The sequence below is a fragment of the Lepidochelys olivacea genome (genome assembly GCF_965140295.1).
Source record: "Lepidochelys olivacea isolate rLepOli2 genome assembly, chromosome: 7".
Taxonomy (NCBI): Eukaryota; Metazoa; Chordata; order Testudines; family Cheloniidae; genus Lepidochelys; species Lepidochelys olivacea.
The window spans coordinates 83,180,359-83,304,098 of NC_140417.1; the positions used below are offsets into that span (position 1 = coordinate 83,180,359).

At 45.2% G+C, this 123,740-nt stretch overlaps 1 protein-coding gene and 1 long non-coding RNA gene across 2 annotated transcripts; one reads left to right on the forward strand and one right to left on the reverse strand.

The window, feature by feature from the left end:
* The first annotated feature begins 407 nt into the window (after nt 1–407).
* Nucleotides 408–30,514, forward strand: LOC311523996. Its single transcript, XR_014712459.1, has 3 exons — nt 408–578; nt 1,404–1,471; nt 30,130–30,514. It is a non-coding gene; the product is annotated as an uncharacterized lncRNA (long non-coding RNA).
* Nucleotides 30,515–38,037: 7,523 nt separating this feature from the next.
* CHST3 (carbohydrate sulfotransferase 3) lies at nt 38,038–85,311 on the reverse strand. Its single transcript, XM_084634654.1, has 3 exons — nt 84,851–85,311; nt 48,683–48,973; nt 38,038–47,566 (listed from the first exon to the last, which is right to left on the reverse strand). Exons 2-3 carry the CDS (start codon nt 48,817–48,819, stop codon nt 46,324–46,326), a joined length of 1,380 nt encoding a protein of 459 aa, XP_084490780.1. The 5' UTR covers nt 48,820–48,973; nt 84,851–85,311; the 3' UTR covers nt 38,038–46,323.
* Between the last annotated feature and the right edge of the window lie 38,429 nt (nt 85,312–123,740).

Here is a 123,740-nt window from a genome sequence, read left to right on the forward strand (position 1 = left end):
GTAACATATCTATGTAAAGGTTATGATCTACTGAATCTATTAATCCTATTTGTATGCATGTATCATTTTTGTATTCAAAGTTATGAATATTGGCTCTGTACTGGCTTGATTTCTAAATAACCTTGGTAGAACATTTGGTCAGTTCCTGGAGAAAAGAATTTGCAAAGTTAAGTGCCCAATCAAGAAGCACTTAAGGAACAATGCATCTTGGAATGCTCCAATCCACATAAGAAGTCTTCCTGGAGACATTCAAGATGCCATGTCAGCAATGGCTTCTGCCTGTAAAAACTGTGAGTCATGCATGGACATGTGACTTGCCCAGGTGACTCCAGAACTCCATCTTGGAGCTGGACTTTGCATAGGAGAGAGAAGGATGTCTCCACCCACAAGAGAAAGTCTATTTAAGCCCGTGGGAGACCCCTCCATTTTGTCTTCAGCTGGCTAAGGAGATAGCCTCTCCACCCCCAAGGATACCAGAAAGAAACTGGAACAAAGGACAGTAACCACAGGGGGTGTGAGTGCTTGCTGGACCCAGACTAGAAGCAGACTACTCTGTAAAAGAGAGCTTACTAGAACTGGTGAAGTTTTTATCTGTATTTAATTTGATTAGACATAGACTTGCGTGTTTTATTTTATTTTGCTTGGTAATTCACTTTGTTCTTTCTGTTACTACTTGGAACCACTTAAACCTTACTTTCTGTATTTAATAAAATCACTTTTTATTTATTAATTAACCCTAACTATGTATTAATACCGGGGGGGGGAGGGACAGCTGTGCATACTTCTATATCAGTGTTATAGAGGGCAAACAATTTATGAGTTTACCCTGTATAAAGCTTATAAAGGGTAAAAAGGATTTATTTAGGGTTTGGACCCCATTGGGAGTTGGACATCTGAGTGTTTGAAGACAGGAACACTTCTGTAAGCTGCTTTCAGTTAAGCCCACAGCTGTTAGGGGATGTGGTTCAGACCTGGGTCTGGGTTTGCAGCAGGCTAGCGGGTCTGGCTCAAACCAGGCAGGGCACTGAAATCCTAAGCTACCACGGCAGGAAAGCAGTAGTAGAAGTAGTCTTGGCACATCAGGTGGCAGCTCCCAAGGGGGTTTCTGTGATCCAACCTGTCACACAGACCTCTAGCATATCCCCCTTAGTCATCTCTGAATGGTTCCAGTCTTTTTAATTTGTGTTTATATGGAAGCTGTTCCATACCCTTAATCATTTTAATTGCCCTTCTCTGTACTTTTTCCATTTCTAAAATATCTTTTTAGATTAAGTGACCAGAATGGCACAAAGTATTCCAGCTGTGGTGTATCATAGATTTATATAATGGCATTATGATATTTAATGTCTTATTATCAATCGCTTTCCTAATGGTTCCTAACATTCTGTTCGCTTTTTTGACAGCTGCTGCACGTCGAGTGGATGTTTTCAGAAAACTAATCACAAGGACTCGAAGATCTCTTTCTTGAGAGGTAACAGCTTATTTAAATTCTATCATTTTATATGTATAGTTGCGATTGTTTTCCAATGTGCATTACTTTGCATTTATCAACATTGAATTTCATCTGCCAATTTGTTGACCAGGCACCCAGTTTTGTGAGATCCCTTTGTAACGCTTCCCAGTCTGCTTTGGACTTAACTATCTTGAGTAATTTTGTATCATCTGCAAACTTTGCCACCTCACTGTTTACCTTTGCCACCTCACCTTTTTTCCAGATCATTTATGAATATGGTGAACAGCAGCACAGGTCCCAGTACAGATTGCTGGGGGATGCTGCTATTTACCTCTCCATACTAAAAACAGATAATTTATTCCTATCCTTTGTTTCCTGTATTTTAACCAGTTATTGATCCACGAGAGGACCTTCCCTCTCCTTCCATGACTGCTTAGTTTGCTTAAGAGCCTTTGGTGAGGGACCTTGTCAAAGGCTTTCTGAAAGACCAAGTACACTATATGCTTGGGATCACCCTTATCCACTGTCGTGAAGCAGAGAAACTGCCTGCCAGCACACTAGTGGTTAAAGAGAGCCTGTGGGCCCAGCTAGCCCAACCTTATATTTGCAGCTGTCATAAATATAAAGGGAGGGGTAACCACCTTTCTGTGTACAGTGCTACAAAATCCCTCCTGGCCAGAGGCAAAACCCTTTCACCTGTAAAGGGTGAAGAAGCTAAGGTAACCTCGCTGGCACCTGACCTAAAATGACCAATGAGGGGACAAGATACTTTCAAATCTGGAGAGGGGGACAAAGGGTTTGGTCTGTCTGTGTGATGCTTTTGCAGGGAAAAGATCAGGAATGCAGCCTTACAACTCCTGTAAAGTTAGTAAGTAATCTAGCTAGAAAATGCATTAGATTTTCTTTTGTTTAATAGCTGGTAAAATAAGCTGTGCTGGAGGGAATGTATATTCCTGTTTTTGTGTCTTTTTGTAACTTAAGGTTTTGCCTAGAGGGATTCTCTATGTTTTGAATCTGATTACCCTGTAAGGTATTTACCATCCTGATTTTACAGAGGTGATTCTTTTATCTTTTCTTTAGTTAAAATTCTTCTTTTAAGAACCTGCTTGATTTTTCATTGTTCTTAAGATCCAAGGGTTTGGGTCTGTGCTCACCTGTACAAATTGATGAGGATTCTTAACAAGCCTTCCTCAGGAAAGGGGGTGTAGGGCTTTGGGGGATATTTTGTGGGAAAGACGTCTCCTAGTGGGCTCTTTCCCTTTTCTTTGTTTAAAACGGTTGGTGGTGGCAGCATATGGTTCAAAGACAAGGCAAAGTCTGTACTTTGGGAAAGTTTTAACCTAAGCTGGTAAGAATAAGCTTAGGGGGTCTTGCATGCAAGTCCCCACATCTGTACCCTAGAGTTCAGAGTGGGGAAGGAACCTTGACAGCAGCAATGCCAGATCTGGATGGGAGAGAAAAGTATGGAGCCTGGCTCAGTATGAGGCTGACTGGCAAAGAGGCAGGAGCTAGCTGCCTCCCTACCCGAGGGATGGATCACCAGCCTAGCCAAGGAAGCCACCAGGAAACAAACCCTGTCTTCCTGGACAACAGAGACTGAGAAAGATTCTTAGGAGCACCCAGCCTAAGAGGAACCTGGGTGACAGAAGTGCAGAGACCTTCTGGGGGTTCCAACCCTGTCAGACTTAAGGCTGGAGGAATCTGGGACCGCAGCAGGATGCTGCCCAGGGCCCACTACTAGAGACAGCAACTTGGACTATAGTGGCCATGCCCCAAACTGAAGGGACAACGGTAGGAAGTAGCCCAGGGCAGTGGGCATAGACTTGCCGCTGGAAGGTCCCCAACCCAGAGGTTGCCCTGGGCTGGGACACGGTGGAGTGGAAGGGCTTGGATCCCCCTACCCTCCCTGCCTTAAAGGCTGAGGTATCTTGACCAGGGGACTAGAAGTGAAGTACTCTGACGACTAGGTCACCTGGCCTTCCAAGCCTCCTATTACCGCCACGTGTTTGGCCCCCTCAAAGAATTCTCATAGATTGGTGAGGCATTATTTCCCTTTACAAAACCCATGTTGACTCTTCTCCAACACATCATGTTCACTTATGTATCTGATAATTATGTTCCTTACTATAGTGTCAACCATTTTGCCTGGTACTGAAGTTAGGCTTACCAGCCTGTAATTGCCAGGTTTGCCTATTGGGCCTTTTTTAAAAATTAGCATCACATTAGCTATCCTCCAGTCATCTGTTACAGAATTGGATTTAAATGATAGGTTACATACCAAAGTTAGTATTTGTGCTATTTCATATTTGAGTTCCTTCAGAACTCTTGAGTGAATACCATCTGGTATTCGTTATTTATTATGGTTTAATTTATCAATTTGTTCCCAAACCTCCCCTAGTGACACCGCAATAGGGACAGTTCCTTCGATTTGTCAACTAAAAAGAATGGCTCAGGTGTGGGAAGTTCCCTCAACATCCTCTGCAGTGAGGATCAAAGCACAGAATTCATTTAGGTTCTCCACAATGGCCTTTTCTTCCTTCCCGATTGTCCTTGGCCCCACTGATTGTTTGGCAGGCTTCCTGCTTCTGATGTACTTAACATTTTTTTTGCTGTTAGTTTCTGAGTCTTTTACTAGTTGCTCTTCAAATTCTTTTTGGCCTGCCAATTATACTTTTACCCGTGACTTGCCAGAGTTTATGTTCCTTTCTATTTTCTTCAGTAGGATATAACTTCCAGTTTTTAAAGGAAGTGTTTTTGCCTCTTACAGCCTGTTTTACTCTGTTTAGCCATGGTGGCATTTTTTGGTCCTCTAATTTTTTATTTATCTTTTTTAATATTTGGGGTATACATTTAATTTGAGTCTCTTTTATGGTGTTAAAATGTTTCCATGCAGCTTGCAGGCATTTAACTCCTATAACTTGTGACAAAATGGCCAATGTTGGTATGGTGGGTCCCACACTTTTCTGGGTGGGTGGGTGGGGGCTAAGACACCACCCCTTGCCCCGGCTCTTGGGGCACCAAGGGCCCCACTAGTGGCCCAGGAAGATGGTAGAGAAGGGAAGGGGTCTGGGTTTGCTCCTCACTCTGAGCCCCAGCCACTCTCAACCCCTGCAGGATTCTTACCCTCGTCCCCCTTGGGTAGGGTTACCCCTGAGGCTGGGGGAGGGAGTCTCCCTACTCTGCTGGGGCAGGGTCTCACATCCTCCGGTTCTCTGGTCTTTCAATTCTCAGCAACACACCTTCAAAGTCTCTCCTTCCCACCCTATCTGCCTGAAGCAGGGGGGTTTTATTAGGTTCCTGCTGGTCCTTAAGTGGCTACAGGTGCTCCAATTAACCTGTAGTAACCTTCCCTAGTCTACTGGGAACCACCCCTTAATTAGCCTAGGGATTATATATCTCCTCTCTCCCACTCTCCCTGATCTTGCTGTATCACAGACCGTTTCTTTTAACGTCTATTGAGCTAGCTTCCTCATTTTTGTGTAGTTCCCCTTTTTGATGTTAAATGCTACTGTGTTGGGCTTCTTTGGTATTCCCCACTCCCTGCCCCCCAACACAAGGATGTTAAATTTAATTACATTATGGTCACCAACACCAAGTGGTTCAGCTATGCTCACCTCTTGGACCAGATTCTGTGCTCCACTTTGGACTAAATCAAGGATGGTGTCTTCCCCTGTGGGTTCCAGGACTAGCTGCTCCAAGTAGTATCATTAATGGTGTCTAGAACAGGGGATCTCAAACTGGGGATTGAGCCCCTCAGGGGGTCATGAGGGTATTACCTGGGGGGGTTTTGAGCTGTCAGCCTCCACCCCAAACCCCGCTTTGCCTCCAGCATTTAAAATGGTGTTAAATATATAAAAAAGTGTTTTTAATTTATTAGGGGGGTCACACTCAGAGGCTTGCTATGTGAAAGGGGTCACCAGTACAAAAGTCTGAGAACCACTGGTCTAGGAACTTTACCTCTGCATCCCATCCTGAGGGGACATGCACCCAGTCAATATGGGGATAGCTGAAATCCCACATTATTATGGAGTTTTCTATTTTTATAGCTTCTGTAATCTCTCTGAGCATTTCACAATCACCATATCAATCCTGGTCAGGTGGTTGAGCATTTCACAATCACCATATCAATCCTGGTCAGGTGGTTGGTAGTGTATTTCCTACGGCCATACTCTTATTATTCAAATATAGCATTTCTATCCATAGAGGTGCTATGGTACAGTTTGATTCATTTAAGATTTTTACTATGTTTGACTCTGCTTTCTTTCACATATAGTGCCACTCCCCCCGCAGCATGACTGAAGTTAAACTAAGGCGATGCTATTGATCAGTGTGTCCTGATCAGCAAAATATTAGCTCTTCCTTTAATAGTGTTACTATTATTTACAGTGCCCAGAGATCTGATAGGGACCTTGTAGAACAGATAGTTAGACATGGTCCTTATATCTGACAGTCTCAGATTCGAAATACCAAGTGAGGGAGAGAACAGAAAGCGGAGGGATTGGACAAGGTTACATAAATATGATCATGCGGTCCATTGTAATACAAGTTTGTTTTTATACAGCACATGGCAGGATCTCAGCGTGCTTTGCAAACATCGATTTAATGCAAGCTGTGAACATACTCTGTGAGATAAGGGAAGTGTCACTCTCTTCAAGTGAAAAGAAAAGGAGTACTTGAGGCACCTTAGAGACTAACCAATTTATTTGAGCATGAGCTTTCGTGAGCTACAGCTCACTTCATCGGATGCATACCGTGGAAACTGCAGAAGACATTATATACACACAGAGATCATGAAACAATACCTCCTCCCACCCCGCTGTCCTGCTGGTAATAGCTTATCTAAAGTGATCATCAAGTTGGGCCATTTCCAGCACAAATCCAGGTTAAATGACTTGCTCAAAGCCACACACCAAGTAGGGAGCAGAGCCAAGAGCAGAACCCAGGTATCCTACTACTCTCAGACCTTCCCCATCCTTCCTCCCCACAAACCAGCCAAAATTTGAGCCTGCTTATATTGGAAAACAATGGGAATTTTGCCATTGACTTCAATGTGAGATTGGGCCCAAAGTGTGTTGTTAGACAATAAAAGGAAATTAATTATAGTCCATACATGTATTGTTCTCCCTTCAGAAACAGCAATAACTTTGTAAATTTATAAATGGAGTAGGGCAGTATCACACTAACACTGGCTAGTCGTAGTATATACTATACTCAGAAGCTAGTTTTCCCCAAGCACAGAAGGTCACAAGGTTCCTGAGAAAGTCAGTTATAAGACTTTAATTATGTCTACAGGGTGAAATTATCATGCCCCTTCTTTGTCCATTTTGCCCCTCCTGCTTAGCCTTCCTCAGACGGAGTGTCTGGGGCAGCGAGGACTGTAGGGTCTACTCACCTGGTACTCCCTGCTGTGGACAGGTGCACAGAGACATGGTAGGAGAGGGCAGGGAATTGGGTGGCCAAAGAAGCTGGCTTGGCACATGAGGGAATAAGCTGCTCCACAAAAAATGGGGATATAACTTAGTCCTCCCGTAAAGCAAGGGTGGACAGGTGACTTAGTGAGTCAGAATGCCTTCTCTGGTCTGGAGCCCAGACAGTTCCTATGGCAGTGCAGCTATGCACTACCCCTTACCCCAGACAGGTTGTAAAGTTACAATCTAGCCCACAAAGACTAACTCCAGAGCCTTCCAGTCCTGCAAAATAAATAGTTTGCCACTCTCCATATTCAATAGGCCGAGAAAGCAGATATAAATGAAATAAAAATGCAGACCTAGCTCTGTGAAGAGCCTACAGTTTGGAATAAAAACTCGAAAAAGTGTTGCCTTTAAAGAACATATATTAGTTTGCAGTCTTTTTGTGATATCATTAATATTATTTAAAAAAAACTGTTAGTGAGCAGAATCCAGATGGGCTGTGGTTTATCATCACAATGTGATCATGACGAAAGCATGGACAAAAATGCATTTAATAGAAAAGCTGCAGCACAGTTCCAGACCAGAAGGTGTCATTTAATATAAGAGCTTGTAGCAGGGTCGTATTGAAAAACCCGGGAAGTGAGCGGGCCCAAGCCCACCCACTGCTAAAGGCCCCTCCCCCAGCCTAGCAGGAGGGACCACTGGACCCAGGGACCAACTGATTACGGGGGACAACTAATGAAAAACAGGGATCTGAGTGAAGGTCAGAGGTTCAAAATGAGGATGCCGGATGGGGACACCAAGCAGAGAACCCTGGACAGCACCCACTGCTCCTCAAAGCTGTCGAGGGAGCCAGCGGACGCTGCCCAGTGGAACTCTGCCCTGATGCATGAAACTAGGGAGGAACGGAAATAGGCCCCACAGTCGCAGAGCACCACCTCATCTAACATCCTCCTCCTGGTATTATAGATGGAGACTTTGGCCAGAGCCAGGAGGAGGTTGACGAGGAGGTCTCGCGACTTCATGGGGCCACAGATAGGGTGTGCAAAGAGGAACAAGTGTGGGGGAAAAGTGCAGCCAGAGCCTCAACAAGAGGTTCTGGAGGAGCCGGAATAGGGGCTGCAACCTGGTGCATTCGAGATAAGCATGCACCAGGTTTTCCCTCACGCCACAAAAGGGGCAGGCCTCAGGTATAGGGGTGAACCGTGCGAGGTGCACGCCTGTGCTCACGGCTCCATGAAGGAGCTGCCAACTAATGTCCCTGGTGGGCCGTGGGACCAAGGTGGAATAAAGGCTGGCCCACCGGGGCTCCTCACCCTCTTTAGGTGGAAGATAGTCCCGCCATTTGGTGTCGGGGCGGGACACGAGGGTGAGGATGTATGGAGCACGAGCGTGTACAGATGGTTTCTGGGCACGGTTCGAAACCGGACTGGCTGCAGGGAGTGGGGGGGGGGCTCGTGGAACGGGGGCCCAAGAAAAATGTCCGGAGGGCCAGGGGTGAGGGGTGGGTGAGGAACGCCCTCTTGTAGGGCTCGCCGCAGGAAAGCGAGAGAATCGGGTGACAAGGTGGCCTTCGCCTCCTGGAGTACACGCCTAGGGGTTGGAAGGGTGGAAAGCCCCATGAGTCGTCCGAGCGCGTGGGGCTCCACCCAATCCCCCCTGTCGTAGTCCAGGAGGTCTCCGACTCTGGTGGTTTCTGCCAGGATCAACCTCCGACACATCGAGGGGAACTCCGCCACCTGCACACGGAGATCGAGGTTGTGTAGCAGGGGCTCCGCAAGGAGGTCCGCTCCCTCGGTGGCCACTAATGACCTGGTAGCTGAAACAAGCTTCCAGGTCCGGAGGAGGTCCTGGTAGAAGACCGGCAGCTTGAAGAGGTCTCGCGGAAGGCCTCTCGGATGGAGGAAAAAAAAGCTGCCGGTCATATCGGCGCCCTCGGAGGCGGCGGAGGAAGGCGTGCGCCAACATGCTCCACGCCGGACTACCTGCACTGTAAAGGAGCCTCTGCAGGGCCTGGAGGTAGAAGACATGGACCTGGCTGTGCAAGAAAACCAGGCCCTGTCCTCCCTCCTCCCGGGGAAGACTCAAAACCCCTGCAGAGACCCAGTACAGCCCAGGCCAAAAGAACTCCAGAGCCATCCTCTCGGAGCCTGGCCAGGATCCTCGGGGCAGGGCTCAGGGTGTTGAGTCAGTGCCAGAGCATGGACAGGACCAGTTGGTTCAGCACCAGCACCCTCCCTCGCAGGGAGAGACACCGGAACAGTCCTGTTCATCTCCGGAGCCGCTCACCCACCCTGGCCTCCAAATCCTGCCAGTTCTCTGACGGAGAAGGATGTGTGGTGGATAGATAAATGCCAAGATAGAGCAGCTGACCTGCGCTCCACTGGATGGCTTGAAGCGCGGGTGGGAGGGAGCTCACCTGCCACCCGTCCCTGACCACCAGGCCAGAGCTCTTGATCCAGTTGACCCGGACGGAGGAGGCCGCCAAGTAAACGGGTTGGCAGGCCTCCACCCACACCAGGTCATCTGGGTCCTGGACCACGAGGAGCATGTTGTCAGTGTACGCCGACAGGACCAGCCGCAGCTCCGGCTCCCAAAGCACCAAACCCGTCAACCTCTGGCAGAGGAGAAGGAGGAAGGGCTCGATCGCCAGAGCATACAGCTGGTCCGAGAGGGGGCACCCCTGCCATACTCCCCGCCCGAAGCTGAACGGCTCGGTCAGAGTCCAGTTGAGCTTGACCAGACACTCCGCGTCAGCATACAGCACCTGGAGAAAGCCCACAAACTGGGGCCCAAAGCTGAATGCCCCCAGGGTGCCCAGGAGATACCTGTGGTCCACCCTGTCGAACGCCTTCTCCTGGTCCAGGGACAGGAGGGCGAAAAACAGACCATCCCTACGCCCCAGCTTCAAGAGGTCCCAGACCAAATACAAGTTGTCAAAGATGGTCTGGCCCAGGATGGTGTAGGTCTGGTCGGGATGGACCACGTCCGCCAGCACGGACCCCAGCTGCAGCGAGATGGCCTTTGCTACGACCTTATGGTCAGTGCTGAGGAGCGAGATGGGACGCCAATTCCGTAGTTCATGGAGGTCCCCCTTCTTCGGCAATAAAGCAAGCACAGCTCGCCTGCACGAGAGAGGGAGGACCCCGTTTTGCAAAGACTCGGCCCAGACGATAACGAGGTCCGGGCCAAGGACGTCCCAGAACACGTGATAGAACTCCAAGGTCAGCCCGTCCATGCCCGGAGATTTATAAGTGGGCATGTGACGGAGGGCTTACGAGAGCTCGGCCAGAGAGAGAGGCAGCTCCAGCCAGTCTCGGTCACCTGTGCTGACCGTCGGGAGTTTGGTCCAGAGCACCCTGCGGGCATCAGCATCGGTTGGATCTGGGGAGAAAAGGCTAGCATAGAAGGCCCTGGCCCTTCCATGCACCTCCTCCAGATCTGTGAGGGGGGGTCCCGTCCTCTGCCAAGAGGCAGGTGATGTGCTTTTTGGCCCCCCTCCTTTTCTCCAAGGTCTAGAAGAAGTGGGAGTCGCGATCCATCTCCCAAAGGGGGCGGATGCAGGATCGAACAAAAGCACCCCGGGCGCGATGGCCCTCCAGGGCCCGGAGCTCCTCCCACTTCTCCAGGTACACTGTGCGGAGGAGTGGATCCTCAGGGCCGGAGGTGAGACGGCTCTCTAGCTCTAAAACCTCCCGCTCCAACTACCCTATCACCGCATCCCTCCGCCAGGTGGCGCCCCAGGTGTAGTCGCAGCAGAAGAGCCATGCGTGCACCTTCCCCACATCTCATCACCACCTCGCCGAGGGAAAGGCATGCCACTGCTGCTGCCGCTGCCCCTGCCAGGCCAGCCAGAACTCCCAGAAGGATGCCACGAAGCCCACGTCCTCCAGCAAGCTGTTACTGAAATGCCAATAGGCTGGCCCCGGCCTCTCCGAACTGAGAGAGGCTGTCACGGTCACCAAGTGGTGATCCGAGAATAGGGCTGGCCAAACGCCGGAGGCGTGGGCTCGTGCCAGATGGAAACGTGAAATATAAATGCGGTCCAACCGGGAGTGGCGCGACCGATCCTCCTCCACCCGGACATAAGTAAAGGTAACGTTGTCGTCCAGGTGGTAGTCACACCAGACATCCACCAGAGAGTGATGGTCCACGATCTCCCTGAGGACGCCAGCGGCTGCCTGGGATGTCTCGACTCCTGAGTGGTCCCGGTCTTCAAGGGTGGTGTTGAAATCCCCACACAGGACCAGGCATGCGTGAGGATCCAGAGTGGCGAGGAAGGCCAACGCCTGCCGATAGAAACGCACTCGTTTCTGGCCTGCGTTCGGGGCGTAAACGTTGACCAGGTTTAATCTCAGCCCCTCCACGCAGGCCCGGATGTGCAACAGGCAACCGGCATGACCTCAGTTACCCTCAGCACCTTGGGCCATAGCTCGGGGGAGAACAGGTGGCCACCCCAGCCGAACGGGTGCCGAGGTGGCTAAAGTAGACCTCGTCCCCCCACTCCAGCCATCAGCTAGCCTTGACGGCTGGAGCCGTGTGAGTCTCCTGCAGGAAGATCACAGAGTACCCCCTCTCCCGAAGGAAGGAGAGCACCTGACTCCTGCAGAGACCCACGCTACAGTCCCTGGTGTTCAGCATAGCAAAAATGGTGTCCTTCATAGAGAGGGCTGGGGCGAATCCTCACGGGCAGGGTGATCGACGGCCTCCAGAAGGCCCCGCAACAACTCATGTTCAACCCCAAAGGTCATCAGGGAGTCACGGAACTTATGGGCCCACCCGTAGGCCACGAGGCCCTGCCTCCCGGTCCCTCTCCCCCAAAAGGCCCTTCATGGCCCAGAGGATGCAGTGGAAGTCCCCCCAGCACTGGAGGGTGAGGCGCACCTTGCCCTTTGAGCCACAGGTGTCCAGCAGGAAACGGCGCAACTCTTCCCTCAGCGCAGAGGGGGAGGTGGCAGCCAACCTGCTGCCGTCCTCCAGTGAGGCCCCTAAAAGATCTTCATGGCCTACACAGAGGGGCAAGCATGGAGCGAGAGGAGGTAGAGGAGCGCCAGCCAGCAGCAACAGCCCAGGGAAGGAGCTCCAAACAGCAGTAGCAGCCCAGGAAGGGAGAGAGCTCCAGCCAGCAGGGCAGCCTGAACAGACTGACCTCTCCTTCCTGTAGTGGGGTGGTTACCCGCTCCAGCCCTGATAGGGCTTGAAATCAGCCCTGGGAGAGGGCTGAGGCTGCTAGAGGGCTGCTGCTAGGGAAAGCAGTGAGCCTTGGCTGATTGGGGAAACAACCACATCTGCGGCCATGCCCCAGTCAGGGCCCAGCTGGTCTTTATAAGAGGGCAGTGGGCCAGGACACAGTCTCTCTCTAGACGTTGAGAGAGAGGGGCCTGACTGCTAGAAGCTAAGCAGGGTACCTAAAGTGGAGCAGGGCTGGGGAGCTCTGGCCTGAGAAACCCCCAGGCTGCAGGCTTTGATGAAGGCCTAGGAGAAGGGTACTGGGGTTGCAGAGGGCAGCCCAAGGGTAGGCAGAAGCAGCAGGTCCAGGCCCTCCTTGCCGATGATGAGTAGCAATTATACTGCAGTCTGCCCCAGGGAGCAGGGGCTAGATGGTGACTGGCAGTAGCCAAAGACTGGGGTGAGGCGGGGATAGAGGGTGGGGGTCCCCGGGGGGGGGGAGACCCAGATCTGTGAGGATACTGCCAGGGGGCAGCACCCCGGCGTGAAAGGGACACCAGGGTCCAGGAGGGACTCGGGGCCCAGCGGCAAGCAGGACACTGGCCTGCAGAGGGCGCTCCAGAGGCTGGAAACACTAATTCCCTGAACAACCAGCAGGAGGCGCTGCAGGGGTGAGTCCCACCCCGTCACAGAGCTGAAGTGCTGCATTATCAGAAAAGGGGATAATGATATGAAACTTTATGCTAAACGCTTCTAAAAAGTGGATGTAAGGAACACGGCCCAGAATTAACCCCTGGTTTGCTATATCTTGGAAAAATTAGAACAATAGAATCAATTACCAAGCTTCACACTGTAAAAGAATACAAATAAAGCATTTGCTGTACTCCAGTGGCTCTCAACCTTTCCAGACTAGTCTCTACCCCTTTCAGGAGTCTGAGTCGTCTTGTGTACCCCCAAGTTTCACCTCACTAAACTACTTGGTCACAAAAATCAGACATAAAAATACAGAAGTGTCACAGTACACTGTTACAGAAAAATTGCTTACTTTCTCATTTTTGCCATATAATTATAAAATAAATCAACTGGAATATAAATATTGTACTTACATTTCAGTGTATAGTATATAGAGCAGTATAAAGTCATTGTATGAAATTTTAGTTTGTACTGACTTTGCTAGTGATTTTTACGTAGATTGTTGTAAAACTAGGCAAATATCTAGATGAGTAACCCCCTGGAAGATCTCTGGGTACCCCCAAGGATACGCATACCCCTGGTTGAGAACCATTGCTATATGCTAGTCAGAGATGCTTTTCACAATGAAATCCTATAGCCTGGTGCACAGAGGAGGTTGATCAAGATGTCAGTCGATACGTTTTGCTTTGCTAATTACCAGCATAGAGATAGGCCACAGTAATGATTCAAACCACAACAGCCTGCAAAAGTGTGTAAGTGTCACTACAGTGTTTGGGGCCATTGCTGTAAATACTATGTGTAGTGGCAGTTGTAACAGCACCGAGGATTGCAATACTTAATTCATTAAAGGAAGTAGTGTCTGGTGGGTTAAGTGCAGGACTGGGATTCAGGTGATCTGGGTTTGTTCTTGGCTCTTCCACAGACCTTGGGCAAGTCAATGAATCTGTCTGTGCCTCAGTTTCTCCATGTGTAAGGTTAGGAAAATGATACTTCCCATTCTCAGAGGGGATCGTGAGGCTCAATTCATTAGTGTGTGTGTAAAGTGCTTTACGGTCTGTGGATGGAAGGGGCTCTGGAATGCACACAGTATTGTTGCATTATCACAGTTCACAAATGTTACAGCACCTGTGAGAATTTCCCCTTATGTTAAAAGCAGCTGCTAGTGATGTCTGCAATGTGGAGCACAGGTCTGTGTGGGCCCCCTGTGTCTCAGTGTGGAGTAGGGGTGAGATGTGGCTGTGGATCTGTGTCTAACCCCGTGGTTGGGAGTGAAGCAATCATTCTCTTCATGGAAGGGAGAGTAGCTGACACTGATCCATTTCCCTGTGGATGTTCAAGTGGCTCTAATGGTATGCCACAGCCTGGGATTCCTTCCTCTTTTATTCCCCATCATGTCTTTTACTCTTAGAACAATGAAGAATATGTCAAAACCCCATGGGTACAACTGGGCCCCAAATAACTGTTTCCTAAATGTACAAAATACACAAGGCCTAGCCACATATATATTGCTGCTCCAACTAGTTTCTAGTGGCTTCTAAAACACAGAACACAGTTAGCACACTAGAGGGCAGTATTTAAAGAGATACTACGCTGTACCTTTACACTACCTATCCTTGCAACAAAGCCCAATGCCAACTCTGTCCACATATTTATTCGAGTGACACCATCGTAGGACCTAATCACATTAGCCACGCCATCAGGGGCTCGTTCACCTGCACATCTACCAATGTGATATATGCCATCATGTGCCAGCAATGCCCCTCTGCCCTGTACATTGGCCAAATCGGACAGTCTCTAAGCAAAAGAATAAATGGACACAAATCTGACATCAGGAATCATAACATTCAAAAAACGGTAGGAAAACACTTCAACCTGTCTGGCCACTCAGTAAAAGATTTATGGGTGGCAATTTTGCAACAGAAAAGCTTCAAAAACAGACTCCAGTGAGAAACTGCTGAGCTTGAATTAATTTGCAAACTAGATACCATTAACTTGGGTTTGAATAGAGACTGGGAGTGGCTGGGGCATTACACATGTTGAATCTATTACCCTATGTTAAGTATCCTCACACCTTCTTGTCAACTGTCTAAATGGGCCATCTTGATTATCACTACAAAAGTTTTTTTTCTCCTGCTGATAATAGCTCATCTTAATTAATTAGCCTCTTACAGTTTGTATGGCAACTTCCACCTTCTCTGTATGTATATATATCTTCTTACTATATGTTCCATTCTATGCATCCCATGAAGTGGGCTGTAGCCCATGAAAGCTTATTCTCTAATAAATTTGTTAGTCTCTAAGGTGCCTCAAGTCCTCCTGTCCTTTTTACATTAGTTACACAGCCCAGTCACTGCCACCTCTCACGGAGGTGGAGTAATGATGCCAGTGGGAGAGCTCTCTCCAGTCGGCATAGGGTGTCTTCACCAGATGCGCTACAGCTGCACCAATGTAGTGCTTCTAGTGTAGACTAGCCCTTGGTTTCAGGCTACAGATTTAGGGACAGTGGGACACATTGTCAATTCCCAGCATTTTGAACAGAGTGACAAAGCTGCGCTTGGCTTTTCAGTAAAGAATGTCAGTGGAATTGGAATCACTGGCATGACTAGCAAGTCTTATGGGAAATATCCCAGGGGTGAATTTGGCATAGTGTCAGCAGTCAAATCTTCCACAACTTGAAAGTGAGTTGCCCCCGCTCATGTGGCAGTAGGGTCACAGGGTACATTGTTCACTCATTTATATAAGTGAAAAGTGGGTATAAAATGCTGCCATATGTTTTGGTGGGATTTTGCCCTCATTTTGCACAGGTGCCATGATGCAAGGCAATGCAGGGCTGGATTTAGACTTTTAGAGGCCCTAAGCACTGAAAAGATTATGGTGCCCCCCAGATGTAATTCAAAATAAAAACAATACTATACTGTAAAATAAAATTTTATTTTTCGAAATGACACAAAACTTACATGTATGCTGATATTAAAATAGCTTCTTTCTAGATTTTCTGATTGCAAAATTCTGGATAAGTTTATCGAAGCTGACTCAACGAAGCATGTCCGCTTCCATACACAAGAGGGAAAGTGAATCAAGTCTGCCCTGACACATTATTGTTCTCTGAGGGTTTTTTATTCTTTCCAGCTGAGAAAAAGAGCATTCTGCGGAGCAGTTAGTAATCATCAATGTTAGAAAAATACGTAGTGCGATCTCTACATTTGGAAATACACATTGTATTCCGTCTTTCAATATTGTGTCATGAAGATCAATGTGACTGAATTTCATTTTTCCTGTTTCATTAAACTTTGCGCGCATATAACCGTGGAACTGCCATACTTCTCCACAGAGATTCATGTTCAAGTCAACAAGGTATGAGTCAACTAGCTTTTGGGACCCTTGTGAATACTGTCAGTCAGGTCCATATAGTTTAGAAAAGAAAATCTTTTTCTTTAGAAAAGAAAATCTACTTGATACTTCTTCGTACACTTCACCTCTCTTCATATGAGCTTCAAGTGTATCAATTATAGCGTAGGTTTCAGAGTAGCAGCCGTGTTAGTCTGTATTCGCAAAAAGAAAAGGAGTACTTGTGGCACCTTAGAGACTAACAAATTTATTTGAGCATAAGTTTTCATGAGCTACAGCTCACTTCATCGGATGCATTCAGTGGAAAATACAGTGAGGAGATTTATATACACAGAGTACATGAAACAATGGATGTTATCATACACACTGTAAGGAGAGTGATCACTTAAGATGAGCTAATACCAGCAGGAGAGTGGCGGGGGAGGGGCGGGGAGAAAACCTTTTGTATTGATAATCAAGGTGGGCCATTTCCAGCAGTTGACAAGAACGTCTGAGGAACAGTGGGGGGGGGGGGGGAATAAACATGGGGAAATAGTTTTACTTTGTGTAATGACCCATCCACTCCGAGTCTCTATTCAAGCCTAAGTTAATTGTATCCAGTTTGCAAATTAATTCCAATTCAGCAGTCTCTCATTGGAGTCTGTTTCTGAAGTCTTTTTGTTGTAATATTGCAACTTTTAGGTCTGTAACTGAGTCACCAGAGAGATGGCAGTGTTCTCCAACTGGTTTATGAATGTTATAATTCTTGACGTCTGATTTGTGTCCATTGATTCTTTTACGTAGAGACTGTCCAGTTTGACCAATGTACATGGCAGAGGGGCATTGCTGGCACATGATGTCATGTATCATATTGGTAGATGTGCAGGTGAACGAGCCTCTGATAGTGTGGCTGATGTTATTAGGCCCTATGATGGTGTCCCCTGAATAGATACGTGGACACAGTTGGCAATGGGCTTTGTTGCAAGGATAGGTTCCTGGGTTAGTGGTTCTGTGGTGTGATGTGTGGTTGCTGGTGAGTATTTGCTTCAGGTTGGGGGGCTGTCTGTAAGCAAGGACTGGCCTGTCTCCCAAGATCTGTGAAAGTGATGGGTCATCCTTCAGGATAGGTTGTAGATCCTTGATGATGCGTTGGAGAGGTTTTAGTTGGGGGGCTGAAGGTGATGGCTAGTGGCGTTCTGTTATTTTCTTTGTCGGGCCTGTCCTGTAGTAGGTGACTTCTGGGTACTCTTTTAGCTCTGTCCGTCTGTTTCTTCACTTCAGCAGGTGGGTACTGTAGTTGTAAGAATGCTTGATAGAGATCTTGTAGGTGTTTGTCTGAGGGGTTGGAGCAAATGCGGTTGTCTACAGCCAAGCTCTACGATACAATGGATTGTGTGGTATGGTCTGGATGAAAGCTGGAGGCATGTAGGTAGGAGTAGCGGTCAGTAAGTTTCCGGTATAGGGTGGTGGTTATGTGACCATCGCTTATTAGCACCATAGTGTCCAGGAAGTGGATCTCTTGTGTGGACTAGTCCAGGCTGAGGTTGATGGTGGGATGGAAATTGTTGAAATCATGGTGGAATTCCTCAAGGGCTTCTTTTCCATGGGTCCAGATGATGAAGATGTCATCAATATAGCGCAAGTGGAGTAGGGGCATTAGGGGATGAGATCTGAGGAAGCTTTGTTCTAAATCAGCCATGAAAATATTGGCATACTGTGGGGCCATGCGGGTACCCATAGGTGTGCCGCTGGTTTGAAGGTATACATTGTCCCCAAATGTGAAATAGTTATGGGTGAGGACAAAGTCACAAAGTTCAGCCACCAGGTTGCCGTGACATTATCAGGGATACTGTTCCTGACGGCTTGTAGTCCATCTTTGTGTGGAATGTTGGTGAAGAGGGCTTCTACATCCATAGTGGCCAGGATGGTGTTTTCAGGAAAATCACCGATGGATTGTAGTTTCCTCAGGAAGTCAGTGGTGTCTCAAAGATAGTTGGGAGTGCTGGTAGCGTAGGGCCTGAGGAGGGAGTAGTAAGCGTAGTAAGTATACACTATATAGTGTAGTAAGTAGATATGCAAAATTTGTCTCTAGTGCTGTTTCTGTTGCACTGCTACCATTTGCTTGTTTTTCCTGATTCGCTTGTGGGACTGGGCTTCTTTGTAGTTAGTATCTGGCAAAATATCTTTTGATATGTCTTCAGATCTTTCGACATCATTCCTCAAAGTTTGTTAGTGGTCTGCTAATGATTGACAGAGGTCTGCACGTATTTTCAAATCCAATTCTTTTTCTTGGAGGGCTTGACTTGTGTGGTAAAAGCGTTGTAAAATTTCATTCCACATGGTCAATGTGAATACAAACTCTAGTTCTTGCATCTTGTTTGCAACGTTTTCTGCCTCTCATATAGTTTCTCCCTTTTGTGATTGGTCTTCAGCTGTACTTTCTAATGCATCCACAATCTTTGAGTAGACTCCAGAATTGCACTTGTTGCCACTGCATGTGCCTGCCAGCGAGTATTAGAAAGAGATTTCAACACACGATCATTGCCCAAATATGTTTTAAGAACTTCCCATCAGTGTGTTGAGGCAGAGAAAAATGTATAAAGTAACTGGACTGTAGAGAAAAAACTTACTGCCACTGGACAACAATCAACAGCACTGAAGCCAACCAGATTGAGAGTGTGCAGCACAAGATATGAATATGGCATATTTGTTCTGTTCTAAAAGCTTCTTCTGCATTCCTTGATAATGCCCTGACATGTTGGCAGCGTTTTCATAAGAAAGAAAAAAAAACGAATCAAGTACATAACTCAGAAGAATATATCAATAATAAAACAAATTTATTGCAATACATGACAGGATCTGATTTCCTCGCATTATTTCGATCTATGTTAGTAGGATGCCCCCCTGGTTTAGGTGGGGAAAAGTAATAAGAGAACAGAAAAACAAGGAAAGAGTGTGTAGTGGAGTGTAAGGAAGTCTTACAAAGTTCTGATTTTTTTCCATGATGACTACTTCGATGCTTTTTTTGAAATATCAAATATCAAATTTTTTCAAAAAGCTCGGGTTTTTTGGTGCCCCCTGCTTTGCTGGTGCCCTAAGCACATGCTTAGTCTGCCTATTGGGTAATCCAGCCCAGAGGCAATGGCATGTCAGACCCAGAATCTCCATGTTGCACGGATCATGGCAGAGAGCAGGACTTTGCTTAAGCATTTAGTCTCCAGGAATTTTAGATACACCGCAATATCAAACTAGATAAGTTAAAATTTTATTCTATGCTTGGTTCATCACATGACAGGAATTAGTCCAAACAGCAATCAGGAAGAAGATAAGGACTCTTTAAAAAGGTCTCAGAAGTGATTCACCATTGGAGGTAGCTGCACTGTTGAGGAAGGGAGCTGTGTTCTTCACAGACATTTTATTAATCCAAGTGCTGATCTGTCTAAACTGGTTTCCAAGGGAAATTATAGTTCATGTATTTGTCTTGCTGCATCATACACAGACAAGAACTTCCAAGATAGTGATACTGTCTCTTGCAAACACTACACAACTGAAAGTATTCTCCCCATCTACATGTACACAGCCACCCCACCCCATCCCAGGAACAAATGTATATTACAGTAACATATAACTCTAAGACTAGGTGTAAAATAAAACATGTGACAAGCCAGAAGCCATTCCAGCAATTAAGAAATAATTTCAGGCCCTCAAGTAGCTGCCCCGGTACCTTCACTTTACAGTTTGCTGGAAGGAAGCTCTCTTTTATTTGCTTGTGGTCTTCCAGGGTATGCCTACACTGCAGTAGTGAGCGAGCCCCCGGCACGAGTCAGTCTGCTCCAACTAGTGTGCTAAAACTAGCAGTGTGGATGCTGCACTTCAGGCTTTCGAGCCCGGGGCTCTTGAAAGCCTGAGCAACAACCTGAGCTGCAATGTCCATTTTTAGCGCATTAGCTTCATCTTCCATCCAGCTGTTGAACTGTGCTGGAGCTAAACAAATCCAGACTAGAAAGAAGGTACATATTTTTAACAGTGAGGGGAATAACAACTGGAACAGCGTATGTAGGGAAGTGGTGGGTTCTCCATCACTTAAAATCAAGATTGGAGCATTTCTAAAAGAGATGCTCTAGCTCAACAAGACGTTATGGACTGGATGCAGGCCATAATATCTCTACAGTCTATTCATCTATTTAATTTTATTGCCAGCTACTCTCTTTGTATTTCCTTTTTCTGTCTGTTTTCTCCATTTTTTTTTTTACAGTTGCTTCCCCTGCATCTCTCCCTTTTTCCTTCCCTTCTAGGATGCAGTCCCCTCCACACTAAATGCCCTTTTTCTCCTTGTCTCCCTCAGATCCCTCTGTAACTCTCATGCTTAGATACCCTCACAACAGGAATTATGCAGGAGCCCTTGGAGTGCGAAGGACACTGTAAGAGCTTCTGCCCATTGGTGATGTTAGATGAGGGGGAACACTAAGGGTAGGTCAGTGGCTCCAGAGATCCCTCTGCCTCACTTTATGTGAGGCTTAGGTATGTCTGTGCTAGGGCCTGATATGCAGCTGCCATCTCTACCGTCCAACTGAGCTGTTTTTGTGCGCCCTAGAGTGCATAGCCATGACATGATTGGTTCTGCTTCTGGATGGAGCTATCCAGAAATCATAGCAAGGAGCAAAACTGAACTGTAAAGGCAGCAACACAAAGGGATCCAGCCACACAGGGCTGGGCCCTGCAATATCCATTAAGGTAAGGAAGGGATGTCAGACCAGAGGTGGCCCCCAAAACCCACCTATCCCAATCTGCCCCTAGGCACTTGCGTAACTCAGATCCTGGCTCTACTTCTACATCCTCCCTCAGTCCATGTGAAGCGGACAGTACATGTCCCCTAAAACCTCACAAAGCCTCTTACAGCGTCCAGCTCCAGACCAGTGCAGGCTGCAGGAATAGTTGGCTTCCAACAGATTTAAGTTAAAGTGTTTGGCCACAGCAGACTAATTAGGGTTGAATTTCAGCTGAATTCAAAGCTAAATGCTGGTACAGCTTGCAAAGCCAGCTGAACTCTTCTAAAGGGAGAGAGACCCAGACTGGGAAACACTTCATGAGAAATGCAGTTTACAGTTGCGTAAACCAGTGATGATGTGATGCAGTTCTCCAATTTACACACACATCTTGAATGTGTGTTTCCAGACCACATTGACAGGGTGCACAGCATACACTCAGCAATGCAACGCACTCCTTCCTCTGCAAGCAAGGATGTGCAGCTTGAGTTAATATCAGATTTATATTAATGTTTAGTTTAATCTTTCCATTTGCTTGTTTAACATAATACAAACCAAAATAGGAATTCCTGAGCGAGACACACTAGCACGGAGAAGGTGGTGTTCTTCAGCCTAAACATCCTTTTCCTCGTCTTTACTGTTGGGTGGTTTGTTTAGTCTTTTGTGTCAATGGCATAACTATATCAATCAACTCAGACATCTAATCCTCCATTTTCCTGCCCACCACGCATTTCAAATTAGCTGGAAAATATAGGGTCCTTCTCCCTAATCTTCATATGAGGAGAGAGATCTTCAGAATGATCTGTTACTTTGGAAAGCAAAGAAATTAGTGAGCTTTCTGGGAAAGAAGAATTCTACAGATAGAGTCGCACTTTTTAACTGTTCTAGTTGGACTGTTCCTATGCCCAGCTGTAAATGTAACACTAGTATCGTGTAATTGCCCATGGCAAAAGCCTCTGTCTTGAGAAGCAAAGGAAATAATTCCCCGTTCTCTTGACTGAAAGTGAAATGGAGTCATGTATTAGAATTCTTAAGTCAGACCCCAGGGAATTTAGTCTTTCTTGGAACAGACCAAAGTGCAGTGAAAGCTCCCAGTTATGAAGTGTTTCCTCTTTAATAGGGCACAAGTGCTTTAGAACAGTGTTTCTCAGCCTTTCTGATACCAGGACAATCAGTGGCAAGAGCAGCCTTCTAGTTCTGTTTGGCAGATCGGGCGTGGAGGGATCCAGGTTTCAGGTGAGGCAGTCAAGAGAGGACTGTGAGGTATCACAACAGGGTCTTTTTCATGTTGGCAGCACTTAGGGCATGGGGAAGAGGAGGAGAACCAGCAAAGGTGAGGAAACCTCCACCCCCATCCTATTAAAAAAAAAAAAAAAAAAAAAAAGTGAAACCAAATGTAGCTTTTCCCTGCACCCCTTTCCATTTGTGTCTACTGTAAGTCTCCGCAGTCATGCTCCCTGAAGACCAAAGCACCCCCATAATGGCACCGGTGGTCGCCTTGATGCCAGAGCTCTTGCTCCATGTACAGCCATAAAACAAATCGTTTTTGGTTATTAACCTGGCTAATTGCTTTTTTGCCTTGCCCCTTACTCCTGCCTCTCAGGACCGCTTTGTGTTTCAGTTTAGGGGAAAGCAGTTCACCTTCACGCAAGTCCCCATGGAATTTCACAGTGCCCCCTCCATTGGCCACAAGCATGTGGTGGCCATGATGGACAAATTGCCCCCAAGGTTCGTTGCCACGTCATTTCGTACGTGGATAATTTGTTGGTGCACAGGGAACCAGAACCCCAGCTGCAAAATATCACCAGGACGGTTCTCATTAAAATTAAAAGACTGGGTTCAGGGTGTCGTTAAAAAAAGGTGCAATTGGTCCAGCGGTCAGTCATCACCTTGGGTATCACCCTGGGGGAAAAGGGTAGGCTAGTAAATGTTCATAGGCAAACAGGGTCGTGCATGGTGTAAGATGAAAAAGCCCACTAATTAAAAACAATTGCACATCATCTTGGGGGGCTTTAATTTTATTCAAAATCACACTCCCAGCTTGGCCACCCTTGCTCGCCCCTTATGGGCGTTGCTCAAAGAAGAGGTGCGGTGATGCTGGAAAAAGCCGCAAAAAAAACACCATTAAAGCATTGAAGTGAGCGGCCTTGTGAGCCCTGGCCCTTGCTTTTCCAAGGGCCAAGCTGCCAAGCTCTTTTACCTTCGGCTGTCATGTGGTCTGGAGGCGCTGGGGGCCGCCATCCTCCAAAAAAATGCAAAGGGCTGGCTAATCCCAGTTGCATATAATTCCCACGTGCTGCAACAGCCGGAGATAAAATATATCCCCTGTAAAAAGGAGTGCTTGGCGATGGTGTGGGAGGTGCAGGCTTTCCAAGCATATACCGAAGGGCCGCCAATAATACTGCAAACCCCACACACCGCCCTAAAATATATCTTAGCTGGGTCCAAAATAAGTTCAGTCTCGAACACCTGCTTGGCACAGTGAACACTGTTCCTCACCTAAAGGGTGGTGGCATCGAAGACTCTGCAGTCCCCAGACCTGCTCAGCATGGCGCCAAGCATTCCTGTAAGGTAGCAGAGCAGAAACGCACAAGCTGCCTGAGAATGGGACCTCCTTTTAATCCTTCAAAAACAACCCCAACTAACCACTTATGGTTTACAGATAAATCCTGCTTTTTCCACCAAGAAAATCGGTACGTCCAGTGGGCAGCCTTGAGTGGGGGGGAAGTAAGCCTCACCAAAAACTTGGCGCATGGTTCAGCACAAAATGCCAAAATAAAGGCAGTGCTCCAGGTTCTAAAATATAAAAGTCAGCTGGGGAAGAACTTCATGAGCTATCTAGTAGCAAACAATAAGTATGTGGTACAGGGGGTATCAACGTACATGTTCTATTAGAAAAAATTATTAAAACACTGCAAACCGTAAGCCCATCAAAAAAAGTGGCAAAAAATAATGGCGTTGTATAAAGCACAAAAGGGGGAGGTCTCCATTGCTTGGGTAAAATCGCATGCCCATCAAAACAATAAATTACTCCATAAATAAAACAAACAAATAAACTAACTCAAAATCTTTCAAGTGAGGTAGCGGCATTGGTCACAAAACTAGCCACCGCCAAGCAGAAAAACATTGTTCAAAAATTGCACAAGTGGGCACATAAGGGGGTTAAAAAAAACCCTGTTCAAAGTGAAGCAAGTGGCACAGTGGCCAAAACAAAAATAAATAATGCAACAAATTGTGAAGGAATGTCTTCAGTGCACCCAGGTAAAATGAGGAGCTCAGTTCCCCATTTTACAGAGGCAAAAAACCCAAGAGGTATGGCACCATCTGCAAATAAATTTTATTCATCTGCTACAAACAACAGAAAAAGGGTTTAGATACCTCCTACTAATCATTAATGTGTTTTCAGCCTAATCAAAAGCGTTCCCAACCCGGGTTAATATGGCAGTCGTGGTGGCCAAAAAACTCTATAAAAAAATCTTCTGCCAATATGGCACAGCCCAAATTATTGGCTTGGGTCGGGGGTGGGGCCTTTTGTGGAAGAGGTTCTTAAATCTTTGCTTGCTGCCCTAAACATCAAGCAACAAATACACACCAGTTATCGGCCACAAAGCAGCGGCACTGTGAAAATGCAAAACCAAAACCTTAAAAATGCCCCCTATAAAATGTGCTCTGCTTCGGGAATGAATTGGCCCGAAAAGCTGCTGACTATTTTGGCAGACTTACGCAATTCTAACCGCCTAGGTACCAGATACACCCCCTACCATATCCTTTTTGCTCATCCAATAATGTGGGGTAATCTGTGAAAATGGGAGGGAAATTTACTTGCCAATTCACCAAACGGTTGGTATATCACCCAGCTAAGGAGAAAGCTCTGTAAAACTCAGAAAGCAGTAAAGGCTGCTTTAAATAAGAAAAAGGCCAAACGCAAAGGGCTCATCGTTAAAGACACCCGGGGATGGAAAATTAAAAACAAGGTAATGTTGCAAAAACTGGGAAAGGCAGCCCACACCCTAAACGTTAAATGGGTGGGTCCGTACTCCACTGTAAACCGCATCTCCCCAGTAGTGTACCAGCTTCAGCTACCCGGTAAACTAAAATGGGCACATCCCAATCAGCTCAAAACATATGTTTCTTCCTGGGTTTCTGGTTGTGGCATCGTGGGCCACAGTTGTGAACCAGCTACCTGCCTGGACCATCCAGGTTTCCATCTGTCAATGAAATTATCTGGATAATTACAATTATGGAGAGGGAAAGTACCTCCAAAGGCTCTCAATGGTTCAAGCTACCGATGGGGCCCAAGCCACAGCGTGGCTCAAGGCTGAATAAAAGAAGCCGTGGGGGCAGTGCATAGTCCAAATAAATGCCATAGGGCCACAGCAAAATACCTGGTGGGTGGCCCCAAACCTTCCATAAATCCCCCAAAAAACAAACCCTGTTCCTCATGTGGTGGCCTCGAGCGAAATGAAAAGCCCTTTGGTGAGCAATAACAGTCCATAATCCCTGGACAAAATATTGCCCTTGTAACCTCCTAAACCAGGCAAACAACCTCCACGACAAAAACCAGAAAGGGCTGTAACAAAACAACTAATAACTTTAAAAGTATTTATGTGCCTCAGTTTCCCCAATAAATGCATTTACGTTGTTCTTTTTCTTTCCGTTTTGCTTTGTTAACAAAACAGACATGAATAGCAGGAGCCCCAAAACACGCTAAACAGAAGTGATGAAACCACTCTTGCTTCTTCAGGCCTGCAAAATTCGCCAGTGTAATACAATGTATGTCTGGTGGTCCATAGCTGTAAAAATCCTCGGGTATCTGACACCTTTGTCATCCTTTGTTAACTTTACCACTGTTCAAAATTGGCCATGGTGGGAAAAAAAAAAAAGGTCAATTATCCATTGACAGGGGGGCAATTGTGGCTTAGCATCCTAAAAACGTGGCATGACGTATTACCTGGGTATTTTTCCAGGGGTGGCCCCCTGCCAAGAGCCCCAGGTCCCTTGGCCCTGCGTAGCCCTCCCCAATTGAATCCCAGACGGGATTAACCCAAAAGGGCCCTCTCGCCAGGCAACACCATGTGGGGCAACACCACGTCCCATCACTACCTAAACCTCCCTCCCAAAAAGTGTGTGTCTACCTAAAAACAATGGCCCCTACCTCTGAAAAAGAAAAATCTCTATCCATACTGCCAACACTTTGGTTCCACAAAAAAGGAAAAAGCTAAAAAATATTGCTCAAGTAAACTACCAATGGGAGGGTACATGGAAAGGTGTTCAATGTCACAAAAAAGTTCAAGATGCCACCCGAGTCAATGCTCCACATTGACAGCTGGCATCAAAATGTGGTGGTAGTATTAGTCCCCGAATGGTGTAGGGTTCAATCTAACCCCCACAGTTCCAAATCTTGGTGTCTCATGCATATCACCCACTCATCTGCACACATGACCCGCCAGTGTGGGGAGGTAAATATTACATGCCCCAAACAATTTCCAGCATCCCTTCTAAACTGTAGCCTCCTCTGCTCAACCCCTAGTCTTCAAAAAACAATTCTAGAAAAGCACCTCCACATCTCCCACCACCAGCGGTGGTGGCAAATGTTACCTGCCACCAACTGGAAGGCTGCCACTCAGTGCTAAATCCTCCTAAGTGCCACCTTGAAAGCTTTAGACATTTACCTGCCCCTGACATTGTTAGGATATAGATATTCAGGCCTGTCGGTAAAGGCCTGTACTCAGAGAATTTAGGTGTATTCTTATCACTTAGCTAGTTATAGAGGTATAAAAGAAAGAAACAAAATCACTGTCTGCCGGCGTAAGGGCCTTCTCTTACTGTGACAGTCTGAGGCCTTGTTCTTAGGCTAAGGCCTTTGGCTAAGCAACAGAGGCAGCCATAAACTGGGAAGTGACCGGTCACATCCTCACATTCCAAACTAGTCACATTGAAAGAAGGTGCTATTGGGCTGTTAGGAATATAATCCTGTCCTGATAATGCCTATCGCCTCCAGAGAAAGGGAAGTGCCTAGAAGATGTAAAAGGAAACTTAGTTTGATAGCATCCTGTCTGGCAAGAACTCAGTTATCAATAGCTGGGATGTGAAATCCTCACTTCTGTATTGTTTTGTCATTATAGTTTCCACTTTACTATTGTTTATTTGCATGGTCTCTGTCTGGTTCTGTGATTGTTTCTGTCTACTGTATAATTAATTTTGCTGGGTGTAAACTAATTAAGGTGGTGGGATATAATTGGTTACATAATCATGTTACAATATATTAGGATTGGTTAATTAAATTTCAGGAAAATGATTGGTTAAGGTATAGCTAAGCAGAACTCAAGTTTTACTATATAATCTGTAGTCAATCAGGAAGTGAGTGGGTGTGGGTGGGAGAGATGGGAACAGGGGATGGGGGTAAGGAATTTGGAATCATGTTTTGCTAAAGAGGGAAATGGGAACAGGGAATGGGGGTGGGGAAATTGGAATCATGTTTGGCTAAGGGCAGGAATGGGAACAGGGACACAGGTGTAAGGCTCTGTGGTGTCAGAGCTGGCAAGGAGGATACTAAGGAAGGAAACTGGAATCATGCTTGCTGGAAGTTCACTCCAATAAACATCAAATTGTTTGCACCTTTGGACTTCGGGTATTGTTGCTCTCTGTTCACGCGAGAAGGACCAGGGAAGTAAGTGGGTGAAGGAATAAGCCCCCTAACAGACATGCTTTCAGGTCCCTGCCTTCCTTCCCAATTGTACCAGGGGCGCCACTCTCCAACTTGCCCTCCTCAGGCAAACGTTGTCCTTGTCCCCCCGAAAAAGGTGAACCTTAGTGGGCTCCTTGTGGGATGGGGCCAATACGGCAGCTAGTATTTAAAATATTCAGCAAGGGGCCATAAAAAACAAATGGTTAAAACAATTTTAAAAGGCCATAAAACTGGTCACAAGTGCAAATCTCACCCACCTTACAGTGGCCACCGCCACCCTTAAACATACTGCCAAATTGTGCCATACTGCCATACCTCCACACGCAAAATACCTTGCAAAACTAATTAAAACCATAATTAAGGCCAAAAACCAACTAGCATAAAATTTTGTGTGCTCCCAGCTTCAACAATATTTAACCCAACAAGTCTGTAGCATCCAAAAGAATGTACTCCATGAAGCCCGGCCCAGAGAAATCCATTCCCACTCAGGGATTCTTCGGGAGCAATGGCCTTTTCGCAATTTCTGAAGGCTCACTAACTGAAAGTGCACAGGCACAGCCTGCTCCTTCACAGCCTTTGGTCCCATAAAAAAAGTGGGGGCCTCTGCTATAAAAGATCCAACCAGGCCTTTGGAAAGCCTGCCTCTGGAACTGAGTGGTCCATCACAACATGTGGAAGGTGGTGCCCCCCAACAACACGGCTAAGCAGTATGTGCTGACTACATCTTCTAACTATCAGCATATATGGATTGCAAAGGGCAACACTTGGCAACTGTGGCCTCTAAAGCCCCCTCAAACAATGTGTAAAAAAAAAAGGCAATACCAGGCCGCTTTTATCATCAGGCCTGCTCTGAACAAGGAGGAGTTTGGTCACTGGTTTTACCTCAGGGTTTGGGAGTGTGTTCCTCTTCTTTCTGTTGCTCTTGGACTGGTATTGACATTTCTGCACTGGGGTTCAGGCACCCATAGTCAGGGCTGCTCTAAGTTCAACCCACAAGAGCAATTCTGGTGGCTGGAGTTCGACAGGGCAGGAACACCCTGACCATGCCTTATATGCCTGGAAGAGCTGCCCTGGAATCTTCTGTGGACCAGTTAACCTGGCCTTCCAGCTTCTTGCTGGGCAGCTGGAGCGTAGAAGATCGATGCCTTTGTTGTTTTGGGATTTGTTTATACACATCCTTTACAACTTGGAGGATTTAGCCACATTTTTTAGGCGTTGTTTTGAGAAGTTATGCTACCAATTTTTAGTCTTTTACTTGAGATGTAGTACCCTATTTCTTTGTTTTTATAACTGGGATTTATATCAGTTTTTTGTTTCTGGGGAATGTGTCCCTCTTTTTTTATTTTTTATTTTTTTTCCTTTCTTTGTATCTGATTCATATCCTGTATTTCCCACAAGTATTGTTCTGGGGTTAGCAGTGTTTCCCCCCTCATGATAGCTAAAGAGATTTCAAATGACATAGTTACAAATTCTTCCCATCCCTGAACACATCTGTGGGATATCCAGCTGAATTCAATGACATTTCCGCTTCCCTAGTAGGATAGTTAAAAACAAAAACGAATACACTTGGGAAACAAGCTGTGTTTTGGAATGGCTGCTTGTCATTTCAGGAAGAATTTAAGGCTGTATGTGTGAGTGCAGAAGAATCATTGTGCAAACAAAAGGAACAATCAAATCAAACAACAAAAGCAGTTAACTTGAATCCAAGACCAAGACCATGGCACAAGAGATATTTATTTATCTATCCATTGTTACTGCCCTCATCAGCGTGGTATCTGAGATCTTTCACAATTCTAAAAGAAAATATTTCTACAGATTTGAAGACCTAGAGCCTAAATCAACTTAGGTCCATTTACTTCAGGGATATTATGCTTATTGACATCAGCTGAGGAGCCGGTGTAGTCCTCCAGAAGAGTGAGAAGAGGAAGGATGATCCAGTGACTCGAGTGTTAGCTTACAGTAGTGGTTCTCAACCTGTGGTCCGCAGGCTGCTTGTGGCCCAATCAGCAAACAGCTGCGGCCCAAGTGACATACTGAGGGCCATACAGGTAGTATTGGATGCAGCCCACAATGGTAAATAGGTTGAGAACCACTTAGAGTTTAGGAGATGTGATTTCAGTTCCCTGCTCTGTTACAGACTTCCTATGTGATGCTGGGTGAGTCATTTAGCCTCGCAGTATCCCAGTTTCCCATCTGTAATATGAGAATAATAACAGGGGTATTGTGAGGATAAATATATTGATTGTTTGGTGCTCAGATACTGTGATAATAGGAACGATATAAGTACCTAAGGTAGAAACCTAGACAGAGAAGAGGTTAACTCTCACAGAGTTAAATACAAAGAGAAACCTCTCTCTGTAATATCTTCCAAATCTTCCAGATTAAAGATGAAGTCTTGAATTTATTAAAGTCAGTCACATATTGAGACCAGATGCTCCAAAACAACTGAGGTGGTCATGGTTAAAAATGGGGAAGAGAAAATCTAAGAGGCCTTGCAGGATAGCCTTCTATATATTTTGGCTTGCTTTTCCTACCCAGTTTTCCCTAAACCTCTTCAGTACCTCTTCGGTTCTTCCTGCTTAACCGTTAACTTTTCTAAAATAAATTTTTGTAAACTTCCAGGTCTCACTCAAACGCCAGCTCATTACAGAAGCCCATGCTGTGAGAACACATTCCTTTTCCTTGGAGTGGATATGGAATATTCAGAAAATATGGGATGTGGAGTGTGTACAAATTTCGAATTTAATGACCCTCTCTGGAAATTTGAAACTGAGCTGCTTGCATCTTGGAGTGAAAAACACCATCGAGCAGTGACTTTAAGTGCATGTCTTACAGCTGCATGGCAGGAGGAGTCGGTAAGGACTGGAAGGAGGGTGCTAAAGATGTGGTTGCTTAAAGATGCCTTGTAGTAAATTGAAATATAGAGAAACAACCCTTCCCATTATTGAAATGTATTATTTGTCCCACAGTAGTGCCCAAAGGTCCCAGTCAGGATTGGAGCCTCATTGTGCTGGGTGCTGTACAATTATGGAATAAAAGACAGTCCCTGTCCCAAGAAGTTTGCAATCAAAAGCCATGAGCCTGGAAAGTTTTATGCCCATATCTAATTTAAAGCATGTGAATAGTCTCATTGAAGTCCTTAAAGTGAAGCATGTGTGCAAGTATTTGCAAGATCAGGGCCTAAATACAGTCAAGAGGCAACAAGAAGAGTAGAATACAATAGACTGAGAAAGAGGGGAGACAAAGGTGATTGCAAGAGGAACACAAGGTTGAATACGTTCTTAGCTAAGTGCACAGATTGGAGGCACAAATGTTTGTTTCTTATAAGTTAGGTGGAAAAGATATTAATGAATCACTAACTGGCCACCTGCCAAGTCAGCATCATTAAGCAGTTTACTATAGTCAGCATGGAAGAGGGGGTCCAGTGATTTGGATAGGATGTTCATATATAGAGCATATGAGATTTTTCTCTTCTTTCATTCATCAGTGTGCTCTTGACAGTTCAACTTTTCCTGTGGCTTTCCTTAATTAAAGCCTTTGTCACAATTAGCTTCTGAGAAATGTTCATGAAGTCACAAAGAGGGGATTATTTGAGGTGTGAAATAAACAGCAAGAGCCAATGAGCTCTGAAGAAATAAAGGCCAAGAGGTTCAAACCTGGGTGCCTAAAACTGCCTCCTAAATCCATGTCTAGTCACCTAGCAAGAAGTGGTCTGATCTTCAAAGATTCCCAGCTCTCGTAATTCCCAGAGGTTGCTGGAGTTGTTCAGCACCTCTGCTAAAGGGAAGCCAGTGTTGCTTGATAGGGGTAAAAAGCCGCATGTGAGGGACAGATCTATGGTGTCTCCAGGGCCAGGTGTCCAAGAGCTCAGCATGAAAATCTAGCCTTCATTTAGGTATCTCACTAGGAGTTGAGCCCTTTAGAAATATCTGACCCCCATTGGATCAGCTTTTCCATTGCATTGTTCTCTCCTCCCTGTCTCTGCTCTTCCTGTCAGTGTCTTGATTTGTTTTGCATTCTGCCTGTTCACTGATCTGTTTTTCTATTGGATTTTAGGTTTCTGTCACCTCTCTGCTCTTTTTTTCATAGTTTCTCCAAGGTGAAATGAAACCTAATAATAACTGAGTGTGAAAAAAATTTTAAAATCAGTAATGTTGCAGGGGCCTTGATGCTAGACAAAATGAATTATTAGGTGTATTTTCAAAATGAACCACTAAGGAGCTGATCCTGCAAAACCTTCTCATACAATTATTTCAAGGGGACTTAATGAGTAAATATCTGTAGGACTGGGCCCTAGAGGACAAAACAGCAGCCAACCAGTAAATACCTTGTGCTCTGGCACACCATTATGCACTTTAATGTGCTGTATTTTTACAGCTAGGGACCCAGAAAATTCCCAGGACTCTGTGCTGGATCAAGGTCAATATCACCTTGTTGGTATTCCATGACCTGCACAGAAAGCCTCAGCAGCTGTTCCTGGCCTGCAGCTGAGACTGCAAGTTCCAGTTACTCCCAGTCATTCCTTGCAGGTGTCTACTGAACTTTGCATCCTGCAGGTAGATCTCATGGAGGTCAAAGATGCTTCCCCCCGCCCCATGAGCGGACAGTCTCCCCTGCTCTGAGCAATCTGTGCTACTGAATTACCTGGTTTGGACTGGCGTTTTCTAACCCCTAGAGCATCAAACCAAAATGTTCACTCATGGTCACAGTCACTCTAATGCGATGTGTGCATGTCTACACCCCCATACCATGTTAAAAGGATTCTCTTTGATGGGCTTATGGTGAGGATTTGCAGCGGCTCTCTGCACCAGGGTGAAGATTGGAGGTCCCCCCACACCTGCGGCAGTGCTGACTACCTGCATCACTCCTGGGTTATTACTAATCAATGCTTTACCACTGTTGTAACCACACCTGTGTTGGTATTTCTTGCTCAGGCCTGTACCACTCGCCACCCTGACCTGCTTGCTCCCTTGGCACATAAATTGTAACAGAGCATAGAGATCTCCAGCACAGGTCTGTGGCGTGCTGAGAGGATTAAGGGCCTTCTTCACTGTCACGGGAATTTTTGTGTGGTCCCAGAAATATCTGGTAGTCAACTGCTGTGCTATTCCAGCATTGTGCTGATTGCCACCTTTTGCTCCCCTTTGATTCCAGCTCTGGACCTCCTCCCCTGGGGATCCAGTGGGGCGCTGGCCAAGGTTCACTGCTCTGAGGTTCTCCCAGACACCCGGTGTTTTTCTCTGCATGAAAGCAATGAGAGTCTGGGTTTAACAATATCACTTTTACATGCACAATCCAGAAATCAGAGTGGGTAGCTGCCGCCAAGAGTTCTCAGATCTCTTGTCTCTGCAGCTACAAGCATCTCTTTGCAGAATGTCAGCAGCTGCACACAGCCCATCCGTTAGCCCAGGGAAGGGGACACCCAGTGGCACCTCTCATGCTCTCCCCTTCCTCAAGATTAGGAGACTTTCCATAGTGTCACCAATCCCCACCTGCTAGTTCTGTAGTGTGAACAAGCCTGAGCAGGTAACACACCATATGGGGGGGGTGTTGCAGTGCCAGTACCCCCATCCCCCATCATCTTGGGGTCAGGTACATGCATGGTAGCCCCACAGTTAAGTCAATATGGTTGCCCTCAGCCACCAGGCTGCATAGTCCAATGGCCAGAGTCAACAGGACTCCTTGACTGCAGGGGAGCACAACCCAATGGCCAGAGTCAATACAGCCACCTTCGACTGTAGGGTGGGGTGGCCAAGTGGCCAGTGCCTGGGGGCCATCACCAGGGGATGGCAGCCCCAGTAGGGGGGCCCAGGCCCACCCAACTCCACCAGGCCCCAACCCAAGGTGGTGACAGTGGCAGAGTGGTCCACCACTGTGTCAGCAGGGAATCCCCCTGAAACACACTGACCTCATAAGGGTGAGAGGTACCACTCCCTCACCCACCCTGGGTTACTTCCTAATGGCTTTTCTGCAGCAGCAGTCCATAGGGCATCAGGGACTCCAGGCTCTCCAGCACCAAACACTCCCTGGAGTTCCAATAGCAGCAGGGCTCTGGTCCAGGTCTTGGGCTCCTAGAGATAAGGGCTGGAGCCTCTACTAAGCATCCTTCCCCCTTGGCAGTCCACCCAGAGTGACCTATGCTGCTCCCTTTTATACTGCAGCAGCAGTTGGAGACTGCCCAGCAGAGTGGAGGGGGCGTGGCTTCAGATGCTAAGAGCGCTGCTTTAACCCCTTCTGCTCCAGTGCGGGGCCAGTCCACCCCATCACAGGTGGTCACAGCCACCTCAGGCTCATCAGCTGCCATGCTGGGCCATGTTTGTCAGGTGTCCTGATTCAGTTGGGGCAAGACAGTGTTGTTAATCAGCGATGTGTTCCCTCTCTGTCCTGGGCGGCTTGGACAAGGGAGGAGAAATGCTTGGGGCGGGCTGTGCCTGCAGTTTTCCTCTCTGACCATTGCCCTGCTGCTGGGGACCCAGAGTTTGTGCCCATTTGCTACCAGTCTGATGGCTTCCTTGCTCTGAGTTCAATACACTTCAGGGTGAAGCAGCTGAACTTGCCTTTGGCTGATGCACCCTGCAGAGGAAAGGCAGCTGCCCTAGGGAGAATGCTCCAGAGGAGAGGGGATGAAGGAAAGAGTGACAGGAAGGGGGAGACATTAGGGTGCCTGAATGGGGTTGCCATCCGCCCGCTGGAGAGGCTGGAGCTGAAGATGCTGGGTGCTGCCCCAGCGGCACTGAAGGAAACTAGCTGGCCATGAGGCCAGTCCCCACAGGAAGGCAAGGGGGAGAGGGAGAAGGGGAAGTCAAGCTCTGTTTTGTGGGAGTTGGAGGGTGCATGGCTAAAGGCTGTGTGGGCTGCTGGGGGTCTCCATGCATTGAAACAAGTGTCAGACCATCAGGATGGGTCTTCACACCTTCGGAACTCTCCTGTCACAGCTGGAAGACTGGATTTTTGCCATGCTGATTAATAAAAAGAAAAGGAGTACTTGTGGCACCTTAGAGACTAACCAATTTATTTGAGCATGAGCTTTCGTGAGCTACAGCTCACCTCATCGGATGCATACCGTGGAACCTGCAGAAGACATTATATACACAGAGAGACCATGAAACAATACCTCCTCCCACCCCACTGTCCTGCTGGTAATAGCTTATCTAAAGTGATCATCAAGTTGGGCCATTTCCAGCACAAATCCAGGTTTTCTCACCCTCCACCCCTCCCCCTCCCCCACAAACTCACTCTCCTGCTGGTAATAGCCCATCCAAAGTGACCACTCTCTTCACAATGTGTATGATAATCAAGGTGGGCCATTTCCTGCACAAATCCAGATTCTCTCACTCCCTCACCCCCCTCCAAAAACCACACACACAAACTCACTCTCCTGCTGGTAATAGCTTATCCAAAGTGACCACTCTCCCTACAATGTGCATGATAATCAAGGTGGGCCATTTCCAGCACAAATTCAGGTTTTCTCACCCCCCCACCCCCATACACACACAAACGCACTCTCCTGCTGGTAATAGCTCATTTTGCAACTCTCCTTGTTGTGAACAAACACCATTCCCACCGCAATCTGCAGAACATATTAGTTGGGAAGAAAATAAATTGTTTTTAAAAGCCTGAAAACCACACCAGCTGTGAGGCCCTGCAAATTGAGAAAGTCACCGTATTGCCAATGCCCAAAGCAGTCAAACGATGAATCAGGGCCCCAGAAATCAGGAGGCTGTCCTAAAAATCATGGGATTTAAAAAACAAAAAGTTGGGTGTTTTTTATTTCCCTTCTGTTTTTTGAAATTGTAGTGTGCACTCAGCTCATGTTTTCCAGCTTTGCTCTGCAAATGTGCAGAGTTCTCTACTAGGAACTGCTGGGGTTTATTTTCAATGAAGGCTGAGATTCTGTCGCAGTCACTTGGATCCAGAAGGTGGGGCTTTAAGAAAAACACCAAATAGTGTGAGACTCAGTATAAAATTGCAAGAGTTGGCAGCCCTGCATTTGTATAACAATCATCAAAAAGTCACCCGACTGGAGCCAAGACCTATCCAGCATCCGAGAGACTGAGGACACTCAAGCTTATTTGGAAAATTGCCCTTGTAAAAATGTTTCAAACTCTACTGGCAGCTCTCCATGTGGGCCAGGTTCGTTCCTGAAAATCTCAGCCCCGTTGCATATAGCATCTACAATTTCGGCATTCAGAAAATAACATGGAGTTCCCCAGGAGGGATTCAGACTGGCTAGCGGGGAATATGAGCAATGCAGGAGCTCTGGCTTACACGAGAGAAACAGCAGCGTGTGAGCAGTTAAAACCCAGGCCTGGTTCCCACTTCCCAGTCATGTATTTTCACACTTTTTGGTAATAGTGTTATTTTTGTCCCTCTCTCCTCCTCGGCCTCTTCTCTTGGCTGCTGCTTATGTTAGCCCTCTATTAGGCAGTCAGTAAAACCTCTCTTGCTAATGGACATTAATGTGTTTCCTTCACCCCTCAAAGTAAATGACTTCTCGTTCTCTTTCTGAGGTCCCTTTGTGGCATGGAGGGCTTTGTGGGCAACACAGTGGAAACCCAACCCCCATGCTGCTGCCCCAGCTCCATTTTTCAGGCTGCCTGACTGCCCCCAGATGCCGCACTGGTGGCTGTTCCTAGTTTTAGATACTGTGTTTCAGGAGAAAGGGTGGAAGGGATTCAGAGGGGCTTTTTGATCAGACTGGCCTTGATTAGGAGGCCACGAGCCTGAACTGCTCAAGGACGGGTCTCGCTGTTCTTAGGAGTGAGTGGTGGCCAGCCTCAGCGCAGGAGCCAGCCCAGGCTTTGGAAGAATTCCGTGGATCTTGTTTCAGGTATTGGTTTTATTCGTGGCACTGTTCTGGTCTCCTTTCAGTGTGGCCTGAACTGTTCTTTTTAAAAAGCAAGGCAGCCACACTGGCTTTGCCATCTTGGCCTCCCAGGGCTATGTGGCCAGCAAGTCCCCTCCCTGCTGACCCCACAGCCTCTCCAGGGGTGCCTGACACGTCATTCTGGGATGGAAGGCAGGAGGATGCTGGGAGAGGATTGGGGTCTTTGAGTGGGTGAGAAAAAGAGAAGGAGCACAGCATTATACACCTGTAAAGCCTGGGATCTAGCACAAGGGCCAGCTGGCATGTATTTCTTGAACTGCAGCCAGCTTAATATTGTGATGGCCAAGGTCTTGCCTGGATCATATATGCTATATGGACAGTGAGGAGGATAATATTCAGCTGTTTGGAAGCTGTGCTGCATAACCTGCCTGTATGGAGGGTTCATGTCCAGTTGAATGGTAATGCAACATTTCCTTCCAGGTATTACCAGGGAATCATACTTTTCGGTGAACACATGAGGTCAAGCTTAGCACCTGATCCTCCTGTGGGGAGCCCCATGCAGACAGACCCCAATCAGGATTGGGGCTTTAGTGAAATTGGGCAAGAAAGCCTTTGTAGGAAATGTAAATGATCGTTCTAGACACACTGGCATTTTCTCAGCCATCATCAACTGCTCTGCCACTCCTTGCTGGTCTGACCTGTCTTAATAGGGAGAATTACTTGCCCTATGCCCTGACTGAACCATTTGGCCTGCTAACACCAGTCTTCTGCAGCTTTTTGGATCACATGACAAGTTACTTTTGCTGCTTAGCTGTGGCGTTACCAGGCAGCGGGGAGATGGCCTGTAGGATCAGTTTGTCATTTTTGGAGCTAAGTGTTGAATGAAGTGTTAGTTTTCACACTGCAGACATCTTCCTTTATCACAGTGGAAAGAATTCATAGCGCCCCAGTGTATAGGATATGTGGGAATCACTGCAGACATCTTTTTTGTTGCGAGGGCCCATAATGTGTGCACGGGCCCTGCCATTTGCTTGTTTATGCATATTCCCAATTGCTCGCAGTCACACACAGATGTACCCACAGACTTATGGGCATGCACATACACACGACCCTGGATTTGCATATTTGCAGACGCACATACTGACATACATCTGCCTGCAGCTGCGCATACATGTTCACAGACACATACATACACTTTCATACAAAGACAGACACAAACAGGCATGCATGCACCTGAACAAACGAGCAAGTCCATACCTACTTTATCTTTCAAGGAGTACAGCCATCCATAGCCATCCCTTGTCCACCTGTCCCAGTGAATGAGACCTGCTCGTCCTTTCTTCTCCAAGCTCTGAGCACTCGGGTAAACCTTGTCCTGCTGAGCTTTTACTACCTGCCTGTTCTCTCAATAAACTGCAGGGCTGCATTTAGCAAGTCTTTTACTAGCTATTAAAAGATTACACCTCCAGGGGACCTGTTTACTATTTGGAGCCTGTGTCCAGCCATTTTGAAATGTATACTCTTTACGAGCATTTGTATACAAGCTCATTAATAGGTCTGTGTGAAATTCACAATTGTTGTTTCACAAAGTTTGGCACAAACACTTTCACTGGTGTCTCCTTGTGGCTGAATTTTATTGACAATGTTTGTAAAGTAGCTATTTTAGCAATGGAAAGACAGGAACATGTAAATTTTCCCATTCTCTGGGCAAAATCACCCTTTCTCCAAAAAACAGGTCCATTTCTATTGTGTTTGCTGTTGCATTCATGAGGTGAGGACAAAGTACGCTGGAGGCAAGAGCCCTTGTTACCCTTTCTGCTGACCCCTAACAACGAGGAGTCCTTGTGGCACCTTAGAGACTAACAAATTTATTTGGGCATAAGCTTTTATGGGCTAGAACCCACTTCATCAGATGCATGGAATGGAAAATACAGTAGGCAGGTATAAATACCTGAAAAGGTGAAAAGATGGGAGTTGCATCACTGAGTGGGGGGGATCAGTGCTAACGGGGCCAATTCAGTTCGGGTGGATGTGCCCCATTCCAACAATTGACAAGAAGGGGTGAATATCAACAGAGGGAAAATTACTTTTTGTAGTGCTAACAAGGCCAATTCAATCATGGTAGATGTGGCCCATTCTCAACAGTTGACCAGGTGTGAGCTAGATGCTTGCTGGGATGGTTAGGTTCCAACACTTCACTGCAGCATCTTCCTTCACTGGTTCCAGGGCTGGCCATAGGTATGCAAGGCCCTGAGCAAAGTGAGACAGAGCGAGTGGCTGTCTCCATCCCATCAATTACCCAGAATAACCCAGGCTGCCTTCCTCCCACTGCCTCTGAGCTGCAGCTAGTCCCACCATAGATGCTTGATTATGGGTGAGGAAAAGAAACAGGGTGGAGCCCAATGATTCTCTCTGATTTGTAAAGTTCTCTTGGGTACCTGAAGATGATATTTCCCATATTCATTTTAGCCTTTTCTTTTCCCTTTGATGGGTGGTAACATTCCTCTCTATATTTCTGATGGATTTGAAACCAACTTTTCTCTCCAACTCTGCAGTATTGGAGATAGCACCAGCTCTTGTGCACACAGCTCTGCTACCAAGGTTTGCTAAACAGCTGCCGCACAGCTCTCCTGACTGGAAATGAGCACCTGCAACTTCCATTTGAGTGAATGGCAGTTGAGTGCTCAGTACCACTGGGGTTGAGGAGGACGACTAGCTCGTGTTTAAATTTTTGTCAGCAGAGCAGTTTCTGTTTTCATCCCCAGATCTTATTTTCCCAAGTGTCTTCCAATGTGTTGACTCTGAGCACCGTTGCTATTGCTACACGGATAAGGAGAGCAAGTCACTGCCCCAGGGGACCATGTTACACAGAGACTCTTACCAGCTGCTGCTGTGAATGTCTACACTTCTCCCGCTGCCAAAAATAACAAGTGAATAAACACCAGACACAGGAGATGCCTTTTTGGATTCTGCTCCATTGTGTTTTTAATTAAATAAGTCATGTCAACCATCTTCTAACCGGTTACAGGGTTCACATTCATTTCTGTGCACAGAAGATTCAAACTAAAGTACTGAGTACTCTCCTCAGAGGATGTGTATGTCAGCGCTTCCAGCGGCTGACAGACCACAGTGGCTCCGGGAGTGTAACAAACCCTGTGTAACATCACTGCAATGGAGCCAGGCAGGCCTTTAAGCTAAACCCTCGACACAGGGCCAGGAAGAAAACAGCTGGACATTGGTTTAGCTGTTAGTTTGGTAAAAATCCCTAGGTGGCAGCACAGAGTTCTTTGCATGGAGATAAATAAACGAGGGATGCTGGACTCCCTTAGGTGTACGCTTCCAGCTGCCCAAGGAACCCCATCCCAGTGCATTTCCCTTTGAAGCCTGTCTGATGCCCTGGCTGACCCTCCCTTGCCTCCTGTCCCCTTGGATTCCTCCCCACAATGTGGACAGCCCCTGCCGCTAAAGTTACGTCTGCTTTCCCAGAGGAAGGCGTTCTGATTTAAACACATGGAACCGCTCTCTTGGGCTGTGTGATGTCAGCCATTGGAGAGGGCCAGGCGCCCGAGATTCCTCCCTTTGAGTTGAAAAGCCAAGACGGATGAGAGGAGGAAGAAGGGAAGGAAGAAAACAGCTGAAGTAACAAAGCAGCTCTCCATTTTACAGCCTTAGGAGCACAGATGGCAGTTGTGAGCCTTCCTCTCGCTGCCCTGCTGGGGTGATGCGCAGCATAGCAGCAAGTCAAAGGCTCCATTCAGACCCTGCTGCCAGCTCCTTCTCTTTCTCCATGCCTCTCCCCACCCGAAATGTTAGTGAGTGAAGGGCCCTCCCCCCATGAACTAGCCTGATAGCTGGAGGTTGCAATGCTGCAGTAGGGCAAGGGAGCTGGGGTTCAGGAGAGTATGACAGGCTGGCTGCATGCAGTGCTTTCTTCTAGCATCTGAGCCTGGTCCCTGTCCTATAGGACAGAGAAGGGGAGAGAATGTGTAGCTCTATGGAACACAGCAGAGAAAGAATGTGGTGTTAGAAACTTCCCTTTCCATATCTAGTAAGTGGAACACAGAGGAATAGTCCTTTTATGTGCCAAGGTCAGAAACTGTCTCTCTCCCCCAGCCTGAAGATATGTTCATGGAGTGAGAGAGAAAAAACCTTTAAATAAACAAATAACTGGTGAATGACTCTCTTGTGCTTGGGAAGGTCAAGTGACTGGCTGAGCAGAGAACTGACTCCCTCTGTCTATCCTAGGGCTATGTACAGAGAAGACAGCCATCCAGCGTGATTCCCATGAGCTGCTAATGAATTCAGCCCGGCCCTGAGGGACTGCTCCTGCAATGAGACAGAATTCCTGTCCCTAGGCCAAATCCTACCCGGATTTAAGAACCACTGAAGTCAAGTGGGATTGCAATAGGTGTAAATCATGGCAGGATTTGGCCTTCCATATCTAGTCATATATCCCACATTCATCTACCAAACCTCAGCTCTATTGCAACCTTCCTCCCCATCTCTTAGGATGAGAGGACCTGGTATCAGCTCCCACCTGTGGGTGGGGGGGGAATGGATAAACCCCCATATTTACTTCTCATTATGCACAGGTCTGATTCCAGATGGGCTCCCCAGAGGCCAACAGCCACTCTTTTATGCCACTGAGGCATGTATCCTTTCACTTCCTGTGCATTTCTGTGTTTTCCCAGGCCATAAAATTATATCCAAAGCCTTTGTCCTGTCTGGGATTCATTGTGTGTCTCAGGGCTAGTCTACACTAGAACGCTACAGTTGATGCAGCTGTGTCGCTGTAGCGTGTCTGGTGAAGATGCTCTCCCGTCAGCACAATAAAAGCCTCTCCACAAGGGGTGGCACCTATGTCGACCCAGTGCTGTCCGCACCGGCGCTTAGGTCAGTGGAAGTTACGTCGTGCGGGGGGTGGCTTATTCACACCCCTGAGCAACGTATACCGACATAACGCAGTGTCAACAAGCTCTCAGCTTGTGAAATGGGCCATTTGAAAGGCTGTCATTTTAAAAGTGCTACAAATAGTTTCATGTCTTACACAGCCTGAGTTCGCCAATTTTTGAGATTTTTTTTCAACCATGCTTTCCTTAAAAAATAAGAGCTATTTTCCTCCCTCCTGTTGCTGTGTGAAGCCCCCTGACTCCCCCAATAACAGGGAACAGTGAACCTAATCCGGTTCAGTTAGAGTGTGTAGGTGTTAACTTGTAACAATAGCAGATAGTCGTTTTGAGACAGAAGTGTGATTTTTGTTTGTTTCTGGGTGTTAAGAAAACAGACATCTCAAAACAACAGCATTTTGTTTGAAATCGTAACTGTGCTGCTCTGAGTTTAATTGTTTACCTTTTTTCCATTTCTTGGGATATTTCTTGTCTGCCTGTTTTTGGGTGTAGCTCAGACTCCCTGCTAATAAAATATTTCCCCTCTTTTTCATATAATAAATAAATAAATTCCCTTTGCAGTTTACAATATTAAACCCTCCATTCTCTGAACAGTTCTACATGTTGCAGGAAGTGGCAGCCTCTTTCCTGCCAGATTGCAGCCCTTGTAAACAAAAAAAAATAAAAATAAAAATAAACTTTTGGAAAGCACAAACAAAACAAACAATAGCAATAATAACGCCTCATTTCATCAGAACCAAAGTGCTGGTTGGAGCTCCAAGTAAACACACTCTCTCCTACCGACTGCACGAGGACCGTTTCCACTGGGGGCTCCCTCCTGGAGCTGGCAAAGTAAGTTTGATCAAGAAGTGGTGTGGATCTGATTCATGGCTACCCTGCACCTTGGTGCTGATCCAAACCTGCCAAAGTCAGTGGGAGTCTTTCCATTGACTTAAATGGGCCTTGGCTCAGGTCCACTGGGTGGTCATATTGCGTAAATCATAACCATTTTGTTTTGGGGACCTTTTACAGCCACTTTATACTGATGCAAATGAAGACACAAGGTAGAGGGCAACTGCAAATAGGGCCCCTTATGCTGTACGTATAGCTCTTGTTGTCTTGAGTATATTGAAGAAATGCTCCAGAATGCATTAAGGCCCTTTTTCTGGAAAGCACCTCTATTCAGGCCAGCTCTTATGCACATGCTTATTATTAAGGTGTGCTTAAAGTTATGCCATGCTTAAGTGCTTTCCTGAATTGAAGCCTAAGTCTGCTACCTCTCCAAAGATAAACAAATTATAATAGAAGATGTGGCAGTTAGAGGACAGATTGTGAATATTAAAGAAAGAGAAGTCAAAACTGATTGTGTGCACCAGAGGGTCTGTGAGTTTGAAGGAGGAAGCTGTTGTATATTTGCCCTTTATGGTTTATATACCTATAGATAGTAATTTCAATGTGCTCTTCAGTGGGTGCAGAGTTTGGGTTTCACAAACAACTCCACATGTGAGTTGCAAGGGCATACACAGAAAATCCCCCACTGAAGCATGTATTTGTTAATTTCTTTTCACTTCTCTAAGCTTCATTTAGCCATAAGTAATTCCTTGAAAAACTGTAAAGATGTAAGGGTAGTTTAGGCCCAAAATTTAGGGATAGAAATTTTTTTATTTTTATTTTTTTACAAAACCTGCTATTAGTCAATGTTTTCATGATTATTTTTAAACTCCATTGGAAACAGTTTCCACCTTTTTGTAGCAACATTCTCTTTGCAATATCTGCAACCCAAACGTTGCAGAATTGTGCTAGTACAAGGGAGCTGACAAGTGAAACTGCCTGGCATAGGTGCTGGAACTGGGGGTGCTGCTGCACCTCCTGGCTTGAAGAGGTTTCCATCATTTACAGTTTGGTTCAATGGCTTTCAGCAGCCCCATTATAAAAATTGTTCCAGCACCCCTGCTGCCTGGTCTGTTTTCCCTGGTTACTTTCTGCATCACAGTTTGGACAAACTGCGTAACCAGTGTAAAATAAATTCATATCTTTAAAAAACTATTTTAGTTTAACAATATAAGGTGTTGTTAGTAACCCTGGGAGGGAGATGTGGATTGTTGCTTTTTTTAAAAAGAGAACTGTGATGTGGTGTGTACTCCACACAGGCCCTGAAAGGGTTAATGTAGGACTGAGGGACCAATTAGGGTACCTGGCTGTACCTGGAGGGAAAGCCAGGCTTAACTGAACAAGAGACTCAGCTGGGCTGGAGTAGGCTAAATTATAAAGCCAGGAAGTTTGCTGCCCAACGGGACTGCAGGGAGACTGTCTGAGGTTTCTCTCTGGGAGCAGAGAGGAGGGGAGATGAAAACCCAAGAGGGAGAATAAGCACCAGGGTTCTAACCCTAAAACAATGGTTAACCCCAGAGGAGTTGTGGGGAAAGGAAGCCCGAGAGAGCTAGGTGGGAAGAAGCCCAGGGAAAACAGCAGCAAGGGGTAGGACCATGCAGACCATGGCTGCTTGTTACAGGGTTCCTGGGCTGGAACCCAGTGTAGAGAGCAGGCCTGGGTTCTCCTACCAGCCACTTGGAAGCAGCACGGAAGCACTGGAGAGGAGCTCTAGACAGCTGTTTTTGGAGATTTATTTTGTTACCCTGGAAGGGGAGGACTATAGTGATCTGGCCGAAGGGCCAAACCACAAAAACAGAGCCCCTTGAGTCAGAGAGTGAGAGACAGCAGGGCATGCAGTGAGCAGTGGAAGGGGGCACCGGAGTTGGACAGAGCTGTTCCCCCAAAGTGACCAGGAGGAGGTGCCACCTAGCTCTCCCTGTGACAGGGACACTGTCCATTCTTTCTTCTTTTACATGGGTGAAGGTTAGGGGCATACACTATGTTAAAGTACACTGAGGACTGAGAATTTCAGCCATTACCCTGCATTTATTTTTGCATGTTTTTCTTTCTCTTGCCGATTTCATATCGGTTGCTCAAACAGGGGTGTGCTCTGGCACAACAATGGCCATAAACGGGATGTGCCTGGATCCCCGTCCTACATTAGCGTCTCCCCTATGCTGATCACCCATGTCAGCAGCAGCTTACTCCGTCTACCTGCTGTCCAGTTCCAGTTTACCAGTGCTCCTAGGCCATGTCCATGGATCCATGGGAGATTAGGGGGACTGCTCCCCTGCCCAGCTGTGCCCGCCCCCACCCTTGTGCATGAGAATTCTGATATTCTCTCATGCTAGTGCATGAGATTAGGAAGTGAATCCGACCACGGATGAAACTGACTGCCTAAAGTATTGATAAATGCACAAGGTAAACACACTGAAAAACAGAGAAATGTCTCTTGCAATCTCTCTAAATTTGAATCATTTGTGACAATAGGAAGTAAAGATAAATTCAGAGAGAAGTTTGTGTGTTGACAGTATCCCTTTAAATGTGATTTAAAACAAAACCCTGATGCTGCCCCTTGAAAAATTACTTTAAAAAAAAAAATCACTTCCAGCTCAGATCTTGTTCCATGTTTCTTCCCTGAGGATGTATTTAAGGATGAGGGGACTCAATGGGGGCATCAGAATAATTATGGGGCTGAAAAGGAGTCTGAAGACTTCTTCTGCAGTAGTTTCCGGGTTGCCCCAGGAAGAGATCAAACTCCAGGAAGCAAAAACCAAACCTAACTGTGGATTGGACAAGGAGTGAAACAGGCTAGGAATTCGTCTGCTGCAATCTGAGACCATCTCTTTCTGTTATGGAAACTATTCCTATTGCCTAATTTTGGAGGAGTTCCTACTTGCCTGCATCCCAGTCTCTCTTCTCCCCACTCTCCTACCACAAAAAGCTAATTGGTACAAACTATTTCCCTCTGCTTTGGGCAGGAGAATTGCTGGCAGCCTCCAACCAGCACTTCCAAAGATATACAAACAATAGCAAGGACAAAATATAAATACAATTACAGAAACACCCTGCCGCCCCCAGCCAAGAAATCTTTCAGTATCGATCTCTAGACACCAGCAAATGATCATTGAGGAACCCAGCCTCTGTGGTGGTGGTGGAAGACAAAACAGCTGATGGCACCTTGGAAGGAGACCAGTTGAATCCCCAGGGATAGAAAGCGTTGCTTTCACTTTCTCTCTCTCTCTCTTAAATAATGTTTTCATTGTCTCCCTGCCATCTCTCAGCTGCTGGTTTTGGTGCACTTGATAACAAGCAGCTGAGGTGGAAAATGCTGCACCAGTGCCAGTGATCATGGTGTAGCTGTTTGCTGGCTCTGCTACATGTTTTCCCGATGTCCTGGCATTTTGCTCTTCTGAGAGCATGGTCTGAGGGAGTGTGCTCACTCTTGTATGACTCAGTCACATCTCTCAAGGTTTAACAGGCTGTTGGTATATTTAAAGGTCCGTAGATATGCACAAAGTGTCCTAGGCATGAGTGTTTGTCAGCGTAAGGCGGCAGCAGTCAGGATGGGAGAAGAGAGTTCCCCCGACTCCTCTCCCTGGGGATTTACTAAGAGGTTTCTTGGCAACAAACCCCAATCAAGTCCCTTTCTGACAGTTCCGTCAACCCAACCAAACACAGCTTAGCGAGGTGTTTAAGTTTGCCCAAGGCAGTATCAGTGCAACCCTCGGCTCCTCTCACCTCCTCGCTCATGCTCGGCGAGATGAGGGATTTTAAAGTGTACGAATATTTTTAAAACATACAATTCTCTCTTTGGATGTTTAGTGCAGAAATGCCCTTTGAAAGAAGGGTGGCGCTTGTGCAGAGAAGAAAGCTAAGAGGTGAGGTATGGAAGCTAGTACCTATTGCTTTGGTTCTCCCCACTGCCAGCTTCTGAGCTCCATTTAGTTTCAAAGGGTGGCCACGTTATAATCCATCTAGACGAGCCAGAGCTCCTGGATATTACTGCGTTCCCCCTGCTGTCCACGGAGAATCAGAAAGCACCTCGCTAGGATGAGGAGTGCATGGCAAACACAAGCCTTATAAACGAGGATGTGATACGTGTCAGCAAGGGATAGTGGCCCCTTTCCACTTGCCCTTTTCCTGCTTCCCCAGCTGTTCTTGTGCTCAGGTTTTTCTTTTTTCAGTCTAACCGTATGTTTCCATATGGAAACCCAGCAATGAGGGATCTTACGTGATCCAGAAGGCCCTCCTTTCCTCTAGCAAACTGATGGATCTGTTTGTGAGGGTCTCTTGGTCGCTGGCCAGCTTGTAGCCAAACAGATGCATGGCTGGGCCGCAGACGCTCTGCACCACCTGGGCCAACTTGAAGGGGATGCTGAAGCGCCACTTCTCGAACTGCTCTGAGGAGTTCTTCTGGGTGGAGTAGATGCCACTGCTGTCCTGAGGTGCCTGGGTGTTCTTCTGGATCCAGTCCTCCACCTGTTGGGTGAGGCTGATGCCAGCAAACTTGTACATCTCCTTGGCGTTTTGGAGGGGTGACCTGGCAATATCCTCATAGCGGATCAGCATGTAGCGGCCCCTCAGCCACGCTGGCTGCCTCAGGCCAAGTTCAGCGGAGAGGCGGATGCTCTCGCAGTTCCCCCGCAGCCTCTGCACCTCATCCTCGTTGAGGGGAGCTGCTCCTTCTGAAGCCCATTTTTTCCAGGTTTCATATTTGCCTGAGAAGGCCACAATGCGAGAGGCCAGCACCGCCCGGGGGTCCCGCACCAGCTGGATGATCCTCATGTCTAGACGAGGGTCTTCGACCAGGGGTCGTAAGAACTCCAGCTGCCGAATTCGCACTGTCTTGAGTGCCACGTGATTCTTGTGCAGGCAGGCTTCTGCAGCGAGGGTCATGTTGAGGGGGCCACAGCGGCGGTTTTTGCAATGGTACTTCTCAAAGACCTTCTTGACGAAAGGAGTGCAAACGGGGTCCTCGCACAGGGAGCGGCTTGAGCCCCGCCGGAACATATACGGGGTCAGGTGGTCATCAGGGAGTGGGGTGATGAAGTTCTCCAGGATGTAGAGGTCACAGAGGAACAGCTGCTTCAAGACATCTCGGTAGACGAGGGCCGACCCCACTGCATTTGCTCCGCCTGGCTCGAATGACACTGTCCTCTCTATGTGCCACAGTGGCTCGAAGAGATAGAAAATGTTGCCCTGTTGGTTGAAGAACTCTCCCACGAAGGAGGAACCTGTGCGGGTGGTGGCCATCAGGAGCACATGTCTCCGGGATCCCTGAGCTACAGCAGGCTCCCTGGTCCCTCCCAGCTGCAGGGTGACATTCTGAAGCCGGCTCTTGAGTTGAGAGAAGGCAGAGTCCAGCTCGCTGAGGGACAAGAGGGACCCATTTTCTGACAGCACTAGGCCAGGGTCTGTGCTGTTGACCTCCATCAGAGATTGTGGGGCTTGCTTCAGCTTGTCTGATACCCTACCAACAAAGAGAACAAAACCACAAACAATAAGGCAGTGGTTAAAAAGGGGGACATTTAGATTTTCACCTCTAAGCACCTGAATTCATCTTATTTCACCTGAGGCCTAACGTGTTCATTAGTTTCAATTTACTCTCTTGTGCCCCTCTGTCCATACTGCAAAGCCAACACAGACTGGCACAACTGGCAGGCTCTTCAGGAGAGGTACAGTTTTGGAGTAGCAGTACGAGCTGCAGGTCGGGATTAATGGGCAGTGGCAGAGCTGTAAGGGAACCCAAGAGTAGAACAGCAGGACATGCTGCAGGTCAGGACTGAGGTACTTTTGGTGTAACTGCTTAAAGGAAGTTTGCACAGCATACGTCCCCTCTATTCATCCTTCGTTTTCTCAACTGCTAACATTTATCAGCTTTTAAAAAAGAAAAGCCCTAGGGCAGGTCTACACTGGAAACTTACATCGGCATAGCAACATCTCTCCCGGGTGAGAAAAATCCACACCTCTGAGAGATGTAGTTAAGCTGACCTAACACAGTATAGACAGCACTGTGGCCAGAAAAAGTCTTCCATTGACCTAGCTACTGCCTCTCAGGGACATGGATTAACTGGAATGAAGGGAGAACGCTCCTGTCACTATAGTGAGTGTCTGCACTGAAATGCTGCTACAGCTGCACCACTGCAGGTGTGCCACGGTAGCATTTTAAGTGTAAACACAGCCTAAATAAAAACCCTCCTCATTCCCTCAGTATGGGCAAGTTGGTCGCTTCAGCTAGACACTCTGGCACCTCCTCACTTGCCATAGTCTACCTGGCTATGATCTTCTATGATGCCCATCTCCAGTGTATTTGTCTTTACTGAAAGTGGGGAAAGACCTGGAGGAACCAATGCGAAGCACTGCTGGGAAGAAGGCCTTTCACTGTGGGCAGTTGTAGTGACTGACTGAGATTGTAATGGAAAGAAGGTGATAGGCATTAATGGGCTTCACATTCCAGGAGAGAGAAGTGTATCTAGTTGTAAATGGCTGGAAGGCTGGCTGCAGAAAGGTGAGGTGAAGGCTACATCAAGGATGAAGAGAAATCCCCTCCCAGTATAGCAAGAGCTTGCTCTCCCTTTTTTCCTACCTTGATATGATGTTGTTTTCCTTCTCAATAATGACAAGAGCTACAACAAACACCAGGAGAATAGCATACTTGCTCTTCATTCTCAGGCAGTGCCGCAGGTCCCGGATATCCTGGGGTAAAGTGTGTCCTTTATCCATGGGGAGAGACTGGGGAGTCCAAGGTTTTGCCTCAAAGTCTCTCCCCCTCCAAGGAGAATAAAGGAGCACCTCCCCAGCTCCTAGTGCTCTGCAGCTATCTAGAAGGCATCATCCAGTTTTAATACTTCCTGATCAGGCAGGTGACACCCTTGCCCTGCACAGAGAGAGAAAAGGGGAAGTGTTAGTGCTGGGAATGAGAATCTGGGTTGCCTGAATAAAAACAATTTAAGAACTTCTATTGCAGGGTCAGCACCTTTCATATGGTGGATGCTTTAGTTGAATTTCAAGAGTTACACAAAATGCCGGCCCAGGGAAATCTCCATCGAGATTGACCCCCCCTCCCCCAATCAGTGTGATATTTTCTCCAGTATATGCTCAGAGGCTTTAATAGGACTGCACCACACAAACAGAAAGCACTTTTCCTCCCTCTCACCCACTGCTGACTCAGAGAGTCAATAAAGCATCTCTTTACTTTCTCGGGAATTTAAGAGCGAGAGAGCAGGGCTCTATATCACGGGCCTGATCAGGATCCCATTGCACTGTAAGAATAGGATTTCAAGTAACACTGATGATAATAATTGGCAATTCTCAATTTAAATCAAAACTCACTCCTGCCAAGCCCACAAATGCTACCCACTGCAGTCAAAAATAGTCTCACACCCCTCCCCAAGGCAGTAAAGCATCCCTAATGTTGTGCCTCTCTGTTTACAGTAGACTGTGTGCTCCTCAGGACAGCAACTGTGGGCTTGATTCTGATCTTACACTTGTGTAAATCAGGAGCAATTCCACTGACGTCAGTGAACGGGGGTGAGGTCAGAATCAGGCCAACATGTCATCTTCTGTGTCTTGTAGAGCGGTAAGCAAATGGTTAGTGCTTAGGCATAATGATAAAATATAATACACTTTAGATAGTCAAGAGGGGCACAGGATTCATATTCACTATCTCTAGAAGCTTTGCCTGGCATCAAGCTGTCAATTCCAAGATACAGCCTTTAGCTGTTAGAGCTCTTGTCCTCACTTTCATCTCTCCTGCCCTGACTGTTTCTCAGTAGTTTTAAATAGAAGTAGGACTAGCTGGCCCAGGTGACTGAGGATCCGCCTGGGGGCAAATTTGGATCAGGTCAGTAATGTCAGAAATCACGGCACCAGCGCAGCTGCTTAGCTTTTCTGGATAACAACTGGCAGTATCCCATCAGTGAGGGTGGGTTTTCGATGCAGACCCCCCCCAAACACAGCTTGCACTAAGTAGCACACTTCCGGACAGTCTCAGCAGGGATAGCTCAGTGGTTTGAGCATTGGCCTGCTAAACCCAGGGTTGTGAGTTCAATCCTTGAGGGGGCCATTTAGGGATCTGGGGAAAAAAAAATTGGGGATTGTGCCTGCTTTGAGCAGGGGGTTGGACTAGATGATCTCCTGAGGTCCCTTCCAACTCTGATAGTCTATGAGAAGCCAAGGATTCTGAATAATTCACCCCCCATGGCCACTCTCTCAGGCCTGAACACAGGCCTTTCAGGTCAGGTTTGAGGCACCTTGGCCAACCCATGAGTGACAGCTTGTACTACTGGGCCTATGCAGTGCCTCTAGCCATGACACCTTTCCTGAGAAACATAAAGTGCTTCCAGGGCAACTGTAATGCTTGTTCCCAGTGGATTTACTTTACTTTCGCAGTTGGGCATTTATCAAATGCAGCTGTAGGGGATCCTCATCTTTTCCCTCTAGGGACTGGCCTTTCTCTAAGCACAGACCTTAAAAGCAAGGGGCCAAATAACCCTTGCTGTACCTTCACTGAATTGCAGGGATGGATTGGTTGAAGTAGTCTACACATCTCACATAGACAGATAGAAAGCAGAGGTCAGGGAAAGGAAAAGCATCTCTGGGCCTCAGCTATGGGGAAGCAGAGACAGCATTGCAGTGCACCGATAATGCTTCCTGTCACCTGATGACTATCATACTGTGGTAAGAGAGGAAGGTGGGGAGGGGGATTCCCTAATTATAAGTGAATCAAAAATGTCAGGACTTGATGTTTTGGAAACATACTACTCTGTTTAGTCCCTGGAGAGAACTGCTCCAACAACCATGAAAACATCTGCTGCTCTCAACATCTGGAGAGTTGGTGTTAAGGGCCTGTAAACAATTCCCTTCTGCTGGATGAACAAAATTTCAACTAACAATGAGAGCAATAAAAACGCGAGGGGCCTCCTTCTCTTTATAGCCTCCATCCTGCTTGGGAGGAACAGCTGTTGAGAGCCTCCACCAACCTCTGCCCCTCATATCTCCGTTCCCAAAATAAATCTTCTGGAAGAGACCCCTTGCTGCACTTCCCCTCTGGCAGCATCCCTCCCCTGCCCCCATCAGAGTCTCAGTTCCCAGAACTGAATACAACCACCTACATTTTAGGAGCACAGCTTTCCACCTCTCCAGCTATTCATTTGCTGTGCCCTATAGGCTTCCTTGTGAACCACCAATGAGGGGCTGGAGAAGGGGGGCAGGATGACACAAAAGGGGAATTCCAGAATGGAACAGGCAAAGAAGGCAGCCCTGTTCTCCTTCATTCTGCCAATGGACAACAGCCTTTACTCATTCTGATTTGTTGGAACAGTTCCAGATCCAACAAATTGTGTGTCTGAGTAAAGGCCCTGTTCCTTTCACACTTGCCTGTCAGGACTAGCCCTGGGAAAGAGAGAGCACCTGAAAGTGCTTGGTGCAAATGGAATTCCTGTTACATTAGTCACCATTCCAGCCTGATGCCGTTGTTTTATGCTCAAGCCCCAGCCTGGGGGCAAGATATTTTTGAGAGGGAGTTTTACAGATTTTCAGCTATTAAAAGGAAACAGTGTGGAGAATCAAAGTTTTCTGTTCTCCAATCCTTCCCACTTGATTTCCTATAACACAAACAGCATTCTCATTTCCCAAGAAATTTCACCAGTTCTTTGCCTGTTGTATAGACAGGGTTGGGTTTTTAAGTGATCATTTAAAAATGATCTTTTGGGTTTTTAAGTGATCATTTAAAAATGCTTTGTTGCTACAGACTAACATGGCTGTTACTCTGAAACCTGCACAGGGGCTGTAATTCATACACGTGTCCAAATGCATACTGTTTTGAAGAGCTGCGTATGACCTTTCTCTGTTGCCAAGACTTCAGAGACCTTTTCTATGGCTTCACTCTGCCTAGGCTCACCAAGAGGTCTGTGAGACGCAGCAAACTTTTCAGTGAACGCTGGACCAAGTACTGGTTTAGTAATGAAACCCCCATACTTGGCAGATTTGGCTTGGGTTTAACGGGTTTCAGTACAAATGTGTGCGCAGCTCCAGTTGTGATTCCAAGCTACAGATCCATATGATCACAAGTATGAAGTTACACAGTACATGGTTCCTGCTTTGGATTAAAAGTACTTCTTGAAAAGTTACACACACACAGGCTGCGGACGCAGCATGTTCATCCTCTGGGGACAAGGCATATTGTAGGGTAGGCCCAACACTTGTTTATCTTGCAAGTCACAGCTATGTGCTTAGCAGATTTAAAGGGGACTTTTTCTTAACTAACAGCAGCTTCTTGTTTTGGTGATATGAATATAACAATAGTTATACAGTGTTTTTCCATTTTAATTATGTGGAAGCCATCTAATATTTTCTTATGCCCAGAGATTATGCTGTTCCCCAAATGTTCCTAATGGTATTGTCACATTTACAAAAGGCAAATATCCAGGCAAGCTGTGAACTGTCCAGTCTCTCATATGCCTTAGTCAACCCCGCATTTAAATGAAAGGGAGTCTTGCCACTGACATGAATAGCAGTTAAATCTTTGCAGTGCAGTGTTGTCCTGTGCTAGGCCATTTGACAGGGAACCAGGAACTTCTGAATGTTAATCTTGGCTCTAACAATGATTCCATTTGTTACCATGGGCAAGTCACTTAACCTTGCTGCCTCCGTTTTCTCCACTATAAAATGGGGATAATAATTCTTAGCTACCACAAAGGAGATTTTAGATTACACTATATCTGTAAACCACTTTGAAGATGAAAGGCACTACATGATGTAGGTGCAAAGTATCCTTATTAGAAGAAGGAGAGGAAGAAGGAGTAAAGATAGTCTTGTGATTAAGGCATGGGACTGGAATGCAGGAGATCAAAATTCAGTTCCTTGCTTTCCCACAGACTTCCTACATGACCTGAGTAAGTAACGTAATCACTCTATGCCTCAGTTTAACAATAAATGGGGATAATACCTCCCTGTGTTACAATGGCATTGGGAGGTTACATTCGTTGATGTCTGTGAGGTGCTCAAATATTACAGGGATGAGGGCATGTAAATTCCTATATGGATAGTTAAGGGCAATTACAATTTATAGACATGATTCTCCTACATCAATAAAACACACTGCTGCTCTCTTTAAAACTGGCACCTAAATTACAGAAAGGAGTACTTGTGGCACCTTAGAGACTAACAAATCTATTTGAGCATAAGCTTTTGTGAGCTACAGCTCATTTCATCGCATCCTGTAGCTCACGAAAGCTTATGCTCAAATAGATTTGTTAGTCTCTAAGGTGCCACAAGTACTCCTTTTCTTTTTGCGAATACAGACTAACACAGCTGCTACTCTGACACCTAAATTACAGTTTCTTTGCAAAAAGAAAAGGAGTACTTGTGGCACCTTAGAGACTAACCAATTTATTTGAGCATAAGCTTTCGTGAGCTACAGCTCACTTCATCGGATGCATACTGTGGAACTTTGCAGTTCCCTGATGTGTGCTTGCAGATTTAATCCACCCTCCTTTTGTCTTTGCTTGTACATTGCCTGTCAGTGTGAACACAGGACAGTTAAAGTGAGAATCTCAGTCACCAAACCAACGTAGAGCAGCCTGGGGCATTTTCTCCTTGGCTTTTGTTTGGGGGTGTCTGATTTGTTATTTGCACTCAGTCTCTCTCCATTAGGTGAGAGCAGGAGAGACTTGTGAAAAGCACAGCCCAGAAATGTGCATTTGTGTCATTGTCCCTACAGAGGAGATTACGAAACTGATACCTGGGAAGATCACACACGCTGCTTTGTAGAGACTCTGCTTTGTCCTGCTACACAACTGCACAAGAACAGGGAGGCCCCTGCAATTAGTGTCACAAAAACTTTTGTTTTGCTGTTGGTCTTTGAAAATCATTTTGTTTCTTTTTATTTATATATGGGTGCCTGTTTCCACAGTACAAACTGTCTGCCAGCAACACTCTTTCAATTCCCCACTAGTTAGAGCACTGCTCCCTCCTCCCCCTCCCACACACAGAGTGCTATAGATTTATGTATACCTTCAAATCAGCGGCACTGCTATGGGTACCCGCATGGCCCCACAGTATGCCAACATTTTTATGGCTGATTTAGAACAACGCTTCCTCAGCTCTCGTCCTCTAATGCCCCTACTCTACTTGCGCTACATTGATGACATCTTCATTATCTGGACCCATGGAAAAGAAGCCCTTGAGGAATTCCACCATGATTTCAACAATTTCCATCCCACTATCAACCTCAGCCTGGACCAGTCCACACAAGAGATCCACTTTCTGGACACTACGGTGCTAATAAGCGATGGTCAAATAAACACCACCCTATACCAGAAACCTACTGACTGCTATTCCTACCTACATGACTCCAGTTTTCATCCAGACCACACCACACGATCCATTGTCTACAGCCAAGCTCTACGATACAACCGCATTTGCTCCAACCCCTCAGACAGAGACAAACACCTACAAGATCTCTATCAAGCATTCTTACAATACCCACCTGCTGAAGTGAAGAAACAGATTGACAGAGCCAAAAGAGTGCCCAGAAGTTACCTACTACAGGACAGGCCCAACAAAGAAAATAACAGAATGCCACTAGCTGTCATCTTCAGCGCCCAACTAAAACCTCTCCAACGCATCATCAAGGATCTACAACCTATCCTGAAGGATGACCCATCACTCTCACAGATCTTGGGAGACAGGCCAGTCCTTGCTTACAGACAGCCCCCCCAACCTGAAGCAAATACTCACCAGCAACCACACACCACACAACAGAACCACTAACCCAGGAACCTATCCTTGCAACAAAGCCCGTTGCCAACTGTGTCCACATATCTATTCAGGGGACACCATCATAGGGCCTAATCACATCAGCCACACTATCAGAGGCTCGTTCACCTGCACATCTACGAATGTGATATATGACATCATGTGCCAGCAATGCCCCTCTGCCATGTACATTGGTCAAACTGGACAGTCTCTACGTAAAAGAATAAATGGACACAAATCAGACGTCAAGAATTAGAACATTCAAAAACCAGTTGGAAAACACTTCAATCTCTCTGGTCACTTGATTACAGACCTAAAAATGGCAATTCTTCAACAAAAAAACGTCAAAAACAGACTCCAATGAGAGACTGCTGAATTGGAATTAATTTGCAAACGGGATACAATTAACTTAGGCTTGAATAGAGACTGGGAGTGAATGGGTCATTACACAAAGTAAAACTATTTCCCCATGTTTATTTCCCCCCCCCCCCCCCACTGTTCCTCAGACGTTCTTCTCAACTGCTGGAAATGGCCCACCTTGATTATCACTACAAAAGGTTCCCCCGCCCCCACTCTCCTGCTGGTAATAGCTCACCTTAAGTGATCACTCTGGTTACAGCGTGTTGCATCGGATGAAGTGAGCTGTAGCTCACGAAAGCTTATGCTCGAATAAATTTGTTAGTCTCTAAGGTGCCACAAGTACTCCTTTTCTTTTTGCGAATACAGACTAACATGGCTGCTACTCTGAAAGATTTCTGTCAGTTTCTCAGATTGTGTGGCTGTAATGAGAAACCTCAGTCACAGGAAATGTTTCTATTTGAGTAATGTCTAAGAGCAAAGGCACTTAGTTTTCTGCAGCAGCTTTGGTTATGGTGGAGGAGGGGTATAGATGGATTCAAAATCTCACAGTACATTTTATTTGGTACTGTTTTTCACATAGTATTTTTATTCCCCTTTTCTACTCCATAAATAATTAATAAAATAATTATGGACAGTACATGGAAAAACCATTTGCCCCTCTGTATGTACTGGGGGCAAACTTCACCTAGATTTTTTTTTCTTTTCTTTTTTTGGCTTGATTCTCCATTGCCCTGCATCTTGTGCAGTTGTTCACACCAGTGCCACATAAATGAAAAGTGGATATAAAATGTTGTCATATTGGAATGGTCGGTATTTTGCACCCACCTTTGCACTGCTGTAAATGCCTGCACAGAGCAACTGAGAATCACACACTCAGTATTTAAAACCAAAAGAAAAGGAGTCAGTATGTCAGGGCCAGAGAGTGGAACAGTTTGCCTAAGAGAGTCAATCACTAGCTATCTTTAAATAAGTTAGATATGTTTGTTGGAGAAAATGACACATATTCATAGACTTTAAGGTCAGAAGGGACTATTCATGATCTGACCTGCACATCACCGGCCACAGAACCTCACCCATCCACTCCTGTAATAGACCCACAACCTCTGACTGAGTTACTGAAGTCCTCAAATCATGGTTTAAAGACTTCAAGTTATAGCAAATCCACCATTTACACTTGATTAAACCTGCAAGTGGCCTACACCCTATGCTGCAGAGGAAGGAAAAAAAACCCTTATATATGTTCTGAGGCAGGGGGTTGCAGTAGATAATAAAAGAAATTCCTTCTAACCATTTCAGCTATGATTCTGTGAGGTTTAAATAATTTCATTTCAATTATTTTTTCAAATGAACTATATATGAATTAAAATGGCAAGGAGGCTGGTAGCACCTTCTCTATAATGAAGACATTTTTCCGTCCGCTTGGATTCTGTAAACTGCTGCACACTGTTTTTGGTAACACTCATCAGGAATTTATTCCCAAACCTACAGAAAGTTTATCACTCTCTATTAATCTGATAGAATTTAACAGAGAATTACATCCCTGCTATAAAATGTTATACAAGATGGTTTAAAAACCTATGGGAAGAATATTGTTCTCTATTAACGTCTATATTGCATTATTGATTTTTATGCCTATTACATTCTATAGCCCTTTTCAGTAAGGGCTGAACGTGGGCTGAGATAGTGCCAAGGCTGGTTTACTTAAAAGCTGAAGGGTCTGCTTGTAAGTGACTGAAATTCTGGAGCAAGGCACCTGATTACTAATGCATAGTTATTTCTGCTACAGCTAGTAAGTGAATGCTACACTTGCTATTACAGCATCTCAGGAGCTGTGCTATAGTTATGAGTGCAATGGCACTTCCATTCTAAATCCCATCTTTCCAGTCACCGACAACTTTCTCAGAAACTTATCTTTAGGCTGAAATTGCTAATGTTTAAAGCAGCCTTGTCTGCCTCTTCCCACACCAGACACTGGTTGTCATCAGAGGCCGGACGCTGCCTTTCCCCTCCTGGATGCTACTCTGATCTCCTGCCCCAGGTATAATCAGAACTGTATTATTCCAGCCTCTGCCTCAACCATCAAGCAGAGATAGGGCTGGGAAATTCATTTTCAATCTAAAATAAAGGTATTTATTTAAAAAACAAAAAAAGAACGGGGTGTTAGCCTAGAGGCTCCTCTGTATTCTGCTAAGCATGACTTTCAATGAGAACCAACTTTTAGCTTTCCAACTAGTCACCCGGCCTGTGACTGATGACATAACCAACTTCAGTAGTGAAAGAGCCTGTTGTATAGAACATAAGCAAGGATGCAGAGTTCCACTTTCTGTGAAAACCATGGCTCTGACTACGCTGGCTATTGTGCTACTAAGATCTCAACCTTAATGTTGCAGTAACAGTTTTGTGCATGAATTTTAAATGAATTCCAGGTGTTCCTGAGGAAAAGGCCAAACAAACCCAGATGAAATCCACAATGAAGTCAAAACCCACTATTTGGAATCACAAGCATAATGGGTATAATTCCATCTCTAAAATAGGAACTTTTACAGGAGAGTAAAGCTCTTAAGAGGATGTGTCAAACGTCCTGAACTGTCTAGAAAGAGGTCTTTTGTCTTTTAATCCCTTCATTATCGTTTTCACGCTGACAATGAACATCACATTTGCAATCTTCACCATACAGTGCATAGTCCCTCCTTACTAATTATGCTCACACATGTCCTGTACATTGTGCTGGTACTCCCTCTCCTGGGCTGAGCTTTTGCTTTTGGTAACATGACACAGCCTGGCCCTAGAACAAACATCTAGGAAGTAGCACAGAGACATCAAATTCAGCAGTCTCTTTTGGCGACTTGCTTCGCTTTGCACTGTCTTGTGTCTCAGAGACAATGTTACACACAACAGCCATGAATACAAAGTCATTTAAAAAGCAAAAGAGAGAGACTCAATTGTTACGTTTCTTATTTCAGATCTTCACTCGTACAACATGCTCTGTGTTGCCCTGTGTTCCGCCATTTATCACAGAAAAATAGAGAGCAAGTTTCCCTAGTGCCCCATCTCTCTCTCTCTCATGAATGCATCCCCTTTTTCAATACTCTCCAGGTTCACTCAAAATATCTAATGAATCAATAAAAATATTGTCCTTCCTTTATCCTAACACTGACCTGGTAAACAGCTTATTGCAAGAGATCAACCAAAAAGACTAGAAAAGTGTGACAGTCCCTGTTTGCCTTGACTGTGCTGAGTTTCAGAGAGAAGTGTTTTGTGACAGAGAGAGGTGGGGAAAGGCTCAGAGGACAGTGGCTTGGTTGTAGTATGAGAAGTTCAGGGATATGTTAGGGTAAAGATCAAATCCCCACCAGTGGGGGCTGGGGAGAACACCAGGACTGAATGAACATGGAGACTCAATTTCCCTCTAATGCACGTAGAGGGGCTAGTGCCCATGTGCCAGGGTTGAAATGAGGACAAATTTAAGGTGAGACAGATTGTTCATGGTGAGTTTGATTTTAATTAACTCTGGCCTTCTGCTTTGCTTCAGAGGAACAGCTCTAAGGACGGAACAAAAAACAAACCAGCAAGAGTGTTTTGCTTCTTTCCATTCACAATCTTGCCGGAACATGTCTAACGTGGGTAGCCTATAAAAAGTCTAACCCAGGTAACATATAAAAAGTGCCATGGCTAGAAGATTAATTCCAAACTCAGGTCTCCTTCACAATCAGAGAGATAACAAATATCTTACTCAGTTTGGGAAAGCAATAGCTGTGATTAGCTGCAACGTTTGCAAGTTGGAAGTGAAGTACTGAGCTCCAGAGAGCAGAGAATACATCGTGAGGAAATCAGCTACCCCTCACCTTGCCAAAGCTTTTAAATTGGACTAGCCTCTCTACCCCCACATCCTTCTGGCCTGGTCTGTTGTTCCAGGGCAGGGTTTCACAGACAAGCAGCCTCCCTGACCTCTGTCTCACCACAGGCCTCCTTTTAAAAGTCCTATTTCTGTTTATGAGCTTTACTATGGATCGTTAAATGTCTGCAGTGGCTCACAAAGCAACATGATCTGCAGTTCAATTTGATGCTCTGCTTGAGGATGTGCCTCCAAACAGCTTTTCTCCCAGGAAAAAGAGAAAGTCAAGGGTGAGTGACCAGACAGAACCTTCCATAGGCCCTTGTTCCTCTGACTGTATCTTAAAATATTTGGAGTCAGAGAGGAGTGGCAGCTGAAAAAATTCCCAGTTCTGTCAGCAGTTATTTGCCCAGAATTCCTGTGCTCCCCAAATAAGCAAATTCCAGCGTTGACTCTGAGAATCCCAAGTGTCTTTTCATTGTCCTAGCCAGGGACCCCACAATTCAATAGGTTTCAAAGGAGCAGCCGTGTTAGTCTGTATTTGCAAAAAGAACAGGAGTACTTGTGGCACCTTAGAGACTAACAAATTTATTTGAACATAAGCTTTTGTGAGCTACAGCTCACTTCAATAGCTATCCTCTGCTATGGTCAGAGGAGATTCATTTTCCATGTTCATTCAGCTCTGTTCACGTTGCTCCTCCAATAACCCTGAACTATAACTTTCCCTTTCTGGGAGGAGTCTGCACACAGATTTTCCAGTTCCTTTTCACCACTCCACCAATGTATCTCCCCCAACATGCCCAGAAGGAGATACTGTATCTCTGTACTCCCCTGATTAACCATGCTTCTCTGTATCACAATCTGACCGTTTTGAAGAGATGCAGATGAAATGCCAGGATACAGCAGCTGCTGCCAGGTGGGACAAAGCTAAGTCTCAGCTAACAATCAAGATGACGTGTGAAGCAAAATAGCAATTGTTGCAAAATAATGAGGAACTGATTTATCAGGCAGGACTTCAGCAATACACAGTAAAATCATTCACTGTGACAATCTAACACATATCCAAGAAGTTATTTACAGAGTCCAGTTTCTATTACTACAAAACCCCATGAAATCTATATCTATTAGTATCTATATCTAAGTAGATTTAAGTGACACTCTTGCAGCTTGATGTCACAAACTGCAACAGAGCAACAAATTGTTACAGAAAAGGATGTCATAATTAGCACATCATGTAGTTCTGAACAGTATTCTACATGAGAATCAGAAATTCTAGAAATGGGAAAGACCATCTATTTCATCCTTTTCTAAGGCAGGAGTTCTCCCTACTGTACTTGTAGTGCTCTGTTCAGTCTAGTTTCAAATGTCCCAAGCAACAGGTCTTTCCTAAGGATATTAATAGTTACTAATTTCAATCACTCTGCAGCAGTAAAATATCCCCTCCCACCCCAGAGGCAGGTGGAGTTCACTGATGCTTTGTTTCTGGTTTGTAAAGTGCTTTGGGATTGCTGATATTAAAAGTGCTATATATGGGTGCAGTGTTAGTTTTTATAAAACATCTTTGAATATCTCCAGATTTAGCACTTTTTCTCAAGAGGGGGAGGACAGATTGGGGAGAGGAGAGGGGAAAGATGTGTAGATGAGCAAATAAGTATAAATACGCTAAGATACCATATTATATAAATGGCGGGATTTTCTAGTGCTCCTAACTCCCTTAGGTGCTTAAGTCCCAATGATTTGTAATTGGATTTGCGCTCCCGTTACATGTTTGAAAATCTTCCCTTAACTTCTCTAAATAAAAAACAAATTACATTTTACTTTGTGTCTGTTTTTTGTTTGCCCCAAAATATCATAAACAAGGTTACATACACAAACTGAATATAACTCGTGGCTTCAATTTAATCTCAAGGTTCCGATGATTTGAGCTTTACCCTGTGGTTTATATGGTCACCACTGATGAAACAGTGCAGTTGGAGAGAAGTTATTCCCTTTGTCTAGTAGGGGAAGGAACAAGCCTGTCTGGTAGTTATTGTTTGACTGTGTCCTGCAGCAGAATGTGAACTAAAAAACTCTACTAGACATTGCATCAGGCCAGAAAATTCTTGTACTTGGTCTTAAAGCCAAAAAATACATTTCTGGTGTTGTATATCAGCTGTCGCTCGCTATTCACCCTTCCTGCTGTGAAGGAGAAACAACAGAGAAAGAAAACAATGCAGAGAACGAAGAGCAAAGGGTCAGATGGAGAGGGATGTAAGAAGAGAGCGAAAACTGACTCAGGCCTTGTCCACACTGCCACTTTACAGCACTGAAAGTGTCTCGCTCTGGGGTGTGAAAAAACACACCCCCCCTCCCCGAGCGCTACAAGTTTCAGCACTGTAAAGCTCACCAGCGCAGCTCCCAGCACTGGTGAGCTACTACCCTCATGGGGGTTGTTTTTTTACCGCTGCGACTGACAGTCTGGTGCCGCGACTGCCACAGCAGCACTTTAATGTTGGTAGTGAAGACATGCCCTTAGGTTAGGGACGGGTGCAAAAGAGTTATTCCTAGAAGACAGCGATAGTTTTTTAAGGTCACAAAAAAGGCAACAGAAAGACAGATATGTTTTGAGCTGCTGGAGAAAGAACAAAGATTCATTCACCAATTGCAATTCTCCAGAACAGTGGAGGTTCCTTGTTCTCTGCAGGAGAACCTTCAAAGACAGACATGAGGATTTACTGTGTCAGAGCCTCAGTTCAGCATGAGTGAAGTCAATGGGAGATTTCCCACTGGACTGAATAGAAAGCAGGAACAGGCCCCCATTCAGTAATGAAGAAGTAAACAGAAACCTGAGGATGGTAAGCAGAACAAAACAAAAACACATAGTTGCTTTCCTCTCAAAATAAAGTCAGTGGTGGAAAAGCCCTTTGTAACATAAGAAAATTCACATCATAATAGTCAGTCTGCCTTTTAGTCAAAAGAAAAAGATTTGCATGGCAAGTGAGATAAGAAGTTACCCCTTCTGAGAGGCAACTTTTCTCAAACCAGATGTGTGATGCCTGGTAAAGCATTTGTTTTCCATTGTGCAAAAGGAATGTCTATTAAATAACTTAGGGGAAGGCAAATAACTATTTTTGTGGACATTTTTTCCCACCTGGTCCAACAAGTTTCGCCCCATCCTTTTCCCATCACTGTCCAGTTCTATGCACAAGGCATAATATCCTGTGGAAGCAGAGCCAAGTAACTGTCTTTCTATCCAGTTCCAAAACCATTCTCTTCTTGTGCCAGTGTAAAACAGGCATAACTCCACTCAAGTCACTGGTGCAGGTGAAAGGAGAATTGACCCCTTGGATTCCCAGCCCATTCCTTGGTTTCTGTTTCTCTTTCAATAGCTGTCACTCGTGACTGAAAGGCGCAAAATCAATCAATGAATCAGCGTCATCGTGAACTGATGCTCTAATGCCATGGAAAGTCTGGCTGTTCCAAAGAAAGGAGTGGTGCACACAATGTATTTTGTAACCTTTGGGAAAATTGACTGATGGGTATTCTGTAACTACCTGAACTGCCCAGATGGTTGTTACTGGGTTTAAAGTTTACATTTACATACAGACTTTTGAATATCAGTTGGATCAGAGGGAGTTGCTTGCTTATATTATGCTCAGATTAGTGTAAAAACAAAACTGCTATAAGTGGAGGATCCGTGTACCGCAACTGTAGTTTTACACATTGCAATGCATGGGAACAATTCAGGATTTTTGCTGTGCATCAGAGCTATAACTGGGTTCAGTGTATTTCAGTTAATGGAATGAGCTTGGCACAAATATATTTAGCTTTATACACACATGTTTTGGAGATATTCTGGGAGCTTTGCAGATTTGACAAAGATGTGTATATGTGTGCAAAGTTTTATACTATCACGGACAAAGGAACTATTTCCATTGGTGGTAAAAGCCCATTAATTCAATTACTTTTGTTTGAAGTGCAAATCTGCCCTTGTGGCTCTAATTCTTAGTATATAGGCACCCGATATAGGCACAGGATCGCCATACACCCACATGATTTATGGAAATCACATTATAGTTTTCAAATGTAAGACTACAGCACAACTACCCAATAATAAATCCACAAATCTTGGCCAAGTATGATACATGGCCCTTTCAAGAAACACTTCATTTAAGAGCAGCAGTAGAAACAACTATACACAGTTATTTCACTTTGGGTCATACTAGTCAATTGAACACAACTGGATCCAAAGGTTGTTCGAGTGCTTCCACTTCCTGGCTCCATGTGTATAAAGCAGCCTATTGAGAAGCTCAGTGCATGTCTGCCACTTAGTTTCTGAAATTTTGGTTGCTTTACCTTTGTAGCGATCAGTAGTGAAAGAATCATGCATCAGTTTATATATTTAAAGCTTTTGTTAGTTTAATTTGTCAGCAAACCGTTCAGAGGGAATGTGTGTTTGGGACAGCTGCCTTTTGGCTTACTAGACCCTAGGGTTGCCACCAGTCAGTTTCAGCCAGACAGTAAAACTTTCAGTGTTCTGCTCAGTGTGGAGTGATGACAGAGCTTGTCAGAATATCTGAGCAACTAAAAAAGAAATAAAATATATAAAACCCCTCTAAATATCCCCTCAACTCCATTTTTGCTCCTAAATGTAGTAAGGCTTAAAAATCTCTTCTGAGCCTCTGATTTTTTTGTCGTGAGAGAAATGTTGTTTTCCCTTCCATTACGTTATTAAAAATAAAAATAGCTCATTGTGGAGTTAAGGAGCTCAATGCAGTCAAGAAGACAGGGCAAAAGTGCACTGTGCTTTATTCCTTCTGTCTTTCCCATGTAGGGTTGGGTGGGCAGGCCAAAGGGCAGAGTGGGGAGCATCACATTAGTTGAGCTGAGCAAATACAAAAGCATTTTTTGCAAATAGTTGCTCAAATGAATAATCAAATTTACTGTGACTGTGTTTATGGTACTTTTTTGTTTGCTTGTGGAGGATATTGCTGCAAATGCATTTTTTGGCAGAGAATTCACTGTTTTTGTGGGCATTCTAAGTGTATATGGGAGAGTATTTAAAGAAAATGAATTTCAAACCCATAATCACAGATATCTGCACCAGAAACTTGATTCTAAGGGTCAAACTCATCCAGTCAGGGAACTGAACATTACTATAAATCCTGGGTGGCTGGTCAAAACTAATTAATGATGCTTCAACTTCTGATACTCACAGCAATCTCCCTGCAAATAAGGCACTGCCAGAAATTATTCACAGGAATTATTCAGTGAATTATTTCAAATAATGACTATGTTTGAGAAAACTGATCTATTCACAGACAAGTCACAAACTGAAAAAGAGGCAACAGTAATTAAATTATTTGTTACAAAATATGCACCCAGTTCTATCCATCGGCAGGAAGATTATGCTGATACCCCAGAAAAGGAATGAGTCTTCAGCTATTGTGGGGGAGAAAAGTTATGTAGACTATTGCCCTCTCGCTTTAACTGTACAGAGAAATGTATGATAGTTGATGATTAGACAGAACAGGAAGCAGTGCTATGCCTCCGGACCAACCTCACTTCACTATAGAATGGGACTGTTGACCCTCTCATTTTCTGTATATTCAGCAAAAGAAGTTTTTGAAGCTCAGGCCATTCCAGACATACACAGAGCTTGTTTTCAGGAAGAAATCCCCATTCTCAATCCCTCAGTTACACAGCCGTCCAAGTGCATTATGGTTTATGCCTGACCCTGAAACATCAGATGTCCACCACTTCTGGAGACAGGCTACAAGCTTGGATGGGCCAATGATCTAGTAAAGTAGAGTATATAGTGACTGGTAGCATTCTGGTGGGTGGGGTGTGTGTGTGTAATTTTAATGGATGAGACCATTTTATACTTTGTGTGCAAAATATTAAGTGACAGTTGAGCCACCTTCTTCCAGATGAGATGTAAAGTGAAAGTCATGACTTCTTGTATTCATTTAGCTCCCATGTCACTTCTGCCAGGAGTAGGGATTGTGACAGATATTGAAACTGCATGCAATATATCTTTGGAGACCATACTGTGTTTAGCTTATGAATGGTTTATGTATGATTGTATTCTACTCTATGGGGGAGGGCTACCACAGTTCCTAAAGGAACTAAAGAACTGTATGGGGTTGGGGGAGCAGTGATTAACGCGAATCACTCTTAGGTTTCATATACTGGTTCAAACTGGACTGTCCAGAGACCAACAGACAAAGAGCTTTTAGCATAAACAGGCTGTGTTCTTTCTGATCCAGCATGTCACATTAGCCCTTCTGGCCATAGCATCACATTGGGAGCTCATGTTCAGCTGATTGTCCACCACAATCCCCAAATCTTCTTCAGAATCACTGCTTCCCAGGATAGAGTGCCCCATCATGTAAGTATGACTTACGGTCTTTGTTTCTAGATGTACACATTTACATTTAGTCATATTAAAAGCATATTTTTTGCTTGAGCCCAGCATACCGAGTGATCTAGATTGCTCTGTATCGGTGATCTGTCCTCTTCATTATTTACCGCTCCCTCAATTTTTGCATCCTCCGCAAACTTTATCAGTGATGGTCTTATGTTTTCTTCCAGATCATAAATACCAAAGTTAAACAGCAAAAGGTCAAGAACTGATGCTGTGGCACCTCACTAGAAACGTACCCATTAGATGATAATTCCCCATTTGCAATGACATTTTGAGACCTAGCAGTTAGCCAGCTTTTAATAAACTGTATGTCTGACATGTTAATTTTATCTTTTCAGTTTTTAAATCAAAATGTCCTACAGCACCAAGTCATACACCGTACATAAGTCTATTATGTTGACATTATTACCTGTTATCAATCAAATTCGTAACTTCATCAAAAAAAAATCTCAAGTTAGTTTGACAAGATCTATTTCCATTAATCCACATTGACTGGCATTAATTATATTACCTTCTTTTAATTTGTTATTAATTGAGTCCCGTATCAGTTTTTCCATTATCTTGACCAGGACTGATGTCAGACTGACAGGTCTGTAATGACCCAAGTCATCCCATTTACCCTTTCAAAAATATTAATACAACATTAGCTTTTTTCCAGTCTTCTGGAAATTCCCCAATGTTCCAAGACTTATTGAAAATCAACATTAACAGTCCAGCGAGCTCCATGGCCACCTCTTTTAAAACTCTTGGATGCAAGTTATCTGGGCCTACTGATTTTTAAAATATCTAATGGTAATAGCCACTGTTTAATATCATTCTGAGACACTAGTGGAATGGAAAGAGTGGTATCATATAATATGTCTACATCATCACCTATTTCTAGGAAACTGAAAATTGTATGTCAAAGTATGTGAGATTTGAGCCCTAATGCACCACAAGTCTCTACTGACAGCCACAAGGCACAGAGAGGTCAGCCCTCTATCACCACAGTGATGATCATTCAGAAACTGAGCCTTGCTGTTCTGGTGATTGCAGGGGAGAGGCAGAAGAGTAACAATTTGCTCTCCTGCTCTTCTCCCCTAATCAGCATAGCAAAAATACCTATGTAGATAGTATGCAAAGGGCAGGCAAAGGAGAGTGAAATTCTGACTGGGCAACACATGAGTATGTAGTCAGGGGGGAAAAACTGGTGAAAAGAAGTATGTGCTCATTGCTGGCATACCGGGACCTCATTACAGAGCAGAGGACCTGGGGACAAGAGGAAATTCTAGGTAAAAGGGACAGATGGTCTCCTAAACAGTCATCCTCAGTAGAGAATTCAAGGCCCAACTCTGTCCCTCCCACTTTTATTTCCTCTTCTTCAGTACTGGAAGTAAATCCTGAGCATGTGTGCCTGCCTGCCGGCTGGGTGACGAAACAGAATGAAAAGTCATAAATGGCCCATTGTTAGCTGAAACAGAGAGGGTCTCTGTGCACATTTAACACTTCCCTCTTGGATAAATTACTCCAGCTGACATTCAACCTCCTAACTCAGTTAGTTTTATCCATGAGACTTAAGTTTTCTGGGCAGAGGAGGATTGTATTTTCTTGCAAATCAAACTCAGTTCGTGTTGCTGATGAAGGTTTTGGATTTGGTACTTCAGGAGTGGGGGCGGCAGGCTTGGTAGCTCAATCAGATTGGAGGTCCAATGCAACAGACCTGTGAATCTCTAAAAACCCAGTGCTGACTAGCCTGGGATCACAGGAAAAGGAAAATGATGGGCACCAGCATGGCTGTATCTAACCTGATTAAATGCTTCTGTTGTTAACCCAAATCTGTCTGAGAGATATCAAACTGCACCCAAAAGGGGAAAGTAAATGGGATGAATTGTGCTTTTCTTCTTTTTCAAGGTACAAACTGATCTCAGTGTAGCCACTTTCTAAACTATTTTCATCATCTTCCAAGAGGCATGAATGTACTTCTGTTTGTTGCTATATTAAAAATACATGAAAAATTGCTATCATCTGCTTGCACGGAAAAGAGAGGCCATTTTTAATACTATCTTGGGCTCACTGAATATCCTGGCAGATGGCAAGATGAACTGATTTCAGCAAACAAACTTATTTCTTCACCTTGTATTTGGTCCTGTTGCCGCTGAGAGCAGAGAGATTTCAAAAGCCCTAGGCAACAAACTATACATGGACTCTGTATTCTGTACAAGCATATGACAGAAATTTTTCATGTTTTGAAAACAGAAGTAAATGTGTATTCACGCTCCTGGAAGCTAACAGAAATAACTAGCATTGTCTAGCCCTATTAAATGCTTCTGCCACATCATCTACACCTCTGGACAGTTTTTATTTCAATAGCTCAAATATCCAGCAATTATTAGCTTTCCTCAGCCGCATACTATGTTGTTCGAGGTGTCTCAGAGCAAACAAAAGGAACATAAAACATTAGAAATAGAAAGAAAACCCCTAACACTAAGTACAGGTGGTTTGGTGAGCTTTCCCCGTGCTTGTGATGGTCCTGTAGTTGACCCATCTACTGACTACTGCTCTCTCCACAACTAGAGCTGGAAATGTTTTTCAGTTATGGCCCAGGTTGTTACAACTGACACTGACAAGAGAGTCAAGACTTAAACTTCCAGATAAAAAAGGGTTAATAAATACTAGTCAAAGAAATGCAGTTCTTAAAAGCAAACCTGCGGATAGGGACATACACAGCTATATATCTCCAGGCAAAAAGGACAGGCTGATACAGTGGCATTGTGGAAAATTACTGACCCTTGCAACTAAAGATGTAACAAAATCATCACAAAAGCCCATGAAATGGGTTACTAGGAGTTGGCGAGAGAAGGGTTACATCAGGCACCAGAACATACAATCTTTCATAGGTCTCTGGGGTTTAGAAAGCTGTCGGCCAGAGCTGACATTGAACATAACACTGATGATAGTAAGAAACAGATGTAACTGGTTTTAGCCACATCGGGGGGGGGGATGTTAGAATGAAACCCTTTTTCCCCCCTAGATCACCTCTTATATCTCCAAATATCTTACAAAGATACTGGGCATGCAGTGACTGTACAGGCAAACCAGTGCCCATTATTATGTGCTCAGCAGTAGCTCACGTGCTGCCTTGAATATGAAAACTAGTTTAAGGGACTGATCCTGAGAGGTGCCCAGAGATGCTTAGCTATGCAGGCCCTTAACAAGAGAGAATTTTGGCCAGGCTGCCCACAAAGATTATGCCTCTACTTTCTGAAAAGTGCTGGCAATTCTTCAACTTCCACCTGCACAGCAGCTAGAGCCAATGTCTTGAGAAAAGGTTTGCCAAACATTTGATCCGAACGACCAAACCTCCAACTTGTCCACACCCCGTTTGTCCAGACCCCAGCCTTATACTTCATTGCAGTGTTTACACTAGGAGTAAGTTGAATTCCTGATATGGGAACATGAAGCCAAAAGCCAAAATGGTACCTGCTGAGAATTCCTGCCACCATATTAGGGGAAACTTCCTCCAGAGAGAAGGGCATCTGCATGATAGGGCATCTAAGGGTATGTCTACACTGCGTTTTAAAACCCATGGCAGCAAGTCTCACAAGTGCAGTTCTACAGAGTTGGGTTTGTGGGGCTCACGCTACGGTGCTAAAACTGTGTATACATTCAAGCTTGGGCTGGAGCTTGGGTTCTGTAGCCTGGGGGGGTTCACAACCCGAGCTCCAGCCCTAACTGCAATGTCTACACTGGTCCCCACTCCACTGAATCAACATGGCTGAGAAGAGTTTAGTTTTGCAGACAGGCCTACAGAACTGTTCTGAGAGTAATGATATGTAGAGATTCTTTTTTTGTCTACTTTTTATTCTTTTAAAATAGTTACGCTGTGCCAGTCCCAAGCCTGGATAAAAGAGAAGGATTCTGCAGTTGTATCTGCAACCTGCTCGGGTAAAACCATATTGCAACCCAAACTTGAGGATGGTAAGTGCAGATGGAGCACAAAACCAAGTATCCTGGCAACCAAATTTGTAACAAGAGTAGGCACAGGGAATGTACACACTTTGTATAGTACACAAAAGCCAGCACAGGTAACACAAGAAATGAAAAAATACCATCTTAATATACTTGGTGTTGGTGATACAAAATGGGCAGGGAGTGGCATGCTGATGTCTGATGGTGCTACAATCTTACACTCAGTGGAACAATGCATGAAAGAAGTGAAGGTATTATACTGGATAACTTCACAATCAAGACCCTGCTGGCTTAGGAGCCAATGAACAACAGAATCATAAGTCATGCTGTAAACAAGACATGACAAGTGTACAATAATTCAAGTATATGCACCAACAAGTGCAGCTGGTGACAGTGAAAAGGATACATTCTATGAGCAGGTGCAGCAAGTACTGGATGACATGCCTAACCAGGAGTCTTCAATGTACGAATCGTCAACAACTCTACTAGCTGGGAAGGAATCATGGGCACAGTAGTGGAAGGCATCCAACTGATAATGGCAAACGGTTCTTGAATCTCTGTGACACAAGCACCCCAGAGATAGGAGAAAGGCTCTTCCAGCACAAGAGGACTCACAAGCTCATCACCAGACAATGCAACTCTCAACAAGATAGGTATACACACAGACTAAGAGATGGGCATCTTCTTTGAGAGACATCAGAGTCAGCAGAAGAGTAGATGTTGCCTCCGATCATTTTCTTTTAGTGGCCATGTTACAGTTTACACTTAAAAAGATCACAAAGACCGACAAAATGAGTGTTTATAGCAATAGAGATGTTCAAGGACAAAGAAATGCAGATCAGATCCCAGATTGCACTTAGCAACCATTCCAGTGATTTACAGGGCCAGGTTGATGAAAGTCTAGAGGACAGCAGGTCAAACTAGAAGAAGACAGTAGTTGAGACAGCCACCACTGAGGGCAGAAGAAAGATGCTTGGACATGGATTATATGTGGAACATAAGCAGTGACTGATGAGTGGAAAGCTCTGAAGGCAAAAAAGGAACAGTGCATGATGAAGGCAGAATAATTAGAGGTGGATGCAAGATACAGAGAAAAGGACAAAGAAATAAAGAAGGGATGCAGGCCAGATAGAAATGCCTGAGTTCAGGAGAAGGCTGCAGAGGCAGAAGCAGCAGAACAGAGAGGAGATTACAAGCAATCCTACAGAATAATGAAAGAACTCTCAGGAAGAACCTGACTGTCACAGGTGATCCCCATCAGGGACTCTCACAAACAGATGTTGAAAACGCATGAAGAACAAGCCAGACAATGAAAAGAACATTTCCATTCCACATTAAACTGTCTAGAGCTGATGCTTATGTACCGGTTTGAGAGAAATTACAACACTAAGGTAGAAACAGAAAAGGCACCAATAACACCAATGAAATTAAAGCAGCCATTAGCGGCCTTAAACAGGGGAAAAGTTCCTTGGGTTGACAGAATTCAAACACAGGTACTAAATGCAGGACGCAAAATTCTAATTGAGTAGCTAATAAAACTCTGTGAAAAAAAAAAAAAAAAAAAAAAGAGTGAAAGAACAAGTGTCACAAGACTGGAAAGATGGTATCATCATGGCATTGCCAAAAAAGGGTGATATCATCAGTGCATGAACTAGAGAGACACTGTACTGCTATCAATCCCAGGCAAAGTATTGGCTACCATTATACTGAATAGAATGAAGAAGGCAGTGGATGGAATATTACAAGAACAGGCTGGGTTCTGTCCAGGTAGATCACATTGTGGACAGATATTCACTCTTTAACAGATCATTGAAATAGCTACTGCTTAGCAAAATCCTATCTTAATTAACTTTATTGACTTTATGAAAGCGTTTGATAATATCCACAGACGCATACTGTGGAATATTGCTAGACACTATGGGACGCCAAACAAGCTGATCAACAAAATAAGGAGTATATGATGGAAACAGATGCACAGTAAGATCAGATACAGGCCTGGGTGAGTGGTTCAATATTGGGACTGGAGTTAGACACGTGTTGTGTTACCACCAATCCTCTTTGGATTAGCAATGGACAGGGTGATGAAGCAGGCAACAAAAGGTATAATGGACACTGTAAAATGGGTTAGTGGAGACAATTTACACAAGGTTGACTTTGCTGATGAAACTGCTTTACTAAGTATGACCTGAAACAGAATCACTGCTCTTACACAGGAGAACAGGAAGCAGCAAAAACTGGATTGAAAGTAAATGCAAAGAAACCCAAGATAAGGTAGGAAACTGGACAACCGATGCAAAGGTCTACATGGATGGAAAACAAAGGAAACAGGTAAAAGAGTGCTGCTCTCTTGGGAGCGTGATGACATTTGAAGGTGGCTGTGATATAGATATTCATACAAGATTAAGGAAAGCAAACACCACATTTGGAAGGATGAACAAACAGAGATTTCCACATCAAACTAAAGGTCAGACTATACCATGTGATTATACTGAGCAGGCTATTGTATAGAGCAGAGACTTGGCCAATGACAGTGGCTAATAAAAAGAGATTGGAGGCTGCCTGTGACAGTGGCTGAGGAAGACACTAGACATTTAATGGAAAGACAATAGCAAATGTGAGAGTAAAGGAGCTGACAAGAGCAGGACATGTTAGAAAAGATCATCAAAGAAAGCAGGCTCAGGTGGCTGGGACATGTACACCCTATTGAAGTTGGGAGACTTGCTAAGCAAGCACTGACTGGATAATCAAAGGAGGAAAGAGAAACCGAGGAAGGCCGAGGAAGAACTGGCAGAAGACAGTGACAGAGGATACTGAATGTATTGGCATCACCTGGGATGCACCACGTTTTGGTCAGAAGTGAAAATGAGTCCCCAGTGCACGGCTGTCCCATCACAGAAGGTGGCAAATGATTTTGTACAACTGAGGAGGGACACCGGACTGCAGGGCATGCTGCAAGTCAGGACTGAGGTGCACTGGTACAGTTGAGCAGCAGAGGCCAGAACTGGAACAGTGGCATGCAACGAACAAAGGACTGAGGTGTGTGGGCTGCCCTGGATGGGAATTGCAGCAGGGCTCCAGGAAAGGATTCTCTGCCTTCTCTCTCCCAGTTGTGTACACATGCACACATCTCACTTACTACTCTGCAGCTGCACACTCACAGTCACATACTCCATCTACCCCAGCTGATGGACCCTGGAACAGCATGGGTTGCCTCTTGAGGGGCCTGGGGCCAACAAGCCCTGCTGGAGCGTCAGACCCCACTTTGAAGGGGTCAGGTGATGCCTGTAAATGGCTAAGAGAGCTGAGGAGGAAGGTTGGCACCTGTGAAAAAGGGGAACAGAATGAAAGGCCCCTGTAATCTGTGTCGGTCAGGGGAATAGCTTTTGTTTGGGTTATTTTACTAGTTTTGTGTGTGAATTAATAAACTGTGCCTGAAAAAGACTGGTGTGGTTAGTCCTTCCTGGGCTGGGGAAAACAAGCCAGCAGCACTACAGACCCTGTCTGTGCAACCATCAGCGTCAGCTCACTCGTAACTTCCCCTGTTCTGAGTATCTCAGGGGGTAGGTGGGTGGGAGGCGAAGTAAAACAGTAAATAAAAAGTCCCCAAACCAAGTAGTCAGAACAGTTTGGTGAGTTCTCCCTGCTCTTTTGATGGTTCAAAGCAGCACTTTCCTACAGCCAGAACTGCAAATGGTTGCATCAATAGTACAATTACAGCCCTGAGGAATTCATTTCTTCTTTCTGAAGCTGTCTGCTGGCACCATCTCACCTAACTAAGCGTAATTATATACTAGCATCACTTGCAATTCTCTGTAAGCACAAAATGCACAGATGGAATTGCTGTCTTATATAGGGAAAGGGAGGGAAATGAAGGTGTCAAGGAGAAAAGTGTGGAACGAGAGACTAGGTGGGCCAGCCACCTGCCAAAGTCAGTCAAAGGGAGTTTGCTCATGTCCATCCATTCCTCCATGTTGCAGACTATGGGCAGCAATAAATGGGAGACATCATACAGGAAAGGAAATAAATTTAACAGTTCAGATTACTAGGGCAAACCAGTGCAAGGTGTGAATAAATGGAGTGACATTTTCCCCAAATGACTCAATGGTCAGCAAAAGAGCTCCTGGCGCATGAACTGTGAGCATCTAGTTCTAGGTCCCATCCCCTTCTTTCTGGGATTCCTTCATTCATCCATCCTTTCTTTCACCTCCAACCCCTGCTTTTATGACTGTACTCGGAGACAAAAATCTCGGTGGAAATGAACTTGTAGCACTAATTACTCCTCTCCAATGCCCTGGTGCTACTTCTTTGAACTTGATTGGGGTACCAGCTGGTTAATGCTGCCGTAGAGTATTAATGTTCTAGAATCAGAGTACTCCAGTGTCAGACAGGGCGAAGGCTCCCCTTGTCTCGGAGTAATGGAGTCTGCTTTGGTGTCAGTTGGGACGAGGATCACCTTAGTATGGAAATTCATCTAGCATAAGAAATCTTGAACGGGTTTCTATGTGTTCATTTTGCATAGACTTTGTATCTCCTCTGCTGTGCACATCGCCAACCTTCTATTCTCCATCCCCAGCACTCCTCTCATACTCACTCTCCAGGGGTAAGCAGCACTCAATGGCTAAATAGTCAATGATGTTTTATAGCTGATTAGTGCAGGGTAGAGATGTTTCTTCAAACCACATCTGAACTGGCTGACTACAGACTACATTGGCCAAATTCAGACCCATGTAAGAGGGTGTAACTCCAGAGAAACTGCAGCCTGCTTTAACCAACTCTGAATTTCATCCCATCAGTCAAACTGGAACTGCGACTACAGCTCCTGGAAATATTTACAGTATATATAAGTTCACAGACAATCTGGAGTGACTGCAAGAGCATAGTTCGCTTGAGAGGCTCTCCTAATGCCATAAATGGCAAAAAAGCAGTCCTCTTAATGGATGGATTGGCTGTGGGCTATTTATAATTGTGTGGATTGCATGTGATTCATTGCCTAGAACAAAGACCTGAAGCAAGAATATCCTTGCATAGGAGTATACTGGAGGGCTTACTAGGACACATACCCAATCACAAAGGGAACTGATGCCCCAACCCAAAGGTCTTCCCTTCAGCATGTAGTTTTTGAGGGGGCTACTACAGGACTTAGTGGCAGCCAGAGTCAGGCAGAATGCAAGTAATTCCTATGTAGCTCAATCCTTTTTCCAGCATTCCTGCTATTTCCTGCCTGGGCCTCCACAAACAGACCACCAGACCTGATGTACAGTGCTTAACTGGATGGTAGTTTTGTGATGTGAGCAAACATTCACTGAAATCAGCAAACATTTAATTCTTAAGGCTCTACAGGATTCAAACCTTGCACACCAACAGGAAAGTCTTACACACTAATGCACTGTGCTACTTATTCCCACTTCAAAGAATCGTATGGAACAGAATACATAGACTAGGATATTCCTGCCAAGTGGGAGTTGCTTTGTTTCTAATTCCTGGCTGTACATTATCAGTGCTGCAGGTAGCATTGCAATAGTTAAGGCTGACCAACTCCCTCCACTATAATACTCTGTTCTCAGTTGCTTATAATATATATATTTAATCTTTTTACTTGATCAGCTTAAAAAAATAACTGAGAGCTAATAAGGAAAAAACACTGTGAAAACAGCAGTGGGATAAGAAGTGTAGTCTTAGTTGTGGTTTCTGATGCTATTTTTGTTCACAGTCTGAAGAAAACCTTGTAGCCTACAAGTTGCTTCTAACCTGACTGCCTCTTCAGACTACATTGTATTAACCACTATAGTGGTTGTTCAAACTCTTACGCCTCCTTCGGAAATGTATGACAAATTCTTCCTGCTCCCTTTCTCTAAATGAAACTTTCATGCTGCCTCTGGACTTTCTCAAGTTATGATGTTACTAATGTAAAAATAAAATAAAGTCTGGGTGGATTGCACAGCTTGTTTTCAAAACATATCCTCAGAAATATCAGCTTGACTCAGGGATTCTAAGCATGTAAATGTGGCTACATGCCCCCAAAATAGGAACACTAGATAAAGAGGGTGGTGTGTGTGAATTTATATTCACTAGGCCATTCTCACTGTTAGGCAGACAATCTACTACTCTGTAGCCATCATCTTGCCAGTTAAGCTGGGAGCAGCCATGCGAGAAGGAGTCCCATTAGGAAATGCATAACATGAAGCAGCATGAACATGGGACCAGTGTTGCTTGATCACAGGGTGAAAGCCTTGGGCTGGGTTTGACTGACAAAGCCGTTTTGTTTTGTTTAAGATGATGGCCAAGCAGAATTTTATTTAAAAATTAAAATCAAAGAGTATCTATGTGAGTAAAAAAATTGTCGCACTGTACATTTTTAAAGCTTCCTGAAATAGGACCAACTCCCATCCAAATTAAGCAGCCACCTGGAAAGCCTCAGTCAGAGCAGAAAGGTTGGAGTTAGTGAGTGTACAAGTAACTGCTGTACCACCCTACCTATGACTCTTCAGCATGGATATAGGGGACTGACTTTCAGTGATTTTCAAGGTGGCATCCCTAGAAAACTCCCAGAACTCTGTAACTTTAGGTTAAGAGTATTTTTACTCTCTCTCCTATGTGGTTCTGATGCAGTCTCTTGATGCAAGGAAGAGAAACTGGATGGATTTATACCATCTCTCCTCTGAGCAAAAAAGAATTCTGGTGTATCTCTGTTTCGGCCAGTGCAAGCAAACAAGACTCCCCCAAACCTCTTCCACACATTATTTACAGCATTGATTCCAGGAAGCAAAGAGTCAGGGAATCCAATCTGAGTAGGTCCTCAGACTCTCAGTGACTCCTCTGTTTTGACACAGCTTTGGCATGAGTTAAACTTGGATCTCCCTAGCTGCCAGCCATCTAGAGGGTTGGATGGCAACGTGTATGTGTAGGAGAGGAATATAGTGAAGGAGTACATAGGTGAGTATATATGTGGATGGGATGGGTCTGCATGGAAATGTTCAAGTTGTGTGGATGCTGCCACATGGCAGTGGCCTTGCATAAAGGATGATCAAAGGCAGTCAGTCTTGTTAGTAGAAATATATAAGTGACATCATATGTGCACCCAGTGTTGAGAGCATAGCAGATGTCTGATATGGGCAGACTTCTGTCACTTCTGAATTGTTATTAGCAAGTTCAGAAAAAGAAACTGAACCTTTAAAACTCCTTCTTCCCTCCCTATGTTTCCTATACCAGTCTGCCTTCCTCTGTCTATGCGGCTAATTTTCTTAAAGCTTAACAATTCTCCTGAGTTCTAGGTTCTCTATCATCTGGGGCAGTTCAGGTTTTTTCTTTCTTTCATTGTTTTTGATTTTGTTTTCAAATAAAAGTAGTCCATGCAAGGCCATAAAGAGAAGAACGGACCATTGCTTCCTCTTTGTTCTCTGTAGCACTCTGGAGGACAGAAGCAAACTATGGAGACAGAACATTGACTGCTCTACAGGTCACTCATGTTGCAGTCTATTTATTCATACATTTTGTAATTAGATTTTTTAAAAAGCTACTAATTCCTTGATATTGCTTGCCCTGTTCTTCTCATTTGCTCATTTTCCCATCATCCACTAACAGGCTAACAGCTGTTTCTCTCTCTTTTAATATTTGTTTCATTATTTTGCTAGGGTAAATATATCAAATATTATTATTTGTATTATGGTAACAGCTAGAGGCCCCTGTTGAGATCAGAGCCCCATTGTGCTAGAACCCATATGTACACACATGAAAAGACAGTCCATGCCCCACAGACCTTACACGAAGACTACTTTGAATAGGTTTTCCACAGCCCTGTTAAACTAAATGTGCTGGACACTGCAGCAGCCATTGTTAGAAGAAAAATGCAAGTGAGAGAAGGGGCGTGTTCTGGCTTTTGTTTCACAGGTGGTTGCTGAGGCCCAGAGAGATTGGGATTTGCCCAAGGTCAGGCAGGAAGTCTGTGGCAGAGCTGGGGATTGAACCCTGATCTCCTGAGGCCCAGACCAGTCCAATATTCATGTCTATTCTTCTTTTTCTTCTATCAATTTATAGTAATTAGTTGCTTTAAAACTCCATGGTAGTGGTTTTTACATCCTATATTTTGGTACATGGTCTGTGGCCAGCAGACAATTTCTGTTCAAATTTGAGATGATTTAAGCAATTAGTTTTTGAGATACAGAACTCAGACAATCAATTTTTAATCCTGCTTTTAAAAATTTGTCTAACTCCCCTCCCTCCCCCTCCCCCGCATCTTATCTCAGAAACAGCTTTTTCTAGAAACTTCAGATGAAGTTTACTGAGAAGCTTTGGGCAAGGTCTAGTGGGTGTGACCAAATCTGACACAGGGAAAGGCATATTTGTAAGATATTCACTGGCAAAATAAGGACCATCAGCATGAGGTGTCAGGCTCCAGCAGAATGTAAAGGGCTATCAGTTGACTGGTGCAGACTTAAGCTTTCTTTGTTAGTTTTCAGTACGTTTCTAACACTTCTGCTTGTGGAGAGAGCCTTCCAAGTGGAAACTCTTTGCTCATGAGTTCTGTAATGGATTCTTCTGAAACACCAGAGATGGCAATGGCAGGAGATGGGACACTGGGTGGGGTGGGCCAAGGCTTTGAGGAGGCACTGAGCTTTCGCTCTCTCTCGGGTGCTTTGCTGGCTGGTTCTTGGTCATGTGCTCAGGGTCTAACTTGATCGCCTTATGTGGGGTCAAAAAGAAATTTTCCCCCAAGTCAGATTGGCAGAGACCTTGGGGTCTTTTCACCAGCCTCTGCAGCATGCTGGTCATTTGCCAGGATTATCTGGGTGTATCTTGCTTAATTGTTTCCCTGCCATTGTGGGAGCCTCAGGCCCTGAAACACCTTGGTCCACCCTGTTCTCTGCCGATGGGATATAATTGTCTATTCTCCTGGCAGCATTTAAACTTTGGTCTAATGTCAGTTGCTCAGTTAGTGTGTGGCTGCTGAGTGGGGTTGGTGGCCTGTGCTATACAGGAGGTCAGACTAGAGGATCTGATGGTCCATTCAGGCCTTAAACTCTATGACGGTAAAAGAACAGAAAAATTCTGGCCCACTCCCCCTTGTTAGCTATGGTCTTGCCCAAGCTCTTCACTCACACATTTGCTACTTACATCTTCTCCTTTCAGGTGCACTCCACGCCAGGCCAAAGGCGACAGGCACCATCAGAGTCTTCATTACCCACCCACTCCTCTCTGATAGCTGCTCTTTTCTTCAGCAGCTATGCTAGCAGTACTACCAGGAGAAACTGTCCACTCCTCTCCCCTATTACAGTACATGAGCCAGCCCAGCACCTCCCTTGCCCTTACAGAGACTGCAGACTTCTTAAAAGCCTATGGAAAATACAGACAAAAGAACATCACAAGTCCCACTCTCAGCAGCTTTACGTTTGCAGTGGAAATCCCCTCCCAACAGGACTGGAGAAGGGCTTAGAGACATGTCAGGAAAGAAAAATGAAATACTTTCCTGTCCTTGTTAAGCTCCCAACCCCTATCAACTGCTGTTTGAAGAGAAAGTTGATATTACTCTGCAGAGAGAGAGAGAGGGGGAGCACACATTCCAAGGTTCCTCAGAACTAAAATAATCCAATTGTACCTTTCATACCGCAAGAAATGAAGCTCACAAATAAAACCATGAACCAACCATATGCTATAACAACGTCTGACTCTTTGCAGTTTTCCCAGAAAACTGCATGGGCATTCTGTGGCTCATTCCTCATCCCACTGCCTCCCTCCCTCAATTCTAACACGTCTGGCCCTGGCGAGTTTAGAAAGAGAAAAGGAAGGACTTGTTTCTGACTCGCATACCAAAATTTCAGGATAGAGCACTGGACTGGGACTCAGGAGGCCTACGTTCTATTTCCAGCTCTGCCACTGGCCTGCTGGGTAACTGGGGCAAGTCAATTCCTCCCTCTTTGTGGCTTAGTTTCTCCATCTGTAAAACTCAGGGATAATGGTATTGACCTTCTTTGTAAAGCCCTTTGAGACCTACTGATGAAAACTGCAATTTAAGAGCTAGTTATTATTATTATTATTATTTATTATTTGTTGTGGGTTACATAAAGAATCAAAATCTGCAGGTAAAACTCCTATTGACTTCAGTGCCTAAGTAAGGACTCCAGAATTTCTGTGTCTCATGTGTGTGTATGTGTGTAAAGAGAGAGAGAACATAAAAGGGGTATACTTAAGTTTAAAATAGATGTCACTAGTTTTCTTCTCAGCCTGTTTACTCACTGGGGTTCATGGGAGGTCAAGCTGGGGACTTGCTTATTTATTTTCCTCACTTTGCCTCACACTCCTCCTCCAGACTGCTCTGGATAGGTTTTCCACTGCCCTGTTAAAGTGACTAAGTGTGCTGTGTACAGTAGCATCCACTCGGAAAAGAAAAGCTAGTGAGATGAACATTTGTAAGAAAAGAAGCTGCATTCTGGCTCCCAACCCAGCCCAGGCTGGGGAAACGGGAAAAAGTGCTGGTAAAAGCCAGCAGATCTGTACTGGTATTTTTATAAAAATCTTTTTATGTATTTACTTCAAAATTCTGGATACAGATGGACTTTCTAGGCCCATTATTTATTAGTGTGTCTGCCTTGAAATAGGAACTGATCGTTGATAACCAGAATGGGATTTGCTTCTCTGTCGCGCCTTTTATACTCATGGAATCCCCAAGGGCTTTACTAAGCAATGACTTGGGCATGAGGGGCTTTATTAATAATGGTAGTGCTGCCATGACTCTGTAGTTCAGATGGATCAGTGTTGTTCTCTTTTCTCTACAGCAGAAGCACACCAGCCTGATAAGGTGCCGTGCCATGGCAGGATACTGGCCCTTTCTCCACGGATAACAGACCTGGGCTAGCAGGGCTCGCACTAACATTCTAAAAAAAGCTGCCTAGACAGCACTGTGAAGTTGCGGCTGGGGCTGGAGCTCAGGCTCTGAAGACTAACGAAAGGGGTGGGCTTCCAAGCCCTGCCTCCAGCCCAAGCCACAAGTTCAAAGCGCTGTCTATACAGCTCTAAACACTAGTACGAGCCCCACTAAGTTTGTTAACCCGGGCTGGCAGGCTTGCTCCAAAATGCTGTGTTGACATACCCATAGTGCACACCTGAGAAGGAGAATTGTCTCTCCTTTCTTTCTCTAGCAGTTTTGCCTTTCTCTAGCAATTTTGTTTGACTTGTCATCTGCCCCCCCCCCCCTTTCTGGTTGCCTCCACTGGGCTTTTGGCCAGGGAAGTCTGTTAAAATGAAGCAGAACCCTGTTATTGTTTGCTGGATCTGACTATAAGTGAAAAGTGCCTCACTGGATATTTTTGCTGCCTCCAAAAATACTCCATTGACTCAATCACAGTTAAATGAAGATGGACTTTTCAAGGAAAGACATCAACACTGGACAGAGGGCTTGTTCCAGGTAGCATTTAGACAGCTGCTCTCCAATCCTCCATCTCGCTCATGGCTCCGTAAATACCTTCCAACTGGTGTCTTGTAAAGGCGGAAGCCCTTAGCAGATTGTGCTCTAATTTTGTCTTCATCAGCATTACTAATTAACTCAAGTTAGCTAACACATTTGTGCATGTCAGCCTGGACACCACAAATATTTGTGGTTTATCCTAGAACAAATGTTTGTGTCCTGGAACAAAGGTTTGGGGAGTGTCCAGACTGGTAGCTAGCTTAAGCTAACTGATATAATCAACCAATTGGAGTTAAAAATCCTCTGGTGTAGACATACACTGTGTTGTTAAGTTATAACCCTGGTATAAAGGGGAACTAAAAATGTAATGGCCAAGTGCCTCAGGTTCAGGAAGCTCTGACAAAGAACTGCAATTGTGGAAGAGCTTGCAATGTCTCAAATCCACTCCAGAACAAACGAAACACTAAAACACAGTGTGCCATACCAGCTCATTATATGCATTGGCCATGTAATTTCGTGTTATAACATTACAAGTCCAGGCAATGTAATAATGCCCTCAGAAACCCTTTACTCAAAAGAGGAGTAAGGAGGGCTGGGAAACAATTTTAATAGGAGAAAAAGTGATGAGGGAGACAGAGTTAGGGGCTTCGGGTTCCGCTTGTTTTACAAATATGAAAGGCTAGACCCTACCTCACCTCTTCAGTGCCCTGGACACGTTCAAGCTAAGGGTTCTGCCATCAGACAGCTTTTAAGCAGGAGAAATGAAAACCACACAAGTAACAGAAAATCTCCCTACAACTGTGAGGTCTTTGTGGGGCAGATGGAACAGTAGGGGCGGACTGGGAATGAGATGGCAAGTTGTTGGGAGTCTTGATGAACGTTTCAATTTCTACTCTTCTATCTATTAGAAAGCAATGGTAGCAGGAGGTTGCTTCTCCTGATCACCTCTTGGGCCATATGCCCTTGAAGAAATTATGCAGGTATGTGATTTCTCTAAAAAGGCGTGATACAGGAAATGGTTTGGGATGGGGAAAGAGCGATACAGCATATAATTTACTAGTTATTCTGTAGACTACTTAGTAAGAGAGATCATCTCCTGGACCCATCTCCCCTCCCAGCCCAATCCCCAATCACTGCCTCCTTGGTTCCCAAAGTGGTTCACTCTGCAGACCGCCAAGAAGGGCTAAGAGGGGCACTGCTGAGCCATGAGTAGGCGGGCCAGAGAACTACTGGTTTACACCCCGCATAGGTGCAGGTAAAGAGGGAATGAGTTGCGCCTGGCTGCTGCTGCTGTTTTTCTGTAGCACAAGATACAATGCTGACTGGTGCGTGCACGCTCTTCCCGCTCCGTCCCCAGAGCACATTTGGAACAGTCGCCCAGCTTCTATGGGAATGGAATGTCCTTTTCTGTTTCTCATAATCCCCCTGACCCATTCCTGCACTAAGAGAACAGAGAAACTGCTGAGCACTGTGCCTGTTCAATAGGCTAGTCTGAGACCTGCATTGCTCCAGTTTTATTGTGTAAACAAAGCAGTATGTTAGCCTGATCCCACTATCCAAGCTCCTGCAGATAGGACAGGAAGCAAGAAGTAGTATTAAGAAATAGAGCATTCCAGCTAGTAAATAAATCTGTTGTTGCGCTCCTGGGGAATTGGAATGAATATCCCAGAATGCATCTGTGTGCATATAGCACATTTCCAGGAAACACAGTGTCCCCCCAAAAGCAACAAGTCAGGTGTGTGTGTTACTGACTAACATCATTATCTCTTCATCACCCTGCTCTGGACCCATAAATCACCCCACTTAGTAGTGGAAAAGGACAAAAAATGCAAAAAGGGACTTAGATCCCTTGGGGAAAAGAGGTAAGTCAAGATGAAATCCTGTGGTTTATACATATAGGGATCTATTCTCCCACTGATGAATGAGGGATTTATGTGAATAAGTTCTCTGAATATTAACAGGAATTATTCACAGAAAGCCGCACATGCTCTGACAGAAGAATACACCCATGTGTCTGTTTCTCCATCTCAGAGTTTGGCTACAGCAATCAGCTAAGTCAACAGGAGTCAGTGCTTCTGATAACTGTGGCTGAAGTCTAAAATGGAGGAATTAGCAAGATTTGCGGTGGACCTGCCAATGCCCACTCTGCATCAGAACTCTCCGGATGGAACTTTCAGACATGGACTGGTGCTTAGCCCCAGTCTGCACCAGGGAGAAAGAGAAGTGAGGAGAATTTTCCACACCTCTGAGCAAGAAAACAGGGTTGACAAGAAAGATGATGCAATTCCAAGATACTTATGAATAAGTGCCCTTTTCTAGAGCCAGACACATTGCTCTTTTTGGACAGAAGCTCACAGTTAGAGCTGGACTGTCTGTCCTTAATTTTTAACAAAGTAACCAAAAGAACTACATGGTGTGGGAGGTTCCATTGCTAACAAGATCTTCTCTCCTGAAGAACTGCATTCAGATCTAGCTAACTCCAGTAGTGAAATGAAGTCCTCAATGGGCATTTGTCCCCAAAACCAAGACGTGGTTTAGCGTAGTTGACATTCTCTGCCCATGAGAAGCCCAGGAATTATGAGAGGGTTCTGCATGCCAGGCCTGCCTGAGGTGGATTGTCAGAGGTGGATTCTCAAAGCTGTCTATAGTACCCAATGCCAGGAAAGATGCTGCAACTAAAGACTGAAGTCAACTGGCAGAGGTGGGTGGGTGAGCCCATGATAGAAACTGAAGAAAGTAAAGAGCTAAGGGGGAACATAGAACATTTTAGCTATCGATATTAAACAGGAATAGCATCTGCAGCTACCCTAGCTAGGATACAGTTACAAAGATCATCAACCTTTCTGCTTCAGAGTTGATACTGATCATCAGCTGGGATCAGGAAGAAATCCCTCCTTCCTCTCTATGTATAGCACTATGCGGTGCATTAAGGAGGTTTTACACCTTCCTCTAAAGCATATGACCATTGTCAAAAACAGGATACTGTACTACTGTACATAAAGGGACAGCCAGGTTTCTGATATAGTTGCACTGCCCTATTCTTCACGTCATGGAAAAAGAAACCATACCTAGCACTGGTCCCTTTGTTTCCACCTACCTGGATGTGAGAGTCTTCCTTAATTCCACTGAATATATTTTTATTTAGTAGGTTAAATATAGTTAACTGGCCAGATCCTCAGCTGGTGTAACTAGCATAACTCTGTGCTGGCCCAGCATATTCAAGGCAAGCATTTTAGCCTGTGCATTGAACTGACTTTCACTCCCAGCAATGCTGCTTCATTTTAAATCTGCTGGCAATTTACATTCTGGAAGGAGGTTCCATGAATCATTCCCTAAAACTTCCATCTGAACAGGCCGCGTTGCACAGCACACACACACAAGTTTTCCGGAATTGTATCCCAAAGTTGGAAGGACAATCAGTGCAATGATTCCTGCCCGGGGAGGGTTGCAAGCGCTGCTCCCGGCTTTGCAGGAGAACCTGACCCTCCACCTCGCAGCCTGGCTTTGGGCTGAACGGCTTTTTATCTCCTCCCCTTTCTGTTTCATGCCGCTTATTCCTTTTTGCAGCGTGGCCTTCGCAAAGCCAAAATCCGGCTAGTTGCTCCCAGGAACCCACCGGGTCTAGCTTGCGCTTGGGCTCTGTTCTCTCCCTGCCTTCTGGCCGTCCTGGTTCGTCCCTGGGGGAGCGCTAGGAGCACGCTGAGTGCTGCGGGCGGGCAGACAGACAGACCGACCGACCAGGGGCCGCGCGCCCCCCCGGATTGCCCCCAGCCGGCGCAGCCCGGCTCTCCCCGCCCCACCGCGCCCGGCCTGTGCTAGCTCTTCTCACAACCCTCGGGCGTGTCCCGGGGGGCAGGGGTCCTCGGGGCACGTTCCCTGCCCTCCTCAGGGAGCAGCTGGACGGCGCCTCCCCCGCGCACGGTCCCCGCTCAGGCTGAGCGCGCCGCGGGCATCCGCGCACGAAGGGTCCCCCCAGCCCCACCAAGGAACAAAAGCAGCGGCGGCGGCGGCGAGGCGCCAGGACCGTGCACGCGACCGACTGCCTTACCCGGCCCGCGACCCGCCTCGCTCCTCCCGGGGCCGGCCGCGGAGAGCTCTGCCCGGCGGGACGGGCTGCGGCCGGGGGACCATCCGCGCTCGCTCCTCCAGCGGTGCAGCGCCCTGCTCCTGGGAAAGCGCCGCGGCTTCCCCGTGCCAGGCTGGGGCTCGCTCCCTCCCGCAGCCGGCGGCCGGGCTCTCGCCCCGGGCTGGATGCCTGGCCTGGGGGGAGGGGGGGTTGCAATGGACGAGAGGGTCGGGTCGGTTTCAGAGCAGCCCCCGGGGGCGGAGGAGCGAGCTGGCCTCCCCCAGGCGCAGGCACACCAGCCTCACGCCGCCGCCTGGAGCGGCTCCCGGCCCCTCGGAAACTCGCTGCTGGGCCGGAGGCAGCGGGCGAGCCCGCGACGGGCGGCGCAGGAGAGTTCTCAAGTGAGCCAAAGTCACCAGCGGGTCCCCCTGCGGCGGGCGGCGGGCCCCGGGCTAGAGGAGGAGACAGGCGAAGGGAGAGCCGCCTGCCCCGCCCCTCCCCTCCCCTCGCCGCTCGCCCCCTCCTGGGAGCAGCCCGCTAACAAGGACCCTTCTGTTGGCTTTGTTCGAGACACTCCGCGCCACGCCGCCCTTCGCGTCTCCGCTGCTGGCCGGCTCTCGAGGCGCAAAGCCGCTGGCGGAGGTGGCCGAGTGCGCATCTGGCCAGACGTGCAGGGGGGGGTGCAGTGGCTGCAGGAAAAGAAACTTGGCCGGGGGGGTGGCGTGAGACAAGGTGTGTGTGTGCGGGGGGGTGGGGGATGGAGCGAAAGGACAGGACACACTTCATCTGTGTTATCTCCGCACTTCTGATTGCATTATCCCTCCCCTCTGCAAGCGAGGAAATAACTTAGGAGGGAATCGCACGTCTGTGAGAGCCAAAGCTCTGAAGTCACTCGGATCGTGACTTCCCACTTTAGTAGGAGGGATTTCAAGCTCCTTTTCAATCGGAATATTCCAAGGCCGTTGTCGACTCCATTTATTACAGTTGTATCAATGGTAATTTTGAGGCCCTTCTCCTCACTGTAGTATGCACAGAGGGGAAGAGGTTACACAGAAGTAAAAGCGGGGAAGTGTGCATATCATATCTCTTTTTTAAGGAAAGTGCCTTTGTGACTAAACAGTTTCCATATTAGTGTGGCTGGGTTGTATTTCATATTTTCATTATTGTGTATTTTCTGTTGCTCCAGGGCTCTTTTGATTATAGATGATGAACTAAATTTGTAGCCCTTCTTGCTCAGCTTTTGGCAATTCGTGGTAATAATGCTTCCACTGTGTTTCCATTCCAGAGCGAGGGGATCTGACACAGTACTGTGAAAGCTTTTTTCCAGTGGAGGGTGTTGATCTCAGATCAGCAGCTGCTCTTGGGAGAGGACACTTCCTTGCACTCAGGTGTTGTGGTTTTAGTGTAATACCTGGATGGAGCAGATGCAGGATGCAGATCTGAATTTCAAACATCCCAAAGTTTATGGATATTTAGAGACAGGGTTAGATTTGGGGCCATTTTTAGTTGTTACTGATGTGGTGACCCAAAACCTGCAGTTATTAAAAATATCCTGCATTGTCACATTATACTTCTAGCACTATAAGGTGTATATGCACCCCATTTATTGACAGACTTTGGGGGATAACGGTAATAGGTATATAACCATGTATACACAACTTTAATTCCACTTGAGCATTCAGATTACATTATAAATCACAAAGCAGCATTCAGATCACCAGAACCTGTGAGATGGAATTTATTTGTGTGACAAAGCAGCAAGTCGGTTATTTTGGAACAGCTGGGTGTATACCAAAGGTTCAGCAAACACATGAGCCTCAGATCCTTGTATTTTTTTGTAAAAACCCTTCAGAGCTTGTAAACTTGCTCTCACTCTCCCCTCCTTTCACTGTAAACCTGAGTCTGCAAGCCCACAATGAGGTGAGATCCTCAAATAAATAATAAATAAACCACGTGGAAAACTGCTCCACCAAGAGGTCAGGAAATTCAATTTATCTCCCTAAAGCTCCTATTTAAATTGGCTTCTGACTCCAAATGCAGAAGCTAAGCAAGCTGCTGAAACATTGTAATTGTAATGTTTTTTTTCTAAAATTGCTGTATCAGTTTCTCACTATAAATGAGATTGTGTGAGGATTTGTGTGGGCATTAATGCATGTGCAGCTTTATACGTGTACACCACTTTGTATATGTTCACAGTTATGCACATGGAATGTGTGTGAATGTATGTGTGAGCATATGTTTGTGTTATGGGGTGTGTGTGTGTACATAAGCGAGTTTGTAACCACATATGTATGTGTGCATGAGTATGCAAGTGTGTGTATTCGTAAAAAGAAAAGGAGGACTTGTGGCACCTTAGAGACTAACAAATTTATTAGAGCATAAGCTTTCGTGAGCTACAGCTCACTTCATCGGATGCATACAGTGGAAAATATAGTGGGGAGATTTTATATACACAGAGAACATGAAACAATGGGTGTTACCATACAGACTGTAACAAGAGTGATCAGGAAAGGTGAGCTATTACCAGCAGGAGAGTGGTGGTGGTGGTGGTGGAGGTGGGGGGAACCTTTTGTAGTGATAATCAAGGTGGGTCATTTCCAGCAGTTGACAAGAACAGTAGGAGGGGAAATAAACAAGGGAAAATAGTTTTACTTTGTGTAATGACACATCCACTCCCAGTCTTTATTCAAGCCTAAATGAATTGTATCCAGTTTGCAAATTAATTCCAATTCAGCAGTCTCTTGTTGGAGTCTGTTTTGGAAGTTTTTTTTGTTGAAGAATTGCCACTTTTACGTCTGTAATCGAGTGACCAAAGAGATTGAAGTGTTCTCCGACTGGTTTTTGAACGTTATAATTCTTGATGTCTGATTTGTGTCCATTGATTCTTTTACGTAGAGACTGTCCAGTTTGACCAATGTACATGGCAGAGGGGCATTGCTGGCACATGATGTCATATATCACATTGGTAGATGCGCAGGTGAACGAGCCTCTGATAGTGTGGCTGATGTGATTAAGCCCTATGATGGTGTCCCTTGAATAGACATGTGGGCACAATTGGCAACGGGCTTTGTTGCAAGGATTGTGAATGTGTGTTTTTGGTACAATATCTACCATAAATGTGAAGATGCCCTCCATGTGATAAACAGCATAGATGTGATAAATGTAGTTATCATTCACGTAGGGCTGCATTACCTGCTATCTGTCTCCCCAGGATTTATTCTAACATCCAACCCCTTGAACAGTTGCCAACAACTTCTTTTTTAAAAAAATCCATGTGCCACAAGAATGTTCTCTGCTTCCTCCACCCAAAGTACTCCAGCCTGAGGCCTAGGACAGGCTAGATTAAGGCCTGAGCCAGTGACAGCTTTTCTGTACATAAAAATGTTGCAGCCCCACAGGGCTTGAAATGTGAGCTATTTATCTCTGTGAAAGGGAGATTCCCAGCGTACTAATGCAGGGCACAGCACTCATTTCTAGTCTTGCAGAGCCACAAAGTATCAGACTTTAAAGCTGCAATGTTTCTCTATATAAAAAAGGTATTTTAGATCTTGTTTAACGAGCTCCCTCTGAGCCCTGTATGGTTGGACTCATGGTAACTAAGGCATCTGGCTTTATAGAGAGAGGGATACAACAAATAGTCCCAATAAAAAGTTTAAGCATTCTTTAACATTCCTAAATATTTTTTTCTGTAACACACATTGGGTTTTACTGGCATTCATTTGGGATGACCAGCATAATTTACTAGTGGCTGTGCTACTCCTGGGTAAATCACCCATCCCAAACTCAGGCTGATAAATTCTTTTATATAAAATCTATATATGTGTGTTTGTTTAATGTAAGCATGTGTGCCTTTAGGAACAGTTTTCAGAGTGGTAGCCATGTTAGTCTGTATCAGCAAAAACAATGAGGAGTCCTTGCATATGAAGGTTTGTCTTTAGGTATGTGTTTGTACATGGAGGTGTACAGGGGTGTCTGTATAAAGGGTTGGTGAGTGCATACACATGAATGTGAGTGTGTGTATATGACAGCCTCAGCATACTGTGTGTCAGGTTACAGCCTCCACCTATCAGTGCTGGTTGGTTATTAGCAGCTCACTACCCTTGTCTTCCACAAAGAAGGCTGTTTAGTGGATTCAGGTAACAGGGTGCGTGTTAGGAAAAGAGCTTGTTGTATTAGGTGGAAAGCATCAAGATATTTCCACATCCTCCAACAACCACCGGGTGCTCCTTAGCTTGGCTTATTTACCCTTCCTGTCTACATTACAGCCAGTGCTGTTTTATTAGACCCTGCCTCTTCATTCATGTCACACCCACCTTGCTGGAGCAGTGAACCTACTCCTGGTTGTATTGTTTGGCTTCCTTCATCTTCAGTTCATACCAAGGAGCCAAAATGTTGGTATTGAATGACATTGCAGTTAGATATGGTAGCCCAGATAAAATTCTGGTACTGTAATGGTGTGGCTGGACACTATGCAGTCAGGAGAGTCTTATATAGAATGCTGGTGGGGAGGGTAAGAGTGACGGACTATATCTCTATGGGTTTATATTTAAAGAATGAAAGACATTTGTTGCCTGATCCTGTAAGCCTTTTATATATAGTGTTCCCATTGAAGCAAGTGGGAGTTATACAGAAGGCTTGCAGGATTGGGTCTATGTAGATAATGAGATTAGACATATGTGAAAAATGATGGTTATCTGGATTGATTGCGCACCATTGGGATTTATATGTGATTTCTAGACATAGTTAAGCTTGCAGGATTTTTGAACTTCTCACTTATTGTGTCCATTGTAACAAGGGGCTGTGTCGTATATGTTGTGGTTAAAGAAGATTCTAATCAAATTATATACCGGTACTTTAAAATTATTATAATGTTGAAATGAATGCAGAAGGAAGAGGGTCTGTAACTGGCTACGCGTGTTATCTGAGAGGGATGACCTGTGTAGGCTTTTAGTGCACTATCAACCGGAGTAGTAATATACCTGGGGAGTTGAAGGAGAGCCAGAATCTTTTGGTGCTCAGGTTCTGTAAAGTCAGAATGTGTGCCCTTGCTTTATTTCACTTTTAAATCTGCATGAGCCTCGCCAGATTTCAACTCACTTAACATGGAAATACCGAGAGCAAGCCTCTTCTCAATATATTTTCAGTCACAAAAATAACAACAATTATCTTCCCATTTATAGAACCCTCCTTCTGAGGATCTCATAATACTTTACAAATGTGTATTAAGTCTAACAATCCCCCCTGTGACATAAGGATAATTTCACCCATTTTACTGATGAGTAAACTGAAGCCCAGGAGGCTGAAGTGGTTTTTCCAAAAAGTAGATTAAGACTAGTGCTGGGAAAAGAGCCCAGGAGTTTGGCTTTCTACTGTCCTATTCTAGCCACTACGTCATACTCCTTTCCTAAACTACTCAGCCTCCAGATGACAACAACAGCTCTCCACTCCGCTGGACAAGCGTTTGGTGTCCCTGAGAAAGTGATCACCTTTGAGTTCTGCAGGAATTGCTTTCTTGGAGTCTGGATTCAAACATAATATCTCCCCAAAGCCCAGAGAGCAGGTTTATGGTCTGTATTTCCAGGCATCACACCTCCTTATCCCAGCTACTGTCCCTACTACATTCCAAAGCAATGCCCTCCAAGAATGACATCAGAAGAGAGGCATGGGGAACAAGTTGTTACAGCAACCAGAATACTTGGGTCTTGTTGGGGGAGGGACCCCATCTGATTCCAATTATCTAGCTGGAGCTCTGGATAGCTGCACTTAGTCCAAGCTGATGATGTGTCTGCAAGATCACTCAGTTTTATTTTAAAAAGTGCTGGCCATTCTTAAATTAACCCTTACCCAATTGGTATTTAATCCTATCAAAGCTACTGCACGAATTTGTCCAGATACAAGAACCTGTATTCCCTACCGATTGCATAGGATAGCACAATAGATTATAAACATCCAAATAGTCTTCACTCTGTACTTTCCTTAAAAGACGTTATGGTGTCACATGATAGTACAGGGTTGTCATAAAATTAAAGGGAAGGGTAACCACCTTTCTGTATACAGCGCTATAAAATCCCTCCTGGCCAGAGACAAAACCCTTTCACCTGTAAAGGGTGAAGAAGGTAAGATAACCTCGCTGGCACCTGACCAAAATGACCAATGTGGAGACAAGATACTTTCAAAGGTGGGGGGGAGGGGGCCAAAGGGTCTGTCTGTCTGTGTGATGCTTTTGCCAGAAACAGATCAGGAATGCAGTCTCAGAAACTCTGTTAAGTTAGTAAGTAATCCAGTTAGAAATGTGTTAGATTTCCTTTCGTTTAATGGCTGGTAAAATAAGCTGTGCTGAATGGAATGTATATTCCTGTTTTTGTGTCTTTTTGTAACTTAAGGTTTTGCCTAGAGGGATTCTCTATGTTTTGAATCTGATTACCCTGTAAGGTATTTACCATCCTGATTTTACAGAGGTGATTCTTTTATCTTTTCTTTAATTAAAATTCTTCTTTTAAGAACCTGATTGATTTTTCATTGTTCTTAAGATCCAAGGGTTTGGGTCTGTGTTCACCTGTACAAATTGGTGAGGATTTTTATCAAGCCTTCCCCAGGAAAGGGGGTGTAGGGCTTGGGGGGATATTTTGGGGGAAGACATCTCCAAGTGGGCTCTTTCCCTGTTCTTCGTTTAACATGCTTGGTGGTGGCAGCATACGGTTCAAGGACAAGGCAAAGTTTGTACCTTGGGGAAGTTTTTAACCTAAGCTGGTAAGAATAAGCTTAGGGGGGTCTTGCATGCAGGTCCCCACATCTGTACCCTAGAGTTCAGAGTGGGGAAAGAAACTTGACAAGGGTTAATATATTGCATTTGTAAATAATGTATACATAAAAATGCAGTATAGATTAAATTTGTTTTTTTTTCCCACTTTTTCATTCACTTTAAAGTCATAAGAACATAAGAATGGCCACACTGGGTCAGACCAATGGTCCATCTAGCCCAGTATCCTGTCTCCGACAGTGGCCAATGCCAGAACTTCAGGGTAGTGTACAGAACAGGGCAGTTGGAGTAATCCACCCGGCTTCCCTTCTGGCTTCTGTCACTGAAGTTTATGGTTGTCCTGAGCACGTGGTCACTTCTGGCTTTTATATTTATGGTGGATGGTAGTCTAGATGTGGAGACAGCCACTTGGAGGAAGTCAGGCCAGATAGCTGGGATTTGGTAATGAGCTATAGGACCTGTCACTAGTCCAAACTCAGCCCAAATTAGTAGTGGCAGCAAATCATTTAGCATTTCATGGCTGCTCAGTGGCCTGTTTAAAATTAGTTGGTGGTCTTCGTTCTTCTCCTGCTCGAGAGGTGTCCACATCACAGCTGGCTGCCTTATTGGCAGTTTCAGTAAAGAGGTCAAAAAGTGAATGAAGACAGGAGGGAACTATTGTCTTGTCCTTAGGGGAGTTCTGTCCAGATCAGGGCTGAAGCAGGTTTGAAGACTTGAAGTGTAGGATCATGCTCCATGGTTGCTCCCTGTACTGTACATTTTGGTGGATAAACAGAGGATTTCAGAGCTGCCAGTTGGGTACTTAATGTTTTCAATATATTCACTGAAAATTCATTGAATTTTTTACTCCATATCCGCTCCCCTAGTTTGCATCAGTGGTTGACAGTTTAACAGCTCATCAGGAACACTGGAAGGCCATGTGACACAGAAGCAAACCCACCATGGCTGTGAGTCAGTCCGTGGGGAAAAACTCAGCTAGGCTCAAAATTACATGGTTGAAAACAACCTGATGATTTAGGTGAGTAAAAGTAACATTAACCCTGTGTTTCTGAAACTTAATTTTGTGAGCAAGGTTTGCTTGCATTCCACACACACAACGGAATTTGTGGCATTCACACAGAAGAAAGTATGAGACTCACACATCAAAGGCTCACAGCAGTTCAGAAGGATGGCTACCACACCAACCAAAGGTAGATGCATACACAGTTCGGATGAAACAGTGCAATGTTCCTCGTCATGGACACAGGTGTCTGCAGCAAACATCGCAGAGTGGTGTGTCAGAGTTTAGGACAAATTGGTGATGGAAAAAATAACTGGGACCAAATGGTACAAATATGTCAATTTTCTTCTGATTTATAGCCTTTCATAATATGCACTGAAAACTGAAATTCATTAGTGGCTTAACCAGGACACATCAGCCATACTGGATTTCATAAGTTCAGCAGCAAAGAGCTGATTACCACAAATCCATGTGCAAATGACCAATTAGATAACCTAATTCACCATTTGTGTGCATAACTGTGATAATGGCAGGAATAAACTAGACAAGTACATGGTTGTGCACAGCCCATGATAGCTATCTTTGAATGCTGATCAGTTCTCAGTAATATGATGAAGACTTGTTTTTTTGTGTGTATGTGTAGAAGCATATGGATAGGGAAATGATAGACATCCAATTTCAATTCTGGTCAGAATGAAGGAAAAGAAGAACTTAACATGTTGAAGTTGAAGTTTAAAGTGCAGTTCTGCTCTGAAAAGCGACTCATTAAAAGTACCATCATGGGGTTCCAGGTTTACTGTCTTTCAATAATTTCCATATCAAATGTTCTCAGTTTACAATAAAATACATTTCCTTTTATAATTGCCAACCCTACAAACTCACCCTGGCACCTGAGAGCCAAGCAGCTTCTTTTATTCTTATATATCATTACCAGTAATAAAGGTTTTGGAGGCCAACTGATATCTATGCAACCCCATTATCTTTAGATTATACCTTTACAGAGAACTGTGCAATCTCTGTTTGCCTTCTTTGGAGCTGCACCGGGATAACTGTTTATATCTATAACTGGAATTTAGCAGCCAGTTTTGTTGATGATGCATAGATGGAACAGAATCCAGATCACTCCTTCTTAGCTATGTTGGCTCTGCAGGGCTAACTAAAGGTACTAAAAATGTACGTTTGACACTAGAATCAGCAGATATGACTCTGAATTGACACACAAGGATCAGATTCAGTGAGTAAAGAGGTACCATTTTCATTCAGATGCTTTTTAGAGTAAAGTCATGTGTGTAATTTGAGGATTGTTCACACACCACAGGAAGGGTAGTGTATCAGTTGTTGGGGCACCCAGTCACAATGTTACCCCCTATCTCCAATGAGAGTGAGTCTTTCCTGTGGTATTTGGGTGTCAGCTCCCTGACACTGCCAGTGCTTTGGCCACTGAAGCACCCTCCTCTGGGCTTATGCCAGCCCTTTCTTTGTCAGGGAGGTTAACACTAGGTGCATGCCAATCCTTGAATCCCTTTGAATAGCTCCCCTGTGATGTGCAGCCCCTGACATTGGCTGCTTACAGAACCTCTACACCCAAAGGTGCAGCATACCCCAGGTCACCAGTTTTACCTTAAATCCCCATTCCTGTAAACCACACAGCACTTGTGAGCACTTAAAATAAAAAAAAAGAAGGTTTATTTAAGAAAGAATAAAAAGTAACGAGAGAGCAGTGGAAACAAGTAGTTACAATACAAATCAAAAACATAAAACAGGAACCTGGATCTACACTTATCAAGAGTTATCTTTCCTGTCTAATAAATAGATTTTTTCCCCAAAGTTCAATCTGTGGCCGAGCTGGCTGGTTTCTCGAGAACAAGGAGCCAAATGTTCAGGAAAGCACCCCATTCAACCAGAGCTTTTCTCAGTGAATGCACCCAGAGTGCCTTTCCCTATGCTCTGTTATACTGAAAACAGGTTTTTATTTCTATTCACAGACAGGGAGAACACCTGCCTTGTTGTAGAGTTTCTTTCCTACCTTTAAGTGGTTGGGATTGTTCCACATTTTCTCTGATGGTTTTCCCTTAGCTGTGGCAAGAGTAGACAGTAGAATCTTGCATTACCTCTCCAGCTGATTTGGGAGGGGTGACAATGGACTTTTGCTAGAATTGGTCATCACAGAGGCACATCATCTCCTAGTAACTAATTTCTACTGCAAGTCCATAAAGCATGCTTTTAATATAAATACATTATTCCTTAAATATTATCCATACATATATCTCACAATGATTATGAGTCTTGAATAATTCTGAGCTTTCTGTAGATACCTTATGTGTTACTCTTTATGGATAAGTATCTTGTAAGACGTGTGTTTGGTGTAGTGAGTATATCAGGTCTTAGATGAGAGCTGTGTGCAAGGAACAGGGGACCCTTTGCCAAGATAGTTTCACAGATAGTCTAGCAGGGTGAGCTCTCTGGAACCTATCCTTTCAGTGTAGACAAAATGAGTGCCACCCAGTTTACTGTGAGAGGTTCTTCGGGATGAGATTCTTAAGACTCAGGTCCTGTCTGCTGTGTGTCGATATTAAAGATCCCACAGCACTTTTTGTAAGAGTAGAAGTTTGCCCAGGTGTTTTTGCCTAAATTGTCTTCTTTCTTCACTGTTGTGCATTATACTATTGTCTAATACCTTCCATACCAGAGATGTCTGCATTTCAGTGGTTCTGGATGTTCACAGCCCAATATTTCAGACCCGAGTTCCTAAACTTAGGTTTCAGCTGGATCTGTGAATGCCCAAGCCCTGAAAATCAGGCCTCACACTTAGGTACTTCCCTATAGATTTAGGTACCAAAGCTTAGGCCTTGGCCTCTGAAAATGTTTGCCATAGTTTGTAAAGCACTTTGGAAATCTTTGAGATGAAATGCATTATAGACAAGAAGGTATTGTTATTAGATTCAGTTTCTTTGCTTTTTTTCTAAAGAAAGTTAATATCATCCATTTAGTCCTTATGTGTACAGTTTCCATTGAAGTCACAGCAGTTTTGCATTTAAAAAGTCTAACAGATCAGTTGTTATTTTTACTTAGTTTAATATATATTGGTATATTAGAAGGCCTGTCTCATGTGTGTATGGCTAAGTATATATTTTCAAGCTAAATTAAGAGGAACGATAGTCATATGTTTAAGGCCCTGGACTGGAGACTTGAGAAATCTGGGTTTGGTTCCTCACGATGCCAAAATTTCTGAATGACCTCAGGCAAGTCACTTAATCTTGCTCAGTTTTACATTGGCAAAATGGTGTTAATCCTCCTTTGTCTGTCTTGTCCATTTAGTTTTGAAGACCCTTGAGGCAGAGCTGTTTCTTGCAGTATGTGTGTACTGTGCCTAGCACAATGGGGTTTTGATCTCAGCTGGGACTCTAGCTGCTATTATACTACTAATAATATACATTTATTTTTAAATCGCTACTAAATCCTAATACTTGCTATGGAAGTATATTGTATACTTTGCCCCGACATTTATATTCAGCATATGAAAATACACTTTTCATACATATTCTTAAATACACACTTTAAATGTATGTATTTTCAAATATTTAATGTGTGTATATATTATAGTCATAGGTATAGCTATATATATATATATATAGTGTTGGGGTATGTAAGGGTTAAGTAAAAACCTGGGGAACTGCTATAGGGAGGAAGGCACAGGCAGACACTGTCTTCACTTCACAAAGTTGCTACCCTTCTCCCCCAACCCCCCCCACCCGCTTGTTAAGGATAGATGAGCATTGCAGCTGCATAAGGAATGTGGTTGTCTGAGGGATACACCTTAAGTGAAGACGTGTTATCTCCTCCCTCCCTTCCTTTCCCAGCTACATAAACGAGCTCAGGGTCATGGCCCCATCCTCACTCCCCTGTGAACTACTGATTAAGGGAACTTGTAGCTACAATTACTGCAAAGAAATGTATCTTCAAGGTAAAAATGTCTGTATAATATGCGTAATGCTGTAAACAGTAAACGGGGCGGGTATAATTATATTCAGTATATAGCTATTAATATTCATTATATGGGTGTTTATATTACTAAATAAGAGTTTTGGGGGTGTTGTAGTAAATGTGGGTATTTTCATATTAACTTAGATAAAAGAGCGTGATGTGATTAACTCAGTGCTTACTTGACAATTGGGTCTAGGGGAACAAGTACCACAATAAAGAAGCCCGTTTATTCAATCCATCTCTGGGTCCCCCTGCTCATTCTTCTCATCTCTAACAATAAGATGCCAACAGTGTGGCAAAATTAGAACCAATTTTGAAGCTGCTATAACCCCTGCAACGTTGTACCCCATAATGCTTTATGGAAATATGCTTATGAATGTAAATATGACATAACTGGAATATGTTTTTTGCTACATATGACATAACATATCTCTGCAAAGGCTATTATCTACTGAATATATTCATCCTATTTGTATGCATGTATCATTTTTGTATTCAAAGTTATGAATATTGGCTGTGTACTTGTTTGATTTTAAGTAGCCTTAGTAAGGCATTTGCACAGCTTCTTTAGAAAGGAATTTGCAAGTTAAGTGCCCAATCAAGAAACACTTAACGGACAATGGATCTTGGAAGGCTCCAATCTACATAAGAAGTCTACCTGAGTTCGTTCAAGGTAGCATGTGAACAATGGCTGCTACCTGTAAGTTCTGAGTCATGCATGGATATGTGACTTGCCCATGTAACTCCAAAACTCCATCTTGGAGCTGGGATTCTACACAGGAGGAGGGAGGGGTATCCACCCACAAGAGAAAGTCTATTTAAACTCCTGGGAGACCCCTCCATTTTGTCTTCAGCTGGCTCAAGAGATAGCCTCTCCACCCCCAAAGGATACCTGAAAGAAACTGGGACAAAGGACAGTAACCACAGGGGAGTGAGTGATTGCTGGACCCAGACTAGAAGGAGACTAGTCTGTAAAAAGAAGCTTACTGGAACATCTCTAAGGGTGAGGTTTCATCTGTAATCACTTTCTTATTGTATTAGGCATAGGCTTGCATGTTTTATTTTATTTTGCTTGGTAATTCACTTTTATTCTGTCTGTTACTACTTGGAACCACTTAAATCCTACTTTTTGTATTTAATAGAATCATTTTTTACTGCTTAATTAACCCAGAGTACATATTCATATCTGTGTGTGTGTGTGGGGGGATAAACAGCTGTACATATCTCTCTATCAGTGTTAGAGAGGGCGAACAATTTATGAGTTTATCCTGTATAAGCTTTATACAGGGTAAAATGGATTTATTTGGGGTTTGGACTCCATTGGGAGCTGGGCATCTGAGTGTTGGAGACAGGAACACTTCTTAAGCCATTTTCAGTTAAGTCTGCAGCTGTTTGGCGACGTGGTTCAGACCTGGGTCTGGGTTTGCAGCAGGCAAGCATGTCTGGCTCAAACTAGGCAGGGCACTGAAGTCCCAAGCTGCCAGGGGAAACAGGCTCAGGGGTAGTCTCAGCACATCAGTTGGCAGTTCCCAAGGGGTTTACTGTGATCCAACCTGTCACACCCCCTATGCCATTCTTGAGCTTTTCTGTCTCTAAGAACATCAAGAATTCTCTATGAATAGCAAATATTTAAGAACATCAAAAGCGTATAAATATATGGCATAAAAGGCCATATATTTGTCCAGAATATCTCAGTAGAATTTTTCCAATCTCTTCACCACCACCACTAACCATACATGCCATCACCAGACTTTCTCTATAGTGGAAGAGTTGTTTTCATATTGTGATTTATAGCATACTGAGTCTAACCACCAGGAGGAAGTCATTAATAAGTGTTCTTAATGATCCAGAAAAGTTGGTTTGGATAATCTCACCAGAGAGTGATGGAGAAACCTCTGACTGAAAAGATACTTTTCCACCTAGTCCAGTCTCCTTCACCTGTCTATTATCTATACTTAGCACTCCGGAAGAAGGCAATTGTGGAAGTTTATTTAAGACAGTCAATATGACTGACTCTATCTGGGGGATTATACAGCTGAGATAAAATCTGAAAATATCATTTTGTTAGATTGCAGGCCACAATGCCATATTTCATACTTTATTCAAAACATGAGCTCAATTGTCCTGAGAGAATTCGTCTTGGAAGGTTCTTTCCCACATCATATGGTTGTTTTGCTTCATTTGCCAATGGTAGTCTACTTGCCAATCTAGTATAGAAATATAAATTTAAACTTTTACAACAACTCATCATGACCCTAAAATAGATCTATTATGTCACCACTTTAAGAATGCAAATCTCCTGCATGGGCCTAGTCCTGGGGACCAACAGAGTTATACTTGGCACAACTGGTGGCAATGATGGTGGGGAACCAGACAAAGATGGCTGGTTGCCATCTCTGTGCTCACTTGATCCCTACAGTTTCTAGGGACCAGTTTTTCATGCCTTCTTGTGCAATTTAAAAAAGCCTCAGGGTTGCTCTAAATTCTGCCAGCTGATAATATGCCTCAAGAGGTTATTATACCAGTGCGGAAGAGAGGGCTAACAGGGGTTGGGTGCCTGTAAAATGATCCCTGACCATGAGGGGGTGCTCTGTAAGTGGCCACACTGTGTCAGGGTGACAGAGTTGGCTATGCTGGCTTTTACACCACAGTAGGGGAGTTCTCAGCTGCTTGGTTAAGGGAGCTTCTTGGCCACATTGCACAGGCAAAATAGCACACGGGGCTGTATTGGGGATGAGATGTGGCCTCTCACCTATAGACCACTTCATCCAAAGCAGCATAGAAAGGCTGAATAGTAAAGGATTAAAACAGACAACAAAAGAAACTAGGCTGGGTGCAAGACTGAAATTGCAGTGACAGGCTGTGCCTAATCGGACGGATAAGACTGAAATCAAGCAAGTGCAGCTCCTGTCACACCAAGAGATTCCAAAAGCTACCATTTGACTTTACGATCAATGGTATGAAATGCACCTGGAGAACGTTCCCTTAAAACTATAAACTAATTTAGTGCTTTTGAAAGTGCCTTGCTGGTGGCCCCAGAGTAAACAGCTAGTCCACAAATCAAGCACAATACGTGCTACAGCAGTGCAGGCTTCCTTATACAGTGCTCTCAGTGTGCCTTAACTCTGTGCAAGAGGGACCACCTGTTGATCAAAGAAGAGTTGAGTGGTCCGTTAGTCCATAGCCTCTCTGCAGAGCGGCAGTTATTGCCAGTTCAACTAATGTTTCTAAATCAACTCACTCTCATGCAAGCATGGAAAATATCTGCTCCAAAGGAGAAACATATCAGATGTTAGGACCGACTGGAATATGGGATAAGAATGGAAATAGTCACAACCACTTCCCCCACTGCAACGTTGCCAAACTGGCCATTGTCAGATTAAATGGCCAAAACTTGCTTGCCTTTATCTGTAGGGGAGGGGGAATTCACCCCTGTGCTTCAGGGTCCAGTATAAGTCCTATGTACCACCTATGTCTCACATATGATTTTGGGGACTCAAATGGTGCTTGGGCCTGGTGCTGGACTCTGCATGGGGTGAATTTCACCCAAGAAATAATAATTGCACTTAGATCAGTGGGACCATTTGCTTGAGTATTGTGAGCAGGATTTGTTCCAAAAGTAAGATGTGTAGCAAGACACTTGAAACATGTCTCTTGAAATATATTTACTCTGTTTGATTTTAACATTTATTTTGGCTACATTGAAATTAGCCAGCGATGTAACACTGTAAATATGAGCCACTCATACAAAATATACAGGTTTTTATTTGCCCTGTGGGTATGTAACTGCACAAGTGTGGGGGATGATGTGAGGGATAAACACAAGTCAGATACTCCAAGCAGAGATGACAAGTCACAACAGGTGACTCAAGTGATGAGCTTTTGCAAAATTAGAGTTTTGTGTTTGCAAAACCCACAAGGGTGCCAGATACAGGTTTCATTTTATTTGGACCCCCCAAAAGCTTGGGGAGTGAGGTGGGTAGTGACTCTTGTTGGCTTCCATCCATCCAGATGCCTGTTACAGTATCTGGGTGCCTCCCAGAAGTAAAAAATGCCAGCAATAACATTTTGGCACAAACAATGGCGTTTTGATCCATCTCTAACTCCAAGCTATGTGAGTTAGTGATAAGGCAGATAATCATGTGATAGCTGGCTCATTCTTGTGTAAGCAGTGTCAGGATGAGCTCCACCCTGACATCTGGTGGTGAGGTGTGGCAAGTTGTGGAAAAGAACTTCAGGGGCCAATCTCATTTGCATAGGCACACCCACCACGCCTAGAATGAGACCATAGCTGCCCAAATGGTCACTTTGGCTGCTGTGGGATCCCCAGTGTCTCTGTTATTGGGGCAGGAAGAATAAATTATTACCCTGATTATGGGAACTGTGCTTGGAACTGTACATGGCCTTTTGTTATGATGGAGGGATTCACCATCAACTAAGTAGCACTCGCTAGGCAAGGGTCATGGGTTCCAAAACTGTGTGAATGGAGAGAGGTTGGGGACAAGTATTAGTACTTGGTGGCATGGGCCCCTTGGTGAGGGCCTTACATGCTAATTGCACTTCCTCCTCTCTCCACTGTGGAATATCAGAGCTAATTTTGATTTCATTAGAAGTCTAGTTATAGGCTGCTGAGCTCACTTTGGGCTGACAGTGCACCAGCACTGGGGCTCCCCTACTACAAGCTGAATTCACCTAAGAGCTGAAATCACTGAGCGTTGTGTTAAGTAGTGGGGGAGCCTGAAGATATATTGTGGAGCATTTTGCGGGATGGCTGGAGTGCCTTGTGGACTGGCTGGTGAAGCAGTTTGACGCGGAGAAGTTTGTGAATGGCAGGAGCTGCTTGTGGGCCGTGGAGCTGAGTGAAGGAGTTCGTGGGGCGGCTGGCGGAGCGGAGCGCAGCTAAGCGAAGGAGTTTGTGGGGTGGCTGGCGGAGCGGAGCGCAGCTGAGCGAAGGAGTTCGTGGGGCGGCTGGCGGAGTGGAGCGCCGCTATGGGGCGGTCAGCTTCAGACCATGTAAGGTGCCTCTTACCCCCGTCCCATTTCCACCCAGGTTGGGAGGTAAAGCTCCGCAGATAAACTTTCGAACTCTGGGGCTGCCCTGACCAGGGACAGAGGTTTTTGGGGCATTGGACTTTTGGGACTTTGGGTGATTTGGGGTTGCTGGACTCAAGAACCAAAGGGAAAAGGGCATGCCCCAATTTGCTTGGGGTTGGTTTTTTTTTGCTCATGGGTTGTGTTATGAATCCTGTTGGTGGTGTTTCCCCAACATAATGCCACATTGTTTCTCTCTGTTATTAAAAGGCTTTTGCTACACTCAGACTATGTGCTTGCGAGAGGGGAAGTATTGCCTCTTGGAGGCGCCCAGCGGGGGTGGTATATATTTGTCCCAGGTCACTGGGTGGGGGCTCGAGCCGGTTTGCATTGTGTTATTGGAATGGATCCCCTAGATATTGAACCCGGCCCTTGTTGCTGCCAACTCTGACGGGCAGAAGGGTTACACTTGTATGCTGATCACTGGGGACCGCTCCCCTTACTCATTACATTGTCCTTCCACACGTCAGCACTCTTATTCCTATCTCCAGGCTAGTGACTCCACTACTGGAGACCTGCTTCTTTAGGATCCATTTACTCTTTGGCTAGCCCTGCTGCTTCCCCCAGGCTGTCATCTGACACTGGGGGAAGTTGTGGTGTCTGCAAAAAGCTGAATGCAAGGAAACAATGCCTTGTGATTCTTTATGGATACACATTGTAAGCTGCTGTCTTGGCTGGGGTGGGAAAAATAAATAGTGTGCCTTAGTTAAGGTCTATCAGAGTCCAATAGTTGAGAAGCTCCCATAGCCAGCCTGGCTAGATGACTGTCTGGGACTGCTATTGCTCCTACACCTCAGAAGACTGACTTCTGATGTGATTAGTATGGAAAGACTGGAGAGCGAGTGTTCCTTCATCATTCTCCACAGTGGCTCCTGCTGCAGGAGGATAGACAGCAATGACCTCTGCCCTCCACCCCACCACAGTGCACAGCCCACTTCCTTCAGTGACTGCTGCTGGGGAAGGCCGGGGGTGGGTGGCTGGTCTCTTCTTACAGGCTACAGCCAGAGCTGGTACACCATTCTCTGGACTAGAACAACAATCTTTAATAATACCTTGCACTTACATAAGTGCTTTTGCTCTAAGGATCTCCAAGTGCTTTACAAACAGTAATGAATGAAGCCTCACAACACCCCTGTGAGACAGAGAAGTTATATTATCCCTCAGCTGAGGCTCCAGGATGTGGTGACTTGTACTGAATTGTGAGCTTGGACTATGTTATTGGCATGGTAAGCAAACGTGGAAAGACAGGGGGAATGCTCAGGTGTATGTCAACGATAGATACAATCTGCCCAGGATAGGCTTTATGGGGTGCTTGGTTGGGGACTTATCCTCTGTGTCCTTTTATTATTGTCATCCAGGCCTGATCTGGAGGCAGGTTCTACCTAGCATGATGCTCTTTCACAGTCAGTTGGTAACACTAAAATAGCAGCAGCAGCCATGACTCCCAGTGCCAGGCTTTAACCATTAGACTACTGCTTCCCAAACCTAATCAAATCTTTCTAGTCGGGGGGAATTGCAGTTCCACGCTGAGCATAAAATCAGTCCCGGTTATCGAATAAAATTGTGCTCTGCTGCCGTCTGGTGGCTGATGCAGGCACCAGGAAATGACACAATTCTTGACTTAGGGTACAAATAAAGTGAGGCTGCCCAGGAGGTTTCAATGTCCATCTTCTGGTACTGGGGCCGCCCTTGTTTTGAACACAGGCTTCTTCTCCGTTTCTATCACTGTACAGAGGCTAACAGAAGAAATTACCTGGAATGCGTTTGTCCATAATGGATTGGTCAACTAGAACATGCTTATTGTATTTAAAAATAAATAAAAAAATCAATCCAGTATGAATAAAAAGTGCCTCTCCAGGACTCTTGTAGTCTTTGCCAAAAGTTAACAGTATAATCAGAACAAAAGTAAAGACCAGCAGCTTCCACATACCCCTCCCGAAATATAACCAGGCATGAGAGACCCTGAACCCCACCTCCCCTCACAAAGAACACTCGTCAGGGCCCTCCCTCCTCAGCAGTCCTGGTAGACAGAGAGGCATTGCAGTGCATCTCAAGGGGAAATACATTAGGGCTATCTTGGACCTGGGGGGAAAGGAGGAGATTCCAAAGCGCCTCACAAAGAATGGCCTGCTGAGAGATGACTCTCTGTTTAATCAAAGGATCTCCAGCTTGTCAGAAAGCAGGGCTGGCAGCAGAGCCAGTCTCCAGGTACCCTAATGAGAACACTTGGCCTGTAATAGGCTGCCTGGTTGGTTGGAAGAATCAGCAGACGGGCTCTTAGTCCCAGCAGCAGTTCAGTGGCTGCTCAAAACACATGCTCATGGCTGTGATAACTCCTGTCTGTGTGTTCCCAGCCCTGCTCCTGCTTTACCTCACTCCAGGTAGCCTGGCTCTGGCAGCCAGCCTCTGACTGTGCGTTCCAGTTCCTGGCTGCTAACTTCTGCTCTGACCACTCAGAAAGACTGTCCACATCCTGATCACTGACGTTACCTCCACTCATTTATAACTGTGACAGTAAATGGATGCACTGTGTTCAGTCTAGCTGGGGTGGGGGCAACCTCCCACATTTCAGGTTAGATGGAAACAGCCACATTACCTCCCCTCTACCCCACCACGCTCTCTGGGGGTCATGTTGCACTGAATACCCTGTCAGTATCAACTGTGCCAAAACTGACCCAGTGAAATCATCCCATCAGGTTTTATATGCAAGGTCCAGGGCCTTGCCCTTAAATAAATCATGGGCAACTGAAACATTATTTACCAATGATATTACATTTAATAGTATGAGCCCAAAACTGGGATCTTCTCAGGTAACACCCAAACTCTTGAGTTTACAGGCCAAAACAAGTGGTTGTGAGATTATGCAGGTCAGTTCTGATGTTATGCTTATAAGAAGCACATGGGGTCTTTTTTAGGGGAAAAAACAATATGCTGCATTTACTGAAGATACAACAATTAGCATATCCATTCAATTACACCACACACACACACACACACACACACTGTCCCGCCAGTCAATGTTATAGTTACCAGTTCAGAGTCCGGATCAATCTAGTGACCAGCTAGGTTGATCACAGGTAGGGAGGAGCCGGGTTCCATCGGTTGCGACATGATGCTCCGGGGGTCTTGGCAGGACGAACCCAAAGTTTCATGGCAAAGCACACTGCTTATATAGTGATTTTTCTTCATTGGTACCAATGAGTTTTGCACTGTTGTGCTGTAATTAATTGTTGTTTGATGAGTGCTTGTTTTCTTAAATTGTACTTCTCATCTTTTATCTTGTTCTTTTATTAAGTTCCTCAGGGAATTAGCCCATGCTGGTTTTGATCACAGCTATTTTGTCCCCATTGATAGGTGCCTGTCTCTTTTTAGAGTCCTCAATCTGCCCTCCTCTGACATTTCAACAGGGGCATTGTAGCGGCGTGGTCACCCACTCAAGCCCTGACAGGGTTAAAGCCAGCCCTGGGAGTGGGCTAGGGGCTGGGAGAAAAGCCCAAGCTGATTAAGAGGGCAGCCGCAGCTGTGGCCAGCTCAATCAGGGCTCAGCTGGCCCTTATAAGAAGGCAGTGGGCCAGGAGCAGGCTGTCTCTCTCTGACTGCAGAGAGGAAAGGACTTGGCTGCCTGGGAGTGAAACAGGAACCTGAGGTGGGGCAGTACTGGGGGAAGGCGAGAGGAGCTGGGGAGTTCCTGCCTGGAAACCTCCCAGGCTGCAGGGCTTTGTGTGGGGCCTAAACAGGTTCTGGGGCTGCAAAAGGACAGCCCAAGGCTGGGAAGAGGCAGTAGGTCCTACCTCCCCTTGCCCATGATGACTGGCTTATACAGACTGCAGTCGGCTGCAGTGAAAGGGGGCTAGATGGTGACTGAATCATAGAATATCAGGATTGGAAGGGACCTCTGGAGGTCATCTAGTCCAACCCCCTGCTCAAAGCAGGACCAATCCCCAACTAAATCATCCCAGCCAGGGCTTTGTCAAGTCTGACCTTAAAAACCTCAAAGGAAGGAGATTCCACCACCTCCCTAGGTAACACATTCCAGTGCTTCACCACCCTCCTAGTGAAAAAGTTTTTTCTAATATCCAACCTGAGCGCCCCCCCCCCCCACTGCAACTTGAGACCATTACTTCTTGTTCTGTCATCGGCTACCACTGAGAACAGTCTAGATCCATCCTCTTTGGAACCCCTTTCAGGTAGTTGAAAGCAGCTATCAAATCCCCCCTCATTCTTCTCTTCTGCAGACTAAACAATCCCAGTTCCCTCAGCCTCTCCTCATAAATCGTGTGTTCCAGTCCCTTAATCATTTTTGTTGCCCTCTGCTGGACGTTTTCCAATTTTTCCACATTGTTCTTGTAGCGTGGGGCCCAAAACTGGACACAGTACTCCAGATGAGGCCTCACCAATGTTGAATAGAGGGGAATGATCACGTCCCTTGATCTGCTGGCAATGCCCTTACTTATACAGCCCAAAATGCTGTTAGCTTTCTTGGCAACAAGGGCACACTGCTGACTCATATCCAGCTTCTCGTCCACTGTAACCCCTAGGTCTTTTTCTGCAGAACTGCTGCCCTCCTCTGTAGCAATGCATGGGATTCTTCCATCCTAAGTGCAGGACTCTGCACTTGTCCTTGTTGAACCTCATCAGATTTCTTTTGGTCCAATCCTCCAATTTGTCTAGGTCCCTCTGTATCCTATCCCTACTCTTTAGCATATCTACCTCTCCTCCCAGTTTAGTGTCATCTGCAAACTTGCTGAGGGTGCAATCCACACCATCCTCCAGATCATTAATGAAGATATTGAACAAAACTGGCCCCAGGACTGACCCTTAGGGCACTCCACTTGATACCGGCTGCCAACTAGACTTGGAGCCGTTGAGCCCGACAATCTAGCCAGCTTTCTATGCACCTTATAGTCCATTCATCCAGCCCATACTTCTTTAACTTGCTGACAAGAATACTGTGGGAGACCATGTCAAAAGCTTTGCTAAAGTCAAGGAATAACACGTCCACTGCTTTCCCCTCATCCACAGAGCCAGTTATCTTGTCATAGAAGGCAATTAGATTAGTCAGGCATGACTTGCCCTTGGTGAATCCATGCTGACTCTTCCTGATCACTTTCCTCTCCTCTAAGCGCTTCAGAATGGATTCCTTGAGGACCTGCTCCATGATTTTTCCAGGGACTGAGGTCAGGCTGACTGGCCTGTGGTTCCCCGGATCCTCCTCCTTCCCTTTTTAAAAGATGGGCACTACATTAGCCTTTTTCCAGTCATCCAGGACTTCCCCCGATCGCCATGAGTTTTCAAAGATAATGGCCAATGGCTCTGCAATCACATCTGCCAACTCCTTTAGCACTCTCGGAGGCAGTGCATCCAGCCCCATGAACTTGTGCTCGTCCAGCTTTTCTAAATAGTTCTGAACCACTTCTTTCTCCACAGAGGGCTGGTCACCTCCTCCCCATGCTGTGCTGCCCAGTGCAGTAGTCTGGGAGCTGAACTTGTTCGTGAAGACAGAGGCAAAAAAAGCACTGAGTACATTAGCTTTTTCCACATCCTCTGTCACTAGGCTGCCTCCCTCATTCAGTAAGGGGCTCACACTTTCCTTGACTTTCTTCTTGTTGATAACATACCTGAAGAAACCCTTCTTGTTACTCTTAACATCTCTTGCTAGCTGCAACTCCAGGTGTGATTTGGCCTTCCTGATTTCACTCCTGCATGCCTGAGCAATATTTTTATACTCTTCCCTGATCATTTGTCCAATCTTCCACTTCTTGTAAGCTTCTTTTTTGTGTTTAAGATCAGCAAGGATTTCACTGTTAAGCCAAGCTGGTCGCCTGCCATATTTACTATTATTTCTACACATCGGGATGGTTTGTCACGGTAACCTCAATAAGGATTCTTTAAAATACGGCCAGCTCTCCTGGACTCCTTTTCCCCTCATGTTATTCTCCCACGGGATCCTGCCCATCAGTTCCCTGAGGGAGTCAAAGTCTGCTTTTCTGAAGTCCAGGGTCCATATTCTGTCAGTAGCCCATAGGCTGAGGCAAGGTGGGATTAGGAGGTTTGGGGGTTCCCCGTGGAGGGGAGACCCAGAGACTGGGGGGGATACTGCTGGGGCAGAACCTCCAGATAAAGGGGCACCTGGGTCCGGAAGGGACACGGGGGCCAGCGACAGGCGAGACATCAGCGGGCAGGGGGCGCTCTGGAGGCTGGTGAGCTAATTCCCTGAATGACCAGCAGGAGGTGCCACGGAGGTGAGTCTCTCCTCGCTACAGGCGTGTTGCAGCCTCCTGGCACCATTGCATCTGTTTCCAGTTCCTCGTACATCTGATTCAGCAATCGCCTTCACGCTTATCTCTTAACACATACATTCCAAATTCAGACACAGAACAGAATTAATTTACACAGAACATTTTGAACAGGAACATCAAATTGCAATGCAAAAGAAAACAATCATGGCATTCTTTTACTTATTTTAAAATGCTAAACCTACAACAAATTGGTGACCCTCAAAGGTCTGTTACTGCTCTGAAATCAGTCCAGACACAGATTCTGACTGATGTTTCTACCCACTGGCCCATTAGGCCATTCCTTTCTGTTATTCAAAAAAGGCAGCTGGCAGGATATGATCAAATCGTACACCAATACATATAATTCATGCTACATTATTATTCTTTATTTTGTATTTTAAATTATATTCATACATGCTACATTATTTTTTATTCTAAATTACATAAAATACAAACATAAAATCCTATGACTACACTGATTTGTGCCAAACCACTGACTTCCACCCACCTGTCTTCCGTGCCTGTTTCCAGAGGGACCAAGGAACACAAGCCCTCACAACTCTTCCCCCGCTGGGCCTCCAGAGCCACCATTTTGGGATACAGTGCTCAAAGCTAGGTGCTAGCACGAGAATCCCCAGGACAAGATGCAAAAGCCTTCCATACAAAATGCCCCACCCCTAATCAGGAAGGGGAGCAATCCTGGCTGGGTGGGGTGCAGTGGGCCATTCTTGAGCTGCACCAGTATTGTGAACCCTAGACCTGGCTGCCTTGCTGCTGCTAATAGTTTTAGGGGCTCATAGGAAATCTGCAATGACTGAGAACTGGGGGTAGTACAGAGATGATTTGGGCTGCATTTTTTTTTTTTCCTGTAGGGGCTGGAACACGGTATCGAAAATGCAATCTCTTGAGCAGTGGTTCCCAAACTGGGGTTCCCGAACAGGGGGGTCGCCAGAAAAATTTCACTCATGGCGGCCAGAGGACCCCGGGCATTGGAGGCAGCAAGTGGGACCCGGTTGCAGGGCAGACAGCCCGAGCCCCAGGGAGAGCGGGGGTGGGCAGTTGGGGCTGGCAGCCTGAGCCCCGCCAGTCAGCAGGACCTGCAGCCCGAGCTCAGTGGAGCTCCGTTGACCGGGGCGGTCAACGGTGTCCAGCAGCAGGAGCCGCACGGAGTGCGGAGCCGGCAGCCCAGATCCTCACGTGAGGCCAGTCACCTGAGCCCTGTGGTGGGCAGGGCAGCAGCTGGGACCCCAGCTACGCAGGTGGCAGCTCGGACCCCTGTCCCTGTCAGACAGGGGAAGTGGGCATCGAGGGCAGAGTGAGCTGGGGCCGCGCTGTACATGGGGGTGGTCCAAGCTAATTTGTCCCCCGCAAAGCACCCTCGTAGGGACGGACCTCTTGGCAGAAGAAAAGCTGTTTGTGAGCCAAACCAGCCAGAAGCACATTGTAGCCAGTGTAGCAGTGTTCAAGATGCCTCAGTAATTGTCATTCTCTCTGGAGTGCTGTTTTGCTTCAGTGAGACTTGAGTGAATCTTCTCGTTTTCTAGTTTGTTGGTTGTTAGCAGGATTATTTTTATTAAAATTTTGGTACACAAGTTCAATGGATAAGTGGCAGAAAAACGAAAGTGTAGAGACGCAAGAATCAGCTAGGGTTTCCTCAAGTTCACACTGTGGAAAATCTAAATCTAATGATCATGATGGACCTGGAAAGTCACTTACAAAGAAAAGAAAATATGATGATGATTATATAAAATATGGCTTTACATGCACTGGTGATCAAGAACGTCCAAAACCACTGTGTGTGATTTGTGGTGATGTTCTAGCAAACAGCAGCCTCAAACCTTCTATACTTCGGCGCCATTTAGAAACTAGACATCCTGCACAACTCGACAAGCCTGTTGATTTTTTCAAGCGAAAATTAGCTGAGAGGAAAAGTGACATGACCAGTTTTATATCCAAAGCAAGTACTGATAATGAAAATGTACTTGAAGCATCATACCGCATGAGCTACCGAGTAGCAAAAGCATCAGAAGTCCATACCATGGCAGAGAGCTTGATTGGTCCATGTATAAAAGACGTAGTTCATTGCATGCTCAGAGAAAAGGCTGCAAAAAGGATTGACATGATACCTTTGTCCAATAATATGTTGTCACAAAGAATTAAGGACATGTCAAATAATGTAGAGACCACAATTGTACATAGAGTGAAAAACAGTCCATATTATGCTATACAGTTGGATGAATCAACTGATGTAGCTAATCTAGCTATTTTGCTACTGTTTGTACGTTATGTGAATGGAGGTATGGTTGAAGAAGACTTGTTGTTTTGCCAACCATTGGAAGAATGTACAAACTGGAGAAGATATCTTCAGTCTGACTAATACATATTTTCAAGTAAAGGAAATAGATTGGTCTCGTTGCCTAGGTATTTACACTGATGGGGCCACATCAACGACGGGGAAGTATACTGGATTTGTAGCTGGGAACAAAAAAGGTTGCATCAAAAGTCTCTTGGACTCATTGCAGCATCCATAGACAAGCCCTCGCAACAAAACACATGCCTGAGGGACTGAAGGAAGTGCTGGACAATGCAGTGAAAATAGTGAATTTCATAAAATCACAGCCAACAAATTCCAGAATATTTCACGTACTTGGTGAAGAAATGGGTAGTGTACACAATTGTCTGTTGACCCATACTGAAGTTAAATGGCTCTCACGGAGCAAAATCCTTGTGCGCTTGTTTGAGCTTAGAATGAAATCCTAGTTTTTTTCAACAGCCACCTTTTCCACCTTAAAAAATAAAAGGAGTACTTGTGGCACCTTAGAGACTAACCAATTTATCTGAGCATAAGCTTTCGTGAGCTACAGCTCACTTCATCGGATGCATACGGGGCGGTAATGTCTGGCTCCAGAGCCTAGCTTATATAAAAAGCTTATCAGATGTTTTCTCAAGAATTAATGACCTAAATTTATCTCTTCAAGGCCTCAGTATAACAGTTTTCAGTGTGCAAGAGCGAGTTGAATCCATGATAAATAAGTTGCAGTTCTGGGGAAATTGTTTGGAAAACAATCAAACTGAGTGTTTCAGTAATCTTCATGACTTCCTGGCAAAACATAAACTTCAGTTGGATCAGTGCACTAAAACCAGTATAATTGCACACCCAAAAGGACTTTGCACAACTTTCAGGGAATACTTTCCAGCTGTCAGGCGATAATGACTGGATTCGCAACCCTTTTGATGATACCACTTTCTCAACACAGATATTGAACACTGAGGAAAAAGAGAAATTGATTGAGATCTCCTGTGATTACGAACTGAAAAGGAGTTTCAGAAATCTGTCACTGATCAACTTTTGGCTGAGTTTAAGAAACGAGTACCCCCTTCTGGCAGAAAAAGTTGCTGAAGTTTTTTACCATTTTCAAGAACATACTTATGCAAGAAAGCATTTTCCTCTTATGCACATCTGAAAACCAAATGCAGAAACAGACTTGATGCCGAACCAGACCTGAGACCTTCTCTTTCTCCAGTGATTCCGGACTTCCAAGAGCTATGCAGAACAAAGCAAGCGCATCCATCACACTGAGGAAATTTAAATATTCATTTTTAGGAGGGGGTTCACGAGATTTCACAATTTAGTGGAAGGGGTTCGAGGGCTGTTAAAGTTTGGGAACCACTGCTCTTGAGGCAGCTTTTTCTTCCAAGTGAACTTCCCCTCAGCTGTGTAGATTTAATACTTCATCCAGCCTCATGCAGTCTGGTATAGTCCAGTGAAGCCTGATGCAGCAAGATTCAATTTCCTACAGCTTGACCTAGTCTAATATAACTTGTTACAGCCTGTATTCAATGTGTTATGAAGTGGGTCAGTATATTCAGCCCTGAGTCCTGGGGGTGGAGATCACACCATTTCCAGTGAACACTGCTGGCTGATTTAAGGGCTGGTACTGAGGGTATCCAAAAGGAATTCTCCCTGAAGGGTGGTAGAATCTTGTTTTGACTCCTTCTCTCCTCCCAGATGCCCCACAAAATTCTCATTTTCCTTGATTCTGAATGTTTCTGTGCTCTGACCCCTTCTCCCTTGATGCCACAGAAGTTCCAAGTGTAAAGTTAAGGTGCACAGAATTCACCTCACCTTTTTTCAATCTTATTCCCTTTTTTTAAAAAAAATCCCTGAATCTGAAACCTCCTGGATTCTGGCCATTATTGTCTTTAACCATGTCACCACCTACTCTCTCTTGCTTCATTTTTTCCCATGTAAAGTTCAGAAGCCCCTTCCTTATTTCCAAAACTGTTGCTAATGCTGCCCAGGCCTGCACCTTACTGTGGTTTAACCCTTCTGCAGAGCTTACCTGTGATAAGTGCTATATGAATGCAAATAGATTAATAGAATGAGGTAGGAATAATTGTGACTTCAACTCATCCTACAATGCCTTCCTCTCTCTACACACTGCCCAAGCATCTCTCCCAAGTACTTTCTTAGTCTCCTCTTTCCTTAATCCTCCTCTTTCCCCCTCCAGATCATGTGTTCCCTGTCGCACTCCAGCTATGACCATATAGCACTCTGCAATCTAATTTTTGTGCTGCACGAATTATGTTGTGTTGCACTGTTTGTGCGGGCCCTTTGTATCTAAGCACTTTGGGGCACGGACATTGTCTAGCACATTTTAGCTATGGTAAAGCATTGCGCAGCCTTATCCAGCACAACAAAAATAGAGTAATAAAAGTGCCACCTTTGGGTACAAAGCGCTGGACAGGAACTTTCAGTTTGGCAACACTTCCCTGTTTCACTTCCTACCCTTAACTGCAGCAGCCCAGCCAGAAGGTGAAGCTAGCAGAAGGATTAATCTCTAGCTGTCTCTGTAGCTTCCCATTGCTGTGTGTTGAATGGTTGCTGTAGGGCAGCTGCTCAGAGCTGCTTCACTCATCAATCCAGCAGAACCTTCACAAGGAGAAATTAGAAGCCAGATGTTCTTTTCGTGCAAACTCGGTTTTTTGCTACAGTGTAAGTTCTGATCTAAGGTCAACAGGAGCCTTTCACCATACAGTATATTTAAATGGTAGACGTACCTCAGCAGGGAACAACAATACATTAAAGTTTACATTTTAAAATAAACAGGAATACAAAATGCTAAATATGTGCAAAGCAGCTGAATTAATGTTGTGGAAGCCAACTAAACTTTTGGAATTACCTCACTTTTAGCTGCTTGATGTTGTATTAATGCTAATGTTTTGCATATAGTTTCTTTGTTTGCTTGCTTAAAGAAATAAGTGGGAGAGTGGTAAGAAAATCAAAAGGGGTGGGCAGCGGGGGAGATACCTGGAGCCTGTAAAATTTCTAAGCTAAATAATAGGTCCAGATCAAAGAATTTACAAGCTCCTCCACATTCCACAGTGTGGCTTTTAATTCCTTGTGGCACCTTAGAGACTAACCAATTTATTTGAGCATGAGCTTTCGTGAGCTACAGCTCACTTCATAGGATGCATGCCGTGGAAACACGGCTGTTACTCTGAAACCTGTCATTTTAATTCCTTGATTCTGAGCCTCTGTTGAAGGATTCACTGGCTCTCCTTCTTCTGGGTTACAAAAAGCCCTTTTAAAATTGTGAATGAAGTGATTCCTGTTTCTATGCACCCACATTTGGGGTGGATTGCAGTAGCTATTTATAATTCTGTACAGAACTTTAGGCCAGGAGAAGAAAGAAAACTGTGTAGATGGGGAAATGTAGAAGGAATTCAGGGAACAATGTAATTACCCAATTTGGTCAGGACACCTATTGTGAAGGGAATTGAAGCTGCCTGTATTATTTTATGAATACTACTGTATGTCCTTCTCTTTTTGTTTGGCTGCTGTGAGGGGGTTGATTACAAAGGGGTTAATTCCAAGAGGGGCACAGAGCCCATACAGGAAAGCAGACAAATACCTCTGATAGCCCCCTACTTAGCAATACTTAAAAGACAATATAGAGAACAATGGCTGTGAAGTCTCTCTCCCAACCCCCAGTGGGGTGCATAAACCAGTTTGAGAACAGGCTGAAGTGATATAGGGAGATAAAGTAGTTTGGGAGTGGATATTAGGGGACATACTTCCTAGAGGGGATGGTCAGAGAGGGACATGGACTGTGGGGAAGATGAATACAGCCCAAAAGGGGGTGGATCTGGGTAAACCTGCCTAAGCTTTAGGTCAGACAGATGTGTTTAGACCAGGGTTGTCGATTAATCACAGTTAACTCATGCAATTAACTCAAAAAATTAATCATAATTAAAAAATTAATTGTGATTAATCACACTGTTAAACAATAGAATACTAATAGAAATTTATTAAATATTTTTGATGTTTTTCTATATTTTCATATATATTGTATTCTGTGTTGTAACTGAAATCAAAGAGTATATTTTGATTACAAATATTTGCACTGTAAAAATGAAAAATAGTATTTTTCAATTCACCTTATACAAGTACTGTAGTGCAATTTCTTTGTTGTGAAAGTGCAACTTACAAATGTAGATTTTTTTTTGTTACCTAACTGCACTCAGAATCTAAAAAATGTAAAACTTTAGAGCCTACAAGTCCACTCAGTCCTACTTCTTGTTCAGCCAATTGCTCAGACAAACAAGTTTGTCTACATTTACAGGAGATAATGCTGCCCTCTTCTTATTTACAATGTCACCAGAAAGTGAGAACAGGCATTTGCATGGCACTTTTGTAGACAGCACTGCAAGGTATTTACGTTCCAGATATACTAAACAGTCGTATGCCTCTTCATGCTTCAGCCACCATTCTAGAGGACATGCTTCCATGCTGATGACGCTCATTAAAAAAATAATGCATTAATTAAATTTGTGACTGAACTCCTTTGGGGAGAGTTGTATGTCCCCATCTCTGTTTTACCTGCATTCTGTCATATATTTCATGTTATAGCAGTCTTGGATGATGACCCAGCATATTCATTGCAGATTTGACAAAACACAACGAAGGTACCAATGTGAGATTTCTAAAGATAACTACAGTACTTGACCCAAGGTTTAAGAGTCTGAAGTGCCTTCCAAAATCTGATCGGGATGAGGTGTGGAGCTTGCTTTCAGAAGTCTTAAAAGAGAGAACTGGAACCACCAAAAAAGAAAATCAACCTTCTGCTGGTGGCATCTGACTCAGATAATGAAAATGAACATGCATCTGTCCGCACTGCTTTGGAGCATTATTGAGTAGAACCCACCATCAGCATGGATGCACGTCCCCTGGAATGCTGGTTGAAGCATGAAGGGACATATGAATCTTTAGTGCATCTGGCAAGTAAATATCTTGCAACACCAGCTACAACAGTGCCATGCGAATGTCTGTTCTCACTTTCAGATGACATTGTAAACAAGAAGCGGGCAGCATTATCTCCTGCAAATTAAAACAAACTTGTTTGTCTGAGCGATTGGCTGAACAAGAAGTAGGACTGAGTGGACTTGCAGGTGCTAAAATTTTACATTGTTTTATTTTTGAATGCAGGGTTTTTTTGTACATAATTCTACATTTGTAAGTTCAACTTTCTTAATAAAGAGATTGCACTACAGTAATAAAGAGATTGCATTGTATTAGGTGAATTGAAAAATACTATTTTTTTACAGAGCAAATACTTGTAATCAAAAATAAATATAAAGTGAGCACTGTACACTTTGTATTCTGTGTTGTAATTGAAATCAATATATTTGAAAATGTAGAAAACATCCAAAAATATTTAAATTAATGGTATTCTATTATTTAACAGTGCAATTCATTGTGCTATTAAAGTTTTTTTACTCGCTTGACATCCCTAGTTTATACTGTTTGTGTTGAACCCCCTTTTTCTTGTGGGCTTTATTCCTACTTGTAAGACCAAATAATATTTTGTTTGGCTGTTTTTATGTCACTGTATTCACCACTGCTCATAGCTCCCTGTAGTGGGGTGGCTGCCCCACTCCCACACAAAAAGGGCTGCTGCTGGAAATAAGGGGAGTGAGAACAGCTGGGGGAAGCTGACAGTGTAGCTGACCACAGCTGTGATCAGCTCAATTAGGGCCCAGCTGGCCCTATAAGAGGGCTGGGGCCAGAAGCGGGGAGGAGTCTCACTCTAGCCCTGGAGTGGGAAGGGCTAGCTGCCTGGAAGCAAGGTACCTGAGTCGGAGCAGTGCTGGGGAAGGGCAAAGGGAGCTCCAGCCTGGTAAACCTCCCAGGCTGCAGCCCTTGGTAAAGGCCCAGAAAGGTACTGGGGCTGCAGAGGGACAGCCTGGGAATAGGCAGAGACAGCTGGTCCTACCCCTTTGCCTGTGATGAGTGGCCATTACAGACTGCAATCTGCCCCAGTGAGCGGGGGCTAGATGATGACTGGCAGTAGCCACTGAGGCAAGGTGGGTTTAGAGGGTTGCGGGTTCCCCTGGGAGGGGAGACCCAGAGTGTGGGGGTACTGCTGGGGTAGAACCCCAGGGTAAAGGGCACTGGGATCTGGGAGGGACATGGGGCTAGCGGCAGGCAAGACACTGGCCTGCAGAGGGCGCTCTGAAGGCTGGAAAGAGCTGATGACCAGCAGGAGGCGCTGCACCGGTGAGTTGTCGCCTCGCTACACTCCCAAAAACCTGAAGGGCAGCCCAATCTAGTTGGGCCTGCTGAGTAATCATGCTTAACATAGTTAGTGTGACATTGCATCCTATAATGCTTTATGGAAATATGCTTATTAATGTATGGACCCCATTGGGAGCTGGGCATCTGAGTGTTGGAGATAGGAACACTTAAGCTGTTTTCAGTTAAGCCTATGGCTTTTGGGGGATGTTGATCAGACCTGGGTCTGGATTTGTAGCAGGCTAGTGTGTCTGGCTCAAACTGGGCAAGGTTCTGAAGTCCCAAGCTGCCAGGGAAGACAGGCTCAGAGGTAGTCTCAGCACATTACTTGGCAGTCTCAAGGGGATTTCTGTGATCCAACCCATCACAGTTAGTACACAGGGTACCGTGGGACCCAGACTGAAGAGTGGGAGAATTAGGGTTGCCAGGCATCTGGCTTTCGAGCGGAACACCCAGTCAAAGAGGGATCCTGGTGGCTCTGGTCAGCACCACAGACTGGGCCGTTAAAAGTCCGGTTGGCACTGCCTGCCTGCCCTGGCTCAGCGCAGCTCCTCGAAGTGACCAGCATGTCCCTGCAGCCCCTAGATACAGGTATGATCAGGGAAGATCTGCATACTGTCTCCACCCCCAGTGCCATCTCCACAGCTCCTATTGGCTAGGAACCATGGCCAATGGGAGCTGAGGGGGTGGCACCTGCGGCAGAGCCACCTGGCCACGCTTCCACCTAGGAACAAGACATGCCAGCTTCTTCCACGAGTAGTGTGGAGCCAGGGCAGGCAGGGAGCCTGCCTTACCCCTTGTAACTGCCTTTGTGGATTACAACTGAGAAAAATAAAATTCAGGACAAACTGTTGAGAAATAGGGCAGACACACCCTAAACTGGTGGTTATTTCTTCATAAGATATACCAAACCAGCAACAAAATTAAACTTCTGTCTCACCACACTGGGTAACAAGAAGTCATAAAAGCAGTTTCCTTAAGTATTCCAGTCCTTGTATCACCCGCAAAAACACTGGATTTAAAGACGACTAGTTCTTCACAACCACTCTCATCAAATAAAAGATTCTTCTGATTCCAAAGGACCAGCCACACACCCAGGTCAATATATAACTTAGATATTACCAAAAAATCACGCTGATGCCAACCCTTTAGTATCTAAAATCTAAAGGTTTATTCATAAAAAGAAAGAAAGGTGAGAGTTAAAATTGGTTAAAGGAATCAAATACATACAATTAAATTCAAAGTTCTTGGTTCAGGTTTGTAGCAGTGATGGAATAATCAGTCTGGTTTAACCAGTCTCGGGTTGCTTCCCAATCACTGGAAGGGCCTCAGTCTCTGGGTTAGAATGCTCCCATTAGTATAAGCCCATAGTCCAGAGATTTGAGCAGGAAAGAGGTAAAACTGAGGTGTTTCCAGGGCCTTTTATAGCTTCTGCCATGTGGAAGGAAGCCCATTGTTGCAAACAAAGCCCTCAGCCCAGCTAGTGGAAAATTATAGGTAAAAGATGGGGGTGGGAATCACATGGGCAAGTCCCATTTCCATGCATAATTTTGCTTAGTCACAGCAGGAAATCATTACCTATACCACAAGACAGTATTTGCAGGACAGCCCATTCAGTGTAGATGGGTATCTCCTATGGTCCATTGTTAGTTAAGTGTTTTTTGATGAGCCTCTTAATTTGAATAGTCCCTCCAAGATGTGCAGGCTAAATACCTTGTGGGCATTACCCCAGGAGCAAACATTTGAAATACAGGTATAGAGCCAATACGTCTAACTTCAATTCAAAAATGATACATGCATACAAATAGCATAATCATATTCAGCAAATCATAACCTTTCCATAGATATCTTACATGTCACATTTTGTACAAGATTTATTGCAAATATGTAACAGTGGTTGCAACAATGATCTATATGGTTATATTTTAATCAGATAATGTCATGCCCCCGCTGAGCCCCAGACTCTGAGCCTGCTGAGGTAAGCGCCGCCCGGCTGGAGCCCGCACCCTGAACTGCCTGCCCCAGGTCGGAACCCCCTCCCACACCCCAACTCCCTCCCAGAGCCCACACCCCAACCCCCTGCCCCAGCCCTGAGCCCCTTCCCGCATCCCAATCCCCTGCCCCAGCCTGGAGCCCCCTCCTGCACCTTGAACCCTTCATTTCTGGCCCCACCCCAGAGCCTGCATCCCCAGCTAGAGCCCTCAGCCCCTCCTGCATCCCAACCCCTTGCCCCAGCCTGGTGAAAGTGAGTGAGGTTTGGGGAGAGCGAGTGACAGAGGGATGGGGGCTGCAGTGAGTGGGGGTTGGGGTCTCAGAGAAGGGAAGGGGCAGGGCAAGGGTGTTCAGTTTTGTGCAATTAGAAAGTTGGGATCCCTAGGAAGAATCCACTCTGAGAGGTGAAGGCAGGAGACCAGTCACCTGGAGGAACTTGCACTCATACAAACTGAGAGGGGAGTCAAAGGTGCAGCTAACATATGTGCCACAGTTCAGGGCTAATACCCACACTATTGTGAAAAGCTCAGTGGGATGCTTGATTACCTTGAGTTGTCAGGGCCTTGATTTTATGTCTCATACAAAAGACAGTATTTTCACCAGGATACTTGTTCAGCTCAGCTTCCCTCTCTTCAGAATATGAAACAAGTAAATAATAGCTGCTGTCCACAGTGCAGTCAGGCTGGGATAGCCTATATCCAGTCTCTGGTTATTATTTTTCTTGCATGCCGTGCTGATTACCATCCATATCTGCAATCCCAACAAATCCCATCATCTCCAGTTCATCAGCAAGAAATTCAGTTGATATTTTTCAGCAAGTCTTGTTTTTTTTTTTAAAAAAATTTTTTAAATGTACATTTTAGGGTAGGATAGCTTCAACGTGTGTGATCAACACTAACCGTGTCTCTAACGAACCTTGCAAATTGTCCTCTCCTAGCTGTACACAAACTCACATTCACATGCATGCTCTTGAAATAACTCAGCAATAGAGTTTCTGTTCCGTTTTCATTTCTGCTTCTTTAAGGCTGCTGCGGGAAAATAAAGAAGTCACTGCACCACTTTTTCGTCTTTCACAACACACATTCCCCAAACCACAGCTGAGAAGAAAAATTGGAAACTATGCAAGAATACAAGGACAAAGGCAATGCCTCCTACACAACTTGCTTTTTCTCTTTGACCTTTCCCTGCTGGAGTCTTTTAACATAGAAAATATGAAGAACTGGATTTGTAAAGGTTAGGATAAATCAATCAATCAAGGTAAAATGTCCCTTGACGCCCCAGCTGCCATGTGGGTCAGTGGGAAAAGCTAGAGGAACCAAGATATTTTTTCATATACTGACTGCGTGTGCCCTCAGTTTATCAAATACACAAATATCTATTTCTGAAGATCTCCTCAGTGGAGTTGTGTGAGACCCGAGACCTGCTCTGAGGATCATTAACATCAGTGGAAGTTTTCCTATTTCCTTTAATTGGAGTTGGGCTGACATCCAGGAGCACAGTTCAGCAATAGACAGTATAAAGGATAGTCTTTGTTGCTTCTTTGTGATGCTCCATTCCTCATATTGAGCAGAAAGGTGTCTAAAACATGGTCCCTGCTTCAGATACAACCATATAGTCCTAACGAGGCACATGGCTATGATCTTCAAGCCAGAGTCATGAACTATGGGTGCAGTTGTCTCTAGCATGCTATGTCTAAAGTCCTGCGGACAGGGAAGCAAGCACCACAGGACCTAAATGTTGCAGCAAGGTTCTTGGGTTTGCAGCACTCCAGTGCTGGAAGGCAGGCACTGACTTTAGATAACCCAGTACTTAAAAGACAATGCCATTAAAGCATTATGTCAGGCAATGCTGGGCCAACATCCTTGGCTTGGGACAGGGGCAGTGGCCTGCAGGCAAGAAAGCTGAAACAAATTTCTCACAGAAAGGAAACTCCAAAATTTTTCATTTTGGAAAAATTGAACTCTTCCACTTTGACACCCCCATTCCCCCACCAAACAAAATGGAGCAGCTGGCTGCTCCCAAATCCCCAGGGGCAGCTGAGGCATTCTCTTAGAATTGGGGGCAGCCCAGCTCCAACTGGGCCTCCCACGGTTTCCAGGACTGGTGTCCAATCCCTGACCTTGGGGCTGTCTGCATGGTGGGTCTGCCACAGAGCTGCGGATCCTGGAAGCCCAGGCTCCCCAGCAGCCTGCCAGGTGAGCTGACAGAAAATCAGCCAGGTTCCCCTGAAAACCTGCCTGTGGTTCATAGGAAATTTGTCAAACCTGCCTTGTGAGTGGGAGTATTATGGGATTCCGCCCTGAGAGGAATGATGGCACAACATTTGTCCCTTGAAACAGTGCACTCTCCAGAGACTTAGGGGTCACAGGTACAGCTAACCATGACATGGGACAAGACTGTTGGCCTATAAAACTGATGGTCCACTGAGACAGGACTTGAAAACAGGGTCATGTGGTCATCACAGGGAAGCCATTTGAGGTATGGGGGAAATGTCAGTCTGCTACGATCCCTGAATGTAGTAGTAGAAAGACGGGAATTGATGGAAGTGAAAGAAGTTAATTTTAAGTGAACACGGAACACCTAGAACAGAGGTTTGAAAGAGAAAAGAGTGTGTCTCCACAGTTCCTTTATTGGCCAAAGGAGAAAAATAAAGTGCTTATCGTGGCTGCTGTGTGAAGAGTCTGGGTTATCCTAGCTAAGAGGTACCAATTCCATCCTTACTGTCATGCACAAGCACCTATGTGGGGCAACCCAGACTTGCAAATTGGGAACAAACCTGTAATTTGGGAGAACTTGGTCCCTTTTCTAACACCAAAGCAATGCTATGACCTGCCATCCTGAGCAGAGTAGCAGTACTTAACAACTAAGGGCTTGTCTACACTGGCAAGTTTTGTTGCCAAAAACCACCTTTTGGCAACAAAACAGCAATAGCGTGCACACTGCAGTGTGACTTATTTTTTAAAAAAGCCCAGTTTTGGCAACAAAAAACTTTCACCCCTGAGAGAGACTTTTGTCTTTCCCCCTCCCTTTAGTGTTGACAAACAGCCAGTATAGACACCACAGCTTTTTTTTTTTATTTTATTGGCCTCCAGAAAGTGTCCCACAATTCCCCTGCTGCCACTCTAGTCAGCGGTTTGAACTCTGCTGCCCTGTAGCCAACCCGCCCCCTCCCCCTTGCAAGCCCTGAGAATTTTAAATCTCGTTTCCTGCTTGCTGGCTTCCCTGATGAGCTTCCCAGGTGAGCATGGCTGGCTGTCGCACCAAATGCGCTCCTGCTTGGACCACCGCTGAGTTGTTGGACCTGATCAGTATACGGGGAGAGGAGCCTGTTCAGTCGCAGCTGTGATTGACCCGTAGGAATCAGGACACATATGGGCAAATTTCTTGAGGCTTGTGCGAAAAGGGCTATGATCAGGACACACAGCAGTGCAGAGCGAAGATAAAGGAGCTGAGGCAGGCGTACCATAAGGCATGGGAGGCAAACAATTGCTCCGGTGGTGCACCTAAGACCTGCCGCTTCTATAAAGAGCTGAATGCTATCCTCAGTGGTGACCCCGCCTCCATCACCAATAGCCCCATGGATACTTCGCAGGCAGCAGAAAAAAGGAGTAACCTGAAGGCTGAAATTCTGGATGAAGAAGTCAAGCTAGAAGAGGATGTGAAGCTCCCAGCCGGGTCACCCGGTGGGGCAGGCAGCCAGGAACTTTACTCCACTTCAGAAATGATCAACGGGGAGCAGAAAGCAGACGAGATTCCCGGTAAATTGCTGTGGCTTGTGTAGGGAATCGAAAAGTGGAAGGCAGGTAGTGTTTTCTGTGAGCTGGACATTGCCCTGTGTAGCTAATCTGCGTGGCCAAGCAGGATGTTGATGGACATTGAGACCTGCAGGGAATCCTCCAGAGAGAGGCTCTGGAAAGTTTCCAAGAGGTACTTGTTAATCCTCTGCTGCAGATTCCAAGGGATTGCAGCCTTGTTAGTTCCCACATTGTAGGAAACTGGACCATGCTATTTAGCAATCACCGGAGCTGGGATCAAAGCGGCACATAGCTGAGCTCCATATCGACCTGGGTGAAAGCCGCAAGCATGCAGTAGTTGTGCCCTGGTTTATCCTGATTATCCGCAGCAGCGAGATGTCAGCCAGTAGGTTGGCTGCCTGTGGAAAAGTGTGTGATCATTTTGGAATGAGTTCCCTGCAAAGCTGCCCTGCAAGCCGTGACTGTTTTGTCCATACACACAACCGCCTTCTCCTCACTCCCAAAACTCACCATGACTGGGTTGCTCGCGGAGCTGTGTGCCTGCCTAGAGTCTCAGAGAGAAAGTGATTTCTACTAGTAAAAGGCCCTTGTTACTAAAACGTTTCAGTCGTTTGCTGGAATGTAACAATCCCTCTTCTGTTCAGCACAGACCTTGAGGAACACACCCCTGCCGACTGGCTTCGGCAGATAAGGAGGAACCCTAGGCGCAGCAAAGAAATGTTCTGGGAGGTGCTGCAGCACGATGAGAGACAGACCAGGGTATGCAAAGAGTGCTGGGAACCCAAGAGGCAGGACAGAAAAGAGAATGCAGCATTTGCTAGGCAAGCGACAGAGCGGATGATAAAAGTGATGGAGGATCAGACAGAGCTGCTCAAGTCTTTGATACAGCTGCAGACTGAGCAGATCCGTGGTCAACCTCCACGGCAGCACCGGCACATGAACAATTCTTTGCCAACCCCACCCCCTCTATGCCCACACCTTCCTTTTCACTTCACAGCCCTCCTGAGTTTCCCCATCACGCCACCCCTCTCACAGCTTGCACAATGATAGCTGGAGCTACACACCGTTGTGAGGTTTTACCCTTTTTATCAATAAATAAAGGCTAAGGTATTTAATGGTACAGCGTTTTTATTCTGTGCTCTACAAAAGCGGTATAGCCATCAATTCACACTCGGGAACAGGCTTCTAAAGCATTTTGTTGCATGGATCTTGGGCCCCAAAATTGTACATGGATGCACCAGGGAAGCAACTCCAAAGCAGACGTGTTACTGCCCCTCATTGTCAAAGTGGTTCCTCAAAGCCTCTCCGATGTTAATAGCAGCCCTCTGGGCTCCTCTGACAGCCCTAGCATCTGGCTGTTCAAACTGTGCAGCCAAGCGCTATGCCTCAGTACTCCACGCCTGAGCAAACATTTCACCCTTAGATTCACACAGATTA

What these genes read in the sequence shown, in the direction of transcription:
- CHST3 (XM_084634654.1), bottom strand. Translation starts at nt 48,819, where the DNA reads ATGGATAAAGGACACACTTTACCCCAGGATATCCGGGACCTGCGGCAC. An exon ending in GAAAACAACATCATATCAAG is followed by an intron (nt 47,567 to 48,682) that starts GTAGGAAAAAAG and finishes CTTTGTTGGTAG; the next exon opens with GGTATCAGACAAGCTGAAGC.